Consider the following 131,656-nt stretch of genomic DNA (forward strand, 5'->3'; position numbering starts at 1 on the left):
AAAGTTAAAATTAAAAACAAATGGTATGAACACATTTTGTTAATATGTTTTGTTGTTTTAATATCAACGGAAGCAATTTTTTATTTCTAATGTGATGTTTTTGTGATTGTTTCATGCGTTTATTTAATCCAGTAAACAAAAGTACAAAGATTTCTAGTTTTTTTATTAAAACTTAAAAGGTAATGACTATAAGGATAATAAATTTCTGAACAGTTATTGAAAAATCTAGGGTAAAATTTTGGGATTTAGAAAAATACATTTAGGATTTTGCTGGGTATTTTTTTTTTTTGCTTTTAGGGTTTTGTATCCCTAGACTGGCAATGTTCCAGGTTCCCCTTCTCAAAAGTGGCAGCCCTGAATACAGCCAAAGGAAGTCTCACAGTAGCCTATCAAATGTAGGCCTACAACCAAGAGATCGATAATTAAAATTCGCAGTTTGCATTCCGAGCAAGACAGCAACCTTAAAACTGAAGTGGCGTATTTAATAAGGCTTATAAGTAGGAGAAGGGAAGATAATATCTACAAATAGCCGCAAGTAGCTCCTCATAACTTCTTTAACAGGGTCATCTAAAGCTGTGACTTTGGACAGCGTTTCAACTTGGACGCTTTCTTCTGCGAAATGCATGAATATAGCCGATTGCCAAACGTCGAACACTTCTGAAAATTCTGGATAGACATGGCTAGCCAACTATTAAAAGCTATAATTTATTCATTTACCTAAATTTTATATTCTAAACAAAATAGGTTAAATTATCAAATTTGGTACTATACAGAAATATTTCGAAATTAATGATGTTCGGAAAACCGAAAAAGACCGAAAATATCTCATTCAGTTTTGTTTTGTTTTTAATTGAAACTTCTGGCTTTCAGCCCGATTTTGGCTATGTAACACAGACACAATCTTCTGTAAATGCATATCAAATTTAATTTATGTTCGATTTATTATGCACAAATTCAATCGTTAATTCTTGAATTGGCAAAAGCAATTCGAAATAGGATTATTTTGCAATTGAAACTTTACTGGGCTCAAGGCTCTCAGGGCTCGGCCCCGCGTTGATTGGGTTGTTCATTTTTCTTTTCGGCTTGGGCTGACCAAGTAACGTTTTTTTTTTTGCTCGTGGCTCATCGAGTTATGATCGGGCTGTACAACCCGATCATAACCCATCTATTGTGTAAACGAGCATAATCTATATTAATAAAACAATGGATTGTCAGCTAACCAATCAGAATTCTGAACATCACTTAAATAGGCGTCACTGTTCTACAAGATGGCGCCGGGTAATCTGGGTTGAACCCGAACCCTCAAGATTCGAGTATCAATTTGCACAAAATGCAGCTTTGGTGACTCAATCGTTTCGTTGAAGTTGGAGAGAGAGTGCTGAAGAGGTTGTTCTTTCTTTAGAGGAACGTGGGTAGCTTGTCAGAACTGGGTTATTTTTATTAGGACTGAAATAGAAACAAGAATTGAGGACTGGAGTCATTGGCAGGGGAAATTATTCAGTTCAATAAATAACTTTTTAAAAAATGAACATATAGTAAAATTAATGATTTAAATCAGTAATTATCAAACGAAATCTAGTTTAGGTAGACAAACGTAAACGGGTCGTTTATATTCCAATTCCACACTGTTCTAAAAAAATCGACACATAGAGCAAGTGATTGACGCGTACCCCTCCCTATTTGTGAACGCACTCTTGCGGATTTCGCCATGTTTGTTACGAGTCCGTTTTTCCTCTGAGGAATCCTTATAGGGAAAAAAAGGGAGTTCTGTTTGTGCTTTCACCGGCTAAGGTTGTGTTTCTTTGTGTCGCGTAAGTTCCACAGTAGAAAGCGTAAAGAAAAACGCCCCAATTTTTGTAGTTTTGTTACTGTTCCTTAACGCCATAAGACGCTAGGATAAAATAAGCCCACCCATCCCCTCTTTTTTCTCATGGCCAGCAGGGCCAGGGATCCAGGGCTACACGTGTGTCTAGCAGGAAATCAGTGAAAAATTAAAATTAAAGCCTGTACAGTGCATTGGTACAAATCAGAGAGGAATAAAATGGATGTCCAGATTGCGGAATTTAACTGGCCGGGAAAGAGTAGGAACTGGCCACCGCTCATAATAAAAATGAAAAACGGTAGTAGCTACGAAAATTTACCACTCTCGGAGCAGAATAAGATTGCAGCGGAAATCCAAAAGGAAATTGGATCCGTCAAAAACAGTTATCCCGGAAGAGGTGGAGACCTCTTCGTGCAAGTAGGTGAAGAGGAAGCCTTCAACAGATTAAGAGATCAAGAGGTTAGGTGGACAAGATGTCGACGTTCAGTTACCGAAGCGGTTCTATATAACATGGGCGTCATCTCAAATGTGTCCATAGATTATGAAGATGAGGAAATAAAACCGCTTTGGAAGAACAAGGGTAGTTGAGGCTAGAAGAATTACACGCAAAAATGACGGAAGGGGAGAAGACATACGAACCAATATGGTGCAGTTAACTTTCAAAGGTGAACCCGGACAGAAGTTAACGGACAGGGTAAAATTAGGTTTCGTTTCACACCCCGTTAGACCCTTCTACCGTTACCCCTACAAATGTAAAAAGTGTTATAGGCTGGTCATCTACAGACTTTCTGCAAAAGTCAGCAAGCATGCCACAGGTGTGGATCCATTCATAAGGAAGATGTGGAATGCAAGATGTATTGCGTAAACTGCGGCCAAAAAGACGAGCATACATCGGATGATACGAAATGTCCAAAGTACCAGCAACTGAAAAAGGAGATCCAACTAATAGACCGCAGGAAGCCGCACATAAATGAGAACAAGGATTGGGGAAAAATCACCCCCAGCTGGAGAGTAGGAGAGGAAGATATGGTCACGAGTGGACCGGCAGCATGGGGGAGGACAACAGAGGATCCATCTGTGATAGAAGAAATAAAATCGTTAAAGAAAACAGTCTCGAGCTTACGAAAGAAATCCACGATTTAAAAAATACAGAAAATACCGAAGTTTGAAAACAGGATAACTACGGTGGAGGCCCAAGGAAAAGCATTAGAATGGGACGTAAAAAACCAAAGCTTATTTCACCCTCATCAGATCCCAAATGCAAAAACGATGGACATGATACAAAAATGGCTGAAGGGGAAGAACTAGAAGCAGAGGAAATGGAAGTAGCTCTTAGTGAAGGTTTCACGGACTAGAACCTGAGAACGAAACTCCTGAAGAAATAATTCAAAACGAAGTCGACAAAAGAAAGCAAATTGATTGGCAGGATGAGACTTCACCAGGCAAGATAAGGGGACTAAAACAAACTACAAACGACCCTAGGCCACTAAGTACCCCACAGAAAAAACTCAAGGTAACAACAACTACCAGAAAATGACTAGACAACAACAATCTAAGTTAAGATGTCTGCAATGGAATGCAAGCAGCCTAAATAAAGCAAACTACGAAGAATTCAAAAATACCTATGTTCAATTAAACCTCAAATAATTTTTCTTAGCGAAACTCACTGGAAGAGCCAAACAAATTTTAGTTTTCCTGGTTATGCACTCTACCGCACAGACCGCACAGATAAAAAGGAGGCGGAGTAGCACTCTTATAAGTTTAGCACTAAACCCAACATCTATGCGCCATCGCCAAATTAGAAACCTGGAGTGGGTGGGAGCAAGTTTTTACACGCCACCCACACAACGCAAGGCAGTCCGTCGGATGTCCGACAGATGTCGGGGTCGGATGTTGAGTACATCTTTTTATATCCTTCGGACAGCCCGATATCCGATTTGGATGTCCTACGGATGTATTTTTTTTGGTTTTGACTGCTCTTAACAGCGCCGTCAGACATTCTCAGGATATCCGAACGGGCTTTCATTTGGCTATAAATATGACATGTATTGGACATCTATTCATGAAAAACATTAGGCTTTACCAGGATTCGAACCGGGTCTCCCGCATCACAGTCGAATATTTGAAAAAATGCTTAAAGCGACCTTTATTTTTTAAAGAGCCGTTTGTATTCTTGGTCTTCTGCTAGACTTCGTGGAGAGCAGACGTGTTTTTAAAGAGCTCCGGTTTTTATTGATGAAGTGTTTCAGCTCCTTGTATTATTTTTACATTTTATCCATTGACATCCAAAAACCCTTAAAAATTCTTATGCTTTAACCAAAACAAATATTGAATTTTAATGCATATATTTCTTAAATTTTATTACTCCATAGAATTTATTTATTTATTCTTTTTATCCTTGAATTTCTTTTTTCATTTCATTCCACATTTTCTTCGGTTTTAAATTTTTTTAATTCTTCACTAAATTTTTTTTTATTCCACAATTTCTTCGGTTTTAAGTTTTTTTTTTTTATTTTTATTCTTCTCAAAATTATTTTATTTTTAATTTTAGTACTTAAAAAATCAATTTTGCTATTTTTTTCTTTCTTTCTTAAATTTTTAAAAATCTTTTCTTTCTATATTTATTTAGAATTTTCTATTCAGATTTTAATTGGTTTATTTTTTATTTTTCTAACAATATTTTACCGATTTTTGCTTTACTTTTTTGTTTTTAGTCAATAAGAATTACTATTTTATTCTTTCATATGCAAGTGGGCCTAGGGTAGTAATGGCAGAGGAAGGAGCATCTAGTAGAAATTCTACTAGAGTAAGACTCCATGGGACAATCATTAAAATCCCAGTTCCTCTGCCAAACATTTTAAAATGTGGGGAGAAATCCTGTCAAGGTGAGCGAGGTAGCGGTCCCTGGTCTGGGGATCGCAAGAGACAATTGGCGGAGACACATATAAAAGAAAGACATTCTAGGAGAGGGGTTCAGTACACCCAGTATGTCTGCCTTGGCTGTAAAAAGGAATTTAATTCCTTTATTTCAGCCGGCAGACATGCAAGACCTTGTACTGAGTCCCTTTCCTCCAGTATTCTCCGCCATTCCTCGAACTAACCATTGCATCTGCAATGGATGGTTCGCAGGGGTCTTCTTTATCTCGCTCACTCTTCTCTCCCCACGTTTTCCCCTTCCAGAATTGAAGGGGACAAAATCATTTTAAAATACCCTGGGAAACCCATTTAGTGTCCTAGGTGTGAGTGGACTACCTTGGCAACTAACACCAGAGCCATGGGTAGTATCCACAGACACCTAGAGACAGCCCACACACTCCGACTAGTTAAATATTGGGAATGCGGAGTGTGTGGATTTGCTGGAGATGGCCCTACACTAAAAGGACATTACTAAAGGTTACATTCCAATCGGATACCCTCCATCCGATTTGCTGGGATATCCAGTATGGATGGCTCCAACTGTGACTCTTCTGCTGCAGTGACTCTCTAGAGGATGTTACTGCAACAGAAGACGAGCGTGATGAGCTATCCGTGGTGGAAATCCCAGCGATTGAGGAATCCCCTGGTAATGTCCTATCTCCAGCAAATTTTACCGCAAGCCCTATTTTAGATCTTGGGAGGGAGTTCGCCTCCTCTTTTAATACACAAAATTTTAGTTGGCTTTATGAACTCCCCCCACAAGAAAATACTAGCCCCACAATTTTATCACAAGTGATTTTAGACCCTTCACCTAACCCTGAGACCTTAACCTTTGTCCCCAGTCAGCAAAGCATTCGAGGATGTAGTCACAACAGCTCAGAAGAGCAGAGCCAAAGAGACGACGATTTTGTCAGTCTCTGGGTTCCTGCCTTCTTGAGCTGTGAGACTTTACATGACCTAGACGATGTCCTCGAACGTTGCACAGCTGACTGGCTCCCTAAAGCACAAATTTTACAAGACCCTAGCCCTGAACAACCCCGAGGAAACCCTGACAAAAGAAAAAGAAACCAAAACCGGCAGATGCAGAAGGCCCGGCGACATATCAAGCAAAAAGGCGTACGAGGCGAGGAAGATTCAGCGGCTCTTCAACATTTACCCAAGAAGAGCCGTTCGAGAGGTGCTCGAAGACCGTTCACCCTCCTACGATGGTACTGTACAAGCTGCGGAGGAATATCTCAAGAGGACTTACAACCGATTGAGACCATCTCCGCAGCAGTGCCAAAGTGCGAGGGAACTCTACGACACCTGCGACTGGTCCCAACCTTCAGAGGACCAGATGAACTTCCTTAATCGTGCGCCAACCCAACAAGAGCTTGAAGCTAAGCTTCGCCGGGCTACCAACACATCACCAGGGGTTGATGGCCTAGAATACCGTCATCTTAGAGCCATCGACCCCAACTGCATTCTGCTGGAAACAGTTTGTAAAATGGTTTGGAAGCTAGGGGTTCTAATTGTTGGAAGACATCGCGAACTGTCCCCATTTTCAAAAAAGGGGACACTAGCGACTATTCCAACTTTAGACCAATATCCCTTCTTCCTACCATCTACAAACTGTTCTCGGGAGTAATCAGCCAGAGAATAACGCAATGCGCTTCAGACCTTGGCTGGTTATCTCCCCGAGCAAAAGGGTTTCTCCCCGGGGGTCCATGGTATTCAGGAACATACACAGCTCTTACAGACGGTTGTCGAGGAGACAAAGACCAAACGAAAGCACATGTCTATTGCATGGCTGGACATGTGCAACGCATTTGGATCTGTGCCTCACGCCGTTCTGAATGAGCTGTTCACATCACTTCCAATACCAGAGGACCTCCGGCGCATCCTGGTGGACATATATTCGGGAAATCGGATGGATTTTGCCGTTGGGAAAGAATCCATCCGCATTTTCCCGACAGCAGGTGTTCGCCAGGGTGACGCTCTTAGTTCCCCTATTTTTAACCTGGCTTCCGAACCCCTCGTCAGGGCCGGAAAGTCCAATATTAACCGGGATTTTTAATTTTTGGCTCGTTCAGAAAACCACGGCATATGCTGACGACATTGCCGTGGTTACAAATTCTCCCTCCGAGCTCCAAAACATTTTAAACGTTTTTACCCTCACCGCAAACACCTTAGGGCTGCAATTTAATGCCGGGAAGTGTGCTTGCCTGGTCTTCGACAAAGGCAAGCCGTCTGACGCCCAGTGCCGAATTGGTGATCAATTAATTCGGTGCTTGGGTCCAGACGACCAAGAAACATATCTTGGTACACCGATCGGAGGAAAATTGCGGTTCCGACCACCAACTGACCTTATCCCTAACCTCGACAAGATTGCCGCCTCCCACCTCGCACCATGGCAAAAACTTGAAATCTTCCGTAGCCACCTTCTTCCCTCCCTTTCCCATCACCTCGCTTCGGGTCGGGTCCTGAAAGACTGTCTTACCCAACTGACACTGAGTGTAGGAAGTTTCTAGGCCTTATTTGCAACCTTCCCAATCACGCAACGGTCCCGTTCTTCTACGCGGACCGGCGGGTTGGGGGCCTAGGAACATGCCGCCTCACTGATGATGCCGATATCTGGACCATCGCCAGGGTTGCTCAGCTCCTCACTTGTAGAGACCCCACAGTGAGGAACATATGCCGAGAGCAGCTCCATGACACCATGCGAGGGTTCAGAAACGAGCATCCAGGAGTGTTGCCAGTTGGGGAATATCTTTCGGGATCCGTGGATGGGGGCTCTACAGACTGAGGTACGCGGAGGCAGGGTCCAATCTTTGGACTCTTGCCCGCCAAGCTGCCAAACGACTGGGAGTGCGGATTGATGTATCCGGCGACGAAAATCTAAGAATTGTCGCCGATGACGTCTCCGTAAGCCCAGTCAAGGCAGTCCGCGGACTTCGGAAAGTAGCTCGGCAGCGCTATACCAGGAACCTAATTTCCGACAAGAGCCACCAGGGAGTAGTTGCCACTGGCCTCTCCCTGGAAGACAAGTCGAAAGACATGGCTCGCCTGGTATCCTGCCGTACGCCCCTCCTTCCTTCCGCGACTGGAGATATTCACAGAGCCCGGCTCGACATCCTTCCTCTTCGGGGGCACTCGTGGTTTTGCTCACAGGAGCAAGATACGAGTTGCCGCCGATGCGGAAAGGAAAACGAGACCGGGTTTCATGTGCTTAACCACTGTGAAGAAGGTCTCCAGCTCGCCACCAAGAGGCACAACACCATCCAAGATCTCTTGGAGTCGCTGCTAGTCAAGCAGGGACACGACGTCACGATCAACAATGCCATCCCCGGGCAAAGGTTAAGACCGGATGTTGAATTTCCACTATCCGGTTCCCGGGTGATGGTCGACGTCGTGGTCTCGCTATGACCAACCAGGGAGTATGGAGAATGCCTACCAGCGGAAATATGATAAATATTCTTCGCATGGGAGGATTCTCCCCTGGTTGTCGGGTCTCTTGGATCATGGTACCCCAGGAACGACGAAATCCGTTCGATTCTTGGAATCAACGGAAGATCCTGGGGTGCCTTCCGATTCAAGGCCCGATTGGCAGCGATCCAGGGATCAATGGATATGGTGTGTTCCCATTTCCATCATGGTGCACCAAACCCCGAAGCTGAGGATATCCCCCTCTTCCCGTAGTAACTCCATACCCAGTAGATGAGTAGACTCTTCCCCATTTTTTTTTATTTATGTAATTTTAGTAATATTTTCAAATGCACCCACCCCATACATGTTTATTCCCTTCCGGAAACCCTCCATAAACTAGCCACTGTGCCAATCTAAATATTTATTATGTATCATTTTCGAACAATACAATCGAATTGTTGTAAAACACTTGAACTTTTTTCGATAACAAATCCCATACAGGATTTTTAAGAAGTCAAGATGATGTCGAACATAGGTTAAACCAGAGGTGTATAAATTGAAATTAAACAATTTATGCTAAATATTTTTGAATTTTAAGCTTCAGCATGATTTATTAAGTTTAAAGTAGTTTTTTATTATTTGAAATTATAATCCTATCATAAGTATACTTGCTTTTAATATTATTAGATGCCGAATAATATTTATTTTCTGTGAGTTAATTTTCAATGGCTTGGTTCCCGTAAGCTAAACGGAAAGCTTGTGCAAACACGACTTTCATATATTTTATTCATTTTTGTAATAAATTTTAAAATAAACCATCCGGCAAATAGATCATTAGGCTTACTCCTTTATTTTTTAAATTTTTCATTTTAAATGCTGGACTTCAAATAAAAATACGTTACGGTTAAGTTTTCCCCTCTCAAGAAATTTTGACAATTAATAATGAAACTTAGTGATCGGCCCCAATTAGTTCTAATCGAGTTAACCACCCCGCACCGATAAAGTGCATTCAGGGTTGAAATGAGGTGCCACTTTTTCAACCGGGGCGGTGCGGGGAAAAATTTGAGGTTAACCTGTTGCCCTGAAGCAATAAAAAAATGCCGTTCTTTCGATTTCAGAGTAATAATCGGGGCAAGCGGATTGAACGAGCTATTATCGGGGTTGTTATCGGATAGATCGGGTAAAACAGTCAATCGATAATGTTTTTTGCATTGATGAATCGATTGATTGCAATCCAATTAATTGCAAACCCCAATTGAATTCGGGGAGAAGAATTTTCCACCCTGAGCCACGCTTCGATGGCCCGAAATGAGAAACCTGATTTGCAAAAAAGCGCCCTGATTGGCTCGAGGCCGGTCCTTAAATGAATTGGCTGTTGGAAGGAGGTCCGTAGAATATAATTTTCGCACATCCACTGCACTTCCAAAGTGACTAGCCGACGGACATCCCTGGAACTACCCATTGAGTACATAGATATCTAACGGATGTTCGGCCATGATTCGGACATCCGACGGCAGAAATGTGCTATATGGGTTATAGAAATTTACAAACTCTCTACACGCACCAATCAAAATCGGCAAGGGGTGACCTTTCAGTCTCCGTTTTTCCTTCGCGGGAAGCCAAATCTGACTTATTTTGGTGGATCAACCGGGCAAAATTTTCCGAAGGTCGGAAAATTCTACTTTCCGCTCCTCTATCTCAATCTTTTCCGATGCTTCACTATCGGGTTGGGGGCGGTGAGTGGGGATGTAAGGACGGGCGGACCATGGATCACGGCGGATACCAATCGTCATATTAATGAATTGGAACTATGAGCGGCGTTTAACAGTCTGAAATGCTTTGCGTCATCGGCATACCGAAGTACGGTAGAAATAAAATTGACTATACCACTGCCGTCGTATACATTAACAAAAAAGGAGGGACAAGGTCTAGCCCTCTCTGTTTCGTCGCACTTGAAATCAACAATTGGTGTGAAGAACGGGAAATCGATTTGTATGCAACGTATTTTCCGGGTAAATCGAATTTCGTTGCCGATGCAGAATCACGCAAGCAACTCTCAACGGGGGAGTGGAAGCCTCGACCTCAGCCTTCGAAAGATCCAGCAAGTGTGGCAAATCAAGGTCGATATTTTCGCGAGTTCGTGGAATACACAGCTTCCGGTTTTCGTAAGCTGGCTTCCTCAGCCTGGAGCTTGGAAGACAGACGCGTTCACGCTGAACTGGAAATACATCAGGAGCTACTCCTTCCTCCGTTCAGTCTCATTCCACATTGCCTTTCAAAGCTAATCCAGGACCAGGCAACAACCGTGATGATCACACCACTCTGGCCCACACAGTCGTGGTTTCCGATCCTGCTGGAGTTGGCGGTGGATGTACCCCGAATGTTCTACCCAGAACAGGATCTGTTGACATCCCCGTTGGGGGAATTCCATCAACTGACAGCCAGCCACTCAATACGGCTTGTCGCCTGGAAGCTATCGGGAGTTGTCTCGATAGCCAAGGGTTTCCGCCAGAGGTTATCAAACTTCTCCTTTCAGCAACAAGAAAGAACACAATCGCTGCATACCAGTCAACGTGGAAAAATTGGAATTATTGGTGTCACGCACGGAACGTCAATCCCATGTCTGGTGGTGTAAAGGAGGTGCTCTGCTATCTAGCCGGAATGTTTGAGCGGGTATGAGCTATAGCTCTATTAATGTATCCAGATCTATGCTCTCTTCTACTCTTAACATGGGAATCGGCAACCGCGAGGAAATAGGAAAACACCCTCTAGTAACCCGACTGATGAAGGGTATTCCTGTATAGCGCAGGATGTCCAAAGGACGTCCATTTTAAGTCCCCACATCCCAATCTTATCCCAATACGTAACGAATTTAAAATGACATCCGTCGGATTTGTGATATGGGGAGAGAAATCGACATGGAAAGGTTACATCCCATTAAAATCCCACAAAGAATTTGAAAAAGACTTTGTGGGATGCAAAGCGTTTATTACAAATATTATATTCTGCTATATTTATAAGAAATATTTTCTATAGATTTTTTATCTTGTCACTATTCAGTTTTTGGACTTAGAACAATTGCATGCCCTCATTGGACGATTCAGTGTGATTCGAACATCCGATATCGATCAATAATATTGATCGATACTTTATGTAGTCACTCATTAAACAAAGGGAAAATATTGATTACATTTTCATAAAAAGATTTTTTTTTTTAGTTTACTAAATAACAATTTTTTATGCAGATAATTCAACTTTTTCTATTTTGGAAAAATTAAAAATTAATACGAATTTTGGCAACATGTTTCTGCATTCGTCGAAATCCAGACCCGCCATTACTTGTCGTCTTTTCTTCGAGCGGGAGTGTGGTACAGTCACATACTATCTTTAGTGAAATTTTTTAGACTTTCTGTGTTGATTTTGAAGTGAATTTTCTTCAAATAAGTAACTCTTTTCTCGGATAATTACACTGCGATTTTTTCTACGATATTTCAAAGAGTCCATGGTATGTAGAATTCTTTTTAATTGTAAATATACAAAATTCTCTTTTTTGCCAGCATGTTAAACGTGGTGACCATGTGCTTGCCTCGTGTTCGGCAATTTTTTAATTTTCAATTTTTTGGTTAACCTTACCTTATTGCTTCTTTTTTTGGTAAACTTCAAAACGCATTCCATTACTCATTTTAATGTAGTTCTATTTTTGTATATAGATTTCCTCATGATGGCGGGTGACTTTGATACATCTTCTAATTCATCGTCGAATTCTTCATCTCCATTTCGTTCCCCTGCAGCATCAACGTCATCATCACGATCAGTGATAACCAAAAAGTAAAAACACAAATTAGATATAGGCCTTACAGTGCTAGATATAAGCGTAAAAGGGTTCAAAAAGAACTTAATTCCCAAATTTATATTGAAACTCAATGTGGGACGGCACCACCGATCCCTCATTTGTCATCAGAATCCGACGAGTTGTCATCAGATGATGATTTCTATAGCTGTCTTGATGTTGAATCGAGCGCATCATTTCAAGACTTTTACGATTCTGGTAGACTTAGTGATTTTACCCCTGATTCGTCAGATACTGATGATGGGGATTTTGATGATGAGGATATTTTAGTACGAAATTTTTTATTGAGACATTATGAAGACGGTAGTGGGAAACAGGAAATGTTTGACGACAATGATGTTGGAAATGATGAGCGTCCTACATTTAGGCAGCTGTTCTCTGTTTGGGTAACTATTTGGGGAATTTGTCAAAATGCTGTCGATGATCTACTGTCTCTATTTAGAAGTCAGTCTTGGGGATTAGATTTACCTAAAACGTGTCGGTCCCTTTTAAAAACTCCGCGTTCTGTCAATGTAAAAGATATACCGCCTGGGAAATATCATCATTTCGGAATTCTGAATGGAATAATACGCATACTAAATTTAATTTCAGAATCAGACATTCCATTTGAGATCTTTATTTTTGTCAACGTAGACGGCCTTCCAATCGCAAAAAGTAGTGGGAGCCAATTGTGGCCAATCCTAGCTATGATTTCAAATATTCACTTTCGACAAGTGTTTTGCGTTGGGCTTTTTCATGGTAGTGAAAAACCGCATTTCTCGTGTGAATATCTTGCCGATTTCATATCTGAGGCACTTAATCTATGTAATAATGGTTTTACGTACAAAGGTCGCCCTCATATTTTAAAAATTGATGGTTTCATATGCGATGCTCCTGCTCGGTCCTTCATTTTGGGGGTTAAAAGTCATTCTGGTTACTTTGGCTGCACGAGATGCATACAACAGGGAGAATATCTTGGCAGGGTTGTCTTTTTAGAGCGTGACTCTCCTGCGAGAACGGATCAATCAGTTTCGGAATCGCCAACATGAAGATCATCATGTCGGCGATTCCATTCTTGAAAGACTTGATATCGACATGGTAAAGGATATCCCCTTGACCCTATGCACTTAGTAAAACTTGGTGTTAGTAGAAAATTACTCTTGACTTGGATTCGTGGGCCATTACAGCACAGACTGCTCAAGTCGCAAGTTTTAGTGTTGTCATCTCGATTAGAGGATTTACGAGATTATGTCCCAAAAGAATATCCGAGAAAAACCAGGTCATTAAAATTTGTTGATCGAATGAAGGCAACGGAACATGGATTTGTTCATTCTTGTGTCGGTCCCGTAATTTTTATGGATATTTTGCCCCCTCGCGTTTTTAATAATTTCTTGGTTTTTCATGTGGCTATTACTATTCTTTCATATCAAGAATTTTGCCATACCCAGAATGATTACGCACGGAATTTATTAAAATTTTTCGTGGAAGAAGCTGAAGAAATCTACGGGTCAGAATTTTTGTCTTATAATGTACACAGCCTCATACACCTTCCCGATGACGTTTTGCGTTACGGCTCACTCCCAAATTTTTCTGCATTTCCATTTGAGAATTATATGCAGACTTTGAAAAAACTAATAAGAAAGAGTGACAAGCCCTTACAACAGATAGCGAAGCGTTTGGTAGAGTTGGGAAATTTTGACTTTGCCAAAAACAAGAAGGAAGTGTCAGTTCACAATCGTGTTTTCCGTTTCGAGCATGACAAAGGCCCCTTACTGCCCGGTCTCCGCTTCCGTTCAATAATCTAGTAGGCCTACAGGGAATTGAGAGTGGGTCCATGGCATTTGACTTGTAAAATTCCGAATTCATGTATCTATCTGAAGGATATGACTGTCTTTTGCATAGAAAACATTATTAAAACAGAGAACAACTCTTTATTTTTTGGTCGGCGATTCAATCAAACAAGTGATCTCTACTCTTATCCTATTAGATCTTCTTGTTACCACATCTATTCTGTAAGTCTTTTATCTGATCGCTTAGAGGCCTTGCCAATAGATTTGTTTCAAGTAAAAGCTGTTCAACTTCCTATTCCTTCACGAAATGGATCTTTTGCAGTATTTCCTTTGCATTTTGAAAATCACCATTAAGTTTAATGAATTAATATAGTATTTTGTAAATTTTTTGAAACCTTTTTTAGCCTAAATTTGCAATTGTCGAGGAAATCACTGAAGATGTTGATGATGTTGACAAGTGGGTGGAAGTTGTATGTAAGAGTTGGTTTGATGGTGAATACTGTTTATTTCCTCCGAAAAGCAAAGAAAATATATTACGACTTATGTAAAAACATGTCATCAACCAGACTCAAGTTGGGTCAAATATCCTGCAAAATTAATCAAAACATATGGTGAGAGAGTAAGTCCTTAATTATTTCATTGTCCTGTGTTTAAATCTTGTATTCATTTAGCATCTTACGATGAAGCAAGACAAAAACTCAATAAAGCAGTTAAGGGGGATGATCTGTGTACAACCGACGCAGATGAAAGGAAAAAAACCAGAAAATCGCGAATGTCAAAATTTTCCCGAGAAGATAAAAATGAAGATGATGACATGGCAATCAATCGTTCAAAGAAAACATCTTTTAAAAGAATTCGGCAATTCCCGGCTAGTGGCAGCGAAGACGAAATGGCGAATTCTTCTGTTCCGCCAAAACCACCAGCAATTGCATTAGCCAATACCAAGCTTTCCTCACAAAGTCAGATTACAGTCCTTTACTTTTTTAATTTTCGTAAACTAATGTTGTATAAACGTAATTTAGGCAATCTACAATCTCAACGTTCTTGCATCAAAAGAACAAAAAGTTTGCCATCAAACAGTAAGAAGCCAACCAGAAATGAGAATGTGAGATGCTTTCCTGAAAAGCAAACAGGTTTGCGAGATACAACTAGCAAGCCAAATGACTCGTTTAAAGACGACAGCGACATACTTTCGTTTTCAGGTAAATAATTGAAATATTGATTCAAAAAATTTTTACGGTAATTTTGTACAGATCGAACTCATCATTTTTCCACCCGATATCGTCCTGTAAATTACGGGTATTCTGTTCCAGAATTTGGAGATGAAGGCGAATTTCAGTCAATGGACACTGATTTGAACCAGTCAAACAGTGAAAATCCAGCAAACACCAGAATTAATCATGCGAGACATGGATCTGAAAAGCATAGTTTGCAACCTAATACGTCCAGCAACAGCATTGACACAATTGAAGATGATGGTAATATTTCCATAAATATTCAATTACCGTTTTCAGGTGAATATTTAAAATACCAGCACTATCAATATTTATTTTTTTAACCCAAAATGTATCAATTTACAATTAATATTGTTTAGGCCAAGCTGTGCATTTTTCTACTAGACATCGTCCAGTAAATTACGGTTACTCTGTTCCATGATTAAGCGATGAAGAAGACTCTACGGACACTTGGACTTCTGCTATGGAACCTGAGAAAGCAAAAACCAAATCGTTTCATGATAGTGACACCAATCATTCAGTTACTAAAGCAAAATTAGCGCTGTCATCAAAAAGTATAGCAGGTAGGGCAATTTTCTTCAGATTTTTCGTATCAAATGGAATATAAATCTTTATACGGCACGATTTTCATTTTTAGGGAAGTCAAATTCAGACAAAGGAAAGAGTTTGTTACCATCATCCAATAATAAACAGCAAAAAGTGCTTGGTCAGGATCCCAGTCAGCTGTTTCTCATCGTTTCCCAATGACAAAGTGGCTTGTGAATCCCAACCCCATTATTCCCTTTACGACAATGACAACGCATCTCCGAGATCCGAGCCATATCATTCCCGGTACGACAATAACAAAGCGTCTGCTGTTTCTCGATCTCAAAACTCACTCAGAACCGTTAAATTTCGAAATAATGGTAGGTTATCTTTCTGGTATTTAAAAAATAATTATCGCTGTATTAATGGCAATGCTAACGTTCTTTATTATTTTCAGAAACTTCGTCACAACTCTTACATCGAGGCATAGTCAAAGCAAACTTTGGAATCCAGGATAATCAGAAGTTAACAAGTGGATTATTTGAACGAATGAAGTGGATGGATTTGGCTCTTCAAAAGAAAATTTTTAATGATGAGCCAGAGCAAGATGGTTTTAATTTCGAAATCTTCCTCTCACTTCAATGTTGGAATTTGAAGAAGTGAACGACCAGCTCAAGCCTTTTCATGCTCGAAAATCTTTAGTAAGTATAATATGTACTGAAAACTGTATTGAATTCATGTGTTCCTCATTATTTACATTTTTTTTTCTAGAAAGAGAAACTTGCAGTAATTGGAGGAAAAAGTCCTGCAAGTGTAGTGAAGAAAATCCTAAAAAAGGTTCTGGATAAGGAGTTCGGCAAGCAATTTAGCTGGTACGGGGGGAGAGGAAATTGCAGCTTGGGCTCCTCTCTTCTTGGAAAAATAATACTAGGTACGAGATAACAATTTTTTTACTTTTCTCCGCATAAACTAATACCAGAAATATACTTTTATGCCAGAATCCGCTACTTCTAGTAAGACGTTACCCATAACAGAAACAGACGCCATTGACGCAGCAATGTCTTGGCTTCGCCATTTAAAGGATAAGAAGACTAACGCTAATTGAAACATCAGCCCTATCAACCGTGGTTTCCTCGATCAACCAAGAACATAACATTTTAATTATTTTAGTTATGAATTTAGGCGATTTCTTTATTCATTGTCTTTTCTTTTAATTAACACAACTAAATTGCAATTAGCGGTTTTCGTGTTGAATTTATTCTGTTTGTATTTATTGTAAGAAATACAGTTTATCGGTTTTTATATGATATTTTAAAAATTATTTAGAAAGCACATTCACGTTAATATTAAATGAAAGTTAGAATTCAAAGCCCTAGCACGTCTAATTTACATCCAAAACGGTAAAAATGCAACGTCCTTAGGACGTCTTTAAGATAACTTTTGGGTACTAAACGGGGCGGTCATAGGTAGAGCAAGAAGCCGTCCATGGGACATCCATAACGGACATCCATTGAATGTCCTTTGGACCGCACTGTGCTATATGGGTTTTTCAAACAAGGCCGCCGACCCCCAAGTATAGTGGAACATGGGACCCGTCAAGAGTTCTCTCTCATTTTGACGTGACGGCCGGACAAACTTTATCTATTTTGCAACTAGCACGCAAACTGGCCACCCTGCTGGCCTTAACGACCCTATTGAGATGTGCCGAGATTGCGTCTATCCAGATAGAGACGATTGAGTTTGCCGGTCCTAAAGTTTATTTTGATCTGGGAACTCTCCGAAAATCTCAACGTTCCGGCCCGCTTATGCGTCTGTCACTGGACGAGTGGAGCCAAAACAAAGCTATTTGCCCCCTCTCCGGTTTGCAATCATACATAGCGAGAACCAGTAATCTTCGAAAACCGCATAACGCAAAACAACTCCTTATAGGTTCTACCAAACCACATAATCCAGTTACGAGTGCTACAGTAGGGCGATGGATTAAAGATCAACTGCGGGAAGCCGGCATCGACACTTCTATTTTTTCAGCCCATTCTACCAGAGGGGCAGCGGCGTCTAAAGCCGCTTCCTCTGGAGTTTCTATCCAAGCCATTTTAAAGCAAGGGCATTGGTCCAACGAAAACACTTTTTCTAAGTTCTACCGTCGTGAATCGGCATCTGAACGGAACCCGGTCGAGTCAGCCGTTCTGGCCATTACGGACTCTGAATCTGACTAGTTTAGTTTTGATTTTGACATTTATGCTTTAAATTCACATAGGTAGTTGATGCGAGACGAATTTATAACAATTTGGGATTGGCCGAGCAAGCGAAGCTTGCGATGGTCAATCATAATTGTTGGAAATGAAGTAGAGCATCAACTAGCTATCTCCCACCCACCCGCTCCAAGTTATTTTCCCCCGCAATTTAAGGATTTCCCTTCCTTTTGGCAAAATTTCTAAAATTATTTCTTTTGTCTTACTTTAGATCTGACAACAGAAAAGGAACCAAAAATTGGAATATGGGCTAGAAGAAGAATAATGGTGGGCAGTCCAAGAATTAAATTATATTATTCATATACCCTTATTTTTTGTGCGTAAAAGATCTGAGGTATGTAAGGGTATACGCCCACCACCTAAATGTTTTTCTGCTGTTAAGTAGCTAAATACAAAGGTCAACACATAGCTAGTTGATGCTCTACTTCATTTCCAATAATTATGATTGACCATCGCAAGCTTCGCTTGCTCGGCCAATCCCAAATTGTAGCCGGAGACTTTAACGCCCATCATGAGATGTGGGAAAACACCAACAAATCTAATAAATGCGGAAAGGCACTAAGTGAGATACTAGAAACTAGCTTATTGATTGAATTAATCACACCGCCAAATATCGGGACTCGTTTTAAAACCAACACCAGAAGCATGTCCACAATAGACCTAATGATGGCATCTCCAGTACTAGCATTTAAAGCAACGGCAAGACAAGGGCAATCAATGGATAGTGATCACATACCTATTATCGTAGACATGGAAAATGTTGCACCTTCGGAAAATATCCCCCAGCAACATGGGACTTTAGATCCGGAAAATGGGTGGAATGGAACCAAGACCTACACAACAGACTGAATATACAAGATTTTAAAAACACAGATAACGTCGACGAAGCAAATAGAATCCTTACCTCAGCGATGATCGATGCAGGAATGAAGTGGTTTAATTTCAAACCGAGGAGGCCCATCACCAAGTTAACCAAATCCTGGTGGACACAGGAATGTAGTAAGAAGTGCGCAGAAGTCAGAAGAATGGAACGAACATGGAGAAAAGATCCCTTAAACGCCTCGAAGCGGGCAGTATACCGGAAAGCACTGGCAGAAAAAAGAAAATTTTTATTAAATAAACGCCGGAATGCATGGGGAAAATATCTCGAAGAACTGGGACCAAGAAATGTCCCCCAGAAAATGTGGTCGTTAATGAAAACCATGCTTGGTACAGCAAGGAAAGGCCAAACGGTTCCAAAAACGATTAAAAATGCACAGTCTGAACTGACATTCGATCCAGAGGCTATATCGGAAATTTTGCTGAATTCGATGTTTGAGCCAGCATGCAAATCTCCTCCTGAACTAAACAGAAACAAGTCTTTAACACTACAGGAGGCCTTACGCAAAGAAGAAAGGGTGGCACTAAACTCTCCACTAAAAACACAAGAAATAGAAGAGGCCATGAGAAGTCTGACGCATACAGCACCCGGTCCAGACACCATCCCAAATACAATGATCAAGCAGCTATCGAAAGAAAACAGAGAACAAATCACAACATTTTATAACCTAATACTGAGGACAGGACGGCTACCGCTGGTCTGGAAAGAGGCTCACGTAGTACCCCTACTAAAAGCAGGAAAAAGCGCAGAATCAGCGCAATCTTTAGGCCAGTCGCACTGACCGCAACCCTCTGCAAACTCTTGGAGAAGGTACTGGCAAAACGAATAAACTATTACCTGAAAAACACAAAAAGCTACTAAAGGCGCAAGACGGGTTCAGAAAAAAATGAGGCACCACAGATGCTCTCACTGATTAGACTGCTTCGTAAAAAATGGATGGAGGAAAAACAACAAAGTATATGGCATATTCCTGGACATAGCCAAAGCCTTTGACTCAGTATCCTCAAGGGCAATCGCTTGGAAATTAGCCGAAAGCGGAGTAGAAGGATCGATATTAAGGCTGATAAGTGACTTCATGAAAAACAGGACATACAAACTAAAAATGGAAAATCGAACCCACGGGTGCACTCAGACCAAAAGAGGAGTCCTGCAAGGATCAGTGTTGAGCCCCATCCTCTTCAACGTGATGATGGCGGATCTGCCCTCCCCACCCAAAGGGTTAGAACTTATAGTGTATGCGGATGACGTGACAATTCTCATAGAAGCCGAAACGGAAGAAAAGGCGGAAACAACGGCTCAAGTCTACCTGGATAAAATAGCAAGATGGTGCACCCAACAAGGCATGAACCTATCAGCGGAAAAGACGGCAGGAATGAAATTTGAAAGGGATGCAAACAATTCAGAGGTCTTGTTTTTCCTACAGGGGAGAAGAATAAAATTTCACGAAAACGTCACCCTCTTAGGAGTGGAGGTGGATAAAAAGCTCACCTGGCGGAAACACATCGCGAAGGTAGAACAAAGGATCAGGAGAGCAGGAGCCGCTATTAGTGGAATTGCAACACGGAGGATGGCACCGGAGCTGAGGACGCTGAGACACCTCTACACAGCATGCATACAATCGGTGGCGGATTATGGGGCGGCAGTGTACGGGGAGCGGCCAAATCAACCTATCCTGAGTTAACACGGTACTGCATGAAGCCATAAGGAAAATCCTGGGCGCTCAAAAAAGTACGACGCTACCAGACCTATATGCAGAATTAGGAGTAATGGACATACAAACAAGAATAAGAATGCTTACCACAAGAATTGCTCTCCAAATAATTAGCAACCAAGAGCATCCTTTACGGGATCTGCTATTAAAGGAGGTGCAGGCGCCGACAACTTGGAAGTCTTACTCAACACCAGCGGTGATAAAAGCTACATGGGACATACGCGGTATGAGGCTAAAATCAAGGAAATGGAAAACAACCAACCAACTCCCCACCGTGGGACGAAAGGGTTTATGAATGCACAGAACTGGACATCACAAAGAAGGGCGCAACCGAGAACTTGTTGCAAGCACGGTTGCTGCTACAGGAAGAGCTAAATACGCTTCCTCCACAAACAGTGATAGCCTACACAGATGGATCCGCCAAAGACGAAACCTATACATGTGCAGTTTTCATCCCTGAAATCAACCAACAAAAGGCATGGAAAATCGAAGGGATTAAATCCATCTTTAAAGCAGAAGAAATTGCAATCCTGAACTGTCTCAAACACACATACCAAAGAGAAGATTATCCAAGCATGGTAGTGGTATGCACTGACTCGAAATCATGTGTCCAGTACCTAAGCAATCTCCCTTATAGGGACATGGACTCAACAAGTCTAGAGATCTGGAATCTAACAAAGTGCCTGAAGAACTCGGGCTGCAAAACCAAGATAATATGGATTCCCAGTCACTGTGGAATCAAGGGAAATGAATTTAGGACTAGCTAGCTAAACAAGCTTTGACGGATCCAGGAGTAGAAAGAATCCAAAGCTTGCCGCGCATTGAAACCCTGAAGAAAGAAAAAGGAAAGGAGATAAGTAAAGACTGGTATGAAAAGATACGAGCAAGTTATACCTTCATTGCAGCAAACATTGAATCCTTGCACATAGACTACCATCGCTTTCACAAGAACAGAGAAGCATCATGCACAATTCACAGATTGCGAACCGGGATGAACAATTTACAATACAGCTTGTATAAAAGAAACATGGCAGAAGACGGGGATGCAGATGGGGCTGTGAAACCATGGAAACCGAAGAACACATACTAATGGAATGTGATAATCCAGGAAACTTTTTGAAAGGTACTTGTTTACCTTTCCACAACACCCCCTCCCCGTATTACAACTGTAGAACAAGAAGCAGACGTTTTTCTAAGTAAATTTCTTTTCCTTATGAATAAATCCTTTAGCATAATCAGATAACTTAAAAAGACTAATTGTGTCAAATAACTCATTACTGACATCACAAACTACACTACTCATGACATAAAAACGAAAACAGTTTGACACTACAGTCACTAGTCACAGTCAATCACTTTACGTCTGCTACGGTACATTGTAAACAAGTACCTTTCAAAAAGTTTCCTGGAAAAATAACAGCTTTTTTGGAGATAAAATTTTGTGTATTATATCAGCACAGAGGTATAGTACACGATTCCAAAAGATTTTGTAATAAAACTAACTACAACTTAATTAAATATATTATTTTTCATTTCCCTCCTATAGGGCCCGGCCCGAGAGGAAAAATACCCCAGGTCGGAATTCAGCCTTGGCAACTCAGCATCCGATCTTGGTCTATTCCAATTCCCAAATTTTTTGATTTACTTATGAATTGATCGTATGCGTTATTGAATTTCTCGTAATGTTCATTTATGACATTGCTACTTTTTTTCGAAAACTATTCGTAAATTAGAATTTACACGGAAACTGCAAGGCTTTGTTATAATGATGTTTTCGGATTGAAAACGTTCCGCGACACGCTTTGCCGTTGGCAACTTCCATGGTAATTTCCACAAGATACCACCCCATGTTCCAAATACATGAAATACCGGGTCCCCAATAGATTAACTGTAGTGTTGCTATCGTCTATCGTTATCCTTATCCCCTCACCTCTTCTAGTAGTGGCTAGTGGAAACTGTTTTGTTGAGAAAAAAAAACGCTTTATTTGAACATAAAGATTTTTTTTATTAGCGTGTTCTTCGTTTTCACAAAGGCCACTTTTGCGGGATGGGAATGGCATCTAAAAGAAAAAAAACAATGAGTAGTGAAGGTCCAGTTAAGATTGTAGGAATTAACCATGGAGTATGTCTGCATCATTTCTTGTTGATGGATGGATGGAAAAAAGAACAATTCACTGTAAGACATGATTATGGCTGTTTCTCAACAATTAGATTTTCCATTATTTTTAAACAATGAGATTTTGCAAGCTTTGTGTGCTGTGTGTATTATATACACCACCTTATTTTGCCAATTTCCTCTTTAGTCTGTCTCGTTGATTCTCTGAATTTTTTTTATGTTTCAGGATGTTACATTTTTTTGCCAGTCTCCAGATGACAATAATGAACAACACAGCTTACAAAACAAGCTCCGTGCTAACAGAAGTATGATTGGATGAGGTTCAAAATTTTAGAAAATGCTGTATTTCTTGAAATGATTTCATAAAATATTTTACGCAGGTGTTCTTGCTGCTGCCAGCCGGTTCTTTCCATCCTGTTACCTGATTGTGAGTTAGAACTAGATGTCTGCATCTCAATTGATCTGAGCTTTGAAGAACTGTTTTGTGTTCTTGAGTACATCTATTCTGGGAAGCTGCTGTGTTCAGTCAAAAGCAAAGACAGAATTTTAAGTATTCTAAAAGAATTTGATATTTTCGTGCCTGATCATCTACAGAATTCAGTAGACTGTGGAAGAAATGGAAGTAGTGAGGCAGAAGTGGAAATAATATTTGAAGAAGCCATTGCAAGTGAACCAAAAACTACTAAAGATCCCACAAACATTTCAGAGGATAAATCTCCCTTTGCAACTTCTGCCGATGTTCGTGTAGTAAATAGTGGAGAACTAATTTTACGAGAACCCAATATTTCAAGCTCCAATGAAGATCCCTTCCAGTATGAAGAAAAGCTTCCAGAAAAATTCTCAAACAGTCATAAGATGTACAGCAACAAAAGTAAAACTCATTGTGGATCAAAATGGCTATTCTGAATTCAAACACCAATGTTACTGAAACCATTGTTGAACCGGAAATCTCCAGACATAAAGATCCGGTCTTCACCGTAGTCACCAACCAACCCACTTCGCTGGGAGAAACGCTTGAAAGTATCGTATCGTCAGAGATTGTAGCGGTTGAACCTCAAGATAACCCATCGCTAAGTAATTGTGATGTGCATAGAAGTAGTGTAGAAGATGAATGGACTATTCAGCAAATACCGGATAGGCAGACCGTTACGCTGCAGTTCCCTGCCCAGATTCTTGGCAGTACCATCACACATCCGAAAGAGCTTGAACATACCTTGATCAAACGCACAACCGTTCCATATAATACTTCGACCTACCCATTGCCTTTATACCATTCACACACTTGGTGCTACGGCATTTATACCCCCCGTTGACCCTGCTATGATCTCCCAGGAAACTGCTCTCTATGATCATCCTCTACCTACCAATAAAGGGCAACCTTTCGTACATGACTGGACATCTTTCAAACAACCGACTTTTTTGGTGTCACGACCACAACGCGTCTACAACCGCCGTGAACTAGTTGTCCGTGAGCGACCGAATCAAAGTAAAGCCGTGTTGAAGTTAACAGACATTCAAAATATGAAAGCCTATAAAGGCAAAATTCATGTCACTTTAAATGGGAAACCTATTGTTCAGCCTACGCTGCCCCAACTTTTCCATGGTGGAGGTGATTACGAAAATGGTGAATCAACTGAATCACACAACCAGCCACAGTCCTGTGCGGTGCGGCGTTCAACTGGCGTGGCGAACATCCCAGAGAGTGAAGACGACAAAATTGATTTGGCGCTGGCCAAACATTTTTTGCAAGAAGAAGTTCGATTAAAACAGAAGCTTCAAATGAGATTGAAAATGTTCTCTGACCGGCTTACTCAGTAATTTTATTCGCATGTCTTCTATTTTTTAGTAGCAATATGAATGCCTAGATAAAGTGAATTATTGCCAATGAAAACGTCACTGACGATGAATTTTAAATTTATAGACACAAAGAAATCGCTCGATCCATCTTGAAGAGGACAAAGGAAATTGAGCAGAGAAAGCGAGAAAATGAAACAACGAAGCTATACCCAACTGCGAAGAAATCGGGACGTGAGTGTTTTCGTTTATTGTATTTGAATGGAAAAAATTTTTTTTTTTTGTCTCTTTATTTTTTTTTTTATTATATTGAATGATTGAGAAAATGGCTTATTCTTCTAGCACAAACACAATGCGAACAGTGCGGCAAAATGGTGCTGGCGTCGCGTTTGGCAATTCATCTGAAGATCCACAGCGGTATAAAGTCACACTTATGCGAACTGTGTGGTCGAGCATTTTTGCTCAAGGCATACCTCAACGCGCACATTCGGATAAATCATCGTGGGACAGAGCGTCCGAAACGCTTCATGTGTAGCAGTTGTGGCTATACCTGCGATCAGAAACACAAATTAGAAGTTCATGAAAGGGTTCACACAGATGAAAGGGTAATAAATACATCAATAATTCTTATACTTATAAAACACCTTACTTGAAAAGTATTACTTTTTCCTTTTTAGCCGTTTACGTGCACGTATTGTGACAAGAAATTTCGTGAGAAAGGCACCCTCGTTCGTCACATTCGGTAACTTTTCTTCGAATCAAGTCAGTGGTATAGTTATTTTTGTGTGGAAATAAAATATAATTGTACTAATAGGACTCACACAGGCGAGAAACCATATTCATGCAATATCTGTGGTACATCTTACGCTGCCAGGTAGCTTTAGCTTAATTGACATACTCTTTAAAAAATTATGTCTCTTACAAGTCTAACAAATGATCGTATTATTGTTTCTCAAATGTCACGATCAACCATGTAAGGGATACCTACGTTCAACACTACAGAAGGAAGCATGAACAACAAAGATCGGATAGCACGAATGAACCTCGATCAAGGTACATGCTTGCGCTGGATCCCTATTTTAGTCTGTTTTCTTTCCTGTTCTCATTGGACTGTAAACATGTAGATTTCGAAGGCATATTGTCCTATTGGCTAAATGCAATATTTTTTAAAATGAGATGTTATACTTACCTTGCTGTATCCCATATTTTCACTGTTTTGATCTCAACCGAATAATAATTTATCAACGTTTGTAAAATGTTTTACAGAACAAGACACTCCAGTGTAGTCATTTATCGCTGCGAGTTTTGTCAAAAAGGATTCTACCGGATCCTGGCATACGAAAAGCACCGCGCGACCCATACAGGTGTGGGCTGCTGCCGTACGTTGCACGCAGGGAGACTGTGATTTCACCTACTCGGATATGACGCAACTTAAGGTATTTCAACTCTCCCAGTAACTGTAATTAAAGTGTTTAGCATATAGTAATTCTAATGTGGCTTGACATATAGGATCATATGGCAATCTGTCACCCAGGAAAGACGTATACTTGTGCGGTGTGTTCGAAGGTGTTTCTCACTAAGCAAAACCTGGCAAATCACCAGGTAAGTTCTCCGTTCGTACAATGGCGGGAAACGTTCATACAAAAATGATATTCTCTTTTCTTTTGTTAGTCTAAACATGATCCGACACTAGGATTTCATTGCTCTTATTGCTCTATGAGCCTTACTACTAAAGTAAGTTATTATTCTAAATTTTGCATAATTTTTTGAACGCAGTAATTGATAGTTTTTCCTACAAATTAAGGCCAGTTTGATAGCTCATGAAAAAATCCACACCCGCGATAAACCATACGAATGTTCATACTGTGGAATGTGTTTTCATAGTCCGTATCTGATAAAAATTCATTTGCGTAAACATCAACCCAGTCAGCCTAAGCGGAAGCGTTCTAGAAGATCAATTGAAGAAGTATCGGAAAACCCGGACACGGATGCCGCTGGTGATACTGTCTCGATAGCATACTATTGAATTGCTAAAGTTATGCCGGTGGTTTCTCTTGTTTCTTATTGAAAATTTCTTTTAATTGCTTTCCTTATGATAAACCCATTTGGTTTGTACTGGTAAATTTTTTTCCACCTTCTTTATTGTTTTATGGTACTTGTTGTTTCTGAGGGACATGTAACCTTCCAAGCGGAAAAGTTATTCTATGTCGTAAAATGGTTTTCGAAGCTAGTGCTTATTTCTGGAATTTCTTTGATCAATTTGGCGTGCAAATCGCTGCTTGAAGCAAAGGCAAAATACACGAGGTTGACCACCTGAATCTAAGCAGCAGCGTTTGGTATTTGAGCAAGTCTTCATCAGGTGCAAAAGAAAAGGAGATAAACGAATTGTTTTGGAAAATACTTTTCTTGAATCATGTTTCGTACGTAGCCTATTTGTTAAAAAAATCATCTTCAACGTGTATTCAGTCCGTCGTCTTTTCTAGCAAACATAGTATTGATCTGGTAGCAAAAGAATTTGCTGGTTTCTTATTATCAACGTGAATTATCTTTGTCCGGAAGTAGATCACCGATTAAGTTTTTCGCTAATTTAGTTGACTTTTTCATGACAAAAAGATGAAACATTTTCAGATTTAACATTCGACATTTTGGGTTTTCTTGTACCAATTATTAATGTAGTCAGATAGGAACTCCTTCCAAAACAGCAAAGGGTTGTAGTTGTTGTTAAACCATGGGTAGACTGGGACCGAGCCCTAGCCCCGGGCAGAGTTTTTAGATGGTCAAACTACTATACAGTACTCCTGACATCACTTTTCGCAAACAAGATTTTTTATCTCGCTCCCTTCCGAAAGTGCTGCACCAAGCGGAGGTCTGATTGCACTAACAAAGGAGATAGAGTTTTCGAATACTAGCACCAAGCGGAGGTCTAGAGAGATAGCGTTGTAGTGCGTGAGATCTCCGCGTGGTGCAGCACTGTTGGAGGGAGCGAGCCCGAAAAAGCCTTAAAAATCGGGTTCGCGGAAAGTGACGTGGGACGTGGCTTATTTACAGGCGTTTTACATGGAGTACTCAAACCATGTAATCTATGACTCTACCCCGGGTTACCTTGAGATGGCTTACTACCGAAAGGTATTGGGGCAACAGTTTTAAAAAATGATACGAATGAATGAAAACACATTTTACGCGTGTCGCACCAATGCCTTCCGGTAGTAAGCTGTCTCTCGGGTAACCCGGAACAAGGCCTTACTTTTGGCAATTTTAGCCCAAAATAGCCTTCCTCGAAAGAGGAAAGACTTCACCTTTCAGAAGTGGGATACTGGTGCTGCCACTGTGACAATTTTCGAAACAACTTTGGCTCTGAGTGAACCTACCTTCTACTAGTATACTGCGTTTTAAATGGTGGTAAATGTTACCAGGAAAAGGGATGGAAGACACTCAACAGCTTTAACTAAACAGTGTTGGACATTTATAGACTTGTAACTTGTTTTGAAGTCCCTTTTTTATCAGATATAGTGATCCTACTATAGTGTCATGGCAGAATCAACAGAAAAAAGAAGAAAGTGCGCGAGCCTAAAGAAGTTGTTGTTGTAAAAACACCTACGATTATCAAAGGATGAAACTCGATCGTCTCATGAAAAATCCTGTAAGATGTTTTAATATCATTGATTTCTCCATTTAAGAAGCACATTTAATGCTTTCTTAGTTTTTACCTCAAGAGCAAAAAGGTGTTAAGTATTGACACATGATATGTTCATAGGAGAAGCCAGTACAATTACCAGAAAGGCCAAAAGAGAGAAAAGCAGTACCAGATACTCCTGACTTTGTACGAAATGTTATGGGGTCCAGTGCTGGCGCTGGAAGTGGTGAGTTTCATGTTTATCGTCACATTCGGAGAAGAGAATATGCAAGGCAGAAGCATATTCAGATCACGTCAGAAAAGGTAGAAAACCTTATGCTATAGATTATAAATTATGTCCAATCAGTTTTGTTTAAATCTTTTATAGGATAAAAAAGATGAAGATTTCAGGTTAAAACTTGAAAACAATCAAAGGCAAGCAGAGGAAAGAACTGCAAAGAAAAGAGCCAAGCGGCTAAAAAAAAAAGAACTTATGAAAGCTATTGGGAAGAAACATAAAAAAGATGCTAGTAAGCCATCTCAACAGGAAACAAGCAGCAGTTCTGATACATCAGGTACTGAAGAAGAGCCTGAGGACAAAAATTGTACTCCAGATCCTACAAATAATCAATAATGGAAAGAAAGATAACTGATCATTAAGACCCAACCTAAGACGCTGTGAAATGTTTGATTGTTTACTAGTTAAATCTGTGTACAAACAGCTGACGCCACAAATGCATTGCTTAATCGATATTTTGATGATTAATTGACTAGTAAGTTTTACATTGTGGTGTACATGTGTTCAGACAAATATTGGATGAATCCGTATCTTGGTTGCACCATTTTTTATTTCTTCAACTTTCATAGAGTTGGGGGTGGAGACATTAAAAATATTGGGTGAATTAGAAATATTGACGCTTCAGAAAAGCGCTTGCCTCGACTTCGCCCGAACTGGAGCTTGAGGTGTTAACGGCCAACTACCAGCGGTAGTCGATCTTTTCTTAATAATATTCTGTATTTTTATTGAAGTTTGACTAAAGAGCAGAAGAGGCCACATGACTTTACTTAAATTGGGAACAGAGGGGAAGAGTCAACTGCACACAAAAAGTATTATAAACGACCTGGTGACAGCTTGATTAAAAAATAGGTTACAGAATAGAAGAGTGGGACGTGAAGGAAAAGACGCACGACTTTGACATGGTAAGATCTGAAAAATTCGAATGCTTCTTTCAATACCATACTACTTATGTTGATTGTTTTGGCGTTTCATCTCGACTACACGGAAGTTTCTTTCATATACGCAAGGCACTACATATCTGTAAATATTAGGATCAAATTCTGTCAAACGGTGATGACCTGATGTCGAATAGGGAAGGGGTGTGACGAAAAAAAAAAATAAATAAAAAAGAAAATAAAAAAGGATAGGCACAACCAGCTCTAGTATTTGCTTGCAGGGCCCTTCCATACTTCACCCAACCGAAGAAAACTTGTAGTAGAGCAAAGAAAATTCAAAATGGGAAAGCAAGAACGAGAAAGAAAGAAAAAGGGAGTCACACGTAACGGTGCGGTAACAGGTGAGCGAAAAAGGTACACTCCAATTGCCGCACGAAGGGTGAAGTCACTCGAGCAGCCCATCTCTGGATCTGATGATTTTTAATCCTTCTTGACCGGAGCGGCTGCAAGAAAAAAGACAAGTTCAAATAGACAGTAATTAGTAAATGCCCTCTCTGTCTCCGTGTAAGCAAACAAGACCGTTCCACTAGAATAGCAGCAGTAGTGAACGCTATCACACTGCACGAATAGGTGAATAACATATTTTCATGGCGATGACGTTGTTAATACGAGTAGCGGTACTGACGATTGTCAGTGACATCTTCAAGTGCCACTCAAGCCTGTTTTCATGTGATGGTGCCAAATGTACTAAAACAGATGTATAACGTGTTCACGGGCTGACTTCGCACCGCTGAACTGACAGCCACTACGTGTCTTATATAACAACAAAAACAGCGACTAAGAACCTGCTTCAGATCAAGGCAAGCCCGGACTCCAGTGAGTGTAAAGGCGTCATTGAAAAGTTAGAATGTTTAAGCTGAAGAAACGAATAGTTCCCAACATTGCAGGCTGCATGTTAAAATTATGTTATCTAGTGTTGACATAAAGCTACTTTATGTGCGTTAAGGCGTACGTTTGTGAATACTTAAGGAACCTGATTGGCATGCCTCGTGCTATAACTCTCGGTTTCAATACTCACAGGTCACACATGTGACGCAGTTGTAAACTTTACAAATCCATAAGTTTCGGCAGGAGAAAAAATGGGGAAAACACCATTGTGGAGCAAAAAGAGGGGCAGCTAAGATAAGAGTCAGGGGTAGAGTTTGTGGGGGAGGGAATTCTACGTAATGGGATATATTTTTGAGACAAATGTCCAGTTTGAGATGCAGGGGACGTTGAAGGTCGGATTGGTGAAATATCAGGAAATCAGAAGAATGTGCGAAAGGTTTCCGACGGTTGGCTTCTTTTAACACCCAATAACTGGAGTTAAAGAAAGATAAAAAAAAAAGGGAATAAATGCAAAGACACAATTAGGGAGCACACCACACATCACTTAAATCTATAATTGCAAATTTTAAAAAACCGCACGAAGAAGTTATATCACACTTAAAGACTTACCAGAATCCAGAGGGTTACAGTAAATATTACTCAGGTCTCGGGTTATGTGTTCTGAGGCATCTCTGGTTAAGCTATAAATTTGTCTGTTAAAAGGTTATACAAACAAACACATGAAAAAAAATGGAATGGCATTTGCATCCACCATGCACAGTTGCACACGTTGTCGATTTTCCAACTGATTGTTCCACTCTTCAGTTGTATTCCTTTTTCAACAGTTCGGTCGAATGTACAAGAATGCATCACAAGTCAACGCACTAGTTTTCAATATTTTCACGTTATTGTCTGAAACGGTATATGAAACCAGAGTATGAGAAAAAAGAAAATCAGAATCAAGGCAAAGACTAAGCTACGAGAGAGTTCAGTCAATGAACGAATCCTGCATCAGACTACACACGCACGCGCCCACACTTACACAAACATACACGCGTGGCGAGCACGCGAGAGCACGGACACGCCCCACGTAACGAGGCATTAAATTTTGGTTAATGGCTTGACACACGGGGAAAGATAGGGTAATCGTCTGGCACTCGCAGTTCAACTCTGAAGAGGAAAGCAATCCGACAAGTCACTCAGGCATTAAAATGAATGTTACGAGTAGAGCCAATAATAGCTTTCTACCTGAACCAAGAACCGAAGTGACATTGTTGGAGCCGATTCGAACGCCAATCCGAAAAATTAGGTTTACAACCAGGAAAAAGGGCTTATTAAAAGTGCACATGCTTTTGTTTTATGCTACCTTACCTGAATTGTATGGACATGAAAGAAGAGAAATAGCAGGAAAATGGAAAGGACCATAACGAAGTCTCGCGGGATTCACACGAGTTCACAAGGAAACACGAGGAAAGTTTTATTTAAAAAAAGTAATAATAATACCTAAAATAAATCTAATCATGTGAGGCCGTAGCCGTGTGACCATTTTGCATACTCTTAAGAATTGGAATAGGCTTATCGTAAATTAATGTCTAAATTTCGAAAAAAGCCACATGGAATCGGAGCGGTTGGGGGAAAAGAGGATAGAAGTGTGGAATGAGAAATGCGAATCCTTCGGGCTAGATTGATCTCTGGTGATGTGGGATGATACGCCCAATCAAAGCGGGAATTGATACAAGAGACCTGCATAAAGGGCCCAAGCCAAAACTATCCACTGGCAATGTGTTAAGGGATTCTCACCATCGCTGTATTTGCGGGCGAAAAACTTGAGTACTTCGTCAAGCAGAATGACTGGCAAGGATATTTTCACCACGGCGATCCATTCCTCCAGGGTTAGCGGGCAAATCTGGAAGACAGTTGACAAAATTTCCACGTAGAGAATCATGAAGTGAAGGGTCATCGAAAGACCAATGGCGGAAATAAGCCAAATGTTGGACCAGGGTGGCATGACGAGCATCGACTGGTTTTCTGACAAGCTGTTCAAAGCGTTCAACATTTCAATTGTGACCAAGACTGAAAGAGCCATTGTCATGGGGTGTGGGTCATGGAAGATGGCACAGTCAACTCCCTAAATAAGCAACAACATAAAAAAACATAAAATAAAAATAAGAAAAAGCGATGAAAATCCGCAATATTATAGAATAATCGTGATATTTCACCTTAAATGCTTCGTTGTCGGGAGTGCATTGCAAGTGGTGACTCAGCTGGTAGTAGGTAAGATGAGGTCCGACGGGGCTAACCATGTACCACCAAGCAGCAGCACCAACGGTTCCTGCACCGACGTAAGTACCGACGGCCATGTAACGGAAGAAAAGCCATCCGGTGATAAGACCCTCGTTGGCGCGGCGAGGAGGTTTGTTCATAATGTCCAAATCAGGAGGGTTGAAGCCCAAGGCAGTAGCTGGCAGACCATCAGTGACCAAATTGACCCACAAGAGCTGGACGGGGATCAAAGCTTCGGGCAAACCAAGAGCAGCAGTCAAGAAGATGCTGACAACCTATAGATTTTTTTTTAAATACATAAATATGAACAGAACTCATTGATGAGAGGAATGTTCAAAGGCTAAACCCACTTCTCCGATGTTGGATGAAATCAGATAACGGATAAACTGCTTCATGTTGTTGTAGATGGCACGACCCTCCTCAACAGCGGCGACGATGGTGGAGAAGTTGTCATCGGCCAAGACCATCTCGGAAGCAGACTTGGCAACTGCAGTTCCGGAGCCCATGGCAATACCGATTTCGGCTTTTTTCAAGGCAGGAGCATCATTGACACCATCACCAGTCATGGCTGAGATCTCATCCATACTCTGAAGGTATTCGACGATTTTCGATTTATGAGACGGCTCGACTCGAGAGAAAAGGCGGGCTCTGGCGACAGCTTTACGTTGTTCTTCGACTGAAAGATCGTCAAATTCTCGTCCAGAGTACGACATGCCTTCTGTGCTCTCCTCTTCAGTGAAAACACCAATACGACGGCAGATAGCTTCAGCGGTAGCTTTGTTATCACCGGTGATCACGATAACGCGAATACCGGCCTGCAATCAATCAAACACAGAAAAATAGAATAAAATCAAATAAATTAGAGCATGCATGTGACGGTAGACTGCGGTTCATTATTCCTACCTGACGACAGCGAACGATCGAGTCGAAGACTTCTTTGCGAGGAGGATCCAACATGCCGACAACACCAACGAGTGTCATATTGGCTTCGTATGAGGCGAATTTGTTAGAATCAGAAATATCCATATCGGCAATCTTGGGAGGGGTGTCCAAAGTGGCCAAGGCGAGGCAACGCAAAGTGTCGCGACCAGTACCGTATTGGCGGGTAACTTCGATGATTTTGTTGTAAATGGCTGGAGTCATTGCTACCCTCTGTGTTCCAACGCGGACGTGGCTACAACGATCCAAAACACCTTCCGGTGCTCCTTTGCAGAACATTTTGGGGCCATTTCCGAGGCGAGTGGTTTTCAAAGGAACGCAATAAGATGACATAGATTTGCGATCGCGGGAGAATTCCATGGTAAACTCTTTTTTCCATTTCGTGTCCATATCCTGTCGGACTACAATAGCTGCATTACGGCGATCAAGTCCAACTTTGCTGATGTTGAAGGGGTTTAGCTTTTCACCCAAGGTAATGAGGGCAGTTTCGGTGGCTTCACCGACTTTTTCGAAGGCTTGTTTGTGTTCGTTAAAGTCAATAGCGGAATCGTTACACATCATGCAAATGGTAGCAATCTCGTGCAAGGTTTCATAGTCGCCGGGCCGAATCTTCTTGCTTGTCCATGGTAACTTCACCAATAGGTTCGTAGGTTGAGCCAGAGATCTCAAATTCGTGCAACAATGGATTTCCATCTTCGGCAATTTTGTCCAAAACGAACATGCGGCTAACCGACATCTGGTTGGTGGTAAGTGTGCCAGTCTTGTCGGAGCAGATGACTGAAGTGCAACCCAGAGTCTCAACAGAGGGTAGAGATCGCACGATGGCGTTCTTCTTGGCCATACGACGTGTGCCCAAAGCCAAGCAAGTGGTGATGACGGCAGGAAGACCTTCAGGGATGGCAGCAACAGCAAGAGCTACGGCAATTTTGAAATAGTAGATGGCACCCTTGATCCACGATCCTCCATGGGCCGGGTCGTTAAAGTGTCCGATGTTGATAGCCCAAACGGCAACGCAAATAACTGAAATGACCTTTGACAGTTGTTCACCGAATTCATCTAATTTTTGTTGTAGAGGCGTTTTCATCTCTTCTGTTTCAGACATTTCCGTGCGAATCTTGCCGATAGCAGTGTTCAATCCAGTTCCAATGACAATACCGCGGGCTTTACCAGCAGCGACGTTGGTGCCAGAGAAAAGAATGTTCTTTTTGTCTTGATTGACGGATCTCGGATCAGGCACGGGGTCTGTGTGCTTGATCACCGAAACTGACTCACCAGTCAGAATAGATTGATCGATACGAATGGTAGTCGACAAAACCTTGATGATACGAATATCGGCAGGGATTTTGTCACCAACTGCAAAAACACAAAATAACAGTTAAATTAATAGCATAAGTCAAATATTCTAAGCATGAAAAATCTTACCAGAGACTTCCACGATATCTCCGGGGACGATCTCGCGGGCGCGGATTTTCTGAACACCAGCTTTGTCAGATCGGATAATTTTTCCCATTTCAGGTTCATATTCTTTCAAAGCTTCAATGGCAGATTCAGCGTTACGCTCCTAAGAATCGACCACGCAAATAAATGTTAATCAACTATCGTATTGCAAAAACCAAAATTTTTTTTTTTTTTTTGGGGGGGGGGGAGGTTCGCACCTGCCAGACACCGACAATTGCATTGGCAATTAGAATCAGAAGAATAACAAAAGGTTCCACGAAAGCTGTCAACTGGTCAAGCTCGTCTTCGTGTTCTTCAAACAACGCCAGAACCTGTACACATACAAAAGAGAAAAATGTGTAGTAGGATATGGAGTAAATAAACCATAGTCTGTTTTCTTTCAACTTACAAACGAGATAATGGCGGCCATCAATAGAATTTTAACTAAAAGGTCGTCGAATTGATCTAAAATCAGTTGCAATAGGGATTTGCCTTCCTCGACCGGGAGTTCTGAAAGGAAAAAAAATCAGGCCCTGATTAATTTGACCTCATAGCCACACATTTTTGTTGAAAGCATAAAGGTAAAAGTCTGGTAGGCTGTGGCTTGAGTTGTTGATTCTTGTGAATTAACATGTATAACTTGAAGCAGCAGAATTTTAAATACATTTACACTAAAACTGACTATCATAATGCTCTAAGGCATAGAAAGCAAAGCAGGACAAAGTGGAATGCAAGAAAGTTGGCAATGAAAAAGGGGAGACAAGACAAACAGCCAGGGAAGGCCTGGTGCTGGGCTTCAGTGACCAGGCAGCATTGCTTTGCTATTTTTAACACTCTCAGAAGCTCAACTTAGGTCATCTCTAAATATCGCAATGGGGTAGATTTCCCAACTATACAAAAGCTAAACATAGTTTAGTAGGAGGAGTCCTAGCATTTGTAGAGACAACTATCTGGCTTTTTACTGTTGAGAAAGAACATAACTATATTACATTTCTTTTTGCCATTATCAGCATGTACTTTTTCAGTCCATCCCCTGTAACACAAAGAAACTTCCACTTATGCCAGAATATGCACATACAACTGCTAAAAATGCTCATATTAAACATTATAATAAATACGGAAACACCCGTTTGAGTTTGTCGGTTCACAATTGGTACAGATTTTAAAATTTAATACTAACCATTGGGGCCATATTTTTCTTGGTAACTCCGGACTTGTTCCATGGCAAGGCCTCTGTCAGGGTCACACCCCTGAAGTACTCTGTCACATCCTCCCAAGGTTTTGTAAATGCGTCATCCATGGTGAAATTTTATTGTAGTACTACAATACTGTCAATTTGGCCACAGATATCTGGAAAGAATAAAATAATATTTATATTTAAAGGTAGAATGCTGTAGAAAGGTATAGCAAGCAAGGAATTAAGCTAGGGTTGTACATAATAATAGTTTAAGGGATCACTATTTAAGAAGATTTCACATTGAACAGAACACATTGGGCTAAAACCAAAGGACATGCAGCAAACTATTGCTAACAGTTCTTTCAAATTAGAAGTATTAGATAAACATACTTTAATTTTAAAAAAACGATTAAATTCTAATGTGCCCTACATGTGAGGACGTGTATGGCGATCTACTTTGAAAAGTCTATGTCTAAAGAGAAAACCATGTGAGTACCAGCTGTGAAATTCAATTGGTCCAAACCACTGGCCGACAGTTTCACACTATTCGAAATAGTATCAAAAGATAAATTGCACTTAGGAAAAGGATCAAATGCGGTGCTTGAGTAGAAAAACTAATTAGACGTACAAGTACTCCTTGGTAGTCGTACACAATTCAATGATTATAGTGACATGTTCTATGCAAAGACTACGGCCATGGAAACACGTAAAACAAATGAAGTCAGATAGGCACGCAAACCTAAAGAAGGAAGAGGGATGGGGATTTCTTTGGTGTGGTGGGAGGGGGATTTCGTGGACGAAATTGATTGGAGAATGCTTCGTCACGTGCTTTCCTTGACACCAACTATGACTGATTCCCCATTTGCGGCGGGCGATTTATTTTTGCTCGATTTCAATTTTAGACATGGAACTCGTGTGCCAAAATCAGAACATCCGACCTCTTTTCTACAATTGTTATTTTTACTCGGTTTTTGAATATCACTCGAATCTAATTCTCAACTAAACGTATCGTCGATTACGAATATTTGAACTGGAGATATCGCCTTGTTAGCAACGTGACAAAGAGGCAATCTGACTATTTTCTAAAAAGTTTCAAATTGAAAACTATTTTGAAAAGAAAAACTGCGAATATGTAACGTTACACGAGAGTTGAAACAAAACCTTCGCTCTATGGTGTTGCATCAGATAGATTTGTGCATAAGCGTTTATCCATCAGATAGCCGTGGCGCTCTTCCCTTATTCCAATAAGATGGTGTCGAACGTCGAGCATGCGGTATTTTGGGTAATTGGCTTAAAAACGGCGGTTGGCACACGAAGGACAGATGGGGGAGGAGCGTTATATTTTCGGCTGAGAAGCTGAGCACTGGTGGAGGCACTGGCACCTGATCCAGCAACCAGGTTCTGGCATCGAGTCAAAATCGAAATATCTTGGTCCTTTTCCCCAGAAATTTCTTGACCCACGCTAATCAGGGCACGCCATACTTTATTCTTCGAACGCTGTTGTATAAGTTTATTTCTGCTCGCCAATCAGCTATAAGGACTTGGGCGAGTCCTTTTGTGGGCAAAAATAAAATCACACATCTGCAAATCATTGCGTATTTTTGTTTTGCTTTTCAATTTTACTTTCCTCTGTAATTTTTACGGCTGATTTCCCTCCGAACAAAAAGAAAAAAACAAAAACAAAACAAAAAAGGACGGAATCTGCCAAGAGCGACACACGAGCAGTTTAAACAAAAATTAAAACATTACAAATGGTAAGAAAGAGTATTACGGGAACGCACGAAAAATCGCTCTCTAAACATCAGTTTTCGACGAAATCCGATGAAATCTTGTTGCTCAAATGTTACGATAAAAAAGTGAAAATGCTTTTAATCGGTTTTACCCAATGGTGAAGGTGATCGAAATCGGAAGCACGACGTTGGCCTATACCCTGAGTAAGAGTCTGTATCCAGCAGTAGCTCGAGGGACCAATTGTCGAGCCACAGCGTAGTCGTTGGTCGACGAGCACACACTGCAACGCACTCACCACTTGGTATCGGGAGCGGCGGGACTACAGCAGCGTACCTACACCACTGTGTGGACAAGCCAAGATTCGCAGCTTTCCAGTTCCCTCCTAGAATAGGTAAGTGGGGACTGGTGGAGGGAGGAGCAGGACAGGGAGCGGTAGCAAAGAACTTCTCAAGGGATCGCCTTGAAGAGGGAGCGAGCAACTGTTACGGGATTGAGCTAACCAGCGGCCGACGTCCAGTTAGTCGAAGTGGAGTTGTTCTCTGACGCCACTGCTCACTCGGTGTTGAACCAATTGAGCCTAGGATCAGACTAGGTGTTGCGCTGCTAGTAGACTGACGATATATATTCTCAGGTGCAGGTAAGAGAATCCACGATACCAGGAGACGAGGGAGCTAGTGTGATGTGTTCAAGCACCGGCCCGGACCTGCCGACCAGTGACTCCAGATCGGTCCAAGTCGTCGTATCTTAAAGCCGACGCCATCTTTGATTCCAGCCAGGAACGGCCGATCAGCGACTCGCAGCGGCTGCTTATTGTGGTACTATTCTAGTTGGCCTGGTCGCCAACACAACTGCCGTCTGTTTGTGTTAGCAAGGAAACAGTGCGGTTGGCCGGAGAAAAGCCCTAGCAGCCTAGCGCCATTCCATTCGACGAGTATAAAGACAACGAAACCATACGCCCTGATGTTCTTCTCTCCTTTGCTTTCCAGCTTTTTCTCCAACTCTTCCCCATCCTCTTCTTCTCCCTGGATAAGTGTATGAGCCCCATACCGCTCCACTTGTTGTTATTTCGGTCTTGATCGGGTTTCGCTCCGCTTGGCCCAGCGCTGCGTCTTTCTTCCATCCACTCCGTCAGGACCGCCTGTCGCTCCACTACATAGAATCCCAAACAAGTTTCCTATACAGTACGTTCAAATAAAAAAGGAAAGAAAACAAAACAAAACAAAACAAAACAAAAAAAAAAAAAAGCCTAAAAAAAGCCCAACAGAATTAAAGTGAAAACTGGTGAAAAAAAAAAGAGAGAGGCGGGAGGGAGCTTACAGGCAGAGGCAAAAATGTTGGCTATTGTAGAGTTTGGCTCTGGGCCGCAAACCCGTCTGATACCTCATCGTCAATTTATAAATAATACATTAGTCCTTGTAGATAAGGATTCTTCCATTTACTGATACCTTGAGCTCTAGCAAACTACGTTACTATCCGGGCAATCCATCCATCCATCGCCAAGCCGGGACGACTCTTGGCGTGATTCCTGAATTCAGCAGGGCCATTTCTTTTTTACGTTCAGTGAAGCTGGAGATCAGATGGGCCGTACCAGTGCAATAATCTTACTTGCCAGCTGCTTTAGAAGCATATAACCTATATTTCGCTAGTAAAGCTGTAACCTGTAACGCCACTCGAAGGGACGAAAACAATGTGGGAAGTTTGATGTCGTTTGCTTTGTTAGAACAAATGGCTATCCACGAGTGATGTAGGCTACAACTTAAGATTTTTCTTCTCATTTGTCATCTACTTTGCCACTTTGCTTAGACAAGACTACTCCGCCAACCTTCTGCGCAGCAGAAATGTCACGTTTGGTAACGTGGGCACATAAAGAGGGTAAATTTCTCAGTTTCATTGCTGAATGTTGTATAGGCTACTATAAGAAACATCTTGATTCGAGCCCGTAACCCTGACAACTATTCGCAGGACGCTCACCACAAAGTGCCACAGCAATATACCTATATTAGCCTTGTTACTATGTCGTTTTCTTCTAATAATTAATCTCCTTTTTGTATACTATATACAGACTTACAGTATATTTACGGCTTAGGATATACTATGACACCGATTAGCTTTATTATCAACGATACCCTATAATGTTTATGGCAGGTAGCAGTTTTCATTTCATCTTTAATGCTCTCCCTTCTACAGATTTCCGTACACTGTTCGATCGGTTGAGTTATACGTCATCTTTGGACTTCTCTCCACTTTTCCCAGTGATCATATCCGTAATATAACCTCCATATTACGGAATAAATCGTCATCGTTTAATCCATACAACAGATAAAGATAATAAAATTATATGTAAGCGGGTTGTGCGGCTTCCAACTGCGTTGTCTTACGTGAAACAAAAATGACCTAATATAGGAAATTTAAAAACCTCCCTGTTTCATGAAAACAAGCGGTATCCTAACGTACAAAGGATGAAGCAAAAACCACTTAAAACATGAAGAATTAGGGCTTTTCGACGGGGGTTGGCAACCCCAGATCAAAATATATGGAATTTCAAATTTTGGGCGAAGAGTCATTATTTGGCTTCAAGGATGGCGAATGATTAAAAAATTTAACGGCATGAGAATTAGACAATAGATATACGTATGAGAAAAACTGTCTTTAAACAATTGGACCAGTAGGGAATTTAGATTTTCAAAAATTTCCTCATGTTAGAGCGGCTCTACAAGTTTCTGAGATAGAAAAACAATGCATCACGTAAACATGCAAAAAAACAAAAAACATCCGTTAGTAGACTGGGCAGGTAAGCTGCAAAATTGTGTATACTTTTTTGTCGAATTTGATATCATTTGATTAAGGAGAAGCGAAAAACATTTTCGTGTTCCAATGCCCCTACCATGCCCCCACTATCTCTCTAGGATACACCGAACCTGCAGTCTATTTGCGTCACCCGGTTGTGTGATGCCATATGTAAACCACTGTAAAAAGGCCTAAAGAGGGTCTAGAGCATATTTTTGCATTATGGTAACGGTATTTTCTCAACGCCCAAATATTGGTATTTCCCAAGTGACAAATAACGAATTTTTTGTCTTCAACGAGAGTTGATTTGCATGACTTTTGAGGCAGGTGCTATATCCAATGCGATAGTAATTCACGTAACCAATCAAAGTTTTAAAGTTTTACGAGTGCATTGTTCTAAGGGTATCGTGCTAACTGCTAAGCCATGTCTCTTATTACATTTGTATTTTATTTAGGCTAATAAGATTTAAAAGGTTCAAATACTTTTTTATATCATTCGACGTAGTATATAAGATTCTGCTATTATTGCCACGACATTGGCAAGGGAAAATCTTGCAAAATGTGGAAAAATAGCCCCTTTGTTAATGAAATCATGGTTGTTTTGCACGTGCACAAGAGCTGTTTTTAGAAAACGATGAATTCCACAGCTAACATTCATTCTTACTCCGATTCCATTTTTCTGGAAATACATACAACTATACAAGTCGTCATAAATTCTGCAAGTACGTGAAAGAGTGACTCATTGGGTGTAAAGGAGCAGGGAGGTTTAGTTTTAAATGAACTGCAGAGTAAACTTGCAGAAATTCTTTCTTAAAAATAAAGAATTTAGAGATCACAGATAAAGAAAGGCGAGGTTAGTAGGGACATTCTTTTGCCTTTCTTCCATAATTGTTATATTTATAGCTAGAATAAAACAATAGTTGGTATTTAATTATGTTTTTATTGCTTTTCGCAAGCTACCATGTATATTTTTTGTAGTTATTAACTATTCTCCCCTCAATTAAACAACAACAAAAACAAAAAGAAAAAAAAAAGAAAAAAAACAAAACAAACAAAGTTCTGGATTTGGATAGCAACAACAACCAAAAAGACGGGAGGGGGAGAATGGACTGTAAGGCTGAATTTAGTTAATTATTTTTGCATAGTCTACTTAAGTAGGGAAAAAAAACCGTATTAAAAACAATGCGCCTTTTCCTGTTGTTTCAAAGAATATTTTCGATAAACTCCGAAGATTGATTAAATGGTAAATATAAAACTGTAGTTCTCCACAAGAGCCCGTGTTAAAAGGATGACTTCGTTTTAAGCCTTGTGGGCAGGCAAGTTACGCCGAGCCTTTTTACATTCTATTCGTGTATGATTACCCTCTTTTCATACAGATATTGCAAGGAGACGATCATGCTTCGTGGTATCAAGAACTCTAGCAAAAGATGATTTTTTTCACCATAGCTTCTCGTATTCATTTTCATATTACGTAAAGTTCTAAAATATATTTGCCTGGTGCTGCTTCTGTAGTTTGAACAACGTACATTTGATTGGGACTTTTTAAAACATATAGTTTTAATTAAAGCATGGGCATATAAGCATTGTCTTATATGATCATGATTAAAATCACGACATTGCAGCGTATGTAAAAATCGGAAGGTACTGGCGCGTCGGCTAAATTGATTGAAACATATAAAACTTTAACTCTTGATTTGGGTACTGATTTATTGTTTGCATATTCCAACTATAATTTTATACATCTTGCCTAATACATAAAATTTCATAATCTAATTTAAATGTAGTAGTTTTAATGTGTAGTTTTAATGTAGTAATATGAAACACCAGATGGTACTGACGCGACAGCCGAAACCATAAAAAAAGTACCAGACTATAATTATGAAAACAACACAGTTTGATGAGTTAAATCAAACTACTAGAAATAAAACAAAAATTAGAAAGATAATAAGCATTTTATTTTAAACGTAAAAACGATTAGTAAATGATTAATAAAAATATTCAACGTCATCAATGACGGCAACGCCTAGATTCCCCGAATGCTTTCCCTCTATGTTTTCTGTAACACAGACCTGGACCCTACCAGGAGTTGTCGTCATAGTTTTCCTGGTAGCGTCAAGGCACCTGAACGAGATCAAGCTGGTATTTACATTGGGGAAAAAGCCAGAAATGCTGTACGTCAGGTACCACCGCGACGGAAGGTAGTACAAAATACCGTACTCTACTTTCATGACGGCTGAGACCAGGTTGCCCTTATCTTCTGATTGACTCTCCCTCTTATCGGGAAACATCTCGCCGTCATTGAAAAAATAGAATCGTACAGGCCTTCACCATGAAGTAGGCCTTGATACGGTGTGGCTAGCCAAGTGAACTCTGCGTTGATGTTGTGCCTATGTATGTGTGTGTGTGTAAGTGAGATTGATCGTCTGTGGTCGAGACGAACATTTTCACCTTCTGTTGGCTTATTAAATTAAAGGGTTTGGAACAGCTCATTTGGTGTAGCAATGATTCATTCGTATCGAGCCATGCTCTCGCGTATACATGCCAGTGCTTTGAATAGGTACAAAAGGTGCATTCATAAAAAAATGTGAGTACTCGGAAACTACTCCATTTATAGGCACACATCGGGAAAGGCCGTGAAGCATTTGATTCAATGCTGGACAAAGAAGTTTGAAGAAAACCAAGTTCCAGAAGCTGAGATCTCAATTAAACACATCATATCCAGTATCCTTGGACTACAAAATGTAACATACAGTACAGACTATGGTCTATTTAGTAAAATAAGAATATTTTTCTTTATATTTGTACCCAGTTATTATTCTTAAGCACTAAATTGTAACATTTTTTTAGAAGTGTAAATGAGATTGGTTTGGTTGTATATTAGTAGATGTTGGGTATGCAAAACCATAACAAAGAACACACATTTAATAAAGCTGGTTGAGATGCTCTCAAAAAAAGATTGCCATAGTTTTTGCCTTAGTCTTGAATGATTATTTATACGTACGTACATTTTTTTTTCGGCATTAGGTAACCCGTCTTGATACGGTGAGAAACCAGATCTTAACTGATGATGAATACCATAGGCTACTAGTGAAAACTGATTTAAGGCTTAAAAGAATGCCAGTACAGTATGTCATTGGTGAATGGGATTTTTGTGGACTAACTATGAAAATGTCCCAGTCACCATCTGTCTTTATTCCAAGGCCTGAAACAGAAGATCTGGTTTCAATTGCATCTGAATTGGTTCATCAGCTTACAGCTGAAGAGGGAAATCTTTTTAAACCTTATTGTTTCGAAATAGGCTGTGGTTCTGGTGCCATCAGTCTTGCATTGCTCAGTAAGCATGACAAGGTATAAAATGTACATACATACGTATTAATCAACATTTCGATTTTATTGTTCGGATCTTATTTTATCTTTCAATCATCGTAAAAATGCCTCGTTCTTTCCTTATCTGCCATCATTCACAAGTTGCGCTGTATGGCTATAGACGCAAACCCCGCAGGTACGATTGAAATTAACCACTGTTGATAAGTCAGACTGAATTGATTGGAAATCCAATAGCCGTCTCCCTCTCTCGATTGAATTCCGAGCTGTTGGGACTGGCAGATCGCGCCTCGTTTTCTATTGCAAAATTAGAAGATGATGGTGCAATACATGGATTCAGCACTCCCGATTCCATAAAATATGATATTCTTGTTTCAAATCCACCTTACATCCCCACGGGCGAAATCTCCGGTCTGGAACCTGAAATTTTTCGGTAGATACGTATGCTTTACGCAAAACAGGTTCACACATTAAGTAGCAATTTAACTTCTGTGCTCTCAGATACGAAGACCACCTAGCCTTGGATGGCGGGCCTGATGGAACCCGACTAATCGAAACGATTATTCGGAACTCGCCGAAATGGCTTAGGTATGCAACTGTTTGTTTTTGTAAAACATGCTTTTAGAATTCATGCTATCAAATGCTTTCAGAGGGGGCGCGTTTATTGTTCTCGAAATTGATCCAAGACAAACGAAAATTATTCAGTTAATTTCTCAAGACTGTGGCAGCTATGCTGGTATCAGTGTGCGTAAGGATTGCTTCGGTGTTGATAGATTCGTGGTTTTACGATGTAAATGAAAAATGTCATTGAAGGAGAAATATGTTTTGGATTAGGTATTACATACGAAGTAAATAAGTGAAAGTGGAAAACAAGGCGCGTGAAATGAATCCAAATTCTATAAGCTGTTTCCGTTCAGATGCCTGCCAAAAGTCACGAACAGAAATGTCTTAGGTGATGAGTACAAACATGTTTTAGCATTCTCTTGTCTGCCAAGAGAACCAAAAACCGGACAAGCAATGATATTGAAACTTGTAGCCGTAGTATTTTTAATTGAACTTACAAAAATGAATGAATGGGTGGTTACATCAATGAAAATTAGAAACCGATGACAACCGAAACGACTGCATCAGTGGGGTTCAGACGTTGGCAATACAATAAAAGTCGGTATGACCTTGTTCTAAAGTTATTTGGTCGATCGATATCTTTTCTGCTTTCTAAAATACTCTTGTGAGGAAACAACCGCCCGCCCTACATTTACAGAAAATTAGTTATGAAAACAGGTTACCCACGAAATATTTCAGTGCGAAGTAACCCTCAAGCTTTATTAGTAGGTATAATGTGATTAATTTCCATAAAATAATAATAATAATTTTAAAAAATGGTCTATTCGAAACGAGGATTGAAAAGAAGCAGCACAACGTCGTGTGCGAATCGAATCTACTGTGGTAGTGCTTGTTGTTGAATTTCTATCTTTTCTACAGTCATATCCGGGTTCATAGCAGTGGCCTCCTAAAATGAGTTTGATCAACAGTTACAGCCTTGTTTTTTAAATTCAATATTATCTACATCGCACCTGGATAGCTTCTGCTAGAGCTCGATCATGATCAATCGGATCCCCGTCGCTCTGAATGGTGATCTTTTGCTCCACCCGAGTTTCAACCAAACCATCGTGTTCTTTTTTATACTATATAGTGGAGAAAAACACGAATACCATAAAAATTTCATCTTTGACAGTAAAAGACACCTATTCTTACCGTGACGGTTTCCACGGTGCGGGTCTTTGAAGTTATGTTTTGAGTGGTGATTATTTCTCCATGTTGTTCCATCAACGTTGTCACAACTGGTGAGCCTTTGGTCTCTTCTTCGTCGTGGCTAGCGGGGCCTGCGCTACCCATAGTACGTGTTTCGGTAGGGACGAAGGGATAAGATGAACTTGTCTTCGGTGCAGCAGCAGGAGAAAAGGACGACGGATCGTATTTGATCGTTTCTGTTTTAACAATCGGCGGCTCCTGAAACACGAAAAAGTGCAAGATTACAGTACTATAACAAGCAATACCACCAAATAAATATTAAAAGGACAGAATCAAACCTGGTCACCGTCAACTGCTGTACCAGAATCTTCTGAGCTCGTGCTATCAATACTCATGCGGCGTGCGGTTATCTGGAGACGGTTAACCAGAATGTTCAATACAATCAGGTGTTAGCTGTCAATTTTGCCGTCAATTGCGAAACAAAAAGAGAAGGGTGCATGCGCCAGAGTCAACTAAACCAGGGCAAGATGCATTGTGACTATTCTAAAACGATAGCTAATGCGGAAGGAAGACGATTCAATTTTTAGTTAAACGTCAAACAGACGGCGACAGCCTGAATTTATTCGTGGGGAAGCTGGATGGGGTTGGGGTTTGAGTTACTCCGCAATCTTAAGTTTCTAAATTACCTTTCCAGTAGAAAACAAGGGCGAATCCCGAACAAGATAAGAAAATTCAAAAAACTAAATAAAATTCTTACCTGAGTTGGTTCGGCACTGGTTAGAATGGTAGCCGTCCGTACTTCTTGCGTGACGACGCGCTGCTCTTGGCGATGACCGGTCGTCATGGTCGTAGCCGTAAAAGTTTTTTCTTCTATTTGGGAAGTGGTGGAATTCGTCTCTTTATCCTCTTTGGTCAATGCTGTACGCGTCGTAACCTGAGTCGCTTTCACGTGTGGAACATTATGCGCATGACTTCCAGAGGAAAGTTCGTCAGGTAGATCAGCCTTTAAAAAAATAAATAAAACAAAACAAACGATATAGAATACGTAAAATACATGTGGGTCGAAAGATAATCGGTTATTGAAAAAAAAAAGAATATAAATTAAACATAAATAAATAACAAAAAATAAAAAAATTATATAAAACGAATGCAGCAACACGAAAAAGCAAGGGTGCATGCATGCAGTAAATTCTAACGTGCGCGAGAAACAACGCTAATTAATAGAGGACCGTAGTCACCTATAGGTAAAATAATTATAATTTTAAATGTTAACAGAACGGCAATACTTTATTAACTGAAGATACAACGGTAACGGCCCCAGAACCGCCTGGAGTCAAATCTTCGACTTTTTCTTCCTTGTTGTGTCGTAATCCACCGGCATTTTGAACGAGAGTTTGCTTAGTTGTCGTTTTAACGATTTTGGGGGCTTGAGTTGCAGATAATGCAGCGCTAGCTCCACCAAGGAAAGCTGCTTTCTGTGCTCTTTCCTATAAAAGAACAATCAAAGAGGAACAAGAAGGAAGAGAGGGGGAGGGGGAACAAAAGTTATAATATATAGATAATTCTTTTTATCGAAATGGACTCTCACGAGGAAAATGCAAAAGAGATTTACCCTAGCAGCTAATTCAGCATTCATAATTTCTTCCGTTTGTGGCTGCTTGTGTTCTTCGACAGATTCTTCTAAGCTCGAAATATCATCATCACTGCCGGTGAAGGCAGCTTTGGTGGTTCGATTTTCGCTTTGATTGCCGGCTTGTGCTAAACGACCTTCGTCTATTGAACAAATGTGAATTCACTCTCTCATGTGTGGTACAAAACATAAGGACACATACCGTAAGCCAAGAACGGCTGAGCATCCTTGTCCTTCAAGTACGCCGACTCGACATAGTCAATATTGCTCTCTTTGATTTCTTTGTCTGTTTTGTCATACGATCTTGCCACGTTATCACCACGCGGAGACGTATTTTTCAATATACGGCTTGCGTCAGCTAATTTTTCCTCTTCTCCCGCAACGTAACTAAAAGCCAGGCCGACGTTTTTCTTCCCCGAACTGCTACTACCTAATAAATGACATTAGCGCACAATTATTACTACACCAGAAAACAAAATTGCTCACCAGTAGGACTATTAGGTTGTTGAGCTGCCGTGGAAGTTTGGCCATCATACCGAAAACCAAGGCTTTGCGGTTCAAACCGTCGCTTCGCACCAGAGTCTTCAGTGGCATTATACGTGTAAGAGCGAGTGAAACCAGGGGACGTAGTGGTCGTTGTCAACCCTTCTGATGCCGAAACACCAGATTCTTCGTCACTGCCGATCCTACGAGTGGTAGTTTTGACCAACACTTCCCGCTGCTACGGATTCAAATCAACGACGTAATACAAACATGCAAAACCAAGATAAGGGACACAAAAATGCAACACTCTGCTCGATAGTTTGGCAAAAATAACGTAAAAAAAAAAAAAAATTATCTATAAAACATTCTCGTTTGCTAAATTCATTCTTTAAAAAAAATTAGTAATGATAAAACAACGCTTCAATCGTGGCAATCAAGCTCTACGCAAAAAATGCAATGCATGTTATTTTCAGAATGAAGAAACTGAAAAATCACAAAAATTACCGATGAACTACATTAACTAGCAATTGCCAAGCACAGATAACTTACATTGGATCAAAACTAACGTTGGATAATAACAAAATAAAAACAAGATATTTTATAAATGTTCATGCTTACATCTGCAACTGGTTGGTGTGTTGTTCCCTCTTCTTTTGTTTTATCTTTGCGAAACTTCGATAGCAGATCAGTGCCCAGTGGCATCACCGCAACTCCACCCACCGGTTTCTATTGAAACACGATAATAAGTTAACAAAATTAAATATATGTATATATATATACAAAAAACAAACAAAGAACTGGACATAAAAAAAAAAAGGGACCGAACACCCTCACATTTGCCAACACCTCACGTCGACAAAAAAAAAAAAAAAATGGCTGCAAATCAACCAAAACCGTGAAAAACGGGAATACTTGAAGCATTTCGGCGACGAATAACCAGCAAAACGCAAACAGGCAACGAGGACAGGACAAGATTCAATTTCATGAAGCTAAGAGCTGACGACAATGGACGACGACACGGAAAGCCCATACGACAATGGGTACCTCGTCAGCCGATTTAGACACAGTTTGAGTTGCTGAAAGGCTCTTTGTGTACTTAGAACTTGAATTAGGATCGGACAAAAGAATCGCGGGTGTCGAATAAAGGTACGTTGTAGGACGAGCGATTTGACTTATGTTGTATGATTCAGTTGGTAGCGCACTAGGGATCGTTTGTTTCTCGCCTGGTATACCAGCAGCAACTGAAGATCTTGAGCTGGATAACCTTCTCCTGGTCTCTTCCCTGTAGTTGGTAGTAAAAGGAGCGGGTTGAACGGACGACCAAAGAGGCTGATTCTGTACAGCTTTGCTGCTTGGCTTCGCCTGCTCCAACTGCTGCGTTTCAGGCGGCATGTACAACTCGTCCAAAAGACGGTTTAGTTCCGGGCTGTATTCAGCGCTGAATGCGCGACTACTTGCATAGCCAGTCGAGCTTACGTCCGAGTGTACGCCATCGGAAAAATCGACAGCTACCTTCATTGCCAAAGCTTCGTTCGCTTTATTAGGTCCAAGCAGAACCCGGTCGTTTCCTAAGTCACCGTTTTAAACATTTCGATGGATTGATTAGAAAGAATTGATCGTTGCGACAATTCCCCACACCTTGTACTAGCGCTTGAGACCTTTCCAGTGAAGATGCACTAAGAGGAAGAATCAAGTTGCCCGCCGATTGATTGGAAGATTGGCGCACAACGGTATTCCTGTCTGGTGCACCATTGGGGACAACAGGAAGAAGGCGTACTAATCGTTCCTCCTTTAACGTAAAGATCCTCTTTAGTTTTGCATGTTCAAAACTAAAGGACTAGTTACGTCGCACACAGTGATTTATTCATCAACGCGTTATAACGTGTGTCCCTTTTTTTCCCTTCGCTCAATCAGAATCGTTCGAAATCGAACAAACTTTATACTTTGTTCTTAAAATGTATTGATCAGATGAATGGTTTCTTACCTTTTGCTGCGTTGCCTTTTCCTCCTTTTCCTTGGCCTTTTCACGTTCCAAAGCCTTTTCTCTTCGTCGTTCGGCCGCGGCCGCACCCAGACCGGCATCCTCTTCCCATTCGCCTTCAGCTGGGCCTTCAGCCATGAGGGGCTGTAACATAACAAAACACGATAGAGATTTCAAACAAAACAACTCGAGATATATGGTAAGAGCGAAAGAACAAGGCGAATTGAACAGTCATAACCTTGGTAGTAGGCGGGGGTGGAGCGGAGGCCATGGTTGTTCGTTTGACTTCTCGTTGCGGTCGGTCGGCCACAGTACTGTTCCCTAACCCAGCTTTGTGTGCATATCATACAAAGAGAGATCAGCAACCGGAAGGAACCGAATTCTAAACCAACTAATTACCATCAACGCTCCTCGATCCAGGCTGCCGTTTACTCAGAGTACGTTCAAACTGAGGGGCAGGACGATCAATCATTGCCGATGCCTGTCGCGTTTGATATTGAGTTCGACCAGAATAGCGAAATTTGGAACCCAAACGTGGGAAAAGTCCAATTTTCTGTGGCGGTTCTGGTGTCATGAGTCTAGAAATTCCAAAGTTTCTGTCAGCTTTTAGTACAAGAATAAACAAATATTAAACTGACCGGAAAAAGGTGTGATGTTCAACACAGACTTTCCATAGTCTTTTAGATGCACGGTGATTGGACAATTTAAAACCAATGGTAGATTCGTACTGTTCAAATTCGCCAGGACGAATTTTGATATAAAATCCATTGCGTCGATAAGATATCTTCAGAATTTTTGGCCAAGCAAATCGATTGATGCGAAGCCTAGGAACATTGTGGATATGGAGTTGCAGAATTATTGCATTAGCTGGTTTGAACTAGTTTGGAACTTATAACTTACCTATCTTTATAGACAAGTAATCCCGAAGCACAGACACCCAAAAGAATATCGACTCCTTCCGAATCTCGGGCTTGATGAAGGTCTACCCCATACATAGCCAATTTTTTGGCATTTTCTAAGTAATGTAATTCGGCTTCTTCTGGGGTCTGCCCTTTGTGCGTCCGATGAAGCTCGCTAACCTTCTCCTCAAGCTCGGGCGTTTGATTGGGAGCTAGACGTAACTCACGGACATACTCCGAGCCAGCGCCATGCTCAGTGGGGTCATAATCGCCTAGCTCTGACTGTACGAGGTAAGATCCCAGCAAAGCATGTGTGACAAACGAGCACGGTAGTCTGTAGACAATAAAAAATCATTAATCAATGTTTCACTAAGATGGTAGCCTCTATTTTTTTTTTCCTTATCTATCGCTCACACACTTACTTTCCTGACAGAATATCATTTCTAACTTGAAGACATAGCTGGTATCGAGTGATATCTTCTTGAAGCTGGGAGGGATCGGGAGGGTAAAATTTCACTTCAAAATTGAATTCCCATGGATGGCCTAAAATAAAAATTGTTTTTTAAATAAATTTATATGATGAAAACCAAAAAAAGACAAAAAAACAAAACAAACATACTTTTTAGCTGCTTTGAGATTTTTTTGTCAGCTGCCAGCCAGTTTCTGTTACTATCTTGATCAAGATATACCAAACCATAATAGTCTTTTTCGACTAAATCCACTTGCTCACATACGCGATCAAGAAGTTCTTGTCCTTTAGCGCCTTTCTAAAGGTGAAATACAGATAGTTAAAAACAACAACAAAACACAAGAACTAAAAGGGGAAAATTCTGTTTAAGAAAGACCAGCTAAATGTATGCAACAAAATTTAGTAGCACTGAGCGTCACTTAAACCACTGTATTGAAATATTTTTTTTTTTTTTAGTTTCTTTATCTTAAGGGTAAAAATTATAATAAATGTTAAAGCTTTTGTTGTAAGGTTGAAGATATTTTTACTCGGATGAATGGCATTTATACTAAGAAGCCTTTACTTTCTCTCGGTAGTTAGTGTACTTGTCGGCATGTGCAACCCCATGAAAAAGTGTGAAACAAGTAGTTTCAAATACATTAACGAAACTTACTTATTTCCCGAACCACTGACCCTTTCATTCGCTTCAAAAATAATATTTTAGACTTGAAAAAGATATTAATACAAAATCTCAATATTATTTTAATTTTTACAAATAAATTTTACTTTGGTGCAAATCGTCATTTTCGAGAGAACGAAATCTATTTCTAGACTTTCTAGGTGAAATCGGGAGTTTTAAAAGGAATACGAAGGTGATTTTTCACGTGTGAACAACGGTTGCTTGAAACTTCAGGCCACGCCACGGCTATCAATTATTCTCGAGATTCTTCGCATCGACTTAAAAAAATCTTGCTACAATAGCAGCCAATGACAGTGTACAAGTACTAAGTTATTGCGATAATCATACCTGTTTTAGTTAAAAATGAAAGAACACCTATCAGCATGACCACTAGCAATGGCATTACAGTAAGAACCAGGTAATATCGACTAATGAGGTTTTTACACTATGCCATGAAATAGTATTGAGAGGTGCAACATGTGTATCATGCTGTTCACAGACTAGTTACACATACTTACTTCAATACTTAGGTCTGTTACTGTTCCATCAAGCATATTAACTCGGGCCAAAACCAGCTTTCCCCTTGTAAATGAACCAAGTCCATTGGATGTTGCTGATTTCTTCAATTTCTTTTCATTTCCTTCTTTGGACTTCTTGTTCTCCTTAGCGTTGAAGTCCTCCAAATTAGCTGCAGCTTCAGGCATGATAACCTAAATAAGAAGGTAATAATGATTCTTACCAATAAGTATGAGCGAAGAAAGATAAAAGCTCTAAGTAATGGCCACACCTGTTTGTTTTGAGACTACTCCTTAGCAATGTTCTGAACCAAATCCACAGACAATAAAACAAAGCCGTCAAACCGAAATCATGCAGAGCAAGATAATTCAATAAAACAAAGCTTCTAAGCACCACTCTCCGATTTCTTCGATAAACAAAAATTAGCTCGTTGCAAATCGCATCAGGTTTCTTTTATTGACCACACCTAAGTTCAGATGAGGCTATGGTAAATCCTCTACGCGTACGTTTTGCCGCGGTATACAGTGGAAAACTCCATGGAATAGCTCTGGTCCGCCCCTTAGTAGGAGGAGCTTATTACAGCAATCCGTACGGTAAATTGTGGGAAACACCATGTATTTTACACTAAGACCAAAGTGGAAAAAGAGTTATCTTTTTAACTCGCATACCTTGCTAAAAATAATAGTGGGGTAAAGTTCTTAAATAGGTTCGGGTACCTACTTTACTAGTTAGTAGCGTTCTGCTGGATAAAAGTTTTCGAGTAAAAGTTTCAAATAAGCATAAAGAATGATTGATTCTTTATTCTTTATTTGTTGAATTAATTTAGTTTTAGTCTATTTGTCGTTCTTATTGGTTTCAAGATTTGACTCTATTCTTATTCGTGAGTCAAATTTTGAATACAATTTCGAATCTCGTACAGGGTACAGCGAAGTACGGTCTCGTTTGCTTAAACCCGGGTGTGTCATGGTTACTACTCATTTTCTTTAAAATTTAATAATACATAATTCTATTTTAAAATGTGGATCAAACACCTTTTTATTGGTTATTATTTATTCTTGCTATTCCATATTCCATTCGTTTTTTAAACAAATCACGGGCCTCCTTATTTGACAGTGCACTGCCAATTTGAATCAGAATAAGTTTATTTTTCTTTCAACTTTGAAATGCATATAAGATGACTTGTTAGAGAAAAATCAGTCTAAAGAAAAATTTAGCTGTTATATGTAACTGAATATAATTCAGTGAGTTAAAGTTTTAGGATTGAAACCACGAATGCTGCATCTGAAATATTCAGAGGGGCTTCGGCTCCAAATCTTTACTGTAGGTTATTTTCATTTATAACCGTAAGACTAACGTGAGAAATTTCGTGAAAAACAGTTGTTAGTTTCATACTTCTATATTTATTTACTCTCGCATTTACTTGTGCATATATTATTCAATCCTTCTATGAAGTCTTTTGGTAAAGTAGGTAGAGTAAGTTATTACCTTTACCTGTCCTCTATTAATTACTGGCCTGAATGAATGAATATTTTTATTCAATCCCTTTTTTCTGCAGGACTTTTTTTTCTGATGCTGAAATTTTTTCCCCCTTAAAAAACTAGGGGCACTCTATGTCTAACGGGTAAAGTTCGCCATCGGGGGGGAAAAACGGGATAAACCGGAAAAATAATTCTAGGACGTCACAAAAAAAAAGCGGGAAAACGCCATGCTGAGCGATTCTGATATTGTTTAACACGGTTGGCACCCTAACCACGAGGGAGTCTTTAAAAAAGTGTTGTTGAAAGTTACGAGGGGGGAAGATTGGGTTCCTCATGTTATATGTAGTAAGACGGTGGTATTAGTGAACCGTGGAAAAGGCATTTGATATCCACTGACTCCATTAACGGAGAAGTTTTGCTATTCCACAATGTTTTCCACGTTATGCTGATACAAGGGTACGCGTACACGAAATACCAGGCCCTAAATTGTAAATGCTAAATGGGTCAGTGGTTCAGTGATTCAGTATGGATTTCAATTGGGTTTTAAGCTAGCAGACGAAGTCTGTTTTGCTTCTGGTAACCATTTTTGCAGAACTTACTTTCACTGAATCACAAAATGTTCAACTTAAAGTATAGCGTGGGGTTTCAATTTCTCTTTAAGGTAAGCACGGCATGTTGTTCAGTTGAAAAACTTATTAAATTGCAGAAAAGGTTCTGAAACAAATATCATTTTTCCAAACTAAAACGAATTATTTCATGAACATTAGATTAACAGGAGTTTTAATCATTCCCTTAAAAATGAATGTGGCAGAAGATCACTGTCGTCGTTTTACACAACAGACCCTATTGATAAGGCCGAACCAACGTTTGAAAAGATTCTGATTGCAAATCGTGGAGAAATAGCCTGTAGAGTCATTCGTACAGCTAAGTTGATGGGCATTAAAACTGTAGCTGTGCACTCAACAGTTGATTCAAATGCAGTTAAGTATTGTTTTGAACTGTGTAGTTTGTGTGATGTTTATTTCCAGTACTGACTTTTATTGGGTCATTAGCTTCATGTTAAACTGGCTGATGAAGCTGTGTGCATTGGACCTCCAGCAACCAGGGAATCTTACTTAAATATGAAGAAAATTTTGAATGTTATTAGGCAAACTGGATCTCAAGCTGTCCATCCAGGATATGGATTTTTGTCAGAAAATGCTGAATTTGTGACTATTCTGGTAAATTTATAATTTGTTTTCTGGTTAAATATCAGTAATGCTACATTCTTGTTCTTATTCTGCCTTTTTTTTCATTTTTGAAGGAGAAAGAAGGCATCAGCTTTATAGGTCCATCAGCACATGCCATATCAGGCATGGGAGACAAGATTGAGTCAAAAAGGGTAGCAAAAGAGGCTGGAGTTCATGTCATTCCTGGTAAGTTGCCTTAAGGGAAGCTTTCTGATCTAAAAATTAAGCTGTTTGTTTTGTTGCTCAGGATTTGATGGAGTTGTTAAAGATGAAGAACACTGCCTTGAAATTTCACGAAATATTGGTTATCCTGTTATGATCAAGGCTTCTGCGGGAGGTGGAGGGAAGGGCATGCGCATAGCATGGAATGATAACGAAGCCAGGTTAAAAATTCCTCAACTGAATGAGATTTGAGGTCTCAAAATAAAAAATTTTCAATTCACAGGGAAGGATTTCGTTTATCCAAACAAGAGGCAGCAAGGTAACAAAATATATATACATAAGTATATTTACATGTGATTGTATTATTTGAAAAAAATTGTTTAGCTCATTTGGTGATGACAGAATGTTGGTTGAAAAATTCGTTGATAACCCGAGACATATAGAAATTCAAGTAAGTAATTAAATTGTAATCTGGCAATCGTCGTTTTTTAAAAGTTGTTCTAAGGTATCAGGCATGAAATTCTATATTTATAATCGTTATTATTATAATTATAAATATTTTTTTTTTTTTCTTAAAACAGATACTTGGAGATAAGCAAGGGAATGTAATTTATTTGAATGAAAGAGAATGCAGCATACAGCGCCGTAATCAGAAAGTTATTGAAGAAGCCCCTAGGTGATACCCTATAGCGAATTTACTTTTCAGATGTTAAGTTTGGTTGATCTAACATGTACCTTATATTTTAGCACCTTCATAGACCCTGCCACACGGGTAGCAATGGGTCAACAAGCTGTATCTTTGGCAAAGAAAATCGGTTACTCCTCCGCTGGAACTGTTGAGTTCTTAGTCGACTCGCAAAAGAACTTTTATTTTCTTGAGATGAACACCCGATTGCAAGTGGAGCACCCAATCACAGAAATGATAACTGGAATTGATCTCGTGCATCAAATGATACGTATTGCAAAAGGTATAAAAACTACTTTGTTCTATAAAACTTTCATTAGTAATTTTTTTAATTATATTTATTTGTGTTTCTGGCAAGGCCACCGTCTCAATCTCAAGCAATCAGATGTTCCGTTAAAGGGATGGGCGATTGAGTGTCGGGTTTATGCGGAGGATCCCTTCAAAAATTTTGGACTGCCTTCAATTGGACGTCTAGATCAGTATATAGAACCAACGTTTATCCCAAATGTCCGCTGTGATAGTGGAGTCGAAGAGGGTAGCGAAATCAGCATCTATTACGATCCAATGATATGTAAGCTTGCATGTCATGGTGCTACACGAGATGAAGCTCTGAAAACCTCAATCGAAGCTCTCGATTCATATGTTATAAGAGGTATTTTTATTGTTATAGTGTTTCTCTTTTCATAATTTTACGATATTATTACCTTTACCTGTAAATTAATGCCCATATGTATTTGGGTGTGTTGTGTATGGCCGTTATATTATTCTATTGAATTTTTACTGAATTTTGCTTGCTGTTCCTGTCCGGTTGAGCAAAATTATATTTCATAATTTTCTTCTGTTTTTGTGTTCTTCCCATCAGGTGTTACCCACAATATTCCTTTACTACGGGACATCTTAGATGAATCACGATTTGTTCGAGGAGAAATAAACACCAAGTATCTTCCCGAGGTAAAGCAGCTTTGTCCATTCTATAAACCCAATCCTGTTCTCGAAATAGGGAAAGTGGACAGTGACAGTGTTTCTGTTTGTACTCATCCAGATCATATGAGGTAGCATATAGCTCTTATAATAATTATTTTTATTATTTCTTTAAAACAGGTTTACCCGAACGGCTTCCAAGGGAAACAGCTCCAGTTGTTGGAAAGACAGCATTTAATAAGCATAGCAGCATGCATGTGGGCTACTAACGAACTACGCTTACAAGCATTTGACAATGAGAGAAATGTTAATTGCATGCTGAAAAAAAATGTTGAGTGGTGGGTCTTATCAGTTGACGTCGCAGGAAACAAAACGCCTTGCGAAGTAGAATTGGGAGAAGATGGTTATTATAAGGTAAGCTTTATAAATAATACTTTTTAAAAGAAAACTAAAATTTGGAGAACCATGGCTTGGATTATTTTCGACGTGTGATCAGGCGACCATCGAAGGAAAGACATACCGCATACGAAACACTCTTAGTCTCGCCTCCCCTGTGATTAAAGTAACAGTGGATGATGAAACTCACGTAGTTCAGCTTATCTCGAAAAATTCGAATGGAGATTTTCGCATTAGGTAATTTTAATCCAACCTGAGCTTGTAAACACGCGTAATTCTTCCTTTTTTCCCTTTTTTCCCTTTATTTTATTTTATTTATTTATTTTATTCTATTTTTTGTTTGTTTTTTTGTATTTTCATTTTGTGTTTTTTTTCCTCTTAGGTTTAAGGGTACACCATTTGCAGTAAGTATTTTGACCAAAAAAACTGAAGGCTATGTGTCGCACATGCTGGAGAAGCCAAAGGTATTATTATTTTAAATTTCATTGGCGTAATCTTTCAACAAGATCTTCTAAATTTTCCATGACTACCAGGTGGACGTAAGCAAAGTTGTACTTTCACCGATGCCTGGAGTGGTTCGGAGTGTGAATGTTAAAGTTGGGGATAGCGTTAGTGAAGGTCAAGAAGTTTTGGTGATCGGTACGTGATTTACTGATTTAAATTAGTTGCACGCGTTTCATAGCTTCAATTAAATCTTTATCAATATGAGTTTTATGTAATATTTGTATATATTTATTTTTTTTTTCTCCCACAGAGGCTATGAAAATGCAAAATAAACTAACTGCTACGGCCACTGGAAAGGTAAAATCGGTAAACTGCCGTCCCGGAGACACCGTGGAAGAAGGAATAACGTTGGTGGAGTTGGAATGAGTACCATGCAGTTGTAAGAAAATGAGTAATGGGGATGTATTGGAGTTGATGACTGTTATTGTGTAGTCCAACTGCAAGTCAAAAGATATTTTACGTGTAAAACATTACTCGATTTATTTCCTCTCATAGTACCCATCGGCGAATGTAATTTCTATTGAGAATTTTTTCCAACTAAAGAAGTATAAATAAGGAGCGGCATGTGGCCAATTAGATAAGAAAAGGATTATCTATATCGGATATAGTAGGATTTAGTAAAACAAGTTTTACCATGATTATATGGTTAAAATCTGTCATTCGTCAGATTTTTGATTTTTCATAATTTCAGAATAACACAAAAACAACCAATGCCATGATCACAATGACATTTCTATTCAACGGTGAAATACTATTGTCGTAGATGACTGCATTTGTAAACAATTCTTTTATTTTTTTGCAGCCAATTTATTTGGGACGCATTTGATTAAGTGTGACATTTATGCACGGTCCGAATTTAGACCTTTCTACGGTACCCCACTGCCATTACTAGTGAAATGACGTATTTCTTTCACGTGGCATGTAATTTTTTTATAACTTTATAAACAAAAAAAAAACAAAAAAACAAAAAAGATAAAAACTAAATGGACAAGAAAATTGTAGTCGATACAAAACAAAATCAGTCCAATGTGCCAATTGACGCTTACAAGGTTATCATTGGACTTAATTTATTCAAAGCAATTTTCGAAAAATTAGTTTCGATAAAATTAAAATTATTTTCCTAGTTTAGCATTTGCTAAATTGGCTTTCAACACTTTGCGCCTAAGATGTTCTTTATACGACAAAATGTCACTCTTCCATTTAGTAACAGTTCCATGTTCGCATATCCAAATCTCTTTGGCGACTTGGTTAATCAGCCGAAAGTCGTGAGAAACAAGAACCAATCCACCTTCGAAGTCCTTGACAGCATCAGCCAACGCATCGATTGTCTCCATATCCAAGTGGTTAGTAGGCTCGTCAAGTAGAAGAAGATGAGGCACTTGCCAGGCAAGCCAAGCAAACACAACTCGACATCGTTGCCCGTCACTTAGCTGACGAATAGGGCAAACCTGCTGCTTGCCTGTAAGACCATAACGGCCAACGATTCTTCTCATTTCTTCTTTTTCTTTCACATCTGGAAAACATTTCATCATGTACTCCAAAGGCGATAAATCCAAATCCAACATCTCATGAAGATGTTGATGATAGCGTGCAATTTTCAAATGGCTGTTGGTTCGCACCATTCCTTCAGTGGGGACCAAATCCCCAAATATAATTTTAAGAAGAGTAGACTTTCCTGCACCATTTGGGCCAACCTAAACATTGTTTTGTTATTAGCGTTGCATCATTACTCAACTTTCAAATGAAAAATAAATAAATAATAGATATAATTCTCCTAGAAAGAACATGTAAAAATGTAATAACATAGCTTACCAAAGCAAGACGAGTGTCAAGATCGATTCCAAACTCTAGATTGCGATATATCCAGGGTGTATCATCGCTGTAACGAAAACTGACGTTTTGAACCATGATAACTGGAGGCGGAATTGGGCCGCACGATGGGAAATGGAACGATACGGTTTTGTCGTTCTCTACTTTTTCAGTTAATCCACCAGCTACCATTTTCGCCAACGTTTTTTCTTTACTTTGAGCTTGTCGTGCAAGCTTGGCACTACCGTGACCAAAACGGGCAATATAGTCCTACATGAAGCAAATGTCAATTGATAAATAATGAACTATTTAGCTTACTACAACAGTTCTTACCTTCATGTGGGCCATTTGATCTTGCTCCCATTTGTATTGTTTCATCTGATTTTCTTGTAATTCAGCTCTAGTCCTAACAAAGGTGTCATAATTTCCTGAGTAATTCTTCAGTTTGTTTTGAGTCAAATGAATGATCTGTTGAGAAAATAGAAACGTCAATCAAATGGTATGGAATTTGATTTCCAGTTAAAAAATTATTACGTTCGTGCAGACTCCATTCATGAAATCTTGAGAATGAGACACGATTACTAATATATGCTTGTAGTTTTTAAGTTCTTCTTCCAGCCATACACAAGCATCCAAGTCTAAGTGATTGGTGGGCTCATCTAGCAGAAGTAAATGTGGCTTAACGTAAAGTGTACGCGCCAACGCAATCCGCATCCGCCATCCACCAGAGAAATCTTTCGCTTTCTTTTGTTGCATTTCTTTGGTAAATCCCAAACCATTAAGGATGCTTGCTGCACGCATTTCGGCTGTATCAGCGCTCATTTCATCAAGACGCTCGTAAATATCCATTAGTTGATCTTGAGACTCATCATCTCCTGCATTTACCAATTGCTCTGCAAGGTGTTCAAGATGTGTTCGTTCTTCATCTACTTCCACTACACACTGCAGGGCTGTTTTGTCCGAAGCTGGTATTTCACGAGTTAAATGATAAATATCTATGTGATCCGGAATGGGGACTTCTCGATTTCCTAAAGTTGCTAGAAGGGCTGATTTACCACTTCCATTTAAACCTATAAGCCCGTAACGCCGCCCGCAGTTCAATTCCAATGTTGTATCTTGCAATAACTCGAATCCGTAGAAAGTGATTGACAAGTTATCAATCTTTATATCCCGACTTTTTGGATGAACACTAATGAACACAAACAAAAATAAAGACAAGGGAAAATTGTGAAAAAAAATTTCTGTTCAGATTACCCTAGAACTCCTGTAACTGCCCTTGCTTCAGCAGCAATTTTGGCATCTTCTTCTAGCTTTTTGCACAGGGCTTCTGTTTAGGGGAAAGGACATTAAGTAAAAACATTTTTCTAATGGAGCAATCATGGATAAAGTGTTACTAGCATAACATTTACAAGTTATTACTTGCTTCATCCATTAAAAACATGCAGTAATTAAGGTAATTAAATACAATCTTAGTGTCTGATACCAAGTGCAGAATACTTTTTTGCCAGTAAGCATTATACCTTCAGCAGTCAGTTCGATGTTATTGCCATTTTTTAAATTGCCAGATGCTGAAGAACTGGTTCCATTGGATGCACTGGATTTGGCTCCTTCCTTCCTTTTCGCATCTCTCTTCTTTTTAGAGTCGGAAGGCATTTCTTCTGATTACCTGTGGGTGGGACAGTTAATTGCATTAGAACATATTATTGAATGTTGCAGAACAGATCAAAGATAACATTACAATAACCTTGGAAGCAAGAAAATGGCACAAATCGCTTTTAATGTGATTTTTACAAAAAATTTTATAAAAAAAAACTTGTCGGCAAGACGTGGACATTGGAAATGGCGAAATGACGTCACTTACTACATCTCGTCTACATTTACAGTTACAGTTAAAGAATACCGGCATCGTACAAAGGCCATTTACATTCTTTACAAGCTTACTTATTATTCGGATGCGAATTATTTTTATAGAAAAATTTTACTAACTTTATAATCACGGAGTTTCACTGCAGACCACGTGTAGACTTCGTCGAGAGCTCAGAAGTGTCTCGAGTTGACGACCGGCAAGTTTTCTTTGTTGAAAGTCTTACGGTACTTACGGTCAAGGAACTTATAGTCCATGAATGTTGAATACTATTTCGAAATTTCCAGGGAGGGCACATGGCGCCGCCTAGTGAACATAAGCGAACTTCTACTTGCGCAACGGCCCTGCAGAACCGTAGTTAACGATCATCTCCGATTGGCATAAATCGGGGTCCCCGCCCCGCCCTGAAAAAAATCCAATGGAGGGACGATCGGGTGACTACTTCGTCAACCAGGGTGGGGCGTCGCAAAAATTAAGGGTTTCCCGAGTTTCCCGGGACGCCCGGAAGCCGTTTTCTGGTTTTCATAGATGTTTATCAGTTCGGGTTAAAATCGAGGTAGAAATAACGTAAGAGGAGTAGAAGATGGCTGTTATCGGGGCAAGCACCTCAATTTTATTGGAATAATGTATTACCTCTCAATCGATTATGTTCCTGCATAAATCGATGGGTTGCAATCAAATTTGTATCTCCGATTACAGACCCCGATTCAAGCTCGATCAGATTCGGGGCGAGAAATTTGATGACCTGAACCCGGAAAGCCCCACTCCGAAATACCGAAATGCATACCTCGATTGGTAAAAAACCGCCCTGATTGTACCTCCGAAGATTCTTATAGGTCTACAGTTGAAAGACCGTTTACGCTCATACAAATATTCGATTACTTGTAATCGGGATGAATCCCCATTCCCCCGACCAAGCCTCGAGTGAAACCTAACGGGGCGTGGACGGAAAATCAGACACTCCGTACCCGAACAGCCCCGCACCGAAAGCCAAAAATGTACCTCCCTCCCCCTTCGATCGACAAAAAAGCTACCCAACTGAAGCGGGGCCGAGCTCTACAGCTCTAAATTCGAGATTCTAGGGAAAAGATACCCTAAAGTTAAACATCATACGTCAGTCGTTTACATTGTTTCAAGGAGTTTTTAATTTAAGTTTTGGAAGTGTCTTACTATCCTTAACTTTTAGCTAAAGATTAAGATAAGATTAATTAAGATCTTTCTTAAAAGCCAGAGCTGTCTTTCACTTTACACGGGATATTAGGAATTGTAGCGTAAGGTATTGGAGCGTAAGCGCTCTTTCAGTCATAAATTATGGTAGTGTTACAAAATCACAGTCAGTCACGCTACTATTCTTAGTTAGCGAAAACAGCCGGTTCTGTGGCGTCAACATGGACTGACGCGATAGACCTGCATGGTAGTATTTCGCGAATGTCTCACTAGGATTTTTTTATAGGACCATGCACAAAAGCATTGTGGATGCAAGGTGATTCGTGACTGAAATGCTTCCCATCCGGTAGTGTTCTAAAGAGCACCATTTACTATAGAGATGCTGGTACGTTCCTGTTAACGGTATGCCTGCTGATGTGAAGATTGAAAATTAAGCTTAAAGTAGCAGCTAATTTTGATGTAGCTAAATCCATATTGTTGCGTTACAGATCAAGAAAAAATGTTAAAACAGAACTACATTAAAGGCACTTTCCCTTCAGTTATACTTTTGTAAACAAGAGAACAGCGACAATTTCTTGTCCATCTTCGATCTCTCATGTCAATTTTGCATTTTGTAATTTTTGGTCCTCGTCGTCTGCTGTCTTTCTGTCCACATCTTTACGTTCCCCGCCAACAGCTTACCAAGGTCCAGTCGGACTAAAATATTACTAAATATAGAAAATGTTAATAATGGAATTTACAAACAAAACAATACATACTTTTATTACTAGTCAACTTTAGGATTCTTGTGGCAGTTCTGATGTTTATTCTTTTGTATCGTACAAAAATACAAAATGCGGTAGATAAGAGGGTTTAGGCTGCATAGGCTACTAAATTTCGATGCAGTTTCTTCTTTCTCACAAATACATAATGGTACATCTTTTACGATATTAATATATTTCTAAACGTTATTTTTTTTTTCATTTTTTCCTTTTTTCAGTTTCTATCTTAACGGATAGGGACTTCTCGAAGGAATTTCGGTACCTTTAATGGACATTTTGAATCAAGTTGTCAAACTGAGCAAGTTTATGTCTTTTGGGATGGATAAAATGACTTAGAAACGACAGTCAATATTGCTATATCTTTCACTAACATGAAAATTTGTGGTGATTGACCCTTTTTTGTGGTTCACGCTCTTATATTTCTCATAGTTGACAAATTATTTCGCCCTACATGATGGTTTTTGCTCCCTTTTCACAATTTATTCTTTGCTAGTTTAAGATTCGTCTAGGTACTCTAACGCGAGAATTTTTATGTTATTGTTATAGCGCACGTAAATCCCAGCTTTTACCAATCCGTTTCACTCGAAACGTAAACAAGAAAACCGTAGAAACGTTCTCGTGTAAAAGCAGTTTACATCTACGTATAAGAAAAGTTGTCGATTTCAAAGACAAATAAACGTACCATAAATAACCAATATTCGTGAAAAGCTGTAATAATGAGAAATATTTCAAAATCACAAGGAATACTATAAAATTTTCTTTGTGAAATTTTTAACCAATGGTTTTAGAAAGAGGTTTTAAAAAAATGAATTTAAGTCGCTGCAATTCATTCATTTCGCGTCCAGATGGCGTTGCGAACGTCAAGCTCCCCTACCTCCTTCTTTTTGAGCTTTATAATAAGTTTGTTTTTTTTTGCACTTCCGTGGTTTTTGTCAAACAACTCTCTAATTTGCCTGGAAATTTTAATGTCGCAGCCTTTTTTTCTTTGAGATTTGTTTTCTCGCCGTTGTTAGACACAAGAAGCGGTATATATTATCGCTGTATTAGTGGTTGTGTAAGTTGTTTGTGACGCGTGTGTATACACACAAGACTCGGTGATGGCGGCCTCCAGCCAATCTCATGACCACGTTGCGACCCATATCACGGAAAGGGATAGAGATAGAGAGAGTGAAGCTTACGCATTATTGTCATTGAAAACAGCCCCAACGAGTCCTGGTTCAGGTAAATTTGCTAGTATGTTGCTGTACTTTTTTAACATTTGTTTGTTTTGTTAAACCAAGTTACAAATTTTGTAAACAATCTTCTCGAGCATCCTAACTGTTGCCTGTTCAAAATTCAAAGACCTGTGTTTATATTTTTTATGCTTTTCATATTTATTTTCATAGCCCACCATTGGAACCATGGAGGTGAGGCAAGAGGACCAGTGGCGATTGCAAGGATTGAAGGACGAGAGTTTGAATTTCTTGTTCGACAAAAAAGGATAGTGATCGGACGGAATTCATCCAGAGGACAAGTAGATGTTAATATGGGTCATTCTTCATTCATATCAAGACGCCATTTAGAAGTCTATTTTGAACACCCATTTTTTTACATGATCTGTAATGGGAAAAATGGTGTATTCGTTGATGGAGTATTCCAAAGAAAAGGAGCTGCACCTCTGCAACTTCCAAAAATGCAAGTTTCTCATTGCAATTTTAATTTGATTTCTTAAAATAATGAAAATCTTTTTCAGGTGTGTCTTTCGTTTTCCCAGCACAAATATAAGACTGATGTTTCAATCTCTTGTTGATGAAACTGGACCACCACCGAACCTTGGGAACCAGTTTCCAACCAATGCAAATTTGTCATCTGGGTCTACACCAACAACACAACTTGGTAAAAAGGAGGCTTGAGATATTTAACAGCTAATTATTTTAAACATACTATAATTTTTTTAATTTGATCTTTAGCTCCTCCATCTCCATTTAAGAGAAAAGCCCCATCCACTCAACAGCAACCTCATTTAGCTCCGCTAAGAATTAACATACCCATTGGAGAGGAAGAAACGGAAGCTTCGAGTCCTCTTCCATCACCCACGGGAACGATTAGCGCTGCCAATTCGTGCCCGGTCAGCCCCAGAGAAGGAAGTCATAGTTTAGGTCGTAGCCATTTTGGCGGATTCTCTCACTTTCACCATGAGTTGAATCCTTCCTCATCGCACGGCCATGGAACAGCTACTGGTTATACTTCAGGTTCAGGCCAAGATCTAATACAGGACCATAGTCCAGGAGCCGAAGGCGGGAATGATACAAAAGACGACAGCAAGCCCCCGTATTCTTACGCTCAGCTAATCGTGCAAGCTATTTGTACGGCCCCCGACAAGCAATTGACACTCAGTGGTATTTATTCGTACATCACGAAGAACTACCCCTATTATCGTACCGCTGACAAAGGATGGCAGGTGAGCGTTTTTGTGTTCATTCTTAAAGCAGAACACTCTTTTTTACGTTACTCTTTTTACGTTTGTATCGTTAATCACGGATAGAACTCCATCCGCCACAATCTATCACTGAACCGTTATTTTCTGAAAGTACCTCGGAGTCAAGAAGAACCAGGGAAAGGTTCGTTCTGGAGAATAGACCCTACTAGTGAATCGAAGTTGGTTGAACAAGCCTTCCGCCGTCGAAGGCAACGAGGCGTCCCTTGCTTTAGGACACCCTACGCAAGGTGAGAACTCGTTACATTGCCATTTAAACCTGGACGTAAAGTAGTCCGTACATACTTAATTTGTTTGTTTGTTTTTCTTGTGCTTTCCAGAAGTGCCCCCCCCTACTCACGGTGGGATGCCAAACATGTCTGTCTCCGGCTTGGCAACACCCGATTGTTTATCTAGAGAGGGATCTCCTGGACCAAGTAAATAAAATCTTCAATCAGAGACCGAGAAACAAGCTAAAATAGTTGTATGTCACTTTTATGCAACAGTGTCCGAGCCATACGGAGACGTTGTCAATAGCCAAGGAGTGGCACAGCATCTGGAAATAAAGAGTAGTAGTCGACCCAATTCACCATTTTCTTTACACCAAGGAACTGGAGTAGTAGTACAGTCGAATCATCCAACTCATGTGGTAGTCTTGCAACCTACTCAACTCGCGCATGGTAGGTTTAATCAGTTTAATTCTAAATGTAATGCTGATCGTAGCTCTAACCGTTTCCATTTCCGTATAAACACTCTTGATGTTGTTTTTTTTTTGTTTTTTTTTCTTTCTATTTACGAGGTAATGTTTTCCCAGGCTTTACCTAGTGTTTTTATTTCCACTAAATTATTTCTTTTGCGCAAGCAATAGAAATTCCAACATATTTTACACCGTGAATTCTTGCACCAGTTTTCCCCTTATGCGGATAACCGTCTAAAATAAATTGTGTTTTGTTCTTTGCAGGACCGACAGCTAACGGCGGATCGGAGAGTAGTTACCTGGGAGGAACACAGGCCTCAGTCATTGTGCCCTTTGTAACTACCTACTCATCATTTGGAAGCGCAAGCAATTCCAATGGTGGAAACGAGTCCTTAGCCAGCCTGCAGCCCAGTAGTATTAAACGGACCTATCCTCCTGCATCTTCAAGTCCTGCACCAGTCAACGCTGGAATAAGTAACACTGGACCGTGTTTTGAGGGAAACGAGAAGAAAATTAAACTCGATACTGAGGAAGAAAGTGAAAAGTAGACCAATGAAACTTTTGGTTGCATATGTCAGTAAGATATAACAAAAGCGTCTAATGTTGGTGGGCATTTCCCATATTCAAGTAATCGATGCATCATGGCTGGGAAAGAGAACATGTAACTTTCTTGCTATCGCATCCACGTCTTTTTCTTTTTATTGAGTGCTGGACGATACCTTCACTTCGTTTCCCTTGATTCTTCATCGTAGTAAACTGAAAGTTCAGCTCCGATATAAAGGACTTCTCTTTGTAATTGTCGATTTAAAGCAGTGTAGTGTTTACTCGTTTTGCCTGAATTTCTTCTTAATATACTTGCGATATATTTATCTCGTATCACCACAACGGTTAGGAATGAAATCCCAAGGACGCTGCTTACATGAGACTTGTGCTGTGTAGATGACTCCAGACATCGCTGTATGCAGATTCACCTTCGTTTCGTAGTCTTGATTCGAGTTTTAAACGTCGCCTTGCGTTTTGACAAGTTATTGACCCATTTCACGTTACTTTGCTTTAACCCAACCTGTTAAATAGCAGACTCACGGTCTCTTGTTGTGTAACGTGTATTATTTTCCCACTTGATGAAGTGGCATGTAATTGTTCATCCGTCATTGAAATACAACGCAATGTTCGAAATGATAATGCTATTTCAGATTGATGGGTTACAAGGATTGTATTAATTTTTGACAACCAATACAAAAACCTCAAGAAGTAGCGTGATTTTACTTTTTGTAACCACAAGATGACCTGCGACCACGAGCACGTTCGAATTTTCGTCCCTTGGAGCGAACCAATGGCTTGGTATGTGATCCAGGAACACCAGGAGCAGGTCCAAAGTGTTTGTTGGCTTCCCTAGCTTTACGTTTTCCTTGAATTAGGACAGTATTTTTGCCTGTTGGTGCTCTCAAAGCCAACTGATCAAAAGTCAAGACATGGCCACCAGCTTTCAGGATACGGGCTCTAGCTCTCTCAGTTGCATGTAATGCACAAACCTAAACATAAGATGGTATAAGTTGGATGCCAAACACAAATGGAAAGAAGAACGTACTGTGAGCTTTGGGATTTTGAAGATCCTAGGATCATCTGTCAAAGTTCCAACAACAACCGCAATCTTGCCTTCCCTACCAGCCTTTTTCATGTGTCTTGACAGGCGAGACACAGATAGGGGAGGACGGTTAATTCTCGACATAAACAAGCGTTTCAAAATGATGCGATTGAACTTGGCCTTGGTTCGTCGAGCCAAAAACCTGTACAACTGTAGGTGACACACATTAAAAGTAACTCTTTTGACATTCTAGGAGATTTCCAAATACGTACTTTCACCAAAAGTCGAAGATACACATCTTCAGACCTGGGTTCACGTCGAACGACTTTACGGTCATATTTGTGGTTGATGTCGATACCCTGATAATAGAAACACAAGAGTCACTTTTAAGAAAATTCGTCCAATACTATGTACAGATAAATTCGCTTGCAATAAATTAACGGAAAACATAAGATGGAATAGATAATAAGCGATGAAACGAGCTCCTTACCATGTTTCTTTACCACTAGGGACCAACGAAGAGAAGAAACCCTATTCAATGATTTTGGTCGAATGAAACACAGGGTAACGGCAACATCGCATTTGGTAGTTTCTAGGACGTTGCCTAGAATACAAATTATAAAAGCATTTAAAGACGCTGTTATAACGTAACGAAAATTACTTTACAAATATTTTTTTAATATTTTCACATACCAATGTATTATATCAATAAATATATTAAGTCAATATAATTTGAAAAAGCTTCAGAAAGTAAGTGTAATACGGCCTGCTACATTTATGGCCGGTTATCGGGCTCCATACTCTCCATTAGGGAAACTTTTGGGTACCCACTCATTCTGGCAATGAAGTGGCGCGACCTGGTGATGGAATTCCCATCGTCTTTCTCTTTTTGGATATGAAGACAAATCAATATCAATATAACATATCACTATAAATGCAGTTGGAACAATTTTCTACACCGAAGGTTCAAAAATCCAATCATACTTTTCGATTCTTTCCCCTTTTGTTTCATGTCTTAAAACTAAACAATGTTACCCAAAATCATTCAAGTATTTCATATCGAATATTTTAAACACTTTCAACAGTTTCCATTATTGAATTGTCAATCTTCAAGCTTCAACCTACATTTTACATTAAAATAAATATCTTCGAAATTCTCGCCCAATAATGTTTTTTGAATCCCTGTCGTCAAATCATTTGTAGTTCATTCATTATATTGTTAGCCGTTTATTCGTTCCATATTCATTTATAATGTTTACTACATATATTTTACCCTTTTTTAATTGGGCCCACAAAGTAGTTGTATAGGTGAACGCTAGGTGCTCTAGTTCATAGCCAGAAAAAGTTCCTCCCCTTGGGTATGGCCTTAAGACCGCCCATAAGTTAAGCAGGCCATGGCAATAGTTATTTGCATATAACTATTGTGTACCAACACTTGTCTGCTAGAAATTGAAATTTCTATTTCCATTTGTTATTTGTTATGGTTGATTTAATGGTAAAGTGAATTGTATTAATGTGTTTCCTTTTGTCATGAGGCAAGTTATTTCAAAACTTTCCAATTTGTTAGTCACTACACTTACCTTTTTATGAGACGTTATACTAAATTACAAATATTTGCGTATCGCCTACAGAGTAGGGAGATTTTGCTGACGTGGCCATCATAGAAGAGGAAAAAAAAATGAGCTGGCTTAACACCTCTAGCATTGCAAACCTGGCAAAAAGTGCATTGAAAGAAGCTCAAAAAACCATAGACAAGGCCCTAGATATAAGAGAATCAGATGCAACAAACCAGCAACAATCAAACAAACCAATTGATAATGGTATTTTGATAGAAAACTGTTATCAGTTTAAATTGAATAACCAGTTCTTTTTGTAAATCTCCATTAAAGAAATTCTTGGACACTTTCTTGAATCCTTTAACCTGGTGAAAGAGGGAAATGATCCACCTGATGAAACCAGAATAATCTCAGGAGATGTTGTTGTTGCTGAACCCAACTCAAGCACTGAAGTTGAAACTAATAAACAATGTAATTGATATATCTATTATAAATTTATTGAATGTTTAGCTGGGAGTGCATTACTAATGGTTATCACGGTTTTCAAGCAGTAGTTTTTCATGCTGTGGAGTCCAGTGTACTTCAACCACTATTTTCACCAAAATCCTTAACTGCTACTAAGGATGTTGGTGATATTGATGAATCATTGACTTTGACTGAGGACTTGGGGAAAAAGACTTCCAACTTGGTAAGAAATTCTAATACATGTAGAGCAAAAAAAAATTATTTAGATAGTTCATTCAGTATACTGAGTATACCAGCAAAGTCCTATAATATTTTTCTTTCAAAAATTTTTCAATTTTCTTTTACAAAACCCCCCATAAATAATAAAAAATATTCCTATTTCATACTGATTTAGCCTGACCAGGTGGTTACGACCGATAGTTTAGAAGATTGGAACGTAACTGAAAGCTACCATAGCTCTACTGTGTCAGTGTCGAGCTCTGTTACCGTCATTAGTCCCGAAAATGATTCGATCGATATGGATTGGAAGAGTGATACGAAAAGCGATGCGAGAGATGAAACTTCCAATCACCACACCATAGAGAACAGACCAGTGTCAGCAGTGCTATCAGGTTGGTTCCAAGTCGTCAGAGGTTTTCAACGTGAAAGGATTAAAACCTTTTAAAGCTTTACTTCAGAAGCGATGAAAGATTCGATGAAAACAGAAACATCGGCATCTGTCTCGGGTGACGAGATTGAAACAACCGCTTCATCAGACATTGAGATCGTCGCAAGTCCCCAAGCAGGCATAAGACAAATCTTGCCTCCAATGCGTTCGAGAAGCAACGAGTCAAAAACTCATAGTCGGAAGCCGTCCGCAGGTTCTAGTGATGATAGCGTGACTTCCGGGGGGCAAGATTCAGAGCTCCACAACGAAAAATGCAATCTTATTCACCTAAATCAGATAATCGAAGTGAGTTAACATCAAAATATATATTTTTTTAACTTTCAGCCTTTTCTGTGTTTTTTTTTTAAATATGTAAACAAAATTAAAGGCTAGGGATAACCAACTGCAGGAGTTTACCAGGAAATTTTATGCGTTGTCAGAAGAAGTCGAACGGGCCAAATCGCAATTGGCTAATGGTGAAAAAGAACGAATTGCACTAAATGAAACCATTCGCCGACAAACAGACGAATTCGCTATACGGTTGTCATCAATTGAAAAACGTTATCAACAAGTGCTAGCTGAACGGGATTCACTAATCAAGAAACTCGAAAAAGTTCAATTAAATCATGAAACATACGCCAACTTAACAGACGATCTAAACGAAAAGAATGAAACAATTCAACAATTAAGGCTTGAAGGCGAAAAGTTATCTAAACAACATCTGCAGCAATCGAATATTATAAAAAAATTGCGAACCCAAGAAAAGGAAGACGAAATTCGTTGCAAACAATTGAAGTAACTACATTTCATCTCACCTCCATTGAAACTGTATACTAATCTAGTATTTCAAATTCTACAGAGATCAAAACGAAGATTTAAAAAATGAAGTTGAACGTCTGAATAGAAGTTTGTCAGCCAAGGAAGAACTTGAGAAGAACCAAATAGAAGCTGTAAGTTAACATGCCCTTCGTACTACAAATGCAGACTGTTGTATTATTGACCATGGATGATGCAGGTTAGGCAGTCTGCAATTGTTAACAATCAGTTGGAAAAGGAGGTTCTTGCTAACAAAGTAATGATGCGCGAAAAACTGGCGGAAGCCGATTCTTTGAGGGCTGCTTTAGCTGAGGTCGAACAAAAACTGATTGAAGAAAGAGCCGTGGCTGCTATACAAAATTCTGCTGAAACTGAGCGCAGTCTTAGCGCCGAAGTAGCTCTTCGTCAACGTCTGCAGCTAGAATATGAAATTTCTAGTCGCGCGTTTGAGGAAGAAAAACAAGCGCTCACCATGCGTTGCCAAGAACTCGTTCACTCCCTTGCTGAAGTCGATTGCGATCGATCAAAGTATTTCTTGCCTTTAAAAAAGATCATCAAAAAACAACATAATTATTTTATTTGTTTCTCTAGAGAACGGGAGCGGATACATGCTGAGGTTTCGCGGTTAATGCACAGACTACAAGAAGCTGAATCACGTAGCGATGAACTGTCTCAGGTACCGCCATTCTTTTTCCAGTTGATATTTCATCAGTTAGTTTATAATTTTATTTGTTATTTTTTCATCGCTATTTTTGGTGCATGAAAAGGCCTTAACAACGGCAACGAAGCCTTTACTACGACAAATTGATTCTCTGCAACATGCATTATCCTCCCAACGCTTGGCAGAGGAGAAATCGGAAAAACTATTTCAGGAAAAACTTGGTAAGGCATAATAACAATATGAAAACATTATATAAAAAAAAAAAAAACTGAAGAAACTAACGAGACAAACTATTTCGTTTGCGTAATTTACCTTCTTCCGTTAAATAGCTTTTTTAGAAAACCAACTTCTTTCAGCTCATCAAAAGGGAACTGCTGACCATGAAACATACATCGCGATGCAAGATCAAATAAATGATTTGTCAGAAAAATGCAAACTTGCCAAAGAAGAGAACCAAAAACTAATACTTGAACTGCAATGCGAAAAAAACCATTGTCTCACTCTGGAGCAGGCAAGAAAAAAGTAAGTAAATTGCTTATTTCTGTGCATTGACGGTTCATTGATACCGTTGGGACTACAGTCTTTGCCATTTCTCTTAATATTATCTTTTTTTCTTCTGACCATAATAATATTTTTCGTTTTTGGGTCCTTCGCTAGAGATAATGTCAGTATGGAACTGATGAAGAGTCAGCTTGTCGAGGAGCTTACGCTATTACGGAACAAGATGGCAGTTTTGGAGAATGATTATGAAAAGCAGACAATAGCTTTAGAGGAGGAAAGAAAGAAAACGTCACATCTTCTGGTAAATAGTGAATTTATATTCACTCAAACAAATTTATAACTAATTTTGCCTAAACTTGCATACATTTGCTTCGGAAGATTCGATTCCAGGAAAAAGAATTGGAATACCGAGTTTTCCCGGCAGATTTGCAGAATTCTGGTAGTATCGGCAGAAAATTAACTTCAACGACAGACGTAGTGTCCCGAAGCAGTAGTCCCACTCCTAGTTTAGGGAAGCTGTCCTTATCTGGCTCGTTTACTGAATCGCATTCCAGTAACCCGTGGAATCCAGCAGTAAATTTCTTTGCTTTTTCCCTTTTTTTTTTTTTTTTGTGTTATCAATAATTACCTATAATTGTTGAAGGACGAGTTATTTGACGGCGGAGTGGTCACTCCTGTGCCAAAGTCAACATTGTATGATACTATGCGAGCGGGCTCTTACACGGCGGTGTTTGAAAGTTTGCAAGCGCAGTTGAAAACACGCGACGGTATAGTTTAGTAGGAATTTATTTTTCAAATTGATCGATTTGATATTGATCTGTTTTGCGCCTTTAAAGGAGAAGTAACTCAATTGCAGCAAGAGCTCCAAAGCCAAGAGAAATCCCGAGATTCCCTGGCAAAAGAACTTACGGAAATGATTAACTCGAACCAGGAGCTAAGTCGTCGTCTCAGCCTATTGGAAATGCTTCATCAAGAGTACGAAGACCTGAAAACAAAATACAATGCCTTATTACAGGTAAAGAGCTAGCATGAACGACAACTTTGGGAAAGCAGTTTTAGGGGATGTGGGACGTCACATCACTGAAAATCTACGCTGGTGATCAGAAGATTTGTTAAATCTTTGTTTTAAAATTACCTATTAATGATACCGATCAACCTGGAACAGCCAAAGGACGCAAAAAAATGCTCCAGGCACCAACAGTTCTTGCGTCGGCTAGTAATTATATTGATTTAAAAAACAATGTTTGTTTCTTAGATGTACGGAGAAAAAATTGAGGAAAATGAAGAGCTGCGCTTGGATTTGCTTGATGTTAAGGAAATGTATAAAGCCCAAGTAAGAATGCGATTTAAAAATTTATGTTTTGGCCCAAATACCAAAGTCGTTTTGTTTTTGCAGATTGATCACCTAATGAAAACGTGAAACCACACTTCTAGAAACTCTACTAATCACTTCTTATTCGGTTATCTTCTGTTCGTTCCGTTCGTAAGAATGACGATGGCCATTGCATTCCAAGCTCTATTGCAGAAAAAAATGTCTATCGTAACAATGAGAATCGAACGGATTTTTCGCCTTGATAAATAAATATTTATTCTAAGGGCGCAAATTGTAATATTTTGGTTTAGTATAATCTGTTTTGAAATTTCCACTTTATGTCTTTCAGTTACGCAAGCATTTTTTAAAACATAAAAATATTCAAAACACCTAGAGATAATGTTTTTCCAATAAAAATAGTAATTGTAGAACACCTTAGAAACATGGAAATTGGTGAATGTTGAGAAATGTATATCATTAGAAAATGTACAGTGTAAAGCTTGAAATATAATACTAAATGAAATTTAAAATTTGAGGGGGAACTAGGATACTGTCAATCACTATGGTCCACTCATCATTTCTCGTTTTGTTAAGTATTAGGACCATGACTTTTTATCTTATTTTCTGCTTTTATATACAATGCAACCGCAGCGTGTACTATAGCTGCTGTTATGAAATAGTTTCAATACATAAATTTGTCACATTAAGAGCTTTCCCAATTCCACTTTTTGATCCACGAATTGACTTGGCATTAGCGATCCCTAGAAGGATGGGTATAATTCAGAACTGCTAGTTATTTTTCGCTAGTATTACGTTTTAGCAACCTGCGCTGAAATAGAAATGAAATCTATTCGCTTTTATTTTTCATTTTTGTATTTTAATTTCTTTTTCTAAGAAATTTTTAAATTTTAATCAACGGATTCACTATTTGATTATCTGCTTGAAAAGTTTGAAAAAACAAACATACATTCTCTTTTCCATAAGGCCTATTTTTTTTTTTTTTTTTTTTACTGAGTAAAAAAAAATGGACAATTACAGTCATAAATTATTCTCAAATGTCTGTGTGATATTTACTGTAATTCGTAGGTATCTGTACCGTTACATCGAATTATTCCTCTAAAATCCAGCGGTACTGTGATGGCGCCGCGACTGATCGTACAATATTTCACAATAAATTGAATCCAATGTTGAATTAGAGCTGTACAGTTTCATTTGGTCGTTTAATTCCACAAAAATGTTTTCCCATGTCTAATTTCTACAACATTCGTTAAGTGCTGTACCTCATTCTTAAAAAGGCATAGACAAAAAAAAAATCACTGTCAATTGAAACAAAATAATAGTTTGAAAGCAAAAATACTGGTCATTTTGTCTTTTAAATTAGACGAATGTTTACCAAATGAATTTTAATAAAAAAAGGCATAGAAATCGAAAGAAATAATTTTTTATGGTTATTTCGAAATTTTGAACATTGCTCCATTCAAACCCTAACTAAGCCAAAAAATACAATTTATTGGTTTTCATGCTTACTGGCATCCATACAATAACCGAAATCGACTGGTCGAACAAGACTGCTGGTGATTCTTGAATTGTGAAAACAGATACATTGCTAATGGTTTGGTCCCCGTCGATCTGTTTGTTAAGGCGAGCCATCTGGAAGTCGATAGGTGTACAGTGTGCACAAAATAAACCTGATTACTCAAACATAACTCGGAAAAAAAAAAAAATGAAAAATAAAAAAAAATTCGATGTCGAGCATAATTTTGATGATATCTGTGAGCGCTCGTCAAATGCTAATGCGACGTAAAATTTAATTTTTGATGCCATTTGACTCGGATAGACTGGATAAGAGCAATGGTGGTCGAAATTTCTTGCCCTTTACCAGCGCTTCCAGACCTTCTCCGTTGTACGAAACCAGCGGTGATATCTCGCAAATCAGAGGTTCTTCCCGTCTAGAACACGTCTTTTGGCTAGTAAGAAATAAACAAACAAACAAAAGTTAATATCTCCACACACACACACAAAAAAAGACATCAGACAGAAGGATTATTCATGCTGTATAGAATAGCGAGCAGCATAACTGTTTACTATTTTCAAGCAAAAATACTTACATTTCATTGTTGTTTGTCTCGTTTTTGGATATTGCTTCTTGGCCTGGGACAGTGGGTATGGCGCTGTTTGTAGCATGCGAACAGGTCAAGCCAAAAATAATGAATGCGTTTTACGCGTTTAAAAAAGGACAACTTGGTAAAGAAAGCATGCTAACACAATGCAATCAAGCACTTAAAAGAGTTAAATACAATAACATGCTATGCTAACTAGTGTAACTAAAAAATGAGATGAATGAACGTGCAAAACAATCGAAAAAAGGAAATACGGACAACGGGCAACGGACAACATAGGTTGTCATGACTATTTCACTTCTAGCAAATAATTAAACTACATGCTTTGACGCGTTATCATCTAGATTCGTACCTGGGAATCAGTGGCAATCGCATGCCTTCATCATCAACGAAAATACCACCAGCTGCTAAAACTTGGCGTTGATGGAGCGAGTAAAGCGCTAATCGGGCCGTAGTGGGGGTATCCTTGTCACCGCTTTGATCGCTGTTCTTTAGAGGACTAAATTCATCCTCTCGCAATACTTCCCACACAACGAAATTCCTGCAATACAATCGCTGTTAGAATTTAAAAGAAAATGAGATTTGCAGCGAAAAATGAGCTTACTTTGCAAATTGAAACACGTCAAAAACAAATTTTTCCATTTTGATTCCGTTGGGCTTATCCGGTTTGCAAATCTTGCCAGTTGAATCGACATACGCAATTTTCTTTTTAGCAATATGGTGCTGTAGCATTCCCTCTTGGCCACTTGAAATAGAGCGGAAACAGTTCTCATTCGTCCTTTGATTATAAACAAAGATATCACAGTTTCAAGACCAACCTGATAACTTTGCGAAGGAATTGAGTCGTGAAGAAATGGTTGCAAATATTTCCGGCGCTGAAAGTCAGTCGCCCATCAGCGTTCCGTTTCTGAGCCGTAGGCAGAGTGATTTCACTGTATTCAACTACCTGGATCCACCGACACACGCACACACACACAAAAAAACCAATTAGAAAGCCATTCACACAAAAAAAAAAATGGGTCACAAGAAAGAAAATTTTTTCTACATTACTTTGTAATGTCCATGAACTTTGCATACGACACCGACTGCTTCAGTGGGAAAGGCTTTCTCCACGACTTTGGCAGCGCAATCAGCGCCTTTGCTCAAACAAAAGCCCATGAAGTGAGGATCAGCCATTTTGACCAAAATGTTGTCGACACAGTAGACGTGGATATATTCAATTTGTCGCTTTTCCATGTCATCGAGGATGCGGCGATCACGTAACGCTCTGTATAGCCCTCCATTACCATCTTATCGCAAGAGAGAAAAAAAAAAAACGCATTAATTTTCTTTGTTTGTTCATAGATAACATACGACTAGCTGTAAAACGTTTCAAGTCACCGACCGGGAGCTTTGGCGATGTGCGACTTAGTTTCCAAGATGATCTTGCCGTCCAACGTGAAACAAGGCAGCATCCCCTGTTCGAACACCACCAGATTTTCTTCCTTTAAACCAAAAAAATCGTGCTTCCGGAAAAATTCTTGCGTCGGCTCTTTCGTATGTTCACTTGTCATGATGTACCTTAAAACGACAAACACCCATTTAAATAATTGCAGCTTCAGGCACAGTGAATGTCCTTATTGTTCACAAAACAGTCATTAAGTACCAGGGAATAGCTCCTTTTAGGCCGGTCCTCTCTTCGGTTAATTGCTGCAGCCGTAATAGTCTTTCAGCTTGTAATTGGTAGAGTGTTTTCCCAGATGGACAGCCGACATTGAACATCCCTTTAGGGTAATCCACACCTAAACGTGTTCCTTGTCCACCGGCAAGAAGCAGAGCAGCAACGCGACCTTGGCCAATTTGTTCCATGGCTGCAGCAAAATGGGAAAGGGAAAAATAACATATTCATAACAGTAGGAAAAACGTCCGACGAAGAATACTATAATAAACGTTTATCAATGATTACCCAGCTGTTCGTAGTGTCGTAAAAGTTCTGGGCTGGTCCGCGTCACTGCGCCATGTAATTCAGGTGGAATTGGCTGCAAATGTTCGTCTAATTTTTCTTCTTCGTCGTTGGCAGACGCAATCGTATGGCGAAAGAATTCGATTACTTCTTCCATGTTAATACTATATTTCAGAAAAGATTTGAAATTAGTTTATGAAAGCTATGCCCTGAAGTGAGACGATTACATACTCATTAAGCTGATGGAACAATTGCTGTCGCTCCTCTTCAGTCAAACTCGGCCAGAACTGGAGCAGGTGTTCTTGTCCATGTTCTTTCAGTTTTTGTACCAGTTGGGCTACATCCATTTTTTCCCCTTGCTACACAACAATTACAAAAGTGAAAGATAATTGAGTCGTCAAAAAGTAAACTTAAATTTCTGTTCATAAAACAATTCAACCAAATGGTCACAGCTCAAATAAAGAAACGAGGCAAAAATAGAAAGTAAACTTCAAAGAAATAGGGAATATCATTATAAAAAGATCGGCTCTCGGTAATGGTTTTGCCTTTCACTTGGCATACTTGGCTGTACACAACCTACCCGATAACTTTCTTACGTACTGCTAAGAGTGATGGGATACGAGCTGCAAAACAGGAGACTTTCCACTGAACGAGTAGTCCACAAGAGGCTTCTAAGCAACTATCAGGGAAAAAACAACAACAAAACAGCAAGAGACAAGCTGAAACAACCTATCGGGTCCGCTGTTCGTTATCAACTGGCTCCCACCACGCAGACCCGCAATAATTTCTAGTGACCACTCGCCGTTGCATATATACCCGGCAGACATGTGGGAATGCAAAGAACGGTTGAGAGAAAGTGTACGGTTTTCGAGACCTTGGATCTTTCAATATCGTAGTGATACGCCCAAATTACAGGTACTTCGAAATCGGGTTTCTACATCTGGTTGGTGAAGAACAAGGTAACCCGGAAGTAGTCTTATGACCAAAAAGAATAAACAGTAATAAAACGGGCACTTCATCCAAGTTTATTTCCGCACTTTCTAAATGTGTGGCTGTGGCCCATCCCAATTTTAGCATTTCGATATCAACGATTCGATTATCAACGTTTAAGTCAGCAATATGGACCGATAGGCGGACATGTTTCCGGCACGTGAATTTCAAACACGACTTTCGTTGCAATAAAAAAAAACATTCAGAGTGTATCGGTTGAATGCGTTATCTTTTCAAGGAGAATGCAAGCACTCAATCTGGATAACCTTATAGAACATTCAGGTGTAGCTGCGTGCGCTTAAGGTCGCTTGCTTTCAAATTTGTGCCGTAATTGGTGCGCAAGTTGTGATTTGACTTTCACTAGGATGCCATCAGGGCTCCAACAAAAACACAAAACCGGATCTGACTGATCGAAGAAAAAAAAGAATGTATAATGAAAAGAAAAGAAAAATAACAAATAAAATACAACAACAACAACAAAAACCCAGTCATCATTTTTCTTTTTTCTGTTTCCAATTTTTTTTTGTTTTTTTTTTTGCTTTTTTTCTATTACCAGATAACTTCAAATTTTTTAAATTCTTTACAATATCAAACTGAATTTAAAATTAAAATAGAAGATGGAAGAAGTTGGGTCAAGCGGGTTTCTAAGGGAACAATCAAGAAGCAATGTATACGTCAACCGCACAACTTTGTATGGATACACCTACTATTTGAATTCCTTTGAATGTGGCCTTTTAAGCTTTATTTGCTAGTGATTAAAATGCCTTGTCGTGATAGTTGGAATGCTATAGTATTCTTCCCGCTTTTTCTCTAGAATTCTCCCTCACTCCCCCCCCCCCACCTTTTTTTCCTTTCCTTAAAATAAATTTGTGACAGCTATATTACTCTCCTCGATGATATATTACGGTAAGTATCAAACAAATGTTTATTCGATACTTAACTATTGTACGTTGTGTTTGCGACATGGCTAAAGTACTTCCCCTTCGTTTCGAAAGCTGTAGAAATTTAGAATTTTCATGACCTTTCAGTTTTATCTATGATGACCGACTCATCTTTATGTTTACAGTATATAATCTACCATAACCGAGTTCCTATGGAGACCTTTAGATAAAAGTTGTCATCCCTACCCGGTGCACGAAATAAAAGGTATAGACATTGAGCCGATGCAGATAGAACATGACGAAATAAGAGGCGGTAATACGACACTCTCAAATTGTTCAAATCTAACGCCAAAATTAGATGTGGAATCACACTTTTCTGAAAACCTTTCTAAACCGTTTGACAGGTGCCAATCTAAGCGTTTTACATGTCCACAGAGAAGGAAATAACAGCTCTGTCATCGGCTTTGACAACGAAACCGAGTCCGAAGTTGAAAGAATTTTTTGGACTTACCTTACATGTACGATAGCTATGACAGCTACCACCACCACGTCGTCAAACTGTAAGCATCCTGTATGCGATGCCCGACTTAACGCCAAGTGCAATGTTTTTCTGTCGCGAAACGATTTGATTAACAATAGTTAGGTATGCATCTATCTGTTGCAAACAGCTGTTTGTTGTGTGGAGATTGTAGGCCATCTAGTGTTGACAAAGTACACTATAAGTGCTTCATTGAACATGGGATTCTTTTTCAACTCTGCGGTGCGACTGCGATCTTCATTATTAATTTATTTTTAAATTTATCTTATTTTTGCATTTCTTTTTTGTGTGTATTAAATGAAACCATAGTTTACGTTATGCGCTACTCGCACACATCTCCTTTCCTAACAAATAGTGATACGGTCCGTAACTTTAAATTCTTAAAAAATCAAGGTTAGATCGGAAAGCTAACGTTTTTAAAATCTAGTTTTCGTTCTGTCGAGTAGGTAGTTGACCGAGTATGGAACAGAGGGAGTTGGAGGCCTGTTCTATTCCCAGGAGTCCTAATAATCGTAAAGTTGAACGCAACTTTTTACTGCAATTAGCCAACAAGGTGCTTGATACCATGCGTTTGATTAATTTAACGTTAATCAGTTAGCTTGAGGTGAGGTTAGTCAGTAGCCTTATGTTAAGGTTTCACCATCTGCAGGGAGCAGCAAAAAGAACAACTTGGTCTCCGCGAGACGGTCTCGAAAACCGCTATATCCCAGTGGGACTATCCCGGCCCTCTGATTGGCTCTCTCCCTCTCCTCACCCTATAGCCCCTCCACCCCTTCTGCTTGTGGTGTGTGGTCTGTGGCGTGTGTGGAGTAGTCGGGCTGCCGCATTCATTTGTTTGTTTCTCATGTTTATTCATTATTATTTTGTTAATAAACTATTTATACCTTTATTATATCGTTTTTAATTTTATTGCACCGAAATAAATTAAATATTGGTGTGTTTTCATTACAACTATTGTGAATTGTAATCCACGGGCAATTGGGTTGGTGCGAGTCGGAGAAAAAAGGTTCCAAAACCCGATTTTGGGAGAATCGGGAAAACTATATGTCCAAAAGTTTTAATAATTATAAGAATGGATAAATCTTGACAAGGTCTATCCAATTCTGCAAAAATATTGCTTAGGGTGTACTAATTAGGAAAATAAACCGCTTGGCCATTTTTCGGGTAGGTCGGTGCGGTTTAGCGGGTCAAAGGTACCCCCCCCTAAAAATACGTAATATTTCAATAATTTATTGCGAGAAAACTATAAGGAAAAAATTAATAAATTTAACAGAAATGGATAGCTCTTGGTAACGGCTATCCATTTCTGTAAAATAAAAAACATTATTTTCATTTTAAAAAAAAATTTGGACAAGAAGTTGTTTGAAGTTTTTGCGCTCTAGATATATACTAGATCCAACTCCATCTCGTTCAGGGGCCTGAACGCTGTCAGGCAAAACATGACGACAACTCCTGTTAGGGTTCAGGTCCCTGGCCTCAATTTGCAGCAAGAGATAGGCAGCTCAATTCGCTATACTAGCGCAACTTGCCTTACGCATTCAGTTGCAACTCCATCTCGTTCAGGGACCTGAACCCTGTCAGGCAAACACACAAAACCCCCGAGCCGTTATTTTTTTGTTTTGTGTTTGTTATTATTTATGTTTATTGTTTATTTTTCTTTCTGTTTCCTTTCCGTAATACAATGCCTTTTAACTTTACAATTTTTTTTTTCATTTATTAGAATATTACTTAATTAAGCAACGGTATAATTTCATTAAAATTACTGTAATAATTGTGAATTTCCACTCATGGGCATTCGGGTAGTGGAACCGGTTCCAAAACCCGATATCATTACTGTGTACCCTATTTGACTTATTTTGTGCAATACATAATAGTTTTATTTATTTTCCTTCACTTGCCCACCCTTTTTTAAGTTAAGGCTGGGCCATATCTTTTAAAGGGGGTATTTTGAACGAAAGAAAACCGCTTGATAAGCACCTACCCGAGTAATGACCCATCAGCTATTTTTCAGGTAGGTAGGTCGGTGCGGTTTAACGTGTCTCGGGTAATTCCTCTATCCCAGTGCACAAAATTAAAATATCTTTATAGGTAACAATATTAGGTCTAAATAAACAAATTTTACAGAAATGGATAGCCGATAATGGGGGCTATCCACTTCCGTAAAATTTTTACTTAAAAAATACCTAACCGAGTAGTTTCGATTGCAGGGGGAGATAGGAAAAAAGGGGGTTTTTGATTTATTTACCCTAGTAATACTTTTCTAATTCAGGAAATGTTCTAGAATACTACACTTTAAGACATTCTGCGTCTTCTCCAGTCTTTATAAATAATTAATCATCCCTAGTTTTCCACTACTTCAATAGTGGAAAACTTACATTCTACGGATTACCTGAATTATGTAGTATTTTTCACTATTTTTCTTTGGTCGAAATTGTAATCCAGTTAAGACAAAAATCACTTTGAAAAAATACTTCCATAAGAGCCTGTGTACTAAAAGGGTGGAGTTTTCTTTTGATGGCTGCCGACAGCGTTGTCGGACTACAAGAATCCTGCTATCCGCACGGTGCAGGAGGTCTATTGGTAGTCTACAAAATAAAATATTCTCTAGAAAGTTTTTGAAAGAATAGCAGACTAAACTAAAACTAGTCAATGCGATTTAGCTAGCTGTGTAGTGCAGTAATACCTTGCATAACCTACCGGAATTTAAAACAAGCGGCGCTATATGTTTTTGTAAACAACGTAAAAATTAACGTCAAGAAAAAAGATTACGTTGACGTTTATGCGTTAAATTAACGGCCCCCAAAAAACCCGTTAACGGAATTTTTACGTTGCACGTTACGTTAAACGTCACATCACTACCTTCTTCTAAAGTATGTTCACATCATTTTGCAAGTGACGATGTTTTCAAACAAACAACGCCTTCATAAGAGACTCTTTGACCAGATCATCGCTGCAGTTACGAAAGATGGGATGGGGGGGGGGTTCCCAAAATTTGTTGTTCTGAACACAACCAACAAACGGTCCCTTTCTTGATTTTTGAATACGTAGAAATAAGGTATCACATCGAAGCTAAGCGGTACAAAAAACATCATTCAGGAGTTGAAAACAAAGCATCAAAAGTTACATAAATTGTCATTGATGGTAGTTTAAATAAAAAGCCGGAGACGTATCATGAGATAAATGATAAAGCGTTGAATTATTATTTATTATTATATTATATTAGGTTATTCTGCCTAAAGTGGTATTCCACATATCTCGTTTGCTTTAAATAAAATAAAAACCCTTAAAGTAAGTAGATTTTGAACTAAAGGCGATATACGCGGTAAAATCGGTAAAATGATAACTAACCCGGGTAGTCAGCGCCCCTAGCGGATGCCCCAAAATTTTCTCAAGCTTTAGCAGACGCCAAAGCAAGCAGACGACAGTTCTTCGACGGTCAGACCTATTGCCATGCCGGTTCGACAGGGCATGCACTTTTTTGGGCGAGTTACCAAAAGGACTCCAGGGTAAACGACTTTTGGTTGCAGGTTTCCGACACTTGGACATCTGGCACACGACGACAGGACATCTGCCCATCGACTTTAGGACTAGTGGTTCCCGACATTTGGACACACAACAAAATGTTGCTGAACCCAATTAGCAGAATACTCGACCAGTACTCAGCGACGAAAAGACTTCCAGTTAAACGACGAGTGGACTCCCAGGCAATCGACGTTCGAACTCCCGGGTAATAGACGTTTGCAATCTTTTTGTTTTGGTTTTCTTTTTTTTCGAGTGTTCTTTACGACATAGGAACTCCTCTTCCAGCGACAAAAGGACTCCCAATCCAGTGACGCACGGATTTGCTTATTTGTTGCAGCTGAAGGATCGTTAAGAACATAGGTATTTTTAATTGACTATGATTATTGTATAGATATTTGTGCTTACATTTATCGGCTGGATAACTTATTTATTTTTATTATAGAAGAAAAGTTTAATTACAATTATGTAAATATTGTACTCTGAAATGGAACGAACATGGGTAACCATGTTTGTTGTAACAGTGCTTGGTTACACTTCGGCAGGACATAAGGAAAAAAAAAAAATAATAATAACTTAAAAAATAACACAAGGCTTAAAAAATAACAAAGGCAAGGAAGCCCCTTAAACAACTGCTTGCCGTCCACGAACTCCAGGCCTTCGCTGGCCAGACATTCTTGCGATTTCACAAAATTCTCGACTAATTCGTAAACAACACTTTGGTTTTCGTTAAAGGACATGTCCAAAAAGTAAATAAAACAATGACACAATTATTGCAAGTGGCTCTAAACTCACGTAATTGTATTCAATTTTTTTACATTACAGTAATAAGAGAATCTATAATCTAGCCGATAAATCCAAGCAATAAATATAAGACAAATATAAGCTAGACAATAATTACAATGAAATATGAAGACCAATCGAATTTAAAATACTTACCGAAAGAAAAAGAGTCCAAACGTCGCTGGCCCGGGAGTTCACTTGTCGTAATCTCGTAAAGGACTTGCTGGGTTCAGCAATATTGATTGTCGCGCCCAAACGTCGGGAACCAGTAGTCCTAACGTCGCTAGACAGATGTCCTCCTGTCGCGAACCGGTCGTCCAAGTGTCGAGTGCCAAAAGTCCAAGTGTCGGAAAACCTCGAGTCCTTTGGGCAACTAGCCCAAAAGTCCCTATCCCGTTCGACAGGGCAATAGCCATAGAGAGCTATTGCCCTGTCAGTGCTAAAAACCCCATCTAGCGACGGCTATTGGATTTTACATTACCTACATACATTTTTACTTGATCGTGACACTTGTCTAAAACTCTAACAAGTGATGTAGCAATTGGCATGTTATATTTCACTAATTGCTATTGATATTTCAGTAAGTATTTCTTTCTAATTGGTTTAATATGTTTGATGGATTGTTAAACTCAATGTTTGAATTTTGTCTCTGGTAGATGATCTCATTATGACACTTTTGTCAAAGTGATATATAGCAATGGGCATGCTAGAATGTCACTTTCACTCATTGATAGCCTATTGATGTTTAAGTAAGTGGCTCTTACCTAGCAAGACAAGTTTTCTCTAATCCAAAAACGATTGATACAGGGTTGTAGATCTTTTTACGCTGATCATTTTAAATATAGGGTTTAGGGTGTGCAAATGAGCGGGAGTGTCCGTAAAACGCGTACAAAGTTTCGAGTTTTACGGAACTGACGCGCTGCCCGAGCCGGCCAGAAGGGGGGTCGGGCGGGGGGGATTGCGCGTACCCATGGGAGAGGGGACAGTGAAGGGGGGTTTACCTGAGCCACACCATACGGCCCCATATTTTCCCATTGCCTCGCATGTCAACGGTGGTGTAATGGTTAGCCGGTTAGCCGGTGATGCGAAAGGTCCGATGTTCGAATCTCGTCTTGCTAGGTAAGTGCCGTAAGTTTTTCTTAATTGATTCACTCATGACTGATTAATAGTTCAACTCAATTTTTGAATTTAGTCCCTTGGTAGATATTCTGAATTGGCGGTAGATAACATTCCAGTCATCTTTTGCGACACCCGAAAATTGTTATCTACAAGCAGTCCCAAAGGGAATATAGGTTCGCGAACGGTCGAGATCTTATACAACTTTCGAAACTCGATTCCGAGGTGACCTTCCTAGAATTCTTTTTATCGAGCCAGAACATCCAATGTTCAAATCCGATGAATGCCCATCTTTGAATATCTGTTTTTACGCAATTTGTAACGAAGTGAAATACTGAAATGATATTTAAAATCAAAAGTGTCCAAGTGAGAGGGGTGCCGATTGTATTAGGTTAGACATATGGCTTTTCCGAGAACTTGGTTCGGTTAACCTTTTTGAATAACTTTGATTGTAATCCGTTGTAAACTGCGACCAGCAACGTGACTCACCTTTAACCGACTTTTAGATTTTGTATTTGAAACATCTCTTCACTTCGTTAGCTTTTGCGTGATTGGAAAAAAACGGACTTGGAATAAAGTTGGGACTTCAAATGCAAAAATCTAAAAGTCGGTTAAAAGTGAGTCATGTTCCTGGTCGTAGGTTACAACGGGTTACAATCAAGGTTATTCAAAAAGGTTATCCGAACCAAGTTTTCGGAAAAGCGGCTCTTCCCTAGCAATTCAAGTTTTACTATCGAAAAACGATTAATACAGGGTTGGAGATCTTTTCACGCTGATCATTTTTAATATAGGGTTTATGGTGTGCAAATGAGCGGGAGTGCCTGTAAAACGCGTTCAAAGTTTCGAGTTTTACGTGGCTGACGCGCTGCCTAAGCCGGCCAGAAGGGGGGTCGAGTGGGGGGGATTGCGCGTACCCATGGGAGAGGGGCAGTGATGGGGGTATACTTGAACCACATGCCCACATCATATCTAAGGCCATGTTTTCCGTTCGGATTTTCCTTGGCACCACGGCTATCATGTCAACGGTGGTCTAATGATCAGAAGCCCAAGCTGCTAATTAAAAGTACCGAGGTTCATATCGGACCAAAAAAAAAATTTTAGCATGTTAAAATTTTTAAATCCCAACAGTATAAAAATACAATATCATGCGAAAATCAATGAAAGCACTCGCAATAAAATTGGGACGTTATTGCATTTAACTAAACTACAGAGAAATGCTACAGCATCATGAAAACACAATTAGTTTTTAGAAAAAAATTCAATGAAAAATATTATAAGATAACTTTACAATATGCAACATTATTACAAGTTTGCAACCTACGGGGTTGTTAAGTCTACATAGCATTATTAGTATTCTTCTCAAACTCAAGTGAAATGATATAACATCATTATTACAAAGAATATGTTTTATTTATTAATACAAAATTTAAGAGTTGGTATGTATTCATATTCAGAAAGGCTACCAATAGCCGTCGCCAGATGGGGGTTTTAGCACTGACAGGGCAATAGCCCTCTATGGCTATTGCCCTGTCGAACCGGCATGGCAATAGATTTCACGGTTCTTCGACCTCCAGTTTATGGTATAGGAGTTATGGTAGGCGTACTCCCAGAGGCCAGAGATACATAGAATGTTTTATCAAGTCTTTTATACTGTTAAATAGATGTTGGAAAACAGCTACTGTCCGTTTTGGCATCTGTTGGACCTTTATGTTGCATTTGGTAAACGAGATAGACTAAATTGACGAAAATAAAAAATGAATTTTATTCTTTCCTCATTGAATTATTTATTTAATAGGATTGAGTAAATTTTAAAAAGAATATTATTCATGAAAAATGGTAAAATATAGGATTTGTATGATGTAAATCATCGTTCCTGAATGGAACGCTAAAAGACCGGGAATTTTCTGCCGCTAGGTGGCAGGTGGATAGCTCAACCAGTTGTATCTAATTTTTATTTTAGTTCCTTTCATGACAACAGTAAGCCTAATATTTTGGGAACAACCAGTATCCAATGCCTTTTCCTACTTCCAACATGCTTCATTTAATCTTTAATCACTGCGTAACACAAATCATGTTGCTGCAAAATAGTCGCAGGGTCCGGATGAAAAATGATTTCAGAACTTTTTCTTTTTGTCTTGGACTCTTCTTTACTTCTGGGTTTTTGGATAGGAAATTGTCTCATCTAACTACTTGAATACGGGATAGTTTTAGGCTTTAATTGAAATTTCTTATAATCTGGTATAACATTTAATGTTAAAAACTTGTTCAGTTTCCATTCCGTTTATTTGAACATCAATAAGTTAGAACTGCACAGTTCGCATCAATCAGGTATCACTTACGAAATGCTTATATTTTAAAAACCAAGTCCAGTGCGCGTATAAGGGAGAGCAGGGGCAACTGGAAGTTCGTATTCGTGGACAGGAGCAACTGGGAGTTCGTACTCGTGGACGGGTGGGAAGGGCAAGTGATCACCTTTGGGCTGGAATCCAGCTTCATCAGCGGCCCAGGTCAAAGTGAATTTCTGGCCTTCAGGGGAAACCCAGTAAGAGGATCCCTTGTTGGTGTTGCCTAGGACTTCACCGTACGATTCTTTGCCGTAAGAGTCGTAGGTGACTCCTTGCATTTTCTTCTGAACTTGAGACTCTTCACGGGTAGTGTAGTCAGACTGGGCATAGCTGTGGGTTGAAAGGATTAAATCTTTTAAATCTGAGTATTTTAAATCCCTATGGTAATGATGTGAAGAATTAAGTTGACTTACCTCCATTGGCTGCTGCCATCGAGGTTGCGTTCGTCAGATTGGCTGGTGATGGTGATATCAGCGTATTTGTTATCCTTGTTGTAGCTGGGAGTAGGGTAAGCTGGTGCAGGGTAGCTAGGAGTAGGGTACTTTGGTGCAGGGTAGCTTGGGGTAGTATAGCTGGGGGCTTTGTATTCCGGCTTGTAGCTGGAAGGCGCAGCGGCAGCAACAGCCAAGAAAGCGGCGATGACAAACTACGAAAAGAAATCGAAACTTTTCAATGAGCGATGAAAATGTAAACCAATAAAATCATAAGAAATTCAATTTACTAGTTTCATGTTGCGTACTGTTGATGAATTGAACAACTGATGGCTTGAATCACCTTCAAACGGGTTTATGTAGCCGGCAAAATAAAGGGTGTGTCGCTTGTATTTCACTTATTGACCTACTTTTAAAAGCGATGATCACCGTTCTTTGGTGGTTAACTATGCATTCCAGGCCATGGCTCTTGCAATGCAGTGATTGCATGCGGAAAATAGGAATCAATATCTACATGCTTTTGCTGATTCTTCAGCTGTTGTTAATTGAGCAATTAACATCCATTCTTGTCGATTCTAATGATTTCCGCAAAGACTTTGACATTGAAGGAGTAGGAGGAAATCAACATACCCAGTTCTAACAAATTCAATACTTTAATGCAGGGCATAGACAATTTTTTAGCAGCTTTGGCTAAATGTGAGCTATTTAAATGTGAAAATGTTGACAGTCTGGCAGAAGGGTCTATCGCAAAGCAAGAAAACAAATGTGTAAAAAGCTAGTATGAAAAGTGAGAGTGCAGAATATTTTGCACAACGCCCATACACATACTGCTTGAACGAAAGCTACCGGCCAAAATAACTAGGTCAACTGAATGCCCGATTGCCTGTTACTTACCATTCACCAGACTATATAAGCCCAGGAATGGAGAACCAAAATCATCAGTTGTTTACCAAACTAACCTAGTACAACATGAAGCTGGTAAGGCATTTTATCCCTAATTCTTCCTAACCTGGAGAAAAAACTTTGGACTTTAAACTAATTACGGTATTTTCCGATAGTTCTTCGTCGCCGCATTCTTGGCTGTTGCTGCCGCCGTACCATCCAGCTACAAGCCGGAATACAAAGCTCCCAGCTATCCTGCCCCAAGCTACCCGGCACCAAAGTACCCTACTCCTAGCTACCCCTCACCAGCCTACCCCGCACCAGCCTACCCCACACCAGCCTACCCCGCACCAGCCTACCCCACACCAGCCTACAACAAGGATAACAAATACGATGACATTACCATCACCAGCCAATCTGATGAGCGCAACCTCGATGGCAGCAGCCAATGGAGGTAATTGAATTTCATTCTTTATACTACTTAAGATGAGTATAAAAGGTTATCATAACCGAAAAAATAAAATCTTTTAATTCACAGCTATGCCCAGTCTGACTACACCACCCGTGAAGAGTCCCAGGTTCAGAAGAAGATGCAAGGAGTCACTTACGATTCTTACGGCAAAGAATCGTACGGTGAAGTCCTAGGCAACACCAACAAGGGATCCTCTTACTGGGTGTCCCCTGAAGGCCAGAAATTTACTTTGACCTGGGCCGCTGATGAAGCTGGATTCCAGCCCAAAGGTGATCACTTACCCGTCGCACCCGTCCACGAATACGAACTTCCAGTTGCCCCCGTCCACATCCCTTTCAACGGCAAAGGCTACAAGATCTACTAAATTAATGAAATCTCAATTGAACAAATAATTTAAAACTATGTATTTTATGCCTTACGCCTTTTGGCTCTTGCTGTAAAAATGTGTGAATATAAAGCGGAGACTATCTAGCAAACTTGTTTTTTTGGATCACATATTCAATGGGGTTCTTGGTGAAATGGAGCTCTTTCGTCGACTTTGGGTTTTGGGCGTTGATTAGTTGTTGAGAGTATTTTGAAGCGATAAAGATGAATCCGGAATAATGTGAAGATGCAACATGATGCGAATCCATGCTGGACATTGGATGGGAACAGAGGGATGTGCACTTTAGAAAGTGTCCGATCCAGTGACTAGTCAAAATTGTTGGTCATGTTCAATCGCTTGGAATCGCAATAAAAAGTGTAGCATCCAAGCCTGTTCTGTTAGAAAGCCTTCATTTGAAATAGCAAATTTGCTGGAATTAAAAGATAGTGAAAAACAGCTCTTGCGTAATTTCATTTTTCAAAAAGGGATAAATACTCCATCTCCCATTTTTTGTCTCTCTCAATGGACATTTTTAAATAATACTGATAGTTTCGAGAAACTGTACAAGTTTTCAAGTTATCGATTCGTTAGCAACCAAAGCTTTGGGAAGGGTCACAAAAAATCCATGATGGCCGCTTCCTTATTTTTCTCTATTTTCATTTGTTATCATATTTTCTCACTTTTCAGTCTCTAGCTCTAAAAGTTACCACTGAGACTGAGCAACGTTACATTTTTACGAGATTTGAACAGTTCGTTTTCTTTATCTCTGTGGGTAAGATGCATTCGTCAGTAGAATTGTAAGTCTTGTGCTTTCGAATTGGTTCGTGGTGTACCTGGCATATATTTTTCTCTTCTCACCATCAGCACAGACTAAGAGGTAAAGACTACGATCTGCTATAAACCCCTTGAAGACATGCACGTCCTATGCCGTATGGTGGCGCGTCGATCAGATGATCTGAAAAGAATTATTTTTCCTCGTCTCCCTGCCGACTTGAGTCTTCACACACCGTAAGTTTGTAATTAAACTACTTAACATTCCAACAATGTTTTTTTTTGTAAATAGAGCTTAGATATTCCCCATTTAGTATTAATTATTTCATATTTTTATGTGTCGTCTACACATGGTCCATAAAATACTTTATTACACCCCCTTTTTCCCTTTTTCCCACCCCCTTTTTCCCATCTGAAAATGGGAAAAAGGGGGTGTAATAAAGTATTTTATGGACCATGTGTAGACAACACATAAAAATATGAAATAATTAAGAGTGTGATTAGATGAAGTAAGCTACCCTACTTTACCCAATCGACTGCACCTGTTAGGGTTACTTAACAGCAAATGTTGATGCCTTTCCCAGCAACTCCTTACCCTGACACCTATTCGCCCTTCTTTGTCGATTCTCTCCTCACCAGAAAACTGGTTTAGACAAGAGTTTACGACACTCCTGGTTGGTGAAGACATCTACTATTCTAAATGTTTCCAGTCGACTAGACACCTGTCTTGGAAAACCTAAGGGTCAGGATTTTCCGCATCGGTTGGCAACAAACCAAAACCGAAGTCAACTGCGTACTTGTTGGCATTTTCATTCTATAGTTGACTGGCCTAACCTTGTCTAGCAAACTATCTGTCGTGGACATAGTCTAGTCTTGCCCGGTAGGCCAAAGTTCTCCCACGAACTTCATTTTGGAGGTGTTTCCTACTGTTGAACAGATACTCGCAATGTCTAATGATGTATAGTTCTTTAAGGATACGATAAGTTCAATGAAACTTGATGTTAAAAAATCATTGATTACCTATTTATGATGCTCCAGCAAGCCCACAGGTTAATAGTAAGTTAATGGAAAGTGGTTAATCTTAAGGGCCGTAGGCCTATTCAAAATAAGCCACTAACCACCCCAAAACAACCCAAATTAAACCATAACCCCCCAAAGTTTTTTGGGGGTTATGGGCTTATTTTGAATACGGCCCTTAAGATTAGTTTACTTGATTGCCCTTTCGATCCCAATTATTGCTTATCCCCCCCCCCCATGCGTTTGGATCAATCAACAGCTAAATTTAATACCCTAACGGACATTAACTTATAGATGAACTCGCGGCAGCTCATTCCGACTTCTTAAAGCTGCATCATCACCACAACTTCGAGCAGTCCGAGGGTCACGACAAGAATTTATTTACATTTCTGCCTGATTTATATAAAACAGAATAAAAACATATTTGTGATGGTTAACTGCAAAGAACGTGAAAAAAGAGTGGGTTTGGTCGTCCAATTAATTCACCGTTTATAATTCATGTGGACACCTAATTTCCTCCATTTGGAGTTTATAGCCTTTGCTTTCCATGTAACAAGCCAGTGTGGTCATTATTCCAATCGTTTTTCAAACTGTCCTGACCCTTGCGTCACTCTTTTCAGCCATTCCTAGACCTGCAATTAGCATTAGATAAACCCTCATTAGTAAACGCATATGGTATCACGCATAGTAACGGCGCTATAGCGAACCAACACCGTTACCAAACGTTAAACGTTTTATCAAGTCTTTTATACTGCACCAAAGAGATTTGCAAAACGCTACGGCTCTTTATGGCACAAGTTGACGTTTCTTGTTAAATTTCGCAAACAGAATAAACTGAATTGACAATAATAAAAAATGAACTTTATTCGTTACTTCTTTTATTATCTATTGAATAGAATCTTGTTTATGCTAGAGAGATACTTACATATGAAAAACGCTACAATAGAAAAATCTTATGGTCTATTGTTAATCACGGATCGTGAATGGAACGTGTATCAGTCCCGCCGTAAGACCGGGAAAGTTCTCTCCGGTTGGCACTAGGTGGCAGGTGAGTAGCACGGGACCGATGGGGCAAGAATTCGAAGTCCATTTGGGGGGGGGGAGTTGGGGGTGTTTATACCTTGCTTTGGGGTTGTAGTTAGGTATTTTAACGTAGGCACAAGATGGGCATTTGGGCGGGCAAATTTCACCGCAAAGACCATTACAAGTATGTACGCAACGAAACGTTTTCTTGCACGGTTTGTCACACGGAGCTCGTTTACAAAACTCATAACACGGGTGGTCACAAACTTCATGAGGACACTCCTATTCACACTTTTTCTAAATAAACCAAACAATCATTATAAAAAAAAAAAAAAAAAAAAGAGAAAAAAAAAAATTAAATTGGAAAGAATTTTTTACGGTACCATGCAAAAACACACTCATTACTGCACTGTTCCGTGCACTTTTGATTAGAGCATTGATAGTCACAAGCTTTTTTGCATGGGGGACAAGCTTTCCCGCACTGGGCTTCGCGTCGAAATAAAATAAAATAATAAATACCGTCCAATAGAGCCATACCGTCCATATTGCTGATGTCGGAGAACTTGAACGACAAGAACAACACAACATGGGCACAACGCATTGCAATCTTTAACGGTGAAAAGGCTATTGATGTCGAGAATTAACACACGTACGAAGAGATGAGTTGTAATCTAACCATTATTGTTACCTCGATGTTACAGACATAGCATCTGGTGACACCACGGATCACTACTACGAGAGCGAAGGGGTTGTTCATTCATACACTATAGAACTTCGAGACTCGGGTACTTATGGTTTCCAATTACCGCCCGATCAAATTGTTCCAACGGCCACCGAAACCTGGAATGGATTGAAAGCAATGATCAATGCTATTTGAGTGTCGGGGACCCGGTATTTCATGTATTTGGAACATGGGGTGGTATCTTGTGGAAATCACCATGGAAGTTGCCAACGGCAAAGCGTGTCGCGGAACGTTTTCAATCCGAAAACATCATTATAACAAAGCCTTGCAGTTTCCGTGTAAATTCTAATTTACGAATAATTTTCGAAAAAAAGTAGCAATGTCATAAATGAACATTACGAGAAATTCAATAACGCATACGATCAATTCATAAATAAATCAAAAAAATTTGGGAATTCGATAAAAAAAAACGGAAAATGTTATCGACGTGGTCCGGCTAGCGACGTGCACGGGACCTATTTAGTTCGTATAATGTAATACAAAAATTTTTTATGCACTAGAAAAATTGATTGATGTGTACAAACAATACGTGTATACAGCTCATAAATTAAAACTTACCCGTAAAATAGAAAAGTAATTAAAAAAAAATAAAAACTGCGGAATTGTTGTAAAACTTGCAGCATGATGTTTTCGGATCTGGAATCAAGGTATTTAAAGGTTCTGTGTACGATTATTGGATGTGTGGGGTGGATGTGTAAGGGATACATGTTATAAACTAGCCGCTGTATCTCGGGCATAGCATACCCATATCGATCGTCGAATCGAATCGATACACAAACGTATCTGCCCCATACAGTCAACACTGTCGTTGACACTTTTGAAAGGTACGACTAAATTATGTTTTTATTAAGTAGATATGGAGAAACTAACTAATTGAACTAAATGTTAAATTAGTTTTGCACTTAGAGGCATTTTAGCTTTCTTGGCTGGTGCTGGATTTTGCTTGGATGAATCGCATTTAGAACTCTGAAAAAAATAAAAATAAAAACCATCGGAAGCAAAAGAACACAACAGATTAAGTTTTGGTATTACATCTTGTTTATGTTTCCTATTTTGCTCGGCGACTGGCCTCTCCGGAGTAATGGATGCAAATACAAAATTGGAACCGACCCTTGGTGCCTGAACAGGTAACACGGATTTCATCAACGATGCAATTTCTGATAAATCTTTTTCACTTCTGCGTAAAAAAGATCCGCATCTCACCTATAAAATGAAAAGTAGGAAAGTATATAAGCGCTGATCTCTACAATGTGTTAAGCACTTTGTAAAAGTAACCTACAGTGGTCACAATGTTCGCCTTAGAATGCGTTGACTGCTTGGCGTTGGCAGTAGCAGCGGAGGAATCGCCTTCTGTAATTTGATTAATGGTTTTGGAAGCAGTGTTGATTTTCACCATTTTAGTTTGCCGGCTCATAACCAATGGCACTTCTTTATTCGTTTCCTGTACACCAAATGTTTGGCGGCAAAAATGGTTGATTAGTAAACTGAAAACATTTTACGTCGTTGGACGATCACCTGTTGCGACTTTTGTTGCAGGAGCCATTTTTCTCTATCACTGTGAATTTTTCTCCATGTGAGATCATCCTGTTCTTCAGCAGCTTCATCTTCTTCATCTTCTTGATTTTTTGGACGGGCACCGTCTCCCTCAGTATTTTCACCATCAGCCTGTTTCCACCGAAATTGTTTTTGCCTTCCACCGCCATCAGAATGCAAATCTCCATCTTCGAGAAAAAGCTCTTGAAAAAGTCGAACTTCACGCTGGTCTTGATCAAGCATTGTCTTCATATGGGCTCTTCCAACTTGCTCACGAACTTCGTTTTCATCAATATCCTCCTTATCGCCTTCCTCCTCCTCCCAGTCATCCATTTCGTCTTCTCGTTCGTCACCGCTGCCAACTTCGGAACCGGACAGTTCAGCCTCGTCTTCAAAAACTCAGTCAGACCTCTAAATTCTCGTTCCTCTTCATGCATTTCCTCTTCTTCGACAAACGAATGGTTTTCATCGATAGTTTCATCTTCGTCATCTGACAGACAAACACGGGCCCTTTTTTTCACCTTTGACAGTTATTTTTCTCCATCCTCTAAAAAAGAAGGCACAGTTCCAGATTCATCAGCGTCATTTTCAGAAACGAATTTTGGGAGAGCACTACTGGAGCCATCTTCCTCGTCATCCTCATCAGCCATTGGAATTATTCTTGCGAACGGCTTAACTTCTTCATCAGATTCGTCATCTGCATTTTCAGTCAAACTACTTATTTGCGTGTCTCTTCCAGAAAGTGAATCTACATGGTAAAATAAGTTAGCTAAGCATACAACGAAAAAACAAATCTTCGACACAACTTACCAGGGAATTTTCCCGAGCAGAGGGCCAATAGTTCTTCGACGTTTGAGGTCTCATTGTTTTGTGTGCACTTCAACTTAGGAATAATATCTTCTTCTTCAGCACTATCTCTCACGTCCAGGTTTGGAGTGAGATCCTCAAATGAACTAGAACATCCGATTCCCTGAAACATTAAAATTGCGTTACAAAATGAAATTAACGCGCCAATTAAGATATTTACTTTCAAACTAGGCTTCACATCCGATCTTAGGGTAGATGTACTTTGATCTAAACACGAATCTAGCTTTTTTGCAGCTACTTCAAAGTTGAGCGGAGGTTCAAAACCATTACTTTGATCGTCAGACTGGTTAGATGTTTGTACTGCTGATTTACTTTTGACTTCATCATTTTCTTCGTAACCAAGAGAATCTTCTTGGTCTTGATCTTCGGGATCTTGGTCACTGTCTTCAGTCTCTTCCTCAACAAATGTAATTTTCTTCTTTTTCCCTTTTTTAGTGCGTCTTGGCAACTCAGCATCCGATCTTGGTCTATTGTGAATCGAACACTGATCTACGGCGTCGCAATCAGAGGCTCTACACATATCCCATCGGTATCGACATAGATGTGCACAGGCAGCTATCTAATTTATTTGGGTAAGGAGTATTACACAGCCTAAGTCCAACATTTCCAACTGTCGTTTAAAAAAAACACACCACCCTAGGGGTTGCAAAAATGTCCCGACCTGTTACTTGCCTTAAAGCGTAATACCTTAAGGCATAAAAAAAATGTCTAGACTTACCCAACCCTGCCCTATGTGTCCATCACCCCGTCTACCCTTCCTCTTAAAGAAAAACAAACAAAAAACCCTTTACCCCGCCAATAGGTGGCTTTAAGAAATTAAATCGGTGTTCGGATTTTTGTGCAGGATACTGTACCTGTATGTGTGTACCCTGAGGGCCTGTGTTGTGTTGCCGAATGAGGGCGTGACGGTCTCGTAAGCTGGCCAGCGAACGAAAAGGGGCGTTAGTCGTCACTTGTCTCTTGTCGTCACTTGTCTCTTGTAGTCACTTGTCTCTTGTCGTCACTTGTCCTGTCTCCTGTCGGAGGCGTACGTATGCGTGTGTGTGTAACACACTGTAAGACTCTTACGTTCGTTTGAGTCGTCTAAGGAAGGGTTGCGGCGTTTGCCTGGCCACTTCCGCGTAGTGTTTAATATATGTGAGTACCCTATCTATTGTGTTTCCTATTTTTATTATTTATTTATTTATTAAGTTCAAGTGCTTGGCCGAATCCGCTCGCCGGCCGAACACATTGCAACATTTGGTGTCAGGAGTAGGATCGGGCCATTGAATAATTCTCGTTTGTGTATAATTCTTTTTTTTTTGAGAATTGCCCGAGGAACTTGTTAGTAAGTCGTAATTTGTAAGTTATTTTTCTCGAGACGAATTATTTTTTTTTTTTTGTGGTGACGTTTTGTACTTGTTCTTTTCTCGTCACGTCGCCATTTTTTTCCCCCTTTTCTGCTCCCCTCTTTATTTATTCCCACGCGAATTTTTTTTTTAATTTTTTTTTCTCCTCCATCCCCCTCCCCACCTACCTTTATTTAAAAAAAACGCGCTGAAAACGCCCACTTCTTTCTTTCTTTGTTTTTTTTGGCCCCCCCCCCGTTGTTGCTAACGGCGAAGAGTTGGAATATTTTTTTTTCTTCTTCTCAGCAACGTGGTGGCTTATGTAATACTTTCTTTTACTTTTTTGTGGTCGTTTTTTTTGGGGGTTTTTCTGGTTAATTATTGGTACGTAGGTGTTTTTCGAGTTTTTTTTCAGTATTCAGCGGTGTTATATGCGGCGTAGAGGAAAAACTACCGTCCCGTTTCAGATAACAACGCGTTCTGCTGCGAAAAGCTTAGTCACGCCTGTAACAGGAGAAATACATAGCGGTCTGACTGATCCAGAAGCTCGAATAGCAACTCCTTCTCCACGTTTATCGACAGGTGGTTCCAGTAGAATCACCTTTCACTTTCCCGAGGGTGCAACAGCTTTCGCAAGAGTAAGAGACGAAGGAACGGAGATGGCGGTCGATCTAGTTGACGCTCTAGTGCGTCTAGCAAATGCGATGGCAAATGACAGACAAGCGGCACAGAATCAAGCAGCCCAACTCTTGACAGCTATGGACCAACAAACGCAGCAGACAGCAGCACTCGTCACGGCATTGAACGCACTTCCAGCAGCAGCACCAGCGGCTGGTGCAGGAGGTCCAGCTGCAGCCGTAATGCCTCGTATTTCAGCAACCGCAGTCGAGTCGATCCCACGTTTTGAAGGGGGATCCCACACAGCACATTTGGTTCCCCAGGACCTCCCAAGATACTCTTAATTTCCTCCTCAGTCTTACTTGTGAGCTTCCTAAATTCCTCTAAAAACGATCTTTTTGGTTACCTGGTGGCTTCCTGATAACCTCCTCAGTACCTCTCTCACCTTCCCGAGGATCTCCCCATAACCTCCAATAATGAAACAAATTAACCATATATATACCGGCTAGTATTCCGTACCCAGCTCCGATTTTCAGCAATAATTGTTATGATAAAATGAATACATATAAACAAGACACATTTTTCAAATGTTTTATTTGTTCATCAACTACATTTGACTTTTCAAATTCTGCTGACAGTTACGAAGCCACTCGGTTACTTGATACTGCACTTTAACTGTAGTTTTCTCATCACCAGCAAGGTCTTTGTTACCGAGGACGGCACCTGTAGTACATTGCAAAATTTGTTTCTATTAAGCCAGAATAAATATATCTTCATCGATCTTTACCAGAGATTGCAGCATAGATATTCTTCAGATCAGAAAATTTAGCTTTCTCGATTCCTTTTGAGGATTTTCCCGTCCAAGTGAACTTAGTTCCAATTTCGTATGAGAATAACTTTTCCATTATTGCATAAACCGTTTTCTGGAGATTTATTCCACCGATACGGAGCAGCAAAAGGATCTGAAAAAAAATTAAAGGTTGCAAACGGAAATAATAAAAACTGAATATTTACTGTTACCATTTGTTGTCGAGATTGTTGGTCCTTCATTGAATTTTCAAGATGTTCAATAGCATCGAACGAATCCAAAGGCAAAAGGAATTGCTGTTCATTTTCTTCGATTCTTTGTATTGTACAAATACACGGTTTCGGTCTCGAGTCCAAAAGATCGTCGATTTTTGCAGTCATTTCTCGAAATTGGATTTTTAAAAATTCCTAACTTCTTTTAGTGTAGTCTTGAAATACTTAAAAGATGAAGTACCAAAAAATGGATTACATTAAATTCAGTTTTAATAAAGAAATTGTTGAAAAAATCACCTGGTTCACAAATACTGTTGATGTCACGTTCAACTTCAAACTGAGACAAATTAGCAACCTCCACGTTTTGATTTGCCTCCCGACGCATTCTCCTTATGTGAGCCTGAGATGTGCTGCTAGCAGTATTAACCCTTTTCATTATCAAATTTACCTTGAATAAATTGATGTTGACGTATGACGTTGACGACCAAGTTGTTTTTGTAACTATGATGCTGCAAGCCTGCAACACTGATAACAACAAAAATTAATACAAATTTTGACTGTAATTGTTTTAAACTAATTTACCTCTTACTTAGAGCAACAATGCACTGACAAAACAAGAGTTCAGAGTGAGTAGAGCATGGAGAATTAAGTAGACTGTACAGTTACGGCCACGAGATTCAAATTTCAATCCTGATGATAGAATAGTTTTGCAATGCCAAGAGGAATTTTCACTACTTAAATTGATTTTTTAGATAAATTACCAAGGCAAGAATATCAGGTAATTCAATTCCAGAATGCAGCAATAGTTGACGAAATCCACGAGAAGATGTAATCCACTTTTCAGTTGAAGAAAACGATATCCAGAAGGCGAACTCGACAAAGAACGAAATAAAATTACTGCCAATTTATTTTTATCTATTTATTTATTTTTGGTCTACAAATTATTCTATTTCCGACCGTCAGAGATGTCAGCAATAGCGACGCAGAACGTCAGCCACTGCAACACCAACCGCTTTCGTTTATTCAAAAATTCCCTTCCGCACAACCAGTAGGGATGTCAGCTGTAGCGACGCAGAACGTCAGCCACTGCAACACCAGCCACTGTTGTATAACAACAAAAATACACTTCCGCACAACTAACGGGAATGTCAGCGGTAGCGACGCATGAACGTCAGCCACTGCAACACTAGCCGTTGTTGGTTTACAAAAATGCCCTTCTGCACAACCAGCAGGGATGTCAGCGGTAGCGACGCATAAACGTCAGCCACTGCAACACCAGCCGCTGTTGTTTCACACACAAAGAAAAAGCGCGCCAAAATACCCCACCCAACACAAAGCCGAAAAATTAAAAAAAAAAAATAAAATAAAATAAATAAATAAAAAAAAAGGCTGAAATCTACTTGTAAACGTCCTCTCGACGAATTACCAGCAGCAATTGAAAAATACACAAAAAAAATGCAACGAGAAATGTCTATTCACCGATCCGCCATGTTGGTTTGGCGCCAAGGATAGGAAGAATCCGCCACAAAATCCAGCAAATCGGGATGAAATTCGCTCCCAAACACCCTAATGCCACGTTCAGCGACAAGATTTTCTTCCGGAGAATGTCGATGGATGTTGAAATCTGCCTCAGCAAGCTGGATGTTTCCGATAAAGCCGAATGATCAGTTTTAGCAAGGGGTCACCACGCCGTCGCAGCCACGGGAAGCGAGCACTCGATCCCACTTCTGACACCAAATGGCGCCGGATGGCTGGGAAATTAAAGATAAAGTCACTGTTCGGCTGGATCACTCGCAAATTTAGTGTATTCCACACCTTGACGGCACAAATCGGGTAAGGTAAAACACAAAAGAAACAAAACTGAAATGTTGGAGGACGATGCTCTTCTGCCTGCTCTGCTCTACGTCTCGCGCCCAACTGCCGGTCTCTCCTTCCCCAACGCGTCTTCTATCGCTCGCCACCTAGCGGTCGGAATTGGGACTATCCCGTACCACCACAATAGCGGCTAAGGTTGAAAAAAGAGTGATTGATCGTTTTACGTGTTGCCAGCACATCAAACGATTTCAGTTAACACAACACTATGCTGCATATACAGCTGGATTACGGATGGCAAAGTGATGTGGTGGATGCTATTTGTAGAAACAATTAAGAAATAATTCAAATAAACGAAACCAAAACAAAAAAAAATTTCGCAAATCAAGCGAAAATTTAGAAATACTGATAAAATCTTACCATACAAAAGGCATCCTGAAAACATTATAAATAGAACAGTGTAAATTTTACGAATGATGCCGTATACGCAAATCCGATAACCTTCCTCAGGACAACATTGGGAAGTCTAATAAAAGCTTGGGAGGCCAAGAGCCTATTGGGAGGGTCCCAAGAGGATCTGTGCTGTGTGGGATTGAAAGATTTTCCGCAAGATTTTGTGGAAATGGTAGAGAGAGTGGCCATTGCAGAGAATTGGACAGATGCGCAGCGAATTCAAGTAGCAGCTAGAAGACTCCTAAAGACTGCATTGGATTGGCATATTCACGCAGGACATGCGTTTGCTAATTGGGGTGATTGGTCTAATGCTTTCATCGCTAATTTTTCACCACGTTTAAATTTTAGTGAATGGCACCGTCTAGTCGAAGAGAGACGACAGAAAATTGGAGAATCTGGTATTGAGTACGCCTTAGATAAGCATAAGTTATTACGTGTTTCCCCTATCCCCCTTAATAATGAGCAGATGGTTTCTTTTCTAATTGACGGCCTGGCGAAGTGGCAACATGTAGCAGCCATGACAGCTGACATTCCAGGAGACGTCACGGAGTTCATCCAGCGTATTCGAACATTAGAAACATTGGGTGTGGCTTCAAGAGCAGACACTTTTCCACCACCCCCTGGTCCAGCGGGCCCACCGGTTATACCTGCCACTCCACCAACACAAGATTTTGCTGCTGCCCTGTCCACCTTCGGTGACAAGCTCGTAAATCAAATCGCAGCACAATTCAACAAATTATCGATCGGAAGTCGTGGTGCTGGACGTGGCGAGAGTAGCAGCGACGCCAGTGGTGGAGCTGGACATGAACGTGGTATGGGACGCAATGGAAGAGGCGGAGGTGGATGGGTTGAACCAAGTGCAAGAAAATGTTACAACTGTGGAGTAGTTGGACACATCTCTTGTCATTGTCCATCAAGAACGGGAAAAGGTTCAACCGGAAGTTAGGAGCAAGGCCTATGCTCACCGGTTATGCCTACCTCCCTTGCCGTCCCCCGCTGCCCTTTGTTAAGGTATTTATAGAAAATGTAGGTGAAGTGGTCGGACTTGTTGATACAGGTGCAAGTGTGTCTGCCATAAGACTTAGTGTCGTAAGAAATATTCTCAATCCTAATCGTGTAAAATCTTTGTTAAAATTAACTGGTGTAGATGGTTAAAAAGTGATAGTAGATTCTTTTTGTCTATTAAACGTAAAGTGGGAAAATCAAATTGTAGATTTGGAAAAAGTAGCCGTAGTGAAATCGTGTCCATTCGCGTTGATTCTGGGAGCGGATTGGATTGTAAAAAGTAAAACAAATTTGATTGTTGAGGACGATAAAATTGTTGCAAAATCAAAAGATCCGAGCAAACAAAAAGTGAAGAAAGTCCGTTTTGCCGGAATTGATGAAGAAATTGTTAGTGAGTTGTGTGAGGAGTGCCCTCTTATGGTGAAAGACGAATTGATTGAGGCACTCGAGAAAGATGGAACAAAGAGACGCAATCATACTCATGGTATTGAAGTAAAGGTAATAGAGTCAGCCATCATTCCTGCCGAATCTCTGTGTTTTGTTAAAGCTCAAATGTCTTAGAATTTCTTTGGTAATGTGGTGGTGAGACAAAATATGTGTTCCCATCCGGGTTTAGAGTGGATTATTCCATCATGTATAGTTAAGGTGACGACAGGAAGACTAAAAATTCCTGTTTTGAATATGAAGAAATCCGTGCTTAATTTACGACGTAAAGATTTATTAGCTCTTGTAGAACCTGATTTTGATCCCAGCGTGGTCGTCGTTGGTCAAGAAGACCAGCCAGTTAATCCAGCCTGCCCGCTTATCAGTGACATTGAACAACCGAGCTGGAACGCGTTAAAAGACGCTCGTATTGGTGAAAAGTTATCGACAGAAGAGAGGAGCGCAGTACTGGCCCTGTTAACAAGACGTCTACGATGTTTCCCGTCAGCAGACGGCAATTTGGGATACACTAATATAGCAGAACATGTCATCGATACGGAAAACGCGCATCCAATCAGCTCTGTCCCATATCGAGTATCTGCTCCCGAAAGAAGAATTATCATGGAGAAAGTCACTGAAATGTTGCGGCAAGGCATCATACGTCCGTCATTTAGCCCTTGGGCTTCGCCGGTAGTATTAGTTAAGAAAAAATCTGGTGATTATCGTTTTTGCATTGATTACAGGCGCCTTAACGCCGTAACGAAACGAGATGTTTATCCGTTGCCCCGTATGGATGATGTTTTCGATCGGCTTGCTGGAGCAAAATTCTTTTCCAGCCTGGATTTAATGAGTGGATACTGGCAAGTACCCGTTGCTGAAGCTGATAGAAACAAAACAGCTTTTATCACACCCGACGGTTTGTATGAGTTTCTTAGATTGCCATTCGGTTTAAATAACGCACCGTCTACGTTTCAAAGGCTTATGGATAGAGTTCTTGCATATCTCAAATGGCAAATGTGTCTAGTTTATCTGGATGACGTGCTAGTTTTTGGAAAGACATTTGAAGAGCATCAGAAGAGACTTGAATGTGTGTTGATTGCCTTGTAAAAGGCCGGCCTAACACTTAATGTATCTAAATGTATTTTTGCGACCAGTAGAATCTTTCACCTAGGTCACATCATCGATGAGAATGGAATCCGGCCAGACCCAGAAAAGATCAGCGCCCTTTTGAACTTTAGGATTAAGAATGTAAAGTCTCTGAGAGGCTTCCTTGGCCTTGCTTCTTTCTATCGTCGTTTCGTCCCAGATTTTGCCGCAATAGCTCATCCATTGCACGTGTTATTGAAAAAGAATTCCGTATGGAGTTGGAAGGAAAATCAAGAGTTAGCCAAAACCGAACTTGTCAACCGCTTGGTGTCGGCTCCGGTGCTGGCACATTTTGATGAAAATATTGATGTATGTCTACAAACAGATGCTAGCCTAGTAGGCCTTGGGGCCGTTTTAACTCAAGATTCCGGTGAGGGACCTCGTCCAGTTGCATACATCAGCCGAAGATTAACTGAAGCGGAGAGTAAGTACCATGCAAATGAGTTAGAGTTTTTAGCGATCGTGTGGGCCGTAAAAAAGTTACGACATTATGTGTATGGTCGACGTTTTTCAATTTGTACCGACAGTTCTGCTGTTCGGTGGCTATGGTCAAAGAAAGAAGTAACTGGCAAATTCGCCAGGTGGATTTTGTCTCTTCAAGAGTTTGATTTTGAAATTCGCCACGTTAAAGGTGTAGATAATAGGGGATGGCGCAAAAAAATAAAAAAATAAATAAAACATACTAAAAATAAGAGAAAAAAAAATAAAAAATATCCCCCAATCATACTATACCTGGGAAAAATTTACTTTTCGAGTTATAAACGTTTAAAGTTTGGCCTCCAAGGCCCTCCTCTAAAACGCAGGAGGTGGCCTAAAGTCACGTGATTCTTGGTGTATTAGTATAGGTCAATCAATAACCAATAGGAGCAGATCACGTGATCAGGGGAACCAATAGAAGCGGGGAAGATCTGTCATTTTGTCTGTGTCGCGTCTAGCTTGTTTATTCTAGTTTTTTACAGCCATTGTGACATGTCGAAAAAGATTTTGCAAACCAAAGTATGCGTAGCAAAGTATTGTACCAACACAAATGATTCAAGAGACAAAATTTTTATAAGTGTGCCCGCCCCAGCTCAGAAAGAAAGAAGAAATGCTTGGTTAAGTGCCTGTGGAGTTGGTGAAAACGACGTAAGCCCAAATAGTCATCTCTATGTCTGTGAAGACCATTTTAATGTAAGTAACTTGGTGGAATTTCATCCAATAACTTTTTTTAGTTATAGCCTATTTCATATAATGTTATTACTCTAGATGGGAGCTGATTGCCTAAACTTAGCTGACTACAAAAGTGGCCGTAGGAAAAAAATTTTGATAGACAAGAATGTCATACCTCACAGGTTTCTAAGGCAAGGTAAATCCCATCTTCATCGATAGCATTCAAAACTATCATTTATCACTATTGCTTTATTTATAGATTTTTCCCAGTTAACTGGTGATGTGGTTACACATGCGATGAGTGAATCAAGACAAACTTGTGATATCTTTCCACAAGCAGCTTATGGAGTAGAACCTGTATTGACTGAAGGTATATTCTACCTTTATCGTTAAGGTGTATCATAAGGGTCTATCATTTATCACATTTTTTTATAGAAGTTTCCCGATCAGCTGTCATTCTTATTGAAGGGGCCATGAAGCCTATAGCCAGTAAATCAAAACAAATTGATGGAATCTATTCCCAAGCAACTTGTGACGTAGACCGTTCATATGTGACAGAATTTGCGTTGACTGAAGGTATATCACATTTATTTCGTTAGCAATGTATGTCTTTCTTTAACTGTATTATTTTTACAGCTTTTTCCTGGCCAACTGTCGACACAGTTTGCAAGGCTGATAAGGCAGCAGGAACATCCCCTATTTGTTTAAAAAATGTTGGTGTAAACACTGACTTAAAATTTGCCGTTTTTGATATCCACTATGGGGATGTTATTGGAATCTGCTTTGATAAATCCTTCCAAGAGACGATGGGACATCTTGCCCTCTTGCAAGTGTGTAATGTGGTAAAAGAATGAAAAATCGTTTTCAAGGATACGCATTCTATTGGCTGTTGCCGGTCACGTGATCTGCTCCTATTGGTTATTGATTGACCTATACTAATACACCAAGAATCACGTGACTTTAGGCCACCTCCTGCGTTTTAGAGGAGGGCCTTGGAGGCCAAACTTTAAACGTTTATAACTCGAAAAGTAAATTTTTCCCAGGTATAGTATGATTGGGGGATATTTTTTATTTTTTTTTCTCTTATTTTTAGTATGTTTTATTTATTTTTTTATTTTTTTGCGCCATCCCCTATTGTGTGGCTGATGCCCTATCGCGTAACCCTGATGAATCCTGTATTGGAACCAGTGGCTCCGCGATCGGTCATGTAGTTTGTGTTTTTGACAGTAGAAGGCCAGTAGGCATGAGTAACGCTGAATTGGCATTTCAACAACAGTTGGATAGCCAATTGCGACCTATTATTACCTCCTTGAATTCAAAAGTACAGGGAAAATTTTCTGAGCAATTTAAAATTCATGGGAAAGTTTTGTATAGAAGGAATCCCTCCCAGGGTCGTAAATTTTTGTTATGTGTCCCATCAATTTTAAGAAGAAAAATAATTGAGTTTTGTCACGATGATCCCTCCTCCAGTCATATGGGAATAGATAAAACGGTTGCACGGGTCTCTGAACGTTATTGGTGGCCAAAATTTCGGGCCAGTGTTCGAAAATATGTATCTTCTTGTAATTATTGTCAATTTCACAAATGTATCCCTGGTTTCCCCGCTGGGCAACTCCAACCAATTCCACCCCCTGATCGTCCGTTTCACACCATTGGTATGGATCATCTTGGCCCATTCAAAGCAACGTCCGATGGGAAAAAGCACATTCTGATGGCGATTGATTACTAGACAAAGTATGTCGAAGCAGTGGCGGTGACAGACACTTCAACCGCATTAGTAGCTGAATTCGTCAAAGATCACATCAACTTTCGTCATGGTGGTACGACTAGAATCATCAGTGATCAAGGTACGGCGTTCTCATCTCATCTAATGGAAGAAAAAGTCCACGAGTGGCGAACCGACCATGTATTCGCGACGGCAGAGCATCCCCAGACGTCTGGACTTGTTGAGCGTGTTAACAGGACGATGACTCTGGCGTTGGCAGCCTACGTGAACGTTGAGCATGACGACTGGGATCGTCATCTACCAGCAGCCGTCTTTGCTATCAACACTGCAAGGCAGAGTACGACCGAGATCTCACCGTTCCAGTTGGTTTATGGCCGTCTACTACCTCTACCTCAAATACAAACGGCTCTTTAAAAAATAAAGGTCGCTTTAAGCATTTCATTCATGCTCATCGCATCAACACAGGAGACGCACGGCCTATAAGCGCACGACCTCGGCGTGTCTCTACGTACGAGCGTCAAATAATAGCCGAGCAAGTAAAAAGCATGCTCTCCTAAAGGGATCATTGAGCCATCCATTAGTCCTTGGAGCGCCAACGTGGTCCTAATTAAAAAAAGGACGGTAATCTACGATTTTGTGTGGATTACAGACCACTAAATTCAGTCACTAAAAAGGATGTATACCCGATGCCCAGACCTGACGATCTTATCCAAAGGGTAGCCGGTGCAGTAATCTTTAGTTCCATTCACATAAAGAACGCATTCTGGCAGGTTCCGGTACACCACGAAGATCGGGAAAAAACAGCGTTTGTCACTACCGACGGTCTCTACCAGTTCAAATATCTTCCCTTCGGGTTCTGCAATTCTCTTGCAACGTTCGTCAGAATAATCGATCATGTGCTACTCAACTGAAAATGGACGCACTGTCTAGCATACATAGACGATATCCTAGTATTCGGTTCCAACTTCAAAGAGCACCAAATGCGGTTAGATGCGGTCCTCACTGCCTTCCAGAACGCCAAGATAACGCTTAATGTAGAAAAATGCAGCTTTTGCGTCCCACACGGGAAATTTTTGGGCCACCTAGTGGACGGCGAAGGACTCCGACCAGACCCACAAAAAATTACAGCCATAGACAATTTTCCAACGCCGGTAGATGTCTCTTCCTTAAAGAGCTTTCTCGGACTAGCCTCGTACTACCGCCGATTCATCCGTCAATTTGCCCTTATGGCGGCCCCTTTGCACCAATTACTAAAGAAAGAAGTATCCTGGGAATGGAAACCAGAACATTAACTAGCTATGTGGAAAATACAAGACGCCCTCCTAGCAGCTCCGACTCTGGCCCACGATGACGATGATGGCGATTTGGTCCTAAAAACCAACGCCAGTAAATATGGTCTTGGAGCGGTTCTAAGCCGAGTAAAAGAGAAAGTCGAACGACCAATAATCTTTATCAGTAGAAGAACTTCTAAAGCCAAAATGAGCTACCATAGTAATGCCCTAGAATGCCTCGCTCTAGTATGGGCCTCTAGAATGCCTCGCTCTAGTATGGGCCTTAGACAAATTAAAACCTTATGTGTACGGAAGGGACTTCACTGTTTTTACGGACAACTCTGCGCTAAAATGGTGTTACGTACGCTCACGTGCAGTGGAACGTCGTAACAGAAAAGATGTGGGATGGAGGATGAAAAATAATGAAGATGAAAAATATGACTTGAGGGAAAACGCACGGCTTTATTCTTTGTTGAAAAAAGGGGGAACAAAGAGAGAGAGAGAAAATTGTGAACTTAAATTTAGACTGGATTACGGGGGGAGGTAAACGAGAGATCCTCGTTCACGACTGTTACGGTACACTATACTGAAAAACAGACACTGAACAAAAGGGGGCAAGGGCCACTTCCAACATAAACACAAAACGAAGGCCCTTGCCACCTACAATCCTGCCCGTGAGGGCAGCACTGTAAGTGACAGCGGGCCCACCTGTCCACAGGTACTAAAATAAACAAAAAAAGAAACAACAAAAAAACAAAACAACAAAGCTGGCCACGTTTAGAGTCCACGGCTACGTTTATTCAGGGATGATTCCCTGATACACCCGCCTTGGTGCGCAGAGAATTTGATGGTGGTCATTGGTCCCGCACATGGCACAAAAGCGCGGGTGCGGACAATCGGCCAACTTCAAATAACCAGCGACGGACAGCGGGAGAAAACAGCCAAAACATCGGTGCTGTGCGAACAGCAGCTCCATCCGCTCCCGGTTAGTCAGCAGCATGAAGCCATCACACTCCCTGATCTTGCGGCCGCAGGACACCATGCCCGGCTGATTGAGGTGGGTCCTCAGGAAGCACACGATCGTCGGGGTGTGACGGGGTGCGACAAACTGTGGGGCGTTCGGCTGGACTTCGGCTGCTTTCTTCTTTTCTTTTAACAGGGATCCAACAAAGCTGTTAAGGATGGTTTCCCATTCGGAAATGAAGTGGACTTGCACGTTCTTTATGTCCTTGGAGTTTTCTTCGAGTTCTTGGTCGAGTTGAACGATGGCCTTTTGGTGGGCCAAAACCACGTCGATAGCCGCCGTTCGGGTCCTCAATAGGTCTTGTCGACGAAGATTAAGATTGTCCGCACACTCCTCTTCACGTTCACGAGAAATTTTTAACTTTTCTTTGACGGATGAGACAGATGGGCACAGATTTTCAGCCATAGTGAACGTCGACGGCGAGATATGATTCACGTGTAGCACACACCAAAGTCAAAGGGTAAACTGTCGCCTGCTGTTCGTAAGGGACTAAACAGTTTCCCTAAGCGGTCAAGGGTTAAACAGTAGGCGACCTAATTTTGCCTTTGCCCTTTGAACTAAGTATAGGTGGCGTTGCCATCGGAAATTTTACAATGCGGTTTTGGGGTTCACACTTTTTACATTGTTACATATGACTATGTTCGGCTTTCCACGTAAACTCACGAACCGAGTGAAACATAGCATGAATTCTTCGAGACTGAGGCCGTCGGAGACTTCTAGGTGAACGGCTCTAGTTGTTAGACACGTAAACAGGCATACTCAACGTTTCTCGTGTCTACATCCTCTTCCACCGACTCGTACCATTAGAGGGCTGAAGTAATCGATTCCCGTATATGCGAAAGGTGGAAGATAGGGAGTAAGCCTGTGAACTGGTAACGATGCCATGAGTGGTGGAATGGGTTTCGATGATCTCCGCTTGCAAGGCCAGCAGGTGTTGACAACCGATTTGATGACGTTACTTCCAGAGATTATCCAGTAACGTGTACGTAAATCCGCCAGCAATCTTTCAGATTTAATGTGGAGATTCCGTTTTTGACGATCCCATACAATCCGCTGCGTCAGGAGTTGATCGGCTGGAAGCAGGATGGGATGCTTTGTGGAATAATCAACTGGAGCCTGAAGTATACGTCCGCCTACACGTAGCTGACCTGTTTCATCCAGGAAAGGGTTAAACGTGCGTAGTTTTGACTTCAGAGGGAACTCCAAGCTCTTTTTCAAGGCGTAGATTTCTTCCGCAAATGCCAGTCCTTGGGTACGTTTGACACAAAGCGTGAGGGCCGTCACCATTTCTTCGGCCGTCAACTCCCCCACGGTTGGCTTGTAAATTCCCATCTTAGCTCTGGCGTTGGTCTCGAACCTTCTGCACCAAGCGATAACTCCTTGGATCTTGAGTAAGCTGGAATACCTCTTTACACAGTCATCAATCGGGTGATTTTCGTCTTCCGTTTTGACTGGGAAGACTCGAATTACGTTAACGTCCCTTTCTTCCGGCGCTGCGATCTCTTCCCAAATATCCCACTCCGACGGATCGAGTTTCAGGAACGATGGACCCTCGTAGAATTTTACCAACTCGTCGACGTTCTTCGGGTCAATGCCACGACTACACAGGTCCGCTGGATTGTTAATTCCGGAAACGTGACGCCATTGTCTTCGATTCGTGTTCCGGAGGATTCTGCCAATCCGATTGTTCACGAAGGTTTCAAATCGGCAAGTGCGAGAATGGATCCAACGTAAGACGGTTTGAGAGTCGGTGTGGAAGGTAACTTCGCGTAAATCGATTTCGAGCTCCCGACAGATTACTAGGGCGATATTTAAGCCTTCTACAGCAGCCTGCAACTCTTATCTTGGGATCGTGAGTCCTTTTACTGGTGTTACGTGGGTTTTAGCCATGACGAAGGATACGTTGATCGACTGGTCTTCGAAGATGAAACGGAAGTACGCCACTGCTCCAAATCCTTTTGTGCTTGCATCCGTAAATACATGCAGGTGCTGCTGCGTCCAACGTCCACGTTGATGCCGGAAACATCTTGGTACTGTTAACAACTCCAGGTTATCCAGATGCTCGTACCAGTAGTGAAATCGTTGGCCTAATTCTTCGGGGATAGGGTCATCCCAGCCTATCCTTTTCTCGTACGCCCATATATCTTGCAGAAGTGACTTCATTAAGAAAACAACAGGAGCGACGAGTCCCAACGGGTCGTAGACACTGGAGATTATACTGAGGAAATTTCTTTTGGTGAGAGCGTCATGGTTAGGCTGCTTCCGTATCTTGAACGTCAGCATATCCGTTTCTCCGTTCCACATCACTCCAAGTGTTCGCTCGATGGGCAACTTCTCCAAATCAAGGTCCAGTGTTGGTGAAGCCAAACCGAAATCACGTAGAGCCGATATAACCTTCCTTGATGAGGACGTCCACTTCGTTAGATTGAAACCGCCTAGTTGTAAGAGTTTCTTCATCTGGCGGGCCCGTTTTACTGCCACGTCTTCGAAATCAAAGGAATCGAGGTAGTTGTCAACGTAAAAGTTTCTTCGAACGCTCTCTGCTGCCTCCGGATACTGGTCGCGATGATCGTCTGCAGCCCGATTTAGGGCGAAAATACAGGTCGTTGGGGAAGATACCGATCCAAAGACGTGGACTGTCATTTGGTACGTTAACGGTGCTTGATTACTGCCAGGTGTTCGATAGACAAACCGATAGGCCGCCTGGTCTTCTACTGGGACCTTCACTTGGTGAAACATCTTCTCGATATCTGCGCCAACTGGTACCAGGTTCCTTCGGAAGCGTAGTAGGACACCGAGTAGGCTAACGAGAAGATTGGGTCCACGTAACAGGTTCTGGTTGATCGACGTTCCTCCATACTCGGCGGCTCCGTCGAATACAACTTGAACTTTGGTCGTAGAGCTGGATGGGCTTACGACGCCGTGGTGCGGTAAATACCACGTTCTACTTGACTCCTTCCGCAACTCTTCGGTCGTGAGGAGTCTGGCGTGATCCAGACCGATGTACTCCTTAACAACTGCATCATACTTCTGGGCGAAGTCTACATCTCGTTGAAATTGCCTCTCCAGAGAATAAAGTCTCTTCAATGCAGTTGCCCGATTGTCCGGAAGGTTTACGTTGTCGGTTTTCCACATAAGGCCGACTTGATACCGGTTACCAACATTCTTCACTGTTGACTCGAGGATGCGTTGCCCACGTAGATCGTCTTCGGAGAGAACAGGCTGCTCCCTGTCTACGGCTTTCCCCTCCAGCTGCCAGAATTTCTTGACTAACTCGTTGAGGTCTTCGGGACGTTCCTCTGCTACTATATGGGCGATGAACAGACGCCCATCTTGTGGCGGGCCCGTTTGACCACCTAGGCACCAACCAAACGGTGTTTTGAACGCGATAGGCCCAATTGTTCCAGCCGGCGGCTTGACGGAATCTACGTGATCGTGGGCTTCTGCTACGTCAATTCCAATTAATACTCCAACGTCTTCGGGTTGTATGTTCGGGACATCAAGACCGCGTAGGTGTGTCCAGGACTCCATTTGACGAGGGTTGATTGGAGGGTTCGGCGTCACCTTCAAATTGTCGACGGCGTAGGCGTGTTTAACTTCGAACCGGCTTGTTCCGTCGACGGACGAGAGGGAGAACTCCACAACGGCAGCTTGGACGTTTGATGTGACTCCATCATAAGAGACAACGTTGATGCGTTTATGCTGACCAACGAGTCCCAACCTTTTTACTAAATCTCTCCTGTTCAGTGTGGTGTCACTTCCAGTATCCAGGAATCCGAAAGTGTCGACCCATCTTGTACCGACGCTTATACGAACGGGTACAATCTTGAAACGTACACTTCGCTTTACCGGTTCCTGCTGGGTTAGTGTCGCAAGGAATGCAGTCGATGTAGACGCTGATGGAGACGTTGGATCCGATAGTTTCCTCCGTGGGATGAACTCAGACCCGTGAAGCAATGGATGGTGTCTTGATCCAGTGCATCGACCCATGGTATATTTGATGTCCCTGGGACACTCCTTGCGTTCATGTTTGCCGGTTAGGCATAGTAGACATCTACCGGACTTAAATACGACTTCAGCCCTTTTCGTGGGCGTGGAAGACATAAACAGGCTACAGCTGGCCAAGTTGTGAGCCCTGCCGTTACAAGCTAGGCACCTCCATTGGTTAGTCTTTCCGGCCGCTTTCTCTTCCGTCTTCGGTTGTTTTCCCTTGGGAGCAGCCTCCGGAGGTGACGACGCCGTTGATTTAGAGCCTTCTTCTGTCGAAACGTGTCCAATGGTCGACGTGTGAGCAGCGTTCTGTTTCTTGACAGTCTTCTTCTCATCAAACCGTACTTTGGACGTCGACGTAGACAAGGACTCAAATACAGTGCCGGTCCAGTTATAGAACCGCTTAGCTATGGAACCGGCTGGGTTATCGAACCGATTTTTCTTTGCCGTGTTTCAGCGCCACCGTTGGCCGTATTATGAACTATATTGATTTTCTATGGCGGGAATGAATGGGTTTTGCCTTTTAAAACATGCAAAAAAATATTACTGTAATGGGTTTTATCTTTTTAGGCAATGTTGTACATCGGTTCAATGACCCAACTAATAATAATAGGCGTTAAAGCTATTCATACCAAATACAATAATAATAGGCGGTAAAGTTATTCATACCAAATACAATAGAATACAATAGCTTCCTTTATTCATTCTTATCTTCTAGAACCTTGTTCCATTCCAGCCCTTCTACCAACTCTAATTTCTTTTTCCTTCTGGTATGACAACAGTTCTTCTAGTTCATCAAACCACTTCCTCTGTGGATGGTCCCCCACCAATGAAGATACACTAGAATCTCACCATTCATAGCCATAGACTATATTACACATATATTAAAAACCTTTTTATGTTAGTCATAGTAGCGGTTCGAACACGGGACTCTAGATCCATAGCGAACAGCATTACCACTCTGCTATGTGCCCTTACATTCAAAGACCGTCAAAGTTTGAGGGATGAAAGAACCGACGATAGGTGGCACTAAGATCGGGTGCTTGGTTATAGAACCATTCAGTTATAGAACCGAGCACAGGCCGGTTCTATAACTGGACCGGCACTGTACGTGTTTACCATGTTGCTTACTCATGGATTTTACTGTTACCCAGTCGTCCAGGTCCAGAACGTTCAGCTCTGCACCTGTTCTCTTTCGTTTTTCGTTCCACTTCTCTTTAAGGTACGTCGTCAGCTTTGCTTCTATGGCCATCAGGGTAGTACGGCTCTGCAGTTCATGCGCGTATCTTGATTGTGAAAGCGTAAACACTGCTCCGTGCAACCGGTTGGCAAAAGTCTTGAGGCTCGCCGCATCTTGGCTCTTCAAAGGTGGAATCTGCAGCAGGTCGTCAAGGTACGTTTGATCCATGACTTCGGTGCGGCCGTAAACTGCATCGAGTCGTTCCCACACCACGGAGTACATAGCCTCATCTGTGAGGCACTCGCCGATCTCATTCCGGACCTCCTTCGACAGCAGCTCTTCCAACATGAACAGTAGGGCAGGAGAACCGTTGTATTTTTGTTCGTATAAGGCTCGAAATTTAGCCTTAAACCGGGCGTAGTTCTTCGGATTTCCATCAAACGGCTGGATCGTGAAGGTCGGAGTACGTGGACGACTACAGCAGCCGCCATGAGGATGGTTGGAAGGGCCAGCGGCAGGTGGAGGTTCAGGGGTCGTGTCCGAAGACGTATCGTCCCCAGGGGGTGGGCATGGATTGCAGGTTGAAGGCATGATGGGCAAGGGTCTTTGGGTAGGATCATGTGCAGAGGTACCGGCTGGAACGTAACGATTGGACAAGTCTCTACGGTGCATTACTGTGGCCTCAATTGTGTAAAGAATCGAGATCTCTGACAACAGAGAAACGATGTCTTCGACTTTCTAAAAAGTCACCCCTCTGGCGCCCCAAGCAATACGGGGAGTTGACCGTTGCGGGAAAAAGCCCCCTTGTTCTCGAACAAAGAGGAAGGTCAAGTTGACCGTTGGAAAGGACGCTACCACGACCCACGCCAACCAAGGAAAAAATGCTTCCTCAAGACCTAATAAATAGGACTAGATTTAGCTTGCCCCTTCAGTCTTCTCTTCTCTCTCTCGCCAGTTGTACCGATCTGTCCCGACCTGTGCCAGCCTAAATACAATGCGGTAAAGCAAAAGATTTTATTTACTTTTAAATTCATGTGATAGTTTGCATGCTCCACGCGCGTGTAAACCATTACATTGGTGGCAGCGATTATCGAACTTGCATGCCATTTTTTTATAACCTGTATAGCAGTTCTGTTGGTCTTCAGCTAACTCTGCCATTTTTTATATAACCTGTATAGCAGTTCTGTTGGTCTTCAGCTAACTCTGCCATTTTTTGTATAACCTGTATAGCAGTTCTGTTGGTCTTCAGCTAACTCTGCCATTTTTTGTATAACCTGTATAGCAGTTCTGTTGGTCTTCAGCTAACTCTGCCATTTTTTGTATAACTCAGATAGCAGTTTTGTTGGTCTTCAGCCAACTCTGCCATTTTTTCTCCCCATCCATTTTTTCTTTTCTCCCTCTGCAAAGCATCGCCGCCATTTTTTTTTCCTCGGTGATGCGCTTTACGACCAACGAAAACCCCTCGTCAACGAATGACCAATGCAAAGCCAGTAATTCTAAGGCGAAATCAGATAAGCCGGGAATTATTATTATTTTTTTTTTTCAACTCACCGAGAAGGTCTATTTTCTTGTTCTCCCAAAACAGCTGGCTCTGCCAATTGTTAGGTCGAATTTGATTTCCTCCTTACGTTAACTGTTTTTTCCCCCCCCATTTTTTCTCTCTCTGCAAGGCATCGCCGCCATTTCCTTTTTTTCGGTGATGCGCTTTACGACCAACGAAAACCCCTCGTCAACGAATGACCAATGCAAAGCCAGTAATTCTAAGGCGAAATCAGATAAGCCGGGAATTATTTTTTTTCAACTCACCGAGAAGGTCTATTTTCTTGTTCTCCCAAAACAGCTGGCTCTGCCAATTGTTAGGTCGAATTTGATTTCCTCCTTACGTTAACTGTTTTTTCTCCCCATCCATTTTTCTCTCTCTGCAAGGCATCACCGCCATTTCCTTTTTTTTCGGTGATGCGCTTTACGACCAACGAAAACCCCTCGTCAACGAATGACCAATGCAAAGCCAGTAATTCTAAGGCGAAATCAGACAAGCCGGGAATTATTTTTTTCAACTCACCGAGAAGGTCTATTTTAATTTGTTCTCCCAAAACAGCTGGCTCTGCCAATTGTTAGGTCGAATTTGATTTCCTCCTTACGTTAACTGTTTTTTCTCTCCATCCATTTTTTCTCTCTCTGCAAGGCATCGCCGCCATTTCCTTTTTTTCGGTGATGCGCTTTACGACCACCGGAAACCCCTCGTCAACGAATAACCAATGCAAAGCCAGTAATTATAAGGTGAAATTAGACAAGCCGGGAATTCCTTTTTTCAACTCACTGAGATGGTCAATTTTAATTGCTCTCCCAAAACAGCTGGCTCTGCCAATTGTTAAGTCGAGTTTGATTCCGCCTTACGTTAACTGATTTTTCCTCCACCCATATGTTTTTCTTCTTCTTGCAAGCATCATCACCACCATTCTATTTTTACGGGATGCGATTTACGACCTCAGGAAACCCCTCAGAAAAAATGCCAATGCAGCGTCAGTAACTTTAAACCGAAGTCAGACAATCCGGTTTCTATTTTTGAAACCACTTGGAAAGCCCAATTGAATTTTCTCCCCAAATCAGCGGTCCCCGCCAATTGTTAGTGCACAGTTTCATTACCTTCTTACCTATCGTCACCCCCACAGTTTTACAGCCTTGTTCAGTATCACGGTAATTATTTTTTCCCCCTTTACGATATTTTTTGGGGTGATACAATTTGCACCATCTGGATCGAATGCGTGCACCGTCCCGACCGCAGAAAACCACTCGCCAACGAATGGCCCACGCAACGCCAGTAGCCCCTAAAGCAAAATTAGGCAAGCCTAGCTTTTTCAACACACTCGGGAAGTCTATCTTGACCACTTTCTCTCCGAAATCAGCGGAACGACGCCAGCCCGCCGTTGACGACGACTGTTACTCAGACGACGACTATTACGAAGACGAGAACGACTACCTTGTCGAGCCTAAACCTCTGCCCGGAAATTTCTCGTTCGAAGAAGCCCGTGCAGCATTTTTTAGTAAAGGAAAAGGTTCACATAGCCCGTCCAATCCAATCCGAAACTTGATCGGGGAAACGTCCAGTCAGCGTCAAGACGATAGGGCCCACGCCGTCAGCAAATCCCTACCTAGGACACCGGTCACCCATACTCGCCTTTATCCCGAATTAAACGCTGACGTGGAAGACGTCGAACTTCGCACCGAAGAGTCACCTGAGCAGTCGGGTCCGGGTCTAACGGTGCGGAAAAATCGCAACATCCGAGTAAAGGGCCAGCAGCCGACCCGAGTCAGTGAACGTAATCGAAACAAAGCTTGCCAGCCCCTTGTACCAGAAACGATCAAACCTGTCGAGTCCACTCTGATTAACGACATCTATCTCAAACTCGAAAGCGATCCCGAGTCAGCAGATGAGAACGACGATTTCAGCAGCGTGAAGTCTCATAACGATTTAGAAGTCGAGCAAGACCTAGAACGCACCAGAGAACGTGTCGAGGAAGATTTAAGAGGGAAAGAGAAAGTAGAAACGCCGGCCGACGACCAGTCACTCCCACCCCTTAAATATTCTTCGACGCCTATTAGCAGATATCAGAATTTTTATACAGACCAATCACAACAAACGACAGAGAAACTAGCTCCTACTAATCAAGTAGGAACACAGACGATCTCCCCTTCAACCCGATTGGTGGGAACGCAGACGACCCTTCCCCCTTCGAAAAACCCCAACCATCCTCGTCAAAACAAATAGAAACAAAGTTCACACCGTACAAAAGCGTAAATTTCAAATTGACCCCTTCTCAGCAAACGATCGACACGAACCCACCTAGACCAACGATGGCGCATCCAAACCCATATGAGACTTTGTACAAATGTCTGCGGGAGACAGGGGCGTCAAGAGAAGAAGCCGCAGCAGGAGCGAAAGCCGCCTTGGCATTGACAAAAACAGCTTGTGGCGTGAGCGAGTTCCGCGCGGTAGATATAGTCGAAAAAGAGGCCAACTGCTCCACTGCTACGAACCAGAGCTATTACAATAGTCAAAAGTTATTGCAGAACCAGCAACAACAAACGATAGCGTTATTAGCTCAGGTACCCGCTTTCAATGGAATGGGGTCAACCAAATTTGAGGACTGGATACAACATTTTGAAAGGGTAGTCGACACTGCTGATTTTGAAGAAGGGAGAAAAATAAAACTTTTAGGCTCAAAGCTTTTTGGGTCTGCAGGGGACTGTATTACAACCTTCCAGCTAAACTATCCAAGGGAAGCAAAATCATTCGTTAAGGTTAAACAGAATCTCCATGAACGCTTCCACGGAGGGGATAACAGAAAAATGTACTTTACAGAGTTTAAAAATTGCATCCGTAATTCTGGGGAATCTATCAGGGACTATGCTTGCCGGTTACAGAAGCTTTACTCGTTTGCCTACCCAACGGAAGTAGGAAAGACAATTGATGCAGATGTCCTCAAATTAAGAGAGACTATGTTAATGGATGGCTTTCTGGGAGGGTTAAAGTCCAACCTACGCGAAAGAATGAGTTTTAAAGACTATAGGAACTTAAATGACCTGGTAAAAGCAACAGAGAAATGTGCAGCTATCTTAAACGAAGCCAAACTAGAGAAACGGAGTGTCGAATTTGTCAACGCCGTTTCGGCAAATGCTAATGCCCAGGAATTGAGGGAAACAAAAACGAGATCTCGGAACTAAAATCAGTCATTGAGCAGCTTTCGCAGAAAAATGAGAGCCACCCAACTTACAGATAAGAGTCACGAGTCAATCAATGCCGTCGCCACGGGCCATAACGCACAATTAGCAGAAAGCAAACAGGAAATAGAGGAATTGAAAAACCTTTTGAAGGCTAGTAATAAGAGTTATAGTGATATGATGAAACAGTCCAGAGACTCAGAGAAAATGATGAGAAATCTGCAGCTCCAGGTCGCCGGTATGAGCCAAGCGATCCCCCAGGCTCAACCAATGAGACAGTATCAACAAAATCACAGTGGCCTGGTTACAGACAATAGTACTCGGGCTCCGCATCAACCGCCAGTACATCGTAATCCACCACCATTTTACAAGGATAATCACAATAATCCGGTTAATGGACCCCCTCACAGAGGAGAGCGGTATTGTGCTTATTGCGCAAATAACGGCAGGAACCCAACAACTCACAACACTGACAAGTGTGGATGGGGACCAAACGGGCCAACCTGCTTCAAATGCCATCAAGGTGGGCACATCGCGCGTGATTGCCCATCCGCACCACTTCGTTCCGACGCCCGATATGCGTCGCCAGCTCAGAATCCTGGTCAGCTCAACCCCTGGAATCAGGAAAACTAGAAGCCACCAATTGTAACGTGGGGCAAAACGGTGGGCCTTGTCCTAAACCCCGACAGATTATTAATCAAGTAATAGAAACCAGAAAAAATAAAATCCCACGGCTTCCCATCCAAGTTGGAAATGAGAAATTCAAGGGCCTTTTAGATAGTGGGGCGGGTAGAAGTTTAATTAAGACAGAAGTTTTTAACAGATTGAAGGAAGGTGTAATGAAGTTTACTGCTGACGTTCCGGTCGATTTATACGGTGTAGAGAACACCAGACTAGTTACAAGAGGGCTAGTGATCCTACAAGTTCAAGTTTTAGGCGATAATCTTCTGCAGGATTTTATCGTCGTTGATAGCATCAGCGAGGAGTGTATCTTAGGTTTAGATGCACTGTACGAGCACAAGTTCATCATTGATGGTAGCGAAAGGAGAATTTACCGAGTCAAACAAACCTTGAAACCGGACTCCTCGCCCACCATCGTAGCAAGAGAGAAGATCACGATCAAGCCCTTTAGTGCCACTGTCGTTGAATCGGAAGGGAATGGGGCTAAGCTACCTCCCAATCTTGCGTTTTTTTTCACAGAGGACCGGGACTGAACAGCGGATTACGAGTTGATCCTTTCATCAGTAAGAGTAGTGAGGAGGCCGTTTTTACAATAGCGTTAATTAATGAAACGAATAAACCCATCTCCCTGCCAAGGTATGAAATAATTGGAACGTTAGGATTTTGCCGGATAGAAAAAGATAATATCAATTATTGTGCTGAGCGCGAGCTGTCGTCCAGTGCTGTAGATTTTGCCAACAATTTGCCACCTGATATGTCAGGAGTAGACAGAACCAGCATTACAAATTTTTTAATCGATAGAAAATCAATATTTGCCTCCACTACAGGAGAATTAGGGAAAACGGGGCTAGTAAAGCATCACATTAATACGGAAGGACAAGGACCCATTAGATTACGCCCCTATCGGATACACCAAAACGTAAAACCAGAGCTTGACAGTATTTTGCAGGAATTATTAGTTAACAAGATAATAAGGCCGTCCGTATCTCCATGGGCGGCCCCCGTAGTATTAGTAAAAAAGAAAAACGGAGGAATCCGACTCTGTATGGATTATAGGAAACTCAGTGGTATAACAAAAAAAGATTCCTTTCCCTTACCTAGAATAGACGATGTTCTAGACTTACTTCACGGGCAAAAGTATTTCACTACCTTAGATTTAGCTTCAGGCTATTGGCAGATAGAAATGGACGACAGCTCCAAAGAAAAGACAGCGTTCATAGTGGATAACAATCTCTACGAATGGAATAGGTTGTCGTTCGGGTTGACTAATGCGCCTGGCACATTTCAACGGTTAATGAATTATGTTTTACGTTCCGTCATCGGGAAAATATGTTTAGTTTATCTCGATGACATTATAGTCTTCTCAAAATCGAAAGAAGAACATTTAGTAAATTTAGGACGCATCTTCAACCTTTTAAAAGAAGCCGATTTAAAACTCGGCCTCTCAAAATGCAAATTCATGTGTGAATCAGTGCAATATCTAGGGCATGTGATTTCAGCCAATGGAATCGCCCCGGACCCAGAGAAAATTACACTGTTGAAAAATTATAAAAGGCCGACAACCATTGTAGAAATTCAATCGTTCTTAGGGCTCGCATCCTACTATCGGCGTTTTATCAAAAATTTCGCGGATATCGCGCATCCGTTAATAGAATTGACTAAAAAGAAAAAGGACAGGGATAATAACAACAAGAAAGTTAAGAAAATTGTAAGAGAACAGAATGCTGGGGATGCCACCTTCACATGGGGAGAGGCCGAACAAAAGGCTTTCGAAACGTTGCGCGAATGTCTCATTACGCCACCTGTCGTCGCCTTCCCTGATTTCGATAAAGAGTTCCTTATTTTCACCGACGCTAGTAACTATGGAATCGGCGCGGTGCTCAGTCAAATTCAGGATGGGAAGGAAGTCGTGATTGCGTATTCGAGTAGACACTTGAATTCGGCGGAACGGAACTACTCAGCTATAGAGCGCGAAGCTTTAGCCATCGTTTATGGAATCAAAAGATACCGTCACTATTTACAGGACGACAAATTTGAAATCATTAGCGATCATAGACCACTCCAGTGGTTGGAAACCCATAAGGATGAGAAAAGCAGACTAGGTAGATGGGCGATTGAATTGTCGGCAGTCAAGTATAAAATTACTCACAAACCAGGAAAGGAGCACGCAAACGCAGACTTCTTCTCTCGTATTCGTGTTGTAACTGCCGAGGAACGAACGGATTTCACTGACAATATTATCGAGGAGCAACGAAAAGATGAAACTTGTTCAAAAATCATTCGTTATCTCAACGAAGGTACATTGTCCGAACAAGACGAATTGGAAAACCCAGACTGGATAAAGGAGATCGAACTGTTCCACATTAAACAAGGGGTTTTGAGGAGGGATTTTCTCCCACCATCGAAAAAAAGGAGGCAATTCATTCAAGAGCAAACGGTCGTGCCGTATTCATTGAGGAAAAGTATTATTAAAGAATATCACGCTTCGCTATTAGCAGGGCACCTCGCCTTTTTACGAACGAATCTCCGGATACGAGATAAATACTATTGGCCCCACATGTTGCGTGATATTAAGGATTATTGTAAGTCATGCGAAGCTTGTGCGTTACAAAGACGGGTAGTAACGAGAGCGTTCTTACACCCGTTAGAGATCGCGACGGCTCCATTCGAAGTTATCGGCATGGATTTTCTAGGGCCGATTAAACCCGAATCCTCTAAAGGAAATAAATATGTACTCGTCATGACTGATGCTTTCTCTAAATGGACCGAGGTCGTAGCCTTGCCCGATCAAACAGCAGAAACGACCTGCCGGGCGCTGATGGACAAAATCGTTTTATATCATGGGCCCCCAAAAATTATCATAACAGATAGGGGGACGAATTTCACATCTCAATTATTCAAAAGTTTATGTCAAGAGCTCAGGACTAAACATAAGACAACGACGGCGTATCATCCTCAATCGAATGGGATGACAGAACGCTTTAATAAAACAGTGGTGGACATGGTGCGAAAATATATTGCTAACGGCTTCGAGCAATGGGAAGAAGTCCTCGGCCCAATGGCCTCGGCATATAGAAACTCAGTACACTCTTCCACGATGGAGAGTCCGTATTTTTTAATTACAGCGAGGGACCCAAACATGGTTGTCGACAGGTTTTTAAGACCGGAACCGGAGTTAATCACCCCTCGTGATTACAAAAGCCAAACGATGCAACGGCTAAGAGAAGGTTTTGCGCTAGCCAGAGAAAACCTATTGGAAGCTAGAAGGCAGCAAAAGATCCAGTATGATAAGAGAGCCAAGGAAGAGAACTTTCAAGTAGGTGATCGCGTCCTCCTGGACGTAAGGGTCACTCAATTAGGAACGAGCAAAAAATTAAACCCTCGATATTGTAGCACGGAGGCATAACGCTGAGACTCAAGTAGCGATTAAGATTGTATTCACTGTCGATGCGCTTACACACACACAGTACTAACAAACAGTTACAACTAGACTGGGGCGACAGCAAGGGACACACACAAGTATTTATGCACTAACGTAGACAGCAGCTACCGGGAGAAATATCTGCTGACAAGACTGCCGGACATCTCGGGTAGAGTTGCGGTCAATAGCCGATACAGAAGCGCCGGACGTGACAACTAGTCCATGGGGCCTCAAATAACCGCGACATCTCCCTCCCTAGATAGCGAGTCGTCCCGACCGCTATTATTTATTTTTAACCAGAAAAACGAATCTAAATTTTGAGACTTCTCCCTTTAGCTAAAAGTTCTACAATTCGCTATACTACTGTTTCCCACTAAGGCCTACGGTACAAAGCTTTCTTTATTGTAAGAGTGCTATAGCCTCTTTTGACTAAACCATGGAAGTCATTTGATCTGATCTACCCATTACAAGGTCAACACTATGCGAAGCATCAAGAAAAAATAAAACAGTCATCAGAACACGGAATAACATCAGTAGGGGGATTTGCCGCTTCTATTTAGTTAACTGCTCCAGACTTCGAAGCGTCTCCAAACAGTGCTGCTCATGTTCTATTATTCGAACCTCCAATTTAGCCAGTTGAGTGCTCCATTGTGCAGCCTGCTCTCCGTCACCTGCACCTTCAACGCTGCCTGTTGTCTCCAACACCTCGAGCCGCTTTCTCACCTCGATTCTTTCTCGGTCATGTTGTTGCTTTTCCCTGAAAAATAGAAACCACAAAGTGAGATTTGCCATAACCGTGAGTATCGTACCCATCAACAACTCGTATGGGTAAGACGGCGGGGTTGACTGTAGACGTATTCGGGTTTCATCCTCTTCTTTCAGCTGACGTATAGATTTCCCAACTATATCGGCCATTGTTCTGGCTGCCTTGTTTTTTCCAAGGGTCGAGGCGATCATAGCCTGTAGTGACGTTGACGTCGATTCTTGGGGCTTGTCTATCGATCCTGTTGGGAGTGTCCAGTTGATGCCCTTCAGTTGGGATGGCGGGGATTCCTCCCAGGAAGTAGATGACTCCCTCTGATAGCTTGCCTGAAGGATCCAGTCATCTGTCTGACCCGAACACCCTTTTGGAATTTCCACAATTTCGACGGTCGCCAACTCTCGTTTATACTGTTTCCGACTTCCAGCTCGCGCCGGGCACGTGATTACCAACGTTTGGGTTCTCCCTATTGACAACGCCCACTGACGCTGTCCAAGATACAAAGCTTCAGGTCCTTTCCATTTCACAAACACTTGTTGACACTCAAGTTTTTGCTTTTCTGTATCCTGTAAAAACAACGCCATGGAACACGTTTTCTTCGCATTTTTCCGCTCGATGGCCCTTGCGAGGGGGCATACCGAACCCGAGTTATCTTTGCAGGATCTTACCTCTTCCTCGGTTAATTCGATGAACGTTTGTTGATCTCCTGCTACTGCCAAAAATTGGGGTAAAGAAGAATGACGAAGTCCTACCCCACCTTCCGCGTCATACACGGGTAACACAAAAATTTCATATAACTCAAAAGTCTTTTCAAATTCTACTATAGGGAAATGAATGAATAACTTGAGACCATTTTCTGTGGATGCTGTCACAACATTCGCTTCCTGATAAGCCCGCCAAAGATCTCCTCTTTGAAGTGCGGGAGTTAGGGCCCACCCTGAGGCTAGAGAGGAACGGATTTCAGACAGAACCGTTCTTAATTGGGCGGGAGGAAACATTTCAGGAGGTAATCGGCCAGACGACAGTAGAGCTAACCCAATGCTTATGTCGTCTACTGTCATCTTGGTCCATTCCAATAACCGGTGTGCCGCTCGGAAAGCCTCATCCACTCTTGCCGTGACTATTGACTGCCGTTCCAATACATTCATTGCGTTTACGAAATTTATTTTGGCTCTATTTAATTCCTTTTCCAGCGTCTGATGGGCTCGCTCCAATTGACTCAAGACTACAGTGTGCTCGTGTAGTTCCCACAAGCTTTCATTGACAAGGGTCGCCTGCTCAGCCAGAGTGCTCACAATACCGGATGTCTCTTTTGACAGAGAGTCGAGATGTTTACTAAGCTCCTCCAGTTCTCGATCCGTCGCTACGCCGAAAAGCCATTTCAGGGCACTCCCACCGGCATCAATTAAACCTCTCTTGGCCCTCTGCTGTTTCCCGGATATTGCTTCCTTCAGGTGATTGAATCTACTCTTGACTACCCCTAGTTCCTCTAGGCAGCCTGTTGCTCGTTCCGTTAATTGTACTTTGATTCGATTACCGATCTTAAAATCCTCGTTCAGTGGCCCACCTTCGTGCTGTGTTAGTTTCTCCGCTAACCATTGTCCAAGATGGCCCAGGGTAGCCTCAACTTGTCGAAAAGACACCTCAGTCACGACTATCCATTCCGAATCGCTGAAGTTGACTTCCCCAAGATTTTGAAAAACCACCCCACTCATTACGAATCTCTCCCGAGGAGATGCTCCACATGGCATTGCCCCACATAGTAGTGTCAAGAGTAGCATCAAGGGGCTGAAGGTTATTGGGTTGCCATAGCGCTTGGGTTGTTTCCGACTTCTCTCCGATCTCCTCTCCCCTCCCCTACTTTGCTCAGGTGCTTGTGGTTCCGGGTGGGATATTTCGAGATCGACACCCTCCTCCTCCTCTGGCTCCTCCTGGATTGCTTCTAGCCGTGCAGTTCTTTCCCCTTTCTCTTCTCTCTGCTGACGCAGCTCGCCGATTGGGCCTTTTCCACGTCGGGGTTCAGTTGTTACTGGTCGTTGACTCCCCTCCGGTGGCGGAGTTACTGGTAAAGTATCCCCTAGGAAGTTTTCTTCGTTAGGCCTATCCGTCACCTCTGGCGAACCTCTAGCAAATTTTTTCATGCTGACCACGTGAACAATTTCTGATTTTTGCGCCCGTGGCAACTTTACCTCGTAATTTAACGACGACGTTTCACGGACAATCACGTAGGGTCCTCGCCATCGATGTAGTAACTTTTCAGACCGCCCTATTTTGCGAAAAGGTTTATACACCAGGACTTCATCCCCAACCTTGAAATCTGTTGCCACTCTTCGTCCTGCATCATAAGCGTCGTTTTGTTTTTCTTGCACTCTATGTAACCATTGGGCCACCACTTGCTGAGCTTCCCCCAGTTTTTTCACCACCTCGTCTTGCCCGTCATGTTTCACCGGATTCGGGTTCCCATTCATCATGACATCTATGGGTAGTATTGCCTCCCTACCATACAAAAGAAAAAAAGGCGTTCTGCGAGTTGATTCCTGGCGGCTTGAATTATAAGCAAAAGTGACATAGGGTAGGATGGTATCCCAGTCTGTATGTGCCTTATTCACATACATTGACAACATGTCTGCCAAAGTATGGTTTAACCTCTCCACTAAACCATTTGACTGCGGATGGTATGGAGTAGTAGCTCGGTGGTTTACCGCCAGAGCGGCCATTATGGACTTAGTAAATTCTGCAATGAAACACTTCCCACAGTCGGTCACGATGCTTTCCGGTGCCCCATGGCGGAGTACCACGTCCTTAACAAAAAATTCTGCTGCATCTTTAGCCGTAGCGGTGGGTAGGGCCCGCGTCTCGGCCCATTTAGAGAGATAATCTACCGCTACAATGATGTTCCGATTGCCCCCAACCGTCACCGGAAATGGTCCTAAAACATCAATTCCCACCTTCTCAAAGGGTCGTTCTACTCTTATTACTTCCATGTAGCCCTGTGGTTTCATGGGAGGTGATTTTCGTGCCTGACACAGCACACAGGCCTGCACGTATCCCAACACATGTTTCTCTAATTTTGGCCAGTAGTAGCGAGCTTTGATCCGATCTGCTGTCCGACGCACCCCGAGGTGCCCAGCGGTAATGTCATCGTGGCACGCTTTCAAGACAACCTGTCTGTAGTTCGGTGGGACACATAGTCGAAGCCTGCTCCCCTGTTGCCCAATTGTACGCACGTAAAGCAATTCTTGTTGCAATACAAAATTTTTAAATGGGGCGTCAGGCCGTTGTTCTAGTACCATTAATGCTTTTTTCCATTGTGGGACAGATTCTTGTCCCACGCGAATTCCCTCCAAGTCCCCGTTGAGCGTGACTAGCAGCACAGGTAGCAGGGAATCGCTCTCCTCTTCTTCTTCTGCGGGGCCTACTGGATACCGCGACAACGCGTCTGCATCCTCGTGTAATTTCCCACTTTTGTACAACACCTGGGGTTCATAACCCTGTACCAGCAGTGCCCAACGGGCTAGTCTTCCAGCCAGATCCTTCTTCGTAGTTAACCAGCACAGAGCATGGTGGTCCGTCACAACTCTCACCGTCATCCCCCAAATGTAGCAGTGAAATTTTTTCATTGCCCAGACAAGCGCAAGGCACTCCTTCTCGGTTATTGAGTAGTTACGTTCAGTAGCTGATAGCAAACGACTTGCGAAGGCTACCGGTCTCTCTCCATCTCCCGTTTTCTGTACTAGCGCCGCGCCTATCCCGTATTCACAGGCATCGGGATGAATGTCAAACGGCTTCCCATAATCGGGATATGCTAATTGTGTCGCCTCAATCAAACGCTCCTTCAGAGCATTAAAGCTTCCTTCTTGTTCTTCTCCCCAACAAAAGGATTTTCCCTGTTTCGTGAGGTCGTGTAACGGCTTTGCAATTTTTGCAAAATTGCTGATAAATCGCCGGTAATACGAACATAGTCCGATAAAGCTCCTCACATGTTTAATTTTCTGGGCATTAGTCGCGTTGGCCGGCGGTCTAGGGAATTCTCGAACCGCACAAATCTTCTCAGGATCCGGGGCGATTCCATCCTTATCCACGACGTGACCTAGAGCTTGCAGTCTGGTTTGTGCAAATAAGCATTTCTTCAGCTTCACCTTTAGATTCGCGAACTTAAGACACTCAAATACACTTCGGAGTCTCTTCACATGTTCTTCCACCGTTTGGGAATAAACAATAATGTCGTCCAAATACACTAGACACGCGGACCATCTCAATCCACTGAGAACCAGGTCCATCATTCTCTGGAACGTACCAGGCGCCGCACACAACCCAAAAGCCATCACCTTAAACTGATAAAGACCATCCGCTGTTATAAAAGCTGACTTAGGGCGATCACTCTCCTTTATGGGGACCTGCCAATAACCCGATTGCAGATCCATGATTGAAAAAAAAGCCGAACCCTCCAATCTGGCTAGGGTTTCTTCAATTCTGGGCAAGGGGTACACATCTTTCAGTGTTACCGCGTTTAACTTTCTGTAATCCACACAGAACCGCCAGGCCCCGTCCTTCTTCCGCACAAGTACCACGGGTGAACTCCAGGGTCCGTTGCACTTCTCTATTACTCCAGCGTCTTCCATCTCTTGAACAAGCGTCTGCATTAGCTCCCGTTCTTTCCATGCGCTCGAGTAAGGGCTTTGTCGGATGGGACGACAGTCCCCTGTCTCGATCGCATGCTCCGCTACGTTGCACACCCCGAGTCTGTCATTTTCCCCGGCGAAACAGTCCTCAAAATCTTGAAGTACCCCAACAATCTTGTCGTGACTTTCCACCCCAATTTCCTTCGACACATACTTTCCGAACACTTCTCGTGACCATTTGGGTGCTCCCAGGGCGGCCAACGCCACCACCTCCCCCTCGCTATCCGTACCCTCTTCAGCTAAGGTGATCTCTTCTAGCGTCCCCAGGACCATGCTTCTCGGTACCCACTGATTGCGATCTGAGAAATTGGTTACCAGCACTTGATTGAACGTCTCGCAATCCGCTACTAACAATCGCCCCGTTGAGACGCCCTTCCGCTCCAGTACGCTAGTCGAGGGTTCAATCATTGCCCCGTTCTTCCCCTGGATTCCTGCTGTCAACTCTATTTCGACCACCACCGATGAACGTGCGGGTATCATGCGCCCTACTCGGGACACCAACTCGGGTGTTTCAATCTCTTTTTCTGCCATCATCCCCATTGGAATGTCCCCAATGATGAATTCAGGCAGAGCCCCAATTTTCATTCTCGTTCCAAATCTCTCCAGGAAGTCTTTACCGAGTAAGAGGTCAATTCCCCCATTTCTAACACCAGAACTCTGCCGACTACTTTTGACTCGCCATCCGATATTTCCAACTCTACCGCTCCTCCCGGACGTATTTCCTGGCCGTTAATTGACACGAGCCTGTTCGCTAGCCAGGGTTTTATCTCAAGGCGTAATAACGTGGCTACCCCGGGTGAACAAACGGACACGGCTGCCCCCGTGTCAATGACAGCGGGTATCTTTCTCCCATTACACATAACATCCTGGACGACAAGTTTCGTTACGTCAATGCGGAGTAACGGAAAACTTAATCCGCTCTCTTCCCTTAGGAGGCCGAGGAACGTGGGGTTGGTCTTTTGAGTATCTCCCGTAGCACGATGGTTCCCCCATTCCCGTTTCCTTGCCGATTTTCCATGGGAACCTGGCAATTTTGTTTTAGGTGCCCCGGCTGCCTGCACCTTGAAACAAATGGGCTTACCATCGGGTGTCCAATTAGGCGTGGCCTTTGGATCTCTCCCTCTATTAATGTTTCTCCCTTGGTTCAAATTATCTCTTTTCTGCATTAAGTCTTCGAACATCTTTTCGATTTTCTCCAACCTCGTAGCTACGGACGCATCTTGCTGCCCCGCTGGGCTATGCTGGGTTCTTTCCTCCCTTCCCATCACTCCCATCGCCCACTCGTCTTGCTTCCCTCGATCGGTCATCTCCTGGAAGCGTTTTACTTCTTGGAGAAACTCATTGCAGTTGGTGGGCTTTAAACTCCATAGTTTTTCTAGGACACTAGGACGCAAACCCTGCCAGAGACGTGCTAGCTTCGTGGCCTCAGCCATATGCGGATCTACCCTACGGCATAGATCGAGCACATCGTAGTAGTATTCTAGGGTCGATTCTTCAATTCCCTGCTTCCTCCCGCGCAGTTTAACCTCGTTATGTTGCACATAGTTTACGGGCGTAAACTGTGTCAACAGCGCTGATTTTACTCCTTCCACCACCGGGGCCCTTGTGCGTCTGACCACGCAGCGGGAAGGTTGCCTGATGCCTCCATGCATGCATACCATTTACCCGCAGCCCCTTCTAACGACAGCTCGATGTGGTCCCTGAGCTCGTTTTCACCCCACCGGTTGTATCTCCCCACCTTTTCGTAGCGATGGATCCAACTTACTACGTCTTCCCCATCCCGCCCGGTGAATGTGGGGGGAGTCTGGAATTTAATCTGGGCCGCCATCCCTACGGGATTAAGGGGTGCGACTACCCCAGCTACAACAGAATTTCTGGCGGCCCTGCTGCGTAGCAATCGAGCGCTTACCACCGAGGATCTGCGCCGAAAAGCCTCAAAATCCCACTCTAACCCACCTTCACTGCTTTCCGAATTGGAGCTGTCCTCGCCGTCAGCCCACGCTACAGTTTCTTCCTCGCTAATACTAGCCTGGTGTTGTCCCAAATTACTTTCCCTTGCTATAACCCCTGATCGGTCTTCTCTCTCGGATAATCCTCCCGGCTCCCCTACAACGTCGTCCAAACGACTGAGGGTTCCGCTGTCACTGCCTACGATTGCCTGATCACTCCTTGGCGTAAATCGCCCAAACTCGTCTCGAGGGCGCTGTCTTCCCCTGCCTCTTCCAGCACCCCCACTCATCTACCGCCTTCTGCACAAAACTCCTACTCCCCCACCAACGATCGACCGTCGTTACCTGACGGATGACACACCGTCTACCCCCGATCCCTAGATCGTCGCCCACGACAACCTGCCGCTTCCCGACGAACCCCTCGTCGTCCCGATTTTTCAATCGTTACCGGCGGTGATCTTACCGCCTTGCAGCGCACCACTGTCCGCCTCTACGCCCCCTTAATCACCACTAGGTCACACCTACCTCCCCAGAAATTCTTATGGCCGTCCCCGCGCTATCGCACCCTAATCGCCCGTCACACGGCCGGTGCTGTGGCTTCGTACCCCAACAGTTTAAGGCACGTAGGCCGGTTGGGTCGACGACTCTCGGAAGCCCCTAACAGCCCCCGCCTCCGCACAACTAGAGCACAATAGAATGAAACAGCGCAAAGACTTACCACAAGTTCTGCATCTCCACCATGTAGCACGGAGGCATAACGCTGAGACTCAAGTAGCGATTAAGATTGTATTCACTGTCGATGCGCTCACACACACACAGTACTAACAAACAGTTACAACTAGACTGGGGCGACAGCAAGGGACACACACAAGTATTTATGCACTAACGTAGACAGCAGCTACCGGGAGAAATATCTGCTGACAAGACTGCCGGACATCTCGGGTAGAGTTGCGGTCAATAGCCGATACAGAAGCGCCGGACGTGACAACTAGTCCATGGGGCCTCAAATAACCGCGACAATATCAAGGCCCCTTTCGAGTTTCAAAAGTCTTCCCTAACCATACGGTGGAAATCCGTACGTACAATGGAAATGGTATCCAGCTTACGCACGTCAACCGCTTGAAGGCGTTGACAGAGTGCATGATTTGGAGAGATGAGGAATGCGTCGATTTCGACGATTTACGAGAGTCTAAGCTAAGAGCCACCAGGCTAAGAGAAGAGGACTCCGACAACGAAGAGGATCTTGCCGACGTAGAAGCAAGAGATGAAGTCAATACCCCGGATCACGAAGGTGAC

At 41.2% G+C, this 131,656-nt stretch overlaps 18 protein-coding genes, 3 long non-coding RNA genes and 1 pseudogene across 29 annotated transcripts; 13 read left to right on the forward strand and 9 right to left on the reverse strand.

Moving 5' to 3' along the window:
- Positions 1-14,293: 14,293 nt before the first annotated feature.
- Positions 14,294-15,691, forward strand: LOC123469722. The gene is made up of 6 exons (XM_045168934.1): positions 14,294-14,373; positions 14,434-14,721; positions 14,785-14,964; positions 15,016-15,276; positions 15,357-15,560; positions 15,635-15,691. The coding sequence occupies exons 2-5, from the start codon at positions 14,535-14,537 to the stop codon at positions 15,416-15,418; spliced, it is 690 nt and encodes a 229-aa protein (XP_045024869.1). The 5' UTR covers positions 14,294-14,373; positions 14,434-14,534; the 3' UTR covers positions 15,419-15,560; positions 15,635-15,691.
- A 466-nt stretch (positions 15,692-16,157) lies between these two features.
- On the forward strand, positions 16,158-16,816 carry LOC123469723. Its single transcript, XM_045168935.1, has 3 exons — positions 16,158-16,223; positions 16,294-16,453; positions 16,521-16,816. Exons 1-3 carry the CDS (start codon positions 16,164-16,166, stop codon positions 16,625-16,627), a joined length of 327 nt encoding a protein of 108 aa, XP_045024870.1. The 5' UTR covers positions 16,158-16,163; the 3' UTR covers positions 16,628-16,816.
- Positions 16,817-22,326: 5,510 nt separating this feature from the next.
- LOC123469706 (zinc finger protein 567-like) lies at positions 22,327-26,593 on the forward strand. The gene is given in 13 exon segments (XM_045168910.1): positions 22,327-22,541; positions 22,708-22,786; positions 22,862-24,295; positions 24,403-24,509; positions 24,618-24,880; positions 24,953-25,017; positions 25,090-25,149; positions 25,254-25,328; positions 25,542-25,644; positions 25,646-25,711; positions 25,785-25,877; positions 25,947-26,009; positions 26,080-26,593. Coding segments are annotated over 11 exon segments (1,611 nt in total). The 5' UTR covers positions 22,327-22,541; positions 22,708-22,786; positions 22,862-23,801; the 3' UTR covers positions 26,302-26,593.
- A 790-nt stretch (positions 26,594-27,383) lies between these two features.
- On the forward strand, positions 27,384-28,641 carry LOC116917859 (PRKR-interacting protein 1 homolog). Its single transcript, XM_032923467.2, is given in 5 exon segments — positions 27,384-27,401; positions 27,800-27,857; positions 27,860-27,915; positions 28,030-28,212; positions 28,277-28,641. Coding segments are annotated over 5 exon segments (561 nt in total). The 3' UTR covers positions 28,523-28,641.
- Positions 28,642-28,718: 77 nt separating this feature from the next.
- Positions 28,719-35,937, reverse strand: LOC123466398 (calcium-transporting ATPase sarcoplasmic/endoplasmic reticulum type-like). The gene is given in 11 exon segments (XM_045169557.1): positions 28,719-29,564; positions 31,729-32,056; positions 32,148-32,486; positions 32,562-33,026; positions 33,115-33,759; positions 33,761-34,503; positions 34,573-34,711; positions 34,806-34,919; positions 34,997-35,097; positions 35,768-35,837; positions 35,840-35,937. Coding segments are annotated over 11 exon segments (3,015 nt in total). The 5' UTR covers positions 35,888-35,937; the 3' UTR covers positions 28,719-29,541.
- A 6,240-nt stretch (positions 35,938-42,177) lies between these two features.
- Positions 42,178-44,977, forward strand: LOC123470036 (MTRF1L release factor glutamine methyltransferase-like). Of its 2 annotated transcripts, none has more exons than XM_045169559.1 (7): positions 42,178-42,839; positions 42,897-43,023; positions 43,581-43,616; positions 43,751-43,784; positions 43,844-44,039; positions 44,108-44,194; positions 44,257-44,977. In XM_045169559.1, exons 1-7 carry the CDS (start codon positions 42,784-42,786, stop codon positions 44,402-44,404), a joined length of 684 nt encoding a protein of 227 aa, XP_045025494.1. In that variant the 5' UTR covers positions 42,178-42,783; the 3' UTR covers positions 44,405-44,977. The 2 variants fall into 2 exon arrangements, with proteins under 2 accessions (XP_045025494.1, XP_045025493.1); XM_045169558.1 differs by having other exon boundaries at positions 42,185-42,839; positions 43,307-43,630.
- Positions 44,248-52,500, reverse strand: LOC116917854 (protein 4.1 homolog). 3 transcript variants are annotated; one of them, XM_045169554.1, is made up of 21 exons: positions 52,266-52,500; positions 51,997-52,188; positions 50,971-51,118; positions 50,774-50,894; positions 50,353-50,685; positions 50,091-50,276; positions 49,852-50,030; positions 49,691-49,782; positions 49,456-49,596; positions 49,110-49,260; positions 48,516-49,039; positions 48,090-48,197; positions 47,475-47,709; positions 47,191-47,418; positions 46,971-47,131; positions 46,645-46,845; positions 46,116-46,361; positions 45,697-45,768; positions 45,362-45,616; positions 45,181-45,291; positions 44,248-45,116 (listed from the first exon to the last, which is right to left on the reverse strand). In XM_045169554.1, exons 2-21 carry the CDS (start codon positions 52,180-52,182, stop codon positions 45,045-45,047), a joined length of 3,750 nt encoding a protein of 1,249 aa, XP_045025489.1. In that variant the 5' UTR covers positions 52,183-52,188; positions 52,266-52,500; the 3' UTR covers positions 44,248-45,044. The 3 variants fall into 3 exon arrangements, with proteins under 3 accessions (XP_045025489.1, XP_045025490.1, XP_045025491.1); XM_045169555.1 differs by lacking the exon at positions 45,697-45,768; XM_045169556.1 differs by lacking the exons at positions 48,516-49,039; positions 49,110-49,260 and having other exon boundaries at positions 52,266-52,498.
- A 1,473-nt stretch (positions 52,501-53,973) lies between these two features.
- On the forward strand, positions 53,974-57,842 carry LOC116917856 (propionyl-CoA carboxylase alpha chain, mitochondrial). The gene is made up of 16 exons (XM_032923462.2): positions 53,974-54,133; positions 54,240-54,452; positions 54,525-54,692; positions 54,776-54,887; positions 54,949-55,084; positions 55,147-55,182; positions 55,248-55,314; positions 55,445-55,539; positions 55,611-55,831; positions 55,907-56,200; positions 56,411-56,499; positions 56,650-56,883; positions 56,966-57,102; positions 57,248-57,329; positions 57,399-57,504; positions 57,620-57,842. The coding sequence occupies exons 1-16, from the start codon at positions 54,089-54,091 to the stop codon at positions 57,733-57,735; spliced, it is 2,151 nt and encodes a 716-aa protein (XP_032779353.2). The 5' UTR covers positions 53,974-54,088; the 3' UTR covers positions 57,736-57,842.
- A 507-nt stretch (positions 57,843-58,349) lies between these two features.
- Positions 58,350-61,323, reverse strand: LOC116917857 (ATP-binding cassette sub-family F member 2). The gene is made up of 7 exons (XM_032923463.2): positions 61,165-61,323; positions 60,699-60,844; positions 60,433-60,505; positions 59,713-60,367; positions 59,512-59,646; positions 59,182-59,448; positions 58,350-59,063 (listed from the first exon to the last, which is right to left on the reverse strand). The coding sequence occupies exons 2-7, from the start codon at positions 60,829-60,831 to the stop codon at positions 58,482-58,484; spliced, it is 1,845 nt and encodes a 614-aa protein (XP_032779354.1). The 5' UTR covers positions 60,832-60,844; positions 61,165-61,323; the 3' UTR covers positions 58,350-58,481.
- Positions 61,324-63,821: 2,498 nt separating this feature from the next.
- Positions 63,822-67,304, forward strand: LOC116917861 (forkhead box protein K2). Its single transcript, XM_032923469.2, is given in 9 exon segments — positions 63,822-64,191; positions 64,356-64,644; positions 64,703-64,845; positions 64,920-65,410; positions 65,495-65,676; positions 65,767-65,775; positions 65,777-65,862; positions 65,932-66,105; positions 66,387-67,304. Coding segments are annotated over 9 exon segments (1,782 nt in total). The 5' UTR covers positions 63,822-64,067; the 3' UTR covers positions 66,671-67,304.
- A 12-nt stretch (positions 67,305-67,316) lies between these two features.
- On the reverse strand, positions 67,317-68,311 carry LOC123470037 (60S ribosomal protein L18-like). The gene is made up of 4 exons (XM_045169560.1): positions 68,198-68,311; positions 67,980-68,066; positions 67,711-67,917; positions 67,317-67,654 (listed from the first exon to the last, which is right to left on the reverse strand). The coding sequence occupies exons 1-4, from the start codon at positions 68,198-68,200 to the stop codon at positions 67,385-67,387; spliced, it is 567 nt and encodes a 188-aa protein (XP_045025495.1). The 5' UTR covers positions 68,201-68,311; the 3' UTR covers positions 67,317-67,384.
- Positions 68,312-69,089: 778 nt separating this feature from the next.
- On the forward strand, positions 69,090-74,371 carry LOC123470038 (TATA element modulatory factor-like). 2 transcript variants are annotated; one of them, XM_045169561.1, is made up of 18 exons: positions 69,090-69,242; positions 69,339-69,527; positions 69,597-69,734; positions 69,815-69,951; positions 70,123-70,339; positions 70,406-70,680; positions 70,763-71,169; positions 71,234-71,324; positions 71,390-71,718; positions 71,782-71,866; positions 71,958-72,072; positions 72,181-72,373; positions 72,509-72,653; positions 72,731-72,925; positions 72,996-73,119; positions 73,189-73,367; positions 73,608-73,685; positions 73,749-74,371. In XM_045169561.1, exons 2-18 carry the CDS (start codon positions 69,386-69,388, stop codon positions 73,770-73,772), a joined length of 2,874 nt encoding a protein of 957 aa, XP_045025496.1. In that variant the 5' UTR covers positions 69,090-69,242; positions 69,339-69,385; the 3' UTR covers positions 73,773-74,371. The 2 variants fall into 2 exon arrangements, with proteins under 2 accessions (XP_045025496.1, XP_045025497.1); XM_045169562.1 differs by having other exon boundaries at positions 70,409-70,680.
- A 494-nt stretch (positions 74,372-74,865) lies between these two features.
- On the reverse strand, positions 74,866-80,265 carry LOC123470039 (UDP-N-acetylhexosamine pyrophosphorylase-like). 4 transcript variants are annotated; one of them, XM_045169565.1, is made up of 11 exons: positions 80,109-80,265; positions 77,958-78,085; positions 77,730-77,890; positions 77,430-77,634; positions 77,169-77,344; positions 76,835-77,073; positions 76,603-76,730; positions 76,389-76,529; positions 76,137-76,325; positions 75,773-75,835; positions 74,866-75,631 (listed from the first exon to the last, which is right to left on the reverse strand). In XM_045169565.1, exons 2-11 carry the CDS (start codon positions 78,071-78,073, stop codon positions 75,472-75,474), a joined length of 1,578 nt encoding a protein of 525 aa, XP_045025500.1. In that variant the 5' UTR covers positions 78,074-78,085; positions 80,109-80,265; the 3' UTR covers positions 74,866-75,471. The 4 variants fall into 4 exon arrangements, with proteins under 4 accessions (XP_045025500.1, XP_045025499.1, XP_045025498.1 ...); XM_045169564.1 differs by lacking the exon at positions 80,109-80,265 and adding an exon at positions 78,327-78,505; XM_045169563.1 differs by lacking the exon at positions 80,109-80,265 and adding an exon at positions 78,307-78,505.
- On the forward strand, positions 79,287-80,332 carry LOC123470040. Its single transcript, XR_006643465.1, has 2 exons — positions 79,287-79,910; positions 80,002-80,332. It is a non-coding gene; the product is annotated as an uncharacterized LOC123470040 (long non-coding RNA).
- Positions 80,333-83,073: 2,741 nt separating this feature from the next.
- On the forward strand, positions 83,074-84,017 carry LOC123470041. The gene is made up of 2 exons (XR_006643466.1): positions 83,074-83,862; positions 83,928-84,017. It is a non-coding gene; the product is annotated as an uncharacterized LOC123470041 (long non-coding RNA).
- Positions 84,018-87,817: 3,800 nt separating this feature from the next.
- On the reverse strand, positions 87,818-88,778 carry LOC123470042 (endocuticle structural glycoprotein SgAbd-4-like). The gene is made up of 3 exons (XM_045169569.1): positions 88,620-88,778; positions 88,312-88,544; positions 87,818-88,228 (listed from the first exon to the last, which is right to left on the reverse strand). Exons 1-3 carry the CDS (start codon positions 88,626-88,628, stop codon positions 87,907-87,909), a joined length of 564 nt encoding a protein of 187 aa, XP_045025504.1. The 5' UTR covers positions 88,629-88,778; the 3' UTR covers positions 87,818-87,906.
- Positions 88,779-88,917: 139 nt separating this feature from the next.
- Positions 88,918-90,154, forward strand: LOC123466459 (endocuticle structural glycoprotein SgAbd-1-like). Its single transcript, XM_045169567.1, has 3 exons — positions 88,918-89,307; positions 89,388-89,665; positions 89,750-90,154. Exons 1-3 carry the CDS (start codon positions 89,299-89,301, stop codon positions 90,045-90,047), a joined length of 585 nt encoding a protein of 194 aa, XP_045025502.1. The 5' UTR covers positions 88,918-89,298; the 3' UTR covers positions 90,048-90,154.
- A 2,266-nt stretch (positions 90,155-92,420) lies between these two features.
- Positions 92,421-96,469, reverse strand: LOC123469890 (annotated as a pseudogene).
- Positions 96,470-96,855: 386 nt separating this feature from the next.
- Positions 96,856-98,514, forward strand: LOC123469951. Its single transcript, XM_045169316.1, has 3 exons — positions 96,856-97,137; positions 97,192-97,910; positions 98,067-98,514. Exons 2-3 carry the CDS (start codon positions 97,760-97,762, stop codon positions 98,288-98,290), a joined length of 375 nt encoding a protein of 124 aa, XP_045025251.1. The 5' UTR covers positions 96,856-97,137; positions 97,192-97,759; the 3' UTR covers positions 98,291-98,514.
- A 7-nt stretch (positions 98,515-98,521) lies between these two features.
- On the reverse strand, positions 98,522-99,166 carry LOC123466457. The gene is made up of 3 exons (XM_045169317.1): positions 98,967-99,166; positions 98,734-98,908; positions 98,522-98,669 (listed from the first exon to the last, which is right to left on the reverse strand). The coding sequence occupies exons 1-3, from the start codon at positions 99,132-99,134 to the stop codon at positions 98,554-98,556; spliced, it is 459 nt and encodes a 152-aa protein (XP_045025252.1). The 5' UTR covers positions 99,135-99,166; the 3' UTR covers positions 98,522-98,553.
- A 119-nt stretch (positions 99,167-99,285) lies between these two features.
- LOC123469952 lies at positions 99,286-100,997 on the reverse strand. Of its 2 annotated transcripts, none has more exons than XR_006643238.1 (4): positions 100,446-100,997; positions 99,728-99,838; positions 99,556-99,656; positions 99,286-99,491 (listed from the first exon to the last, which is right to left on the reverse strand). It is a non-coding gene; the product is annotated as an uncharacterized LOC123469952 (long non-coding RNA). The 2 variants fall into 2 exon arrangements; XR_006643237.1 differs by having other exon boundaries at positions 99,549-99,656.
- A 3,697-nt stretch (positions 100,998-104,694) lies between these two features.
- On the forward strand, positions 104,695-105,912 carry LOC116918407. The gene is made up of 5 exons (XM_045169072.1): positions 104,695-104,975; positions 105,051-105,150; positions 105,214-105,324; positions 105,390-105,530; positions 105,591-105,912. The coding sequence occupies exons 1-5, from the start codon at positions 104,775-104,777 to the stop codon at positions 105,806-105,808; spliced, it is 771 nt and encodes a 256-aa protein (XP_045025007.1). The 5' UTR covers positions 104,695-104,774; the 3' UTR covers positions 105,809-105,912.
- The last annotated feature ends 25,744 nt before the right edge of the window (positions 105,913-131,656 follow it).

The sequence above is a fragment of the Daphnia magna genome, linkage group LG2, assembly GCF_020631705.1.
Source record: "Daphnia magna isolate NIES linkage group LG2, ASM2063170v1.1, whole genome shotgun sequence".
NCBI lineage: Eukaryota > Metazoa > Arthropoda > Branchiopoda > Diplostraca > Daphniidae > Daphnia > Daphnia magna.

Bases quoted from the DNA above. Each gene is read 5' to 3' on its own strand.
- LOC123469722 (XM_045168934.1), top strand. From the start codon at position 14,535: ATGTCAAAATTTTCCCGAGAAGATAAAAATGAAGATGATGACATGGCA. The intron at 14,722-14,784 runs GTCAGATTACAG...AACGTAATTTAG, and splicing joins TACCAAGCTTTCCTCACAAA to GCAATCTACAATCTCAACGT. The intron at 14,965-15,015 runs GTAAATAATTGA...AATTTTGTACAG, and splicing joins CGACATACTTTCGTTTTCAG to ATCGAACTCATCATTTTTCC.
- LOC123469723 (XM_045168935.1), top strand. From the start codon at position 16,164: ATGTTGGAATTTGAAGAAGTGAACGACCAGCTCAAGCCTTTTCATGCT. The intron at 16,224-16,293 runs GTAAGTATAATA...TTTTTTTTCTAG, and splicing joins TTCATGCTCGAAAATCTTTA to AAAGAGAAACTTGCAGTAAT. The intron at 16,454-16,520 runs GTACGAGATAAC...CTTTTATGCCAG, and splicing joins TCTTGGAAAAATAATACTAG to AATCCGCTACTTCTAGTAAG.
- LOC123470036 (XM_045169558.1), top strand. From the start codon at position 42,784: ATGATTCATTCGTATCGAGCCATGCTCTCGCGTATACATGCCAGTGCT. The intron at 43,631-43,750 runs GTATAAAATGTA...ATCATTCACAAG, and splicing joins TGCTCAGTAAGCATGACAAG to TTGCGCTGTATGGCTATAGA. The intron at 44,040-44,107 runs GTAGATACGTAT...CTGTGCTCTCAG, and splicing joins CTGGAACCTGAAATTTTTCG to ATACGAAGACCACCTAGCCT.
- LOC116917854 (XM_045169554.1), bottom strand. From the start codon at position 52,182: ATGCCTGAAGCTGCAGCTAATTTGGAGGACTTCAACGCTAAGGAGAAC. The intron at 49,261-49,455 runs GTAAGAAACCAT...TTTACGTTAAAG, and splicing joins AAAAGGCAACGCAGCAAAAG to GAGGAACGATTAGTACGCCT. The intron at 47,710-48,089 runs GTAAGCATGAAC...TTGAATCCGTAG, and splicing joins CACACCAACCAGTTGCAGAT to CAGCGGGAAGTGTTGGTCAA.
- LOC116917856 (XM_032923462.2), top strand. From the start codon at position 54,089: ATGTTCAACTTAAAGTATAGCGTGGGGTTTCAATTTCTCTTTAAG. The intron at 56,500-56,649 runs GTAAAGCAGCTT...TCTTTAAAACAG, and splicing joins ACACCAAGTATCTTCCCGAG to GTTTACCCGAACGGCTTCCA. The intron at 57,330-57,398 runs GTATTATTATTT...CATGACTACCAG, and splicing joins ACATGCTGGAGAAGCCAAAG to GTGGACGTAAGCAAAGTTGT.
- LOC116917857 (XM_032923463.2), bottom strand. From the start codon at position 60,831: ATGCCTTCCGACTCTAAAAAGAAGAGAGATGCGAAAAGGAAGGAAGGA. The intron at 60,368-60,432 runs GTAATCTGAACA...TGTGTTCATTAG, and splicing joins GCAGTTACAGGAGTTCTAGG to TGTTCATCCAAAAAGTCGGG. The intron at 59,647-59,712 runs GTAATAATTTTT...TTTTCTCAACAG, and splicing joins TGAATGGAGTCTGCACGAAC to ATCATTCATTTGACTCAAAA.
- LOC123470037 (XM_045169560.1), bottom strand. The intron at 67,918-67,979 runs GTACGTATTTGG...TGTCACCTACAG, and splicing joins ATCTTCGACTTTTGGTGAAA to TTGTACAGGTTTTTGGCTCG. The intron at 67,655-67,710 runs GTACGTTCTTCT...TCTTATGTTTAG, and splicing joins TCAAAATCCCAAAGCTCACA to GTTTGTGCATTACATGCAAC.
- LOC123470038 (XM_045169561.1), top strand. From the start codon at position 69,386: ATGAGCTGGCTTAACACCTCTAGCATTGCAAACCTGGCAAAAAGTGCA. The intron at 70,681-70,762 runs GTGAGTTAACAT...ACAAAATTAAAG, and splicing joins ACCTAAATCAGATAATCGAA to GCTAGGGATAACCAACTGCA. The intron at 72,073-72,180 runs GTAAGGCATAAT...TCCGTTAAATAG, and splicing joins ACTATTTCAGGAAAAACTTG to CTTTTTTAGAAAACCAACTT.
- LOC123470039 (XM_045169565.1), bottom strand. From the start codon at position 78,073: ATGGATGTAGCCCAACTGGTACAAAAACTGAAAGAACATGGACAAGAA. The intron at 77,891-77,957 runs GTATGTAATCGT...TCTGAAATATAG, and splicing joins TTGTTCCATCAGCTTAATGA to TATTAACATGGAAGAAGTAA. The intron at 75,836-76,136 runs GTACGAATCTAG...TGCTACAAACAG, and splicing joins CGATTGCCACTGATTCCCAG to CGCCATACCCACTGTCCCAG.
- LOC123470042 (XM_045169569.1), bottom strand. The intron at 88,229-88,311 runs GTAAGTCAACTT...TTCAACCCACAG, and splicing joins GATGGCAGCAGCCAATGGAG to CTATGCCCAGTCTGACTACA.
- LOC123466459 (XM_045169567.1), top strand. The intron at 89,666-89,749 runs GTAATTGAATTT...TTTAATTCACAG, and splicing joins GATGGCAGCAGCCAATGGAG to CTATGCCCAGTCTGACTACA.
- LOC123469951 (XM_045169316.1), top strand. From the start codon at position 97,760: ATGCGGCGTAGAGGAAAAACTACCGTCCCGTTTCAGATAACAACGCGT. The intron at 97,911-98,066 runs GTGGTTCCAGTA...CACAGAATCAAG, and splicing joins TTCTCCACGTTTATCGACAG to CAGCCCAACTCTTGACAGCT.
- LOC123466457 (XM_045169317.1), bottom strand. From the start codon at position 99,134: ATGACTGCAAAAATCGACGATCTTTTGGACTCGAGACCGAAACCGTGT. The intron at 98,909-98,966 runs GTAACAGTAAAT...ATTTTTTTTCAG, and splicing joins AACAATCTCGACAACAAATG to ATCCTTTTGCTGCTCCGTAT. The intron at 98,670-98,733 runs GTAAAGATCGAT...AATGTACTACAG, and splicing joins TATCTATGCTGCAATCTCTG to GTGCCGTCCTCGGTAACAAA.
- LOC116918407 (XM_045169072.1), top strand. From the start codon at position 104,775: ATGTCGAAAAAGATTTTGCAAACCAAAGTATGCGTAGCAAAGTATTGT. The intron at 105,151-105,213 runs GTAAATCCCATC...CTTTATTTATAG, and splicing joins TCACAGGTTTCTAAGGCAAG to ATTTTTCCCAGTTAACTGGT. The intron at 105,325-105,389 runs GTATATTCTACC...ATTTTTTTATAG, and splicing joins AGAACCTGTATTGACTGAAG to AAGTTTCCCGATCAGCTGTC.